At 39.0% G+C, this 126,205-nt stretch overlaps 2 protein-coding genes across 5 annotated transcripts; one reads left to right on the top strand and one right to left on the bottom strand.

Moving 5' to 3' along the window:
- Nucleotides 1-57,048: 57,048 nt before the first annotated feature.
- Nucleotides 57,049-82,299, top strand: DHRS7 (dehydrogenase/reductase 7). Of its 2 annotated transcripts, XM_059182241.1 has the most exons (8): nt 57,049-57,301; nt 63,124-63,276; nt 67,518-67,624; nt 68,061-68,300; nt 70,613-70,735; nt 71,984-72,199; nt 76,339-76,420; nt 81,497-82,299. In XM_059182241.1, the coding sequence occupies exons 1-7, from the start codon at nt 57,169-57,171 to the stop codon at nt 76,384-76,386; spliced, it is 1,020 nt and encodes a 339-aa protein (XP_059038224.1). In that variant the 5' UTR covers nt 57,049-57,168; the 3' UTR covers nt 76,387-76,420; nt 81,497-82,299. The 2 variants fall into 2 exon arrangements, with proteins under 2 accessions (XP_059038224.1, XP_059038223.1); XM_059182240.1 differs by lacking the exon at nt 81,497-82,299 and having other exon boundaries at nt 76,339-76,565.
- A 170-nt stretch (nt 82,300-82,469) lies between these two features.
- PCNX4 (pecanex 4) lies at nt 82,470-125,249 on the bottom strand. 3 transcript variants are annotated; one of them, XM_059182236.1, is made up of 11 exons: nt 125,109-125,249; nt 112,487-113,231; nt 106,546-106,725; nt 105,938-106,452; nt 105,630-105,730; nt 105,381-105,503; nt 100,925-101,285; nt 98,234-98,337; nt 92,305-93,341; nt 91,505-91,691; nt 82,470-83,199 (listed from the first exon to the last, which is right to left on the bottom strand). In XM_059182236.1, the coding sequence occupies exons 2-11, from the start codon at nt 113,182-113,184 to the stop codon at nt 82,948-82,950; spliced, it is 3,558 nt and encodes a 1,185-aa protein (XP_059038219.1). In that variant the 5' UTR covers nt 113,185-113,231; nt 125,109-125,249; the 3' UTR covers nt 82,470-82,947. The 3 variants fall into 3 exon arrangements, with proteins under 3 accessions (XP_059038219.1, XP_059038220.1, XP_059038221.1); XM_059182237.1 differs by lacking the exon at nt 105,381-105,503; XM_059182238.1 differs by lacking the exon at nt 125,109-125,249 and having other exon boundaries at nt 112,047-112,629.
- Between the last annotated feature and the right edge of the window lie 956 nt (nt 125,250-126,205).

Raw genomic sequence — 126,205 nt, 5'->3', positions numbered from 1 at the left:
TCATGTGATATTTTTAATAATAACACATTGTAAATGATTGGACACATCCATGCAATATTTTGTCCCTTCTCTAGGCCTACATAGGCATAGGTACGGCTAAAATTATTCTTTTTTTTTTTTAAGATTTTATTTATTTATTTGACAGATTACAAGTAGACAGAGAGGTAGGCAGAGAGAGAGGGGGGAGCAGGCTCTCTGCTGAGCAGAGAGCCCAATGTGGGGCTTGATCCCAGGACTCTGAGATCATGACCTGAGCCAAAGGCAGAGTCTTAACCCACTGAGCCACCCAGGTGCCCCTAAAATTATTCTTTTCAAGATTTGTTTTGACATCTAGCCCATTGGCTTACTGAGGCCCTGTGGGAATGTATGTGTGACCTATGACAAGGGTCCTCTCCTGGAGGATTCTGTCACCCCCACCACTGCCGACCCTTTTTAAGTGAATTTCCACTTCATGCCATCTACACCCAGAGGTGACCATTTGGTTCTGAACCTAAACTCTAAATTGTTCTTACACTGCTTTAAAAGAAGGACTCCAAACCCCATGTTTTATGTGTTACAGTATTTGTAATTTCCAAACCCTATGTTTTATGTGTTGTAATGTTTGCAATTTTTATATTACAGACTTGAGTCACCATCATGCATTTTATCTAATCGATAAAGATAAAGGTATTGAGTACCTCAAAAATGCCAAGCAGTGTTCTAGAGGCTGGTGAAGAAGAAAGTCAGTTTTCATAGAGCTTACTTGGGGTTAACAGAAAACAAACAAGATTCTTACAGAGGAATAAATACTCTAAAAGATGTAGAGCAAATTATGGTGTGGTCCAGCAGGATGGGAGAGGGAACAAAGGAAAGGTTACCTTACGGCAGCTGGTCAGAGAAAGCCTGTTATAGGGGTGGCAGCTGGGCAGGCCTGGATGACCGAGGAAACCACCATGTAAACATCTAAAGGAAGACCCAGGTAAGAGCAAAGGCCCTGGGGTGGGAGTGCTCTTGACATGTCAAGGAATGGAGAGAACTCTGGAATTTTCGGGGCACGGTCAAGGTGGGACAGAGTGCTATGTAGAGTGCTATGTAGGCAGTTGCCTATAGACCACAGCAAGCATATATATATATATATTTAAGTGTGATGGAAAACCACTGGAGGTTTTCATGCAGGGAAATGATGTGATCTGATTTATGTTTTGCCCTTGCTGCAATATGGAGAAGAGATTTTAGAAAAGTAAAAGTGAAAGTAGAAAAATCCTTTCATGTCAGCTTCATAAATCCTTGAAGAGGAAGTGAAATTAGTCTTCAGCTTTAAATGGCATAAAATGATTACATATTGGTGGAGAGGAATGAGGTCTTCTAGAGAGCTCTTATTACTGGAGTTTCTGTTTTCATTTTCTGAGAAGGATGCTTAGATATTTTTGCCAATGACTCATCATGTAACCTTTCTTGGTTAGTATACTAAAATGTAGCAAGGAGTACCTTGTAGGAAAGGCTAAATTAAGAGTAGGTAAGATAGACCCACATTCAAGTGGTTCAATTTCAGGTGAATACCTCCCTCAAAAATACTCTCCAAGAACCTTATTATCCTCTCCCTCCCTACTTAATGCTCTCCTAACACACATCTGAAGGCTGAAGACCAAAATTCCACTAGTTATTTAGATCTTGTGCTATCCAGTGAGAATAGTAGTTTAAGTGTCCTTACCTAAGGCAGAGATTTTTAATATGAAAATCTTTAGATCTTTTGATTGTTAAATTTTAATACATGGGAAGCAAGTTGCATTGACATGCATTAGTGGGGTAGGGTAAAGCAAATTTAGGAAGGTACTCGGTAAAGACCTCAATAAATCAAAGATGATTCTACTTCTTCCACTGCCATATCTAGGTTCAATCTCACTCATGGACCAATGAAAAAAAGATAAGTACTTCACATGTTTAGTCTTCTTATTTGCTCCTGAGATTTCGTCCTTTAATTTGAAGGTCATATATTGGTAATCTTCAAGGCCTTTTCTAAAGGCCAGAATAGGCCTTTGAAAAAGAACCATGACTAATTTTATGTTTAATCTTGTAATTAGTACATTGCAGATATCCAAGAAATATTTCATAATAAAAGTTATTATGGCTATTGTATTATACCTGTAGAATCTATGATCTCTGCATTAGCGAACCAAACAATTTCTGCCAATAGTGACAAATTCAGCCTGTGCACTAGCTGATATAAATCATAAGCACCTATCATTGGGAAAAATAATCCATCATTCAAAACTAAGTACTGATTAGGAACCTACAATGTGTCAAATAACATTAAATATGGAGAAGGATGCAAATAATAGTTGCTATAGCATATCGCAAACCTCCTGTTTACCAGACTCTGATATATGTATATCAATTCTATTAAAAATATCTTTTAGGGCGTCTCGGTGGCTCAGTCAGTTAAGTGTCGACCTTCAGCTCAGGTGATGATCCGGGAGTCCTGGGATCAAGTCCCGTGTCAGGCTTCTTGTTCAGCAGGGAACCTGCTTCTCCAGGTCTCCCTGCTTGTTCTCTCTCCATCAAATAAATAAATAAATAAACAAATATATGTATAAAAATTAGAAATATTTTGTTGTTTAAATTACATTTATGGCCACCAAAGTTCTTGAAAAGAGTATTTAATAAAATATATGGATCTGTACTTTTAAAGAACCATATGTATATCTTGAGGTGGGGGTCAGTAAAATTACTGACCTTTGTCCAAGTAGGCAAGACATACAAAGCTCTTTTGTGTTGTCAATCACAACAAAAGTATGGGAAGGTTAAAGGGAACGATGTGAGTACTTGAAACATGGGAGGCCCCCCCAAAAATCTTGGCTTGATATAAAATACCAGTGATTTATATGGCCTGTGAGTCATGTGTATCATATCTGGGTTATGTGCCCATAAACATTGCCCTAAAGGCAGTCAGAGTATTTGGACTGTCATCACTAAATGCACCATCACATGTCAGTCCTGCCTGAATTCAAAAGCAAAAACCAAAATACAGAAACACATGGAACTGACAACTAAAATTTCTGTCCTGTACTTAGATTCTAAAGGGCAGCATTACAAAAGGGTGTTTAAAAGTCCATGAAATGCTACTTGTAACTCTATTGAATTTGGATTAGATAGATCCTTTTTGGTTATTAATATTTGTTTGAGCTGTTAAAGGGTAAGAAATTTCATTGACTTAATAAAATGTTCTAGATGATGTAAATCACAACCCCCACACCTACGAAAAGAATTGTTAGTCAAATACCAAGTTGGAATAAAAACATAATTTGTGTTAAATCCCATTAAACATGGCAAGAGACACAAATAATGGCTACCATTTATTGAGTGCTTCCTTTTTTGTTAGAATCGTTATTTCCACAATAGCTAATTTAACCCCAACAATATCCCTTCAAGGTAGCTGTTTTTACTATATTTCATGAATGAGACATGGGAGCTCAGAAGGGTTAAGTAACTTGTCCAAATTCATAGAACAAGTGAGTGGATGAATTTGACCACCATGTGACTCCAAGCTTGCTGGTTTTTATAATGCAAATTTGAAGTTTAAAACATAATCCTAGCTCTATTAAGGCATCAGGTTATTCAAAGACCCTGTGGCCTGGGGAGTCAGATCACAGGGTTTTAGTTTTGGCACTGATGCTATGCCACTGTATGCAATATAGGCAAGTCATCTCATCCTTCTGAATTTTGAGCTTCCACATATGTAAAATGAAGGGATTGAGTCAAATAGTCCTTGCAGTTCCTTCCATCTTCAACATTCTACTACTCTAGCAATGAAAAAACCATGACTCTGGAACTGAACTTTTTTTTCTTCCACATTCTGGTACCAGTAATGTACATTTCTTTAGGAACCACAACCTCTTCCTCTCAATAGAATTTCTTCCTCTGACCCCAGAATCTGGTGCAAGTTTAGGCACATGACCTAAGTGGACCAATTAGAGTAAATCCTAGGAATCATTTGGGAGTCATTAGAAGAAAGACATCCTGTTCCTCTGTGGTTGTTAGCAGTAAGGATGCTGAGAGTTTGGAGTTTCTTGGGTCATGTGCAAAGATAACTTCTCCTCTGGAGTGTTTAGTTCCTTGAGGCAATATATTCTCTATTTGGTTAAGCCAGTTTAAATTGGGGTTTCTCTCTGGTTCATAGAGTCACAATAGGGGTATTCCTTGAAGGATAGGTTGAATTTGCATTCAGTTGGATTTCAGTGGGGAGAAAGCTCTGCCCAGAATCTTCGAAATGGGCATGACTCTTTTAACTAGATTAGAAGCAAAGTATAAAGAGGTAGTTAGATACCAGGGATGAAAAGCAGTATGAGACTAAATTGTTAAAGATGTTGTAAGGGTCCAGGAGGACTTTAGACTTGGGTGATTATGTCAGATTTTATGTTTCAAAAAAGACCCCTCTCATATTTTGAGTTCTACCTCTCCTTTTCCAAACCTTGCCATTGTTGCATCAAAAGGTGGGGGAAGATACATCTCTTTACCCATTAATCTTAGTTAAGCCTTTAAAACTGTCTCAACAAATAGATTGTGATTGAAGCAACACTGCATTATTTCCAAGGCTAGGTCATACAGGCAATATGGTTTCCCTATGGGTTCTCTCTCTTTTGGAACATTTGCCCTTGAAACCATACTACCATGGTGTAAGCAGAGACTGTGTGTAGGTATTTTAGTCGACAACCTGTGTAATAAAGAATTTGGCCTTTCTCCCTAGTTCCTGGGAAGTAGCCTTTAAAACCTTGGAACATCCCAAGTGCTAGGAGTATCTTTGTTATTCATCACATTCCTGATAGTTTATGCTAATTAGTTGACTAACAATGGGACCTTTCATAATTTAAACAAACGTGATGACTCAGGATCTAAGCTGACCATGCCAGAAAGACCAATCATGAGACTAGACATTTGGGGTTTTGAAGTGGGTGAGATTAGCCCAACCTATGGGAAGGGGTGGGGGATGGTTGGAGATTGAGTCACATGGCCAGTGATTTATGGAAGGCAGTGATCATGGAGGTTTAACATTATGCTCAGAGTTGGAAGTCATTGTAGGGTTTGTCAGCATCAAAAAACATATTAGAAATAGCAGGATTATTTCAAAGAGCTTGTTGCATCCATTCCCATAGTAGTAATGACAAATCCAGTGTGACTAGCAGCCACAGTTAAGGGAAAAGGGGTTGGGGGAAGTCAAAAAGAAGTAGAAGGCGAGGATCCCAGAGCCATCTAACGTAGACAGCCTTCTAAGATGGTTACAATGATCTCCATCTCCGGCTACTCACATGGTTTTGTAATTCCCTCCCCTTGTGTATGGGCTAGACCTCCTTTCTAACAAACAGAATGTGGCAAAAGTGATGAGCTGTTACTTCCAAGATTAAGTTGCAAAAACCATCATTTCTGTCTTGCTAGAACTCTGTCTCTCCTTCCAGCTTGTTTGTGCTGATGAAGGAAGCTGGCAGGTGTGAGCTGTCTTCTCCATAGAGAGGTCCATTTGGCTAGGAACTAGGGGCAGCCTCCAGCCAATAGCAAGTGAGGAACCAAGGCCCTTGGTCCAACAGTCTGGAGAAACTGTATCCTGTCAGAATCCTGCCAACAACAGCATGTATGAGCTTGGAAGAGGACCCATCCCCAGTTGAGCCTTGAGGTCATGGCAGCTTTGGCCAACATTTTGAATTTTAGACCGTGGGAAACCTTGAGCCAGAGGACTTAACTAAGCCATTCCCAGGTAATTGACCAGAAACTGTGAGGTAAGATGAGTTTGTTGCTTTAAACCATAAAGTTCTGGGGGTAATTTTAAAGCAGCAATTGATAACTAATATGGCATCTAAGCCCATGATTTCTATATCACTTCTAACAATATTGCAATGATGCTTAAAAATGTTTTTGTAACACAGCTCTCTCTGTGTCCCTAAATATATGTGGTATATTTGTTTAAAGTTATGGTAACTAAAAATAAGTTTCATCTTGATACATTTTTGAAAAGTTAACAACATCTTTTGAAGTAGTTAGAGAAATACTGTATGTAACATCCCAAACCCAGGGGCGTCTATAATTTTGGAAACGAAAATGGACTGAAAGAGATTATATTCTCTTCTTTTCTGAAGACATACAACTCCTAGCAAGTTTATTCCAGGTTTGTTATTTATAGTTTTCTTTTTTTATTTTAAAAGATTTTTTTAAAAGATTTTATTTATTTATTTGACAGACAGAGATCACAAGTAGGCAGAGAGGCAGGCAGAAGGAGAGGAGGAAGCAGGCTCCCTGCTGAGCAGAAAGCCCAATGCGGGGCTCAATCCCAGAACCCTGAGATCATAACCTGAGACGAAGGTAGAGACTTAACCCACTGAGCCACCCAGGCATGCCTATTTTTATAGATTTTAAAAAATTTATTCATTTGAGACCTAGAGGCAGAGAGAAAGAGAGCATGAGCAGGAGAGGCAGAGGGATAGGAGGAAGCAAGCTCCCTGCTGAGCAGGAAGTCTGACTCAGGGCTGGATCCCACGACCCAGAGAGCCAAAGGCAGATGCTTAACCATCTGAGCCACCCAGGTGCCCTGCTACTTATAATTTTCTTAACAGATTATCAGAATGTAGATAGGTCTAAAGAGTCCAGAGTTGTAAATAGGGAGCGTGTGGCCCATTAACATTGTACAATAATAATTCTTCTTTAATTCTCTCTCTCTCTCTCTATCTATCTATCTATATTTGTCCCACCAAAGTGTGCCCCTCTAATCCCTGGAACGTGCAGCTGTGTTACCTTACGTGGCAAAAGGAAAAGGCAGATGGCATTCAGCGAAGGGTATTGAGGTAGGAAGATTATCGTGGATTACCCAGGGCACAGTGTAATCACAAGTGTCGTTACAGGAGTGAATCAGGAAGAGTAGAGTCAGAGAAAAAGATGTGATGATGGAAACAGAAGTCAGAATGATATGAAGAAAGAGGGTCACAAACCAAGGAGTTAGGTGATCTCCAGAAGATGGCAAAGGCAAGGAAACTGATTCCTCCCTAGAGCTTTCAGAAGGAACATGGCCTTACGGGCAGATCTTATTATTTCTGATCTCCAGAATGGTAAGATAATACATTTATGTTGTTTGAAGCTACTGCGTTTATGGTACTTTGTTACAAGAGCAACAGGAAGCTAGGGCATATACTTTACTTATTTAGGATCTTAATTTGCTTGTTACTGCTATTAGGAGATATTTTCAAATCTAATTTAATAATGGCATTTTAGTACAGAAAACCAACTGAGCATCATCTTCACTTGGAAAGCTTTTTAAAAATACAGTTCCCTGACAGAAGAAAGAGGAATTAAGGAGTCAATCCCATTTACAATTGCACCCAAAACCATAAAATACATAGGAATAAACCTAACCAAAGAGGCAAAGAACCTATAAAGTAAACTATGAAGAAAACTATAAAGTACTCATGAAAGAAATTGGGGAAGACACAAAGAAATGGAAAAACGTTCCATGCTCATGGATTGGAAGAACAAATATTGTGAAAATGTCTATGCTACCTAAAGCAATCTACACATTGAATGTAATCCCTATCAAAATACCATTCATTTTTTTCAAAGAAATGAAACAAATAATCCTAAAATTTAAAGATTTTTTTTTTAAATTTGTCAGAGGGAGAGAGAGCAAACACAGGCAGAGAGAATGGCAGGCAGAGGCAGAGGGAGAAGCAGACTCCCTGCCGAACAAGGAGCCCGATGTGGGACTCCATCCCAGGACGCCAGGATCATGACCTGAGCCAAAGGCAGCTGCTTAACCAACTGAGCCACCCAGGCGTCCCAATCCTAAAATTTATATGGAACCAGAAAAGACCTCGAATAGCCAAAGGAATATTGAAAAAGAAAGCCAAAGTTGGTGGCATCACAATTCCGGACTTTAAGCTCTATTACAAAGCTGTCATCATGGGACGCCTGGGTGGCTCAGTGGGTTAAGCCGCTGCCTTCAGCTCAGGTCATGATCCCGGGATCGAGCCCAGCATCGGGCTCCTTGCTCATCAGGGAGCCTGCCTCTCTCTCTGCCTCCGCCTACCTTTCTGCCTGCTTGTGTGCTTTCTCCTTCTCTCCTTCTGACAAATAAATAAATAAAATCTTAAAAAAAAAAAAAAGCTGTTATCATCAAGACAGCATGGTACTGGCACAAAAACAGACACATAGATCAATGGAACAGAACAGAGAGCCCAGAAATAGACCCTCAACTCTATGGTCAACTAATCTTGGACAAAGCAGGAAAGAATGTCCAATGTTAGAAAGAGAGCCTCTTTAACAAATGATGTCAGGAAAATTGGACAGCCACGTGCAGAAAAATGAAACTGGACCATTTCCGTACACCACACACAAAAATAGATTCAAAATGGATGAAGGACCTCAATGTGAGAAAGGAATCCATTAAAATCCTTGAGGAGAACACAGGAAGCAACCTCTTCAACCTCAGCCGCAGCAGCTTCTTCCTAGGAACATCGCCAAAGGCAAGGGAAGCAAGGGCAAAAATGAACTATTGGGATTTCATCAAGATCAAAAGCTTTTGCACAGCAAAGGAAACAGTTAACAAAACCAAAAGACAACTGACAGAATGGGAGAAGATATTTGCAAAATATCTTGCAAAATATGTCAGATATCTGACCTATCAGATAAAGGGCTAGTATTCAAAATCTATAAAGAACTTACCAAACTCAACACCCAAAGAACAAATAATCCACTCAAGAAATGGGCAGAGGACATGAACAGACATTTCCGCAAAGAAGACATCCAGATGGCCAACAGACACATAAAAAATGCTCCACATCACTCGGCATCAGGGAAATACAAATCCAAACCACAATGAGATACCACCTCACACCAGTCAGAATGGCTAAAATTAGCAAGTCCGGAAATGACAGATGCAGGCGAGGATGTGGAGAAAAGGGAACCCTCCTACACTGTTGGTGGGAATGCAAGCTGGTGCAGCCACTCTGGAAAACAGCATGGAGGTTCCTCAAAAAGTTGAAAATAGAACTACCCTATGACCCAGCAATTGCACTACTGGGTATTTACCCTAAAGATACAAATGTAGTAATCTGAAGGGGCACGTGCACCCGAGTGTTTATAGCAGCAATGTCCACAATAGCCAAACTATGGAAAGAACCCAGATGTCCATCAACAGATGAGTGGATAAAGAAGATGTGGTATATATATATACAATGGAATACTATGCAGCCATCAAAAGAAATGAAATCTTGCCATTTGTGATGACGTGGATGGAACTAGAGGGTATTATGCTGAGCGAAATAAGTCAATCGGAGAAAGACAATTATCATATGATCTCCCTGATATGAGGAAGTGGAGGTGCAATGTGGGGGGGTTGGGGAATAGGAAAAGAATAAATGAAACAAGACGGGATCGGGAGAGTGACAAAGCGTAAGAGACTCTTTTTTTTTTTAAGCATAAGAGACTCTTAATCTCGCAGAACAAACTGAGGGTTGCTGGGGGGAGGGGGGAGGGAGAGGGTGATGGGGTTATGGACATTGGGGGGGTGGTGTGTGCTGTGAACTGTGTAAACCTGGCAATTCACTGACCTATACCCCTGGGGCTAAAAATACACCATTTATTTATTTAAAAAAAAATACAGTTCCCTGAGCTTTATCCCCGGGTAGTCCAAGTTGGGAAGTACTGCTCTAGAATTAAGTGTGGCTTGAAAGGAGAGCCCACTCTAACAGGGTAGATGGTTAGAGTGTAAATAGCACTTTTAAGCTCATTTATGGTTAAGATATGTTTTAACCAGACTTTTATAATTAGACTAATTGTTTTGTTTGTTTGTTTGTTTGCTTTTTAAAGATTTTATTTATTTATTTGACAGAGATCACAAATAGGAAGAGAGGCAGGTAGAGAGAGGGGGGAAGCAGGCTTCCTAATAAACAGAGAGCTCGATGTGGGGCTCGATTCCAGGACCCTGAAACCATGACCTGAGGAGAAGGCAGAGGCTTAACCCACTGAACCACCCAAGTGCCCCAGACTAATTGTTTTTTAAACCTAGGATCTGGACTTCTCCAGCATTTACAGATTTCCCTCTTATGATTCTATTTGATGAAGGAACTTGGATGCAAGCATCACAGAGAGAAGCTGACTGCTATCCAGTGATGGTGAAAAAACAAAATAAAACAACAAAATGAAACAACCCTCAATGGGAGTGGGAGTAGGTACTGACACAGATGTACCAACACCACAGTGGGTTGAAGATTGTTCTAGTGCCCTGGGGCTACCATGACAAAGTTCCCCAAACAACCAAAACTTACTGTCTTACGGTTTCTGGGACAGAGTCTAAAATCAAGGTGTTGGCAGGGACATGATCCCTCTGAAGACACTAGGGAGGGATCTGTTCCAGGCCTGTCTCCTAGCTTTTGGTAGCTTTGTTACAGCAGCCTAATGAAAATCTTCATGTAGCATTTTCCCTGTGTGTATCTGTTTCCAAATTCCTCCTCTCTCTCTTTTTAAATATTTATTTATTTATTTGAAAGGGAGAGAGCACATAAGCAGGGGGAGCAGCAGAGAGAGAGGGAGAAGCAGACTTCCTGCTGAGAAAGGAGCTTGACATGAGATTCCATCCCAGTACCCCAAGATCATGACCTGAACTGAAGGCAGACACTTAATCAACTGAGCACCCAGGCACCCCAAATTCCTTCTCTTGATGAGGACACCAGTCATATGGGAAAAGGGGTCCATCCTACTTCAGCAAGACCTCAACTTGAGTCATTACATCTGCAAAGACCCCATTTCTAAATAAGGCCATATTTTGCAGTCCTGAGGGTTAGCATTTCAACCTATGAATTTGGGGAAGACACAATTCAAACCCAAAACAGGGATGTAGGTCCTGGGAGACTAAAAACAAGGCTTGTCAAGAAGATGGTGGGATAATCAGAACCACCTTTTTTATTCTCATAGAGACTGTCCCAAGTAGGTGTTTTTCTCCCTTGCTCTGAGACGAGGAATCCAAGACTGAGGAGGACGAGGCAGTTGCTCTGGGTTCACGCAGCCAGGGGCAGAGCTGGGCGCCTGCCCAGGTTTCTCTGGCTCCAAAGCCTAAGCTTTCAATCACTTTACTGTGCCACCTCCAGGAACAGTCACAAGAGCGAAAGACCTGGTTTGTAGGCGCAGTTCTGCCACAAAATAGCATGAGACATTTAATAAATCATTGAACTTCTCTAGGGCTTAATTTTCTCTCCAGTAAAATGAGCCTAATAATAATATATGGGGAAGCACAAGTACTTCATAGATTGTAAAGCATCCTGCCATTGTGATAAGTGTTATTAAGAGCAGCATCAGCATAAGGCAAAGACAATTAACATGTTCTCAGCGGAGAATGAAAATATGTTTCTGTTCCCTTGGTTTTTAGGCTTTGTATTGCTTTTATGACCCTCCACCCTCCCTATGTGGGCCTCTCCATCAGTCCATACACCTATCATTTAATCTTTCACTTAATTTAGACCTCCTGCCTTGAATAGACAATGAATTCCAGGCTTTTTTTTTTTTTTTAAACCAAGTTTCCTGGGGCATGTGGGTGGTGCAGTTAAGCATCCAACTCTTGGTTTCAGCTCAGGTCCTGATCTCAGGGTGATGAGATCGAGCCTTGTGTCTGGCTCCATGCCCAGTGGGGATTCTAGTTAAGCTTCTCTCTGCCCCTCCCCCCATGTATGTGCGTGTGCACATTCTTTCTCTCAATAAATAAATAAATCTTGTGTGTGTGTGTTTTTTTAAACAAGTTTCCAAAATTAAAACTATTTTTTTTTTGAGACAGTTCTTTGGGTAGCTAAGAAAAAAATATATAGTGTCTCAGTTCAGGCTGTTATAACAAAGTACAATAGACCAGGTGGCTTATAACAGACATTTATTGCTCACAGTTCTGGAAGCCGAGAAGTTCAAGATCAAGGTGCTGACAGATTAGGAGTCTGATGAGGCCTGCTACCTAATTCATAGAATGGCTACCTTCTCACTGTTTCCTCATATAATGGAAAGGATGAGGGAGCTCTCCGGGGTCCCTTTTATAAAGGCAATAATCCCATTCATAAAGGCTCCATTCTCATGATCTAATCACCTCCTAAGACTATCGCTTTGGGGCTTAGGATTTCAATATATGAATGGAGGGGGGGGGTAGGAAACATGCATTCCGTCCAAAGCATACAGAAAATGGGGCATTGGATCTCTCTTTTTTTGGTAAAGATTTTATTTATTTATTCATGGGAGACAGAGAGAGGAGGCAAACAGAGGCAGAGGCAGAGGAAGAAGCAGGCTTCCCAAGAAGCAGGGAGCCCGATGTGGGACTCGATCCCAGGACCCCAGGATCATGACCTGAGCCGAAGGCAGATGCTTAACCATCTGAGCCATCCCGGCGCCCACATTAGATCTCTTTAGAAGCTTGCTAAATTCTCCACCATCCTTTGCCTGTTGAATATCTACTACCAAAGTGCAAAAGGCAAACACAACTAAAGAGAAAACCAATTAACCCACTTAACAACTTCAGGTAAACCTATTTATTTTTCTAGTTTAGCTTTTGTTTACATTTTTGAATTGACAAAAAATACATGTTCATTAAGAAGATTAGAAGTTACCTAATAAAGAGGAGCCTGGATGGCTCTGTCAGTGAAGCCTCTGACTCGACTTTGTCTCAGGTCATGAACTCAGGGTTGTGAGATTGAGTCTCCTGTGAAGCCTGCAAAGGACTTGGAGTTTGCTTAAGATTTTTTCCCCATCTCCATTTGCCCCTCCCCCTCTAAAAAAAAGTTACCCAATAAATACAAAGAAAAGAATACTTACCAATAACCTCATATCCAAGAAAAGAAACCATTAACATTTTGGTTATTTGGGAAAAAGTGGACTTTTATTGAACACTTTGCTTTTTAAATTAGTATTGAAGGGGCACTTGGGTGGCTCAGTTGGTTAAGCCTCTGCCTTTGGCTCAGGTCATGATATCAGGGTCCTGGGATGGAGCCCCGCATCGGGCTCCCTGCTCAACAGGGAACCTGCTTTTCCTTCTTGCTCTGCCTGCTACTCCCCCTGTTTGTGCTCTCTCTCTCTGTCAAATAAATAAATAAAATCTTTGAAAAAGTAAACTTAGTATCTTTTAATGTTCTTTAAGAAAACATGATTTTTAATTACTATATAATAGTCCATGCTATGATGTATTATAATCCATTTAACCAATTCCCTATTGTAGAGAGATTGTATTCAGATTGTTTCCATGTTTTGTTATTCTAAACAAGGCATGGAGGATATCCTTTTACTTAAATGTGCACATCTAATGATTTACTTAAGATATGTTCAGAAAGTGAAATTACTAGGTTGGAGAGCTTTCTGTATGTATTACTCTACCAGTCAAACAACAGGAATGACTGCAGGAATTTATTGCAAGGTGTTGGGCAGCCCACAGATGAGTCAGGAAAGCTATAACCTCAGGCTTAGGTAATGGGCAGGAGTGAAGGAAGGCCGGGCAGCCAGAGCCCCAGCCAATGTCTAACCGATGACCCAGTGCAGCAAAGGACTCTTCTACTCCTACCACTGAGGTGGAACGGGAGCCCGCACCTGCTGTCGCTGCTGGCACAGGGCCTGGACATCAGACACCAGGCTGGCACCACTACCGGATGGCTCTTGGACACTAGATGTTGCTGTGGCAGCCAGAAAGTTCTGCTCACTTCCAGCTTCTAGGCATGATAAGCAATGGACACACAATCTTGGGTCACTACATATGAGAGCCCAAACCTAGAGGCTGGGAATGAGAATGCTGGGTGTTTGCACCTCCTACAGGAAGAGATGCCAAGACTCACAAGGTGGAAGAGTCTTCTCACTGCCAGTCTGTAGGCAAAAATTAGTCTCTTAGTCTTGCTTTAATTTGCACTTACTTGTTTGCTAGAGAGGATGGATTTTTTTTTTTAAAGATTTTATTTGTTTATTTGACAGAGAGAGATACAGCAAGAGAGGGAACACAAGCAGAAGGTGTGGGAGAGGGAGAAGCAGGCTTCCCGCTGACCAGGGAGCCTGATGTGGGGCTTGATCCCAGGACCCCAGGATCATGACCAGAGCAGAAGGCAGAGGCTTAATGACTGAGTCACCCAGGCACCCCAAGATGGATCTTTTGGATAGAACTATTGATAGTTTATGATTTTTCTTTTGTTAACTCCTTAATCACATCTTTTGATGCCTTTCTGTAGGAATATTTCTATCAGAGCATATATCTGCCTTTTTGTAAGTACTACTTTTAATAGACTATGAACACTTTGACAGCCAAATATGTTTTTCCCAATTTGAACTTTAACTTCCTTTAGGTATTTGTAATTTTTTAAAATTTATTTTTGGGGGTGGTATTTGTAATTTTAGACTTAAAATTAAATCTATCACCTTTTACCATTAGGGTTTGTTACTTTGCTTTTAAAATTAGGCCCTTCCCCAATCAGGAGTTAGATAAATATTCACCTATATTTTCTGGCTAATCCAAATAAACCTAATTTCCAAATCTTCAGATGAAAGGGTCAAACTGTTACAAAGTTAAGTGGAGATCTACATCCTAAAACATGGGAGAATCCACCAAAATTAAGTAAATACAATACAGGAGGGGTGTTTTTTTCATTTCAGCACTCCTGCGGTTGTGAGAAAGCCGATTGCAGAAATTGTGGGTTAGAAGTAGATCAGCTAGTTAATAGTGCATTCTATTATGACCTCACTTTGATGTTGTAAGAAAGTGAAAAAATGAAGTGGCTTCTTATTCAGAGTAGTGGAGTTTAAAAACAAACAAACAAACAAACAAACAAACTCTGAGTGGTGGGATGGATGTAGGGAAATACTGAAGAAGCATGGAGAACGCTAATGTGGTCGGAGGACAGTGAAATATTCCATTATGATTTTTTATTGACTGGAAGAAGTTGCTTCTGAATCCCTCCCACGTTGTAGTTGGTATCATAAGAGCTGGTAACTTGCTAAATGGGAAGAGCCAAAGGCAGGCGAGTCTGGGGACATGCAGCATGTGGCCCTCCAGAAGGGCCACAGAACGAGTCAAAGATCTGCGGGGAACGGGTGCATCTGGGCAGTGTTAAGAAACGGGCCTGGGAACTAATAACCATGGGATTCACGTCAGGAATGGTGTGGGAGTAGCTGTTTCCATCACCGCTGCTTCACCCCGTCAGTAAGGGGAAGATTCCCGCCCTGGGATTATGGGGATGGCTGTGACACCTGACATGGAACCGGTAAAACCAAGTTTATTGGTCACACCTCCTTAGCTTGGAAGAGGACACTCCAAGCCACACCAGGTCACACAGGGGTGGCACTTAGGGTCAGAGCGAACAAGTAGGGGCTGTGAGAGGTAGGCTTTGTAGTATCAAGAGGCTAAAGTGCCACCTGACTCCCAAGGGAGAATGGGATTGGTTTGTTTGAATAACTCGGCAGGGGGGGTGCCTGGGTGGCTCAGTCAGTTAATGTCCGCCTTAGGCTATCACGAGCCCAGGATCCTGGAATCAAGTTCTCACATTGGGCTCCCTGTTCAGCAGGGAGCCTGCTTCTCCCTCTGGCCCTCCCCCACCTCATCCCTCCCCTGCCCCGGCCTCTCTCAAATAAATGAATGAATGAATAAATAAATAAATAATCAATCCTTGGATAATTCTGTGGGCTGGCAGGAAACCGCAACCTGCTACTCAGGGATAAGCAAGTGGCGTGCCTGGTCCCGGTGATAAGGAGGGTTGTTTGGGTAAGAGACCTTATCCACATGAAGAGTACAGGGAGGGGAACTTGCAGTTAGGCCACTGGAAGACCTCTGGATTTTATAAGGTGTCAAAACAGCAAATAATATCGAGCCTTCATGTCAAGCCTTATACCATGATAACATTGCAGGAGATTGGTTGGTAGTGGGCTCTAGCGGTTAGAAGGAGAGAAATTCAAGTCCTGGGCGGAAGTTACTTTATGGTTTCAGAAATCGGGGGATCTCAGAACCAAATGGCACAAACAAGAGAAAGTATCAGGACAGGATGGGAGTCAAAGGTTTGAGGTAAGAAGGATCCCACCCATGGTAGCAGTCAGGAGACTACACGTTGCCCCAAACCAGTGCATAGTACAGTGAGTAGAGAAGACAATGTCTATCTGGAACTTAACTTGTTCTTTGCAATAAGTATGAATCCTTCAGCCAACAATGTGCATGTTGCACTGGGAGAAAAGGAGAAGGGAAAGTGAATGCGAGGGGACTGGTCTCTGGAAACCCTCATGTCACTGAAGTGATGGCAGCAATAGAAGCAGCCAGACAAACTTCTGGGGACTTCCCAGGGATGTTTTGTCACAGTCTGACATAAGGTGCTGGGGTGGTGATTTCCAAGCAAGCCAGACCTCTCTTGGACCTAGGGTTAGCATCATAAAGTCCAATGTCTCACAATATTCAGTGTTTCATGAAGTATTTGATGAGCACTTATCAAACACCCAGAATTCCACATTAGGTTGCATAGGACAGAATTCCTTCCCTGAGGAGGTTCCTAATCGGCTTGGAGGAATTACTAAATTACTAAAATTTGATGCCAGACACCTGTCCCTGTCTTCCCTCTCCCTAGAACATTGTTCCCCTTGTATCTCCTTCCCATCTATCTGGTTAGTTACCTTCAGATGTTTTCAGATGTCTCGACCATGTCCTCACTGGTGTGATTATTTTATTAATGTGGGGAAGACAAACACTGTTTAAAGAATAGAAGCTTCTTGAAGGTGCCTGTTTTATTCATTGGAACCTGGCATATGCTGTGCCTTGGTGACTATTTGTTGAAAGAATGAATGAATGAATGAGAGATGCATTCTTTCAGCTTAAGGGAACATGTTTCTCACAGTGCTAGTGCCCCCTAAAATGTTAAGTTGTTCTGCAGACACAAAGAAGTCCATGGTCAGATAAGTTGGGACACTTTGGATCAAACAAAGTTGGACAGGTTCCTTCTCGGCGGGACTTCTCAATACTTCAATATGCTAACGTGAATTATGAATTTCTAGTAGGAGGAAGGTCAAAACCAAACAGGGAGCCATATATGTCATTGATACTTCATTGTGACTGAGTTTGATCAGCCCCGTGTGCGTGAGTGAATGATGGAGGGAGTGATGAAGAAGTAGAAGAAGTTATGGGTTCTGATGCGGAGGATCTCTGCTTCCCCGTAGCCCGCCCCAAACTCAGAGCCCATGGACTCCTCGGAGAAAAACCAAGTGAAGTCCCATATATCTGAGGCTAGGGGACTGTTCACAACTCGCCCCCTCACAACGGAATCTTGGCCCAGCGATCCCGGCTTGGACCCGAATTCTCCTTACTGCTGTTCTTACCAAAAGACTTCTTACTTACATCTGCCATGGAGGGACTTTATCTATTTGTCATCTTCAATAAAAAGTGACTCTGGCAATGTGGTATAAGGTTGATATGTCCCAAGAAACAGACCTGCTCTCTGTCTGGTTCTGTTTTCTTTGATTGCTTTTGAAATCTACCATTCCTCTTTTCACCACTGGCTTGGGCTACAGAGCAGTACTGGTTTCACTCAAATAGAATATCTATTTGGAGGTGATTGAAAAAACAAAGCTGGTTAAAGGAAGGGTCAGGCCAGTCCTAAAGATAATTACAATAGAAGTAAAAGGAGGACACATGAGCCAGACGGGTATCCCAAACTTGCTTGGTTTCTATATTCCAAACATTGACTTGTGGGAGACCGTGTTTGAGGGTGAGTGTGGGGCCATGCCTGGTGCCTCACAGGGCATGCGGCGTGTGAATGAGGTTGGATAGAACCGAGTTGACGCATGGCTCTGAGTCCTTGGGCTTCCAACAGGTCCCCACAGTAACAGGGAGAGTATCGATGGGCACAGCTAAACTCCTGGGTAGGAAGAGTCTGTCTCCAGCCCTTCTTTTCCACATCTTGCTGGGGGACTCAGACTGCGTCCTCCCTAAGGTCCCATTGCTATTTTCAACCTCGGCCTGCTGGAGGAGCTGACTTAACCCCCATTCCATTCATTCAAGGTCCCGATCCTAGTTTTAAAACGGATGGTTTAAAAATGTGACTACTTCTTTTGTAAAGCCTTTGGATTTTCACAAGGGTTTTCTAGCAGATGCCAAACAATGGGAAATCAGGCCTTGGGTGGGTATTTCAGGGTCGATAGTCCGTCTTCCCTTCAAGGCCTCAGCTGAGGCCGCTGTCTGCTCCAGCTTGGGGGCTGGCACAGGGACAGGTCTCTGCTGTGCAGTAAAGGTGGGTGAAAGGGCAGCAGTGCTCCAAGTGGAACTGAGAATAGAAAACAGCACATGGACATGGTATTTTGCCCATGGATTGGGGATTACTGCCCTAAGCAGCCAGGCTTTTTCCAGTCGAGTTTTACACAGTAAAATAAATGTGTTCTGCACTTTTAGTGTTTAAATAAACATGAAGGATTTATTTCTAGCCATAATGTAAATTGGTGATGTGGAAAGTTATGGAAAGAGAATACATGCTAAAACTTCAGCCCTCCTGGTTTCTGTCACTGTTCTGTGTGCTTAAACAACACTGATTTCTACATAAATAACTTACCTCTTATATACGATCTGTAAGATATTTTATTCTAAGAATATATATATACATACATGTATATATATGTATATATGTATATGTGTATATATATATGTATGTATGTATATATAGAATAAAATATCTAGGATAATATCTAGAATAAAAATATATATATAATTTCCCCCCACTAGAGTTTCTGATTTCCTATATTTGTGTTTAAAATTATAACTGGACACAATGACTTGAGATATACATTCCTAAAATTTACCCAGGTATAGTGGCTTTCCACCTATTTTTTTACTTTGACTTGCAGTAATGAATCTATTTTCCCTTGGACTCTAACACATACACACAACTGAAATAAAAGTTTCAAAAACTAAGCTTACACTTGTTATGTGCAATGCACTTTAGTATTTTTATTCTGTTCTCCTCTACTCATTTTTCTTTCTTTTCTAAAAAAAAAGGGGGGGGGCGCCTGCGTGGCTCAGTGGGTTAAGCCTCTGCCTTCAGCTCAGGTCATGATCTCAGGGTCCTGGGATTGAGCCCCATGATGGGCTCTCTGCTCAGCAGGGAGCCTGCTTCCTCCTCTCTCTCTGTCTGCCTCTCTGCCTACTTGTGATCTCTGTCTGTCAAATAAATAAATAAAATCTTAAAAGAAAAAAAAGGATTGGGAATCCCCAGTTTGATAAACACTGCCTTAGGAAAGCTCTTGCACACATATATAGAAATGTTTGTAGGAGCACTGTTGCAAATAGGGAAAAAAGTAGGAAAATTGCATCCAGCCAATGATAAACATTGTGTATAGAATAATGACAGAGGTAAAACTTGGATTGGGGAGTTAGGAAAGGACTTTTTGAGGAAATGACATTTAAATTTAAATTAGAAGGCAAAGTCTGGAAAATAGCATTATACACTGAGCAGGCCTTAAATAAGCAAAGAACTTGGCATTCTCAAGGAACTGAAAGAGGCTAATGTGGTTGGGTCAGAGTGAGCCAATAGGAGAGACACGTGATGAGATTGGGCTGGTAAGAGGGAGATAAATTATGCAATACTTGAAAGTCAAACATCAAAGGTAGCAGACTTTTTTACAGTGAACAAATCGATGGTTGCCAGAGGAGAAGTGGGAAGGGGGGTGGGAAGTTGGGCAAAATGGGTGAAGGGGAAAGGGAAATACAGGCTTCCAGATATGGAATGAATAAGTCACAGGAATAACAGGCACAACATAAGATATGCCGTCAGTGACGCTGTAACAGCAATGTAATGGGACAGATGGGAGCTAGACTTGTGGTGAAAGAGCATCGAGTAAAAACTTGTCAAATCACTAAGTTTGTGCACCCCAAACTAAATAACATTGTGTGCCAACTCTATTTAAAAAAAAAAAAAAAAGAATATACTTATAATGATGAGCACTGAGTAACATAAAGGATTGTTGAATTCCTGAGACTTATTGTACACCTGAGTTTAATATAACCCTGTATATTAATTATACTTGACTAAAAACTGAAGGAAAAAAACAAAGATAACAGAGCTCCATCCAAGTGCCATGGGTAGCCATTGAAGGGCTATTTTAAGCTGGGAAATGACATGATCAGCTTTATCTTTTCGATCATTGCCTGGCTCTTTTGTGAAGAATGGATTAGAGAAAGTATGGAGGAAAATTAGTTAAGAAACTATGGTGTAAGTCTGTGGTGGTTTGGATTGTTGCTGGGGTAGAAACAGCTAGAAGTGGATTGATACAGGTTATATTTTAGAGGTAAAATTTATAGGACTTGGTGATGTCTTATTTGGATTTGAAGTTGGGGTTGAAAAAAGAAGGTGAGATGGAAGGTAAGGGCTAAGTCAAGCAGAGAAATGGAAAAACACAATTGCACTACTAGGTGGATGGGGGGATAGGGCAACGGCCTGATAAGCATTAAGGAGGGCACATGATGTAATGAGCACCAGGTGTTACATGCAACTGATAATCACCGAACTCTATCCCTGAAACTAGTAATACACTGTATGTTAACACATTTGAATTTAAATAAAATAAATAAAAAATTTTTTAAACAGGGTGCTATGTCAAGCGCGATGCCCCCAGTATTCTAGCAAGACCACCTGGGAAAATGAAGATGTCATTTACTGATGTAGAAGACCAAAGCACATCTGAGTGGGCAAAAATGAAGAGTTTGACTTTATAAATCTTCAGTCTGAGGTGTCTATGAGCCATCCAAATAGAGAGTCAAGTTAGTAATCACCTATGCAAAAGTGGATTTCCCAAAAGAATTAGACTGGAGATACACATTTGAGAGTCCACTGCCTACACAGATGTAATCATTCTGGAATGACAAAACAGCAAGTGAAGAAGATAAAGACCAGGAGAGGGCCATGAAGAGAGCCAACATTTAGAAGTGGCTTGAGAAGGAGGAATCAGAACAGGAGTCTGAGATACTATGGCCACAGGGGCAGTAGTGAGCCAGGAGTGTGCAGTCTCATAGGAGACAAGTGAGAATGGTTTAAGAACTGGTAATGGTCAATATGTCAACAGCTGCTAAGCAGTTCAGTATGATAAGATTGAGAAGTGTCTGTTGGATTTAGTTATATAACTGTCACAAGTACCTTAGCAAGAGCTTTTTTTATAGATTGGTGGCAGAGAAGAAGGAAAGGACATAGAGATGGTGAGTGAGGATGATGATGGCTTGTGAGACTAGGCTGGAAATGAGAGAAGAATGATCAGAATACGCACAGAGGAAAATGTATCAACATGGAGTCTTTTTTGTTTGTTGTTTGTTTGAGGATAGACTATATAAGATGCTTTGAATATTGTTTGGAAAGTTTGGGTGGAGAATAAGAGGCCAAAGATGCAAAACAGAGAGTCTGACTACTAGAGCAAGAGCCTGAGTTGGAAGGCAAACCAGATGTGGCTGAATGACTTTCAATTAGATGAAAGATGTCTCTTCTACTGTGGAAAAGGGAGAGAAAGAGTGTGTGGGGGTCCAGGGCATTCTGTGGGATTGGCGGTTGGGAGGCATGGTCTGATGAATGCAATATTCTCTGTGAGAAATGAATTAAGAAGGTGATTTAGTTTGGGACGTTTCGGCTGCAAGTAACAGAATATCCAACCAAAAGCTGCTTAAACAAATAAAGATTTAGTTTTCTCCCTTAACATAGAACCCAGGGCCAAGCAGTTGGAATTTGAAGATAGCTTTACATTCTAGTTTTCATTTAGTGAACTTGTTGTCTTAAACTTGTCCATGAATAGAAATTCTACTTTTCATAATACAGCTAAATCTACTCTGTGCAAAGTTACAGATAGTAAGAGAGAAAGAGGGGTAGAAGATAATGGGCCCTTATCAATTCAGGCTCACAAAGGATCAAGGGCTGTTCCTAGTGGGACTTCCTGGAAATGATGCTCCCTGGGGTTGTACAATGTTGTAGCAAGAGCTGCTAAGTGCATAGTAGAATCCACTGCATAGTTCTGTTGGGAGAGTCCAGACCATGTGCAAGGATGGTAGGTATAAATAAACTAACAAGGGAGTGTTTGATGTGGACAGCCAACTGAAGATGTTCACTTAAGGAAAAACAAATGTGGATTTACAATATTCAAGAATCTTTTGATAAAGAGTAGTGAAAATGTTAGCCTCCTAGTCTGAACAAATAAATAAAACACTAACTTTGATTCATGGTTTTTTTTTTTTTACTCTAAGCTGTATTGTTTACCTATGGGAAGTCAGCATCGAACTTTTCACTTCTTCCTCTTTGAAATCCAGCAAAATATGTAACTGAGGCACAATCAGAGACACAGCTGAAAGTATTCACCTGATGCTTTTTCACTCTTGTGCACGGTGAAGATTCAGGGACTAGATTTCATGCAGATTGGTTCTGGCCAGCATGCTTTTTAACATCTTGAATACATGAATTCCAAGATGAGAGAGAAGTCCTGGAATCTTGCCAAGGATAAAACGAGATACGCCACCGTCAACATTTCTTCTAAGTGATTAAATGAAAGTTGCCATCCCTTCACTGCCACACCCCATATCATAATTCAAAATATCCCGATATTGGCCCCAAGCCCCATTTCTAAAACTATGCTTCACTTCTAATGGAAATATGTTATAAATGCACGAATTCCTATCATGAGTTTATGATGCCTTAATTAAAGAAAGCTTTTCTGATAATACTTTGAAATATCCCTTGATTTACTGCATCAGAGCTTACATCACTGTACAATTCCCCACAGTAAGATTTTAAAAAGGCGAAGTGCATGAATTTCTTCTATAAAGCCAAAAAAGGATAATTGCCAGAGGGAGGTGAGAACAGAGGACCAGTAGGGCATTTTCAGGTGGATCAGTGTAGAAAAACTTACTCATATTTCCTTGGAAAGTCTTTGTGTTCCTTTGAAGATTCACATAACACCAGTTAAAAACCACTGACTTAGCTCAAATGTGATTTCATGTCGCTGAAATAAAATCAGGATTTCATCAACAAGGACAAACCTACAATGTCTGCAACAGATGGTCTTCTGAGAGTGAGGGGCAAAGGGAGTCAGAGAAATAGTCGTTGGGAAAAATGGGAACTCAGACTTCCTAGAGAACAAAAGTAAGATTGCTGGGTCATGTAAACCACCCACTGAAATCTGTAATTGAGATTTTATTGTGATACTAACCAAGATTGGTTCTGTGACTTTTATACAACAATCAGCGGCTCAGGCATCGACACAGGGGAGGTGGATGGTCAAGTTCATACGGGGCTGGGGTCCTGTAAGTGGATACTGTGGAAGAAGAGGTCAGGTAAGCCCAGCATTTTTGCAACAGGATAATTAAGTGGATGTGCCCAGGAATTGAAGCTGGTGTGGGGGAAGGGAGGACAAAAGTACAAACAAAAACAAAACAAAAGAACCAAGGCAGAAGGATCCATGGATCTAAAAGCCCAGTGAGGCCAAGGAAGAAAGCTGAAAAGGGGAGGTCACAGATGAGAATGAGATGTTTGAAGTTGTGGTTTGTGAGGTGATAAATTTCTGATTTTTAAAAAGTACCGGGTATAACCATGGGAAGCTGGGGGAATGGTGATCATCAGGCATCAGGAGTTTAAAGAACTGAGATGTAGAGATGCTAGGCCCTTGCATAATGAGATCTTCAAAAGTAATGGTCGGAGCCTCATAGAGAGGAAGGTCCTTTAGTCAGTGGGAGCAGGAAGCAGAAGTGATCAGCAGACTCTTATTCCAAGGTGTGTAGGGCATGGTGGAGTCTGTACCGTGTGAACCAAAGAGAAGAAGCATGTAGAGTGAAGAGGAATCGTCTGAAAGTGTCTCTGGAGAGTGAGAACACTTCCACTTCCCAACTCTGAGGGGTCTGGTGCTTCTCACACTATGAGCTCTTTGTACATGAAAGAGAGTTTCACTTGCCCTTCTATGGTTGAAGTAACATCGTGATTGTTTGTAGTTTCCTGAGCACTCTCATGGAGCTAACCCTGAAACTTGGCGTACCCAACACTGAGAAATATAATCAAAGTGGAAAAGATGCAGTTGACCCTTGAAAAACATGGGACCCTTGAACTGCAGTGTCCACTCATTTGCAGACATTTTTCAGTAAATATATGCACAGTACTGTAAATGTATTTTCTCTTCTTTATAATTTTCTTTATAACATTTTCTTTCCTCTAGTTGACTTTATTGTAAGAATATAGCACAGAACACAAAATATGTGTTAATTGACTGTTTATGTTATTGGTAAGGCTTCCAATTATCAGTAGGCTATTAATAGTTATGTTTTGGGAAGTCCAAAGCCATATGTGCATTTTCTGCTGTACAGGGATCAGAGCCTTAGCCCCTGTGTTGTTGAAGACTTGATTATATTTAAAAATTCATATTTTCCAAATGCATGGATGTTTATTTTATAGAAAAAAATGAGAAGTTGCATTTTTCACTTTTTTCAATTTTCAGCCACTTCTTCGGTACCCTTTTTTCCTGAATTTAGGTAAGATATAGGCCTTCTTCACGTATTGCATGGAACACTGGGTGTGGTGCATAAACAATGAATTTTGGAGCACTGAAAAAAAAATAAATATAGGCCTTCTTACTCTATGGGAAGATATTAGAATACAATTTATTTTTTTCAAATTCTACCAACGGAATAATTTTGGATTCTGTGGCCTGTACCTACTTTTCCCTGTACTTACAGGGTGAGTGTCAGGCACAATGCCAGACACAGAGTTAATGGTTAGAAAAATATAGTCCTTCTCCCCTCCAAGGAAATTAATCTAAAAAGAAAGACAGTATAGATTGCCATTAGATACCTCATTAATTTATTTATCCATCCATACATTGATTTATCCATCATTTGTCTGTTCATCCGTTTGTCAACAAACATTTATTAAGCATCCAATTTGGGCATAGTGTTGTCTTCGCAGCTTTGACCATGGCCCATCTGTAGAGATCCATAAACTGTAATTATGGGTCTGGTACTAAAGTTATTTCTGGTATTCCTAAAGGTAAAAAGATTATTAAGGTATTCCTTAAGGTAAAAATTATTAATAATTGACATTTGGTAAGAGGCATGTGTCTGACCACCAAAATGCTCTAAGAAGCAGTATCATGTGTCTAAGAGCCTGGATTTTTAAATCAGATAGATTTGGATTCAGTTGGATGTCTGCCAAGTTTAAACTCTGTGCTCTTCAATGTCCTCATCTGTAGATTGGGAATAACACCTATCTCATGGAGTTGTTGGAACTAAGCAAGATACTATTCATCTAGCACTTAGCAAAGAAGTGCTTAGTAACTGACATGATGTCAGTGACAAGTAATTATTAAGGTAAATAGAAACAGACAGAACTGTGTGACAGCACTCCATCACTTCTTTCTTGCCTTCCTTACTGTCAAATTCAGTAACAACCATTTCGGAAAGAAAGGATGTGAAAACACAAACAAACGAGTGCACACAAACACACACACACACACATACACACACATCTGTGAACCCACAGGCAGAGCAGAGAGCCCTGACAGCTCCAGGAGTGCCTGTAACCTCTGTGACAGAAGGCTTTTTCCATTTTACTAAGGATGAGCTGTTCAGAGTGCCAGTCGGAAAATCCCCTTGTCTAACAGAATTTGAATTACATTGGTGCGATGCTTTACCTGGGGCTGAGAAAGCCGCTCACTCAGATCTGGCCATGGCAGAACTTTGCCCTGGTTCAGTTTCGCGTTTTTGACCCTGTCTGCCACTGTGGCTTTGCCTGATCCGTGAGTGGTGGTTGTTCATTCCTATCTGTCAACTAAAGCATTAACTTCCGATTGACCAGAGGCTTTTTAACTGCCTGAGCATTGGCTGTGAAGATGTTAAAATGTCTTGAGGCCAGATCCCACCCCAAGAGGATCTGATTTAAATGATCTGGAATGCAGCCCGGGCATGGGGCTTTTTTTTTTCTTAAGGTGCCCCCGAGACTCTGATGAACAGCTGGGCTCCAGAATCCAGGCCCTAGCGCCCAAGCTCCAGCTGAGGTCACAGAGGAGTTCCCATCTATATTGTGAGAAGTGGATGGTATCTGTACACACCCAAAACACTCTAGTCACCTGCTGTCCTTGCAACCTCACTGAGACACCGCAAAGTTCGTGTTTGGTCAACAAGATGGTGAAGTGCAAGGCCAAGTTTTTCTGTCTTGTGGTCAGCACCTGGGAGCAGAGCTCCATGTTTTATCATTCTTAGGCATTTCTCCTGGCTACGATTCCAAAAGTGCCATGGGCAGCGACAGCTGCTCTTGTCATGTGAAAAGCCATTAGAGTTTCTTCACAAAGTTGTGGTGAAGACAGGACATCAGAGGCATGGCAAAGTCTGGATGAGTGGCAAGGGCTGGAGAGAGGAGAAAATGCTGGCTGAGGCCATGAATCAGAGCCATCTTGTGTTGCTCAAAGCTCGTCACAGTTCTTCCTATGGTTTACAGTGTGGACAGCTGCCAGCGCTCATGAGGGTAAACAATGGCTGGAGTGGAGAGTTCAGATAACTGTGCCTACAGAAATCTCTTGGGAGACTTGGTGGTATCCAGATTATCCTTTCCGTTCTGATTCATTAGGTCTGGGACAGGGTCAAGGAATCTGTACTGTAACAGGTGCCACAGGTGGTTTTCCTGCAGGTGCTCCCCCGATACTTGAGGATCCTAAGCAAATTGATGGTCAATTATATTGAACAAATCCAAAATATGAGGTTGCATTAGAGAAGCATACAGTATAGTTGCTGTTAGAAGATGTATGTATATTCACAAGCCTGTACCCCTGGGGTTAATAATACATTATATGTTAATAAAAAATAAAAATTTTTTAAAAAAGATATATGTATATGAGTATAAGAAACAAGGACCTTAAAACAGGAGATAGGATATGATGACTGCTATAGAAAAAGGCAAAGCAAGCATGTGGGAACTGAAATGTGACATATGTCACATTTGTCACATTTGGTTGAGAGGATCAGCAGAAACTTCATGAAGGAGGTAGTACTGAATTAGACTTGGATGTGTGGATAGGCGTTCTGTAGGTGGTAATGGGATAGAGAAGAGAAAAATATTATTGTACTGGAGATGTCAAGTATTTCCTGCCTACCCACAGTCCCTTCTAAGGAGACCTGACCCACCCAAGGCCTTAGCTGATTGGACAGTAGATCATATGATCCCACCTCTGGTCAGAGTTGATTCGACCAGATATTGCCATTTGATTAGGGTAAGCCCACCTACAGGCTTGCTGGTCACCTTCCTTTGATACGGTTTCCTCACAAAAATATGCTCTTCTCTTGAGAATAGGAAATTGGGACACTGAGAGACTGAGTGACTTAAAAGAAAGGTTATGTCAAGGAAAGTTGTTTGGAATTGTTGGGAATTGTTTTGGGGCATAAGAAAAACAAATCTGTGTTTTGGAAGACTTTTAAAATTATTATTCAGTACATTAAAATATACGACTTTATTAAATTAGGTTTAGTGAAGTGGAATGAAGTGGAATGGAGAATGGATTAATGATGGCGGGGCAATTGGGAGGTTACTTTGACAGTCTAAGGAAAAAATAATAACAACTAGCACTTATCTAGCATTTATTGGATTGCAGGCATAGTATTTGAGGCATTATTTCATTTAATGCCAACAATAACCGTATTAGGTAAACGCTACTGGTATTCCCATTTGAAATGGGAAATGAAGCTCAGACAAGTAAAGCAACTTGCCCAAGGTTATGTCTTACAAGTAGTGGAGGCAGAACCAGTGCCTGAACATGATATGCTTGATTTCAGAACTTCTGCTTTGAACCAGTACTCTATGCTCCCCAGATTGCGAAGTGAGAGCTTTTTGGCACTGGGGACAACAGGCATGAGAAGAAGGGGATGATGGCAGGAGGCTGCATCCACGTAGCACTGACATGTATACAATCATGGAATGGTAGAATCAAAACAGATCTTAGAGACCATTTAGTACCGTAACCTTTTTATGGACAATGCTTCAAGACCCTGAAAGGAGAATACTTCTTCTGTGAGCTCCCTGGGCTACAAGCAAAGACTTAACATGGAAATTAATGTCGAGGAGAAAGGGGAAGGAAGAATCAACAATACTTTTGAGGTTTCACATCCAGGTGACTGAGAGGATAGAGGTAGGGCCTGATTGTGATGCTGAGTTTGAGGTCCTGATGGAACATGAAGACGGAGATTTCCCATGAACTATAGGCTAAGTTTAAAGATTGGCTGAAGTCATAGGAGAGGGTGAGATCATTGGAGAGACCCTAAATAGAGGGATGAAAGTCAAGACAGAATGAGAGACAATGAGAGAGAAAAAAAAATCCATAAAAAGTATAGGGAAAGAATAGTAAGAAAGATAGGAGGACTTTCAGAGAGTATAAGGTAACTAAAGACAACATAAGAGAAATTTCAGGAGGGAGAGGATTCAGTTTCAAATGCTACAAAGAGGTAAGGGAGGATGCAACTGAGAACAGGCCTTTGCATGGTGAGGAGGAGTCAGAGTTTGTGGTGGCAAACAATACAAACCAACTTTGGCTAGCTTCAGAAAAGGGTGAATTGGAAGAATATTGGGTAACTCAAAACAATAAGAATGGAGAATCAGACTAAGAACATTGGTAGGAGCCAGAAAAGCTGGAGTTAGGGAACATAGTTAGGGTTTTGCCCAAGAAACTGTTGGGTGAAGAATTGCTGTGGGGTCCACCCCTCTGACATATTCATTGCATTTAGAAAGTTCAACCTCACCCCTGCTTCTACAAATAATTCCTAACTGATTGTGTGTCCTTGCTTCATTCCTTCTGAAAGCATAGTTCCTTTTGCCTTTTTAGCCAATTCCATTGGCCAGACCTAGATCATGTACTCCCACTCTCACAGGGAGAAGGACAAATCTGATCTTTTTCAGCTTGCAACAGGGTCAAAAAATCTGCATCCACCAAGCCTCATAAATGGGAAGTTCTCACATACGAAGTTGTTTCTTTGCTGGATAACCCCAAATGGTCATCATATCACTTGAGACATTTGAGACCAGGATTGCAGATAAGGCTTTAGTGGCAAAGATCGTTTAATGGAATTAATGGATATTAAGGAAGTTTTAGCTGTAGTATAAACTACTCCCCCAAATGGGAGAACACAGTTGAAGAAAGAAACCCTTTAGAACGGGAAAGACAGGGACAATTTGTAGGTAAGAGAGAAGGCATTCATTAGAGATGGAGGAGTGATACGAATAAGTCTCATTGGCCAGTGGATTTTCAGCACCTAGGATAAGAAGAACGGAGGAAGGAAAAGGAGGAAGCAAGCAGAGAGAGAAAGAGAGAGAGATGCAAGAGAACATAGATGTACAGATATACAAAGTCTGCTGGGGAGTAGAGAGGATCCGGTTGATGGTAGGCATATTTGTTGGGTTCTCATCAATTTAATTTGGGACTTTCTTTAGCAGCCACATCCCAACACCCTCACGGATAATCATGGTCCTAATCTCTGCTCCTGACTCAGCACATTTTCTATTTCTCTTTCTTTTTTTTTTTTTCCTTCTTTCACCAGTTTTATAATAGGCACCATGCCCTGATTTTCAGCCCAGTCCAGCTCAGCTTGCAGTCCATGAATTAAATGTAATGCATTCTAATTTGTTCTGATTTTATGCTGCTGCTCTTTGAGTGGGGCAAAGAGATCTGTCCCAGTACCATTTATACCGTTTTGGTTGAGCTTCTCAAAATCTCTAGCTCTCATTTGTTAAATCTGGCAAGGTTTAGAGGTTCGGTAGGCATTGAGGAAGAAAATGTAGCTAAGTGGCCCTGGAAGAGATTACATCCAAGACTTAGAGCTCTTTATACAGTGTTCAGCACAAAGGGAAAGGGTAGTCAGTTGGGGTCAGTGGCTCCTTCCCAGAATCTCTTCTGCTATCCAAGATAATCAAGTCTAAAAAAGTACACTTTTTCTACCTAACTCGATTTCACCAAAATGTTCATAAGGAAGATTTAATTACATGACAATGGACAGCAAAAATGAACAGCTTCACTCCTTTGTTGTGGCTGTCTTTTCATGTAGACTATTCATTTGCCAGCTTGGTGTCTGATGCCCCTAGAAAGATTTCTTTAAGACCTAAAGCATAAAAGATGCCCCGAATATGAGAACCTGTGAATTCATTAAACTAACACACATTCTATCAATTGTGAAATAAAATAAGAAACAATAGGGCAGGTTTTAAAATGATTTCTGAAAAAAAGGCTGACCACCACCAAGAGACATGGCAAAGGATATAAGCAACTGGTGGAGATATAAAAAGGTACAATAACATTTAATATGAGACATATATATCCTTCATCACTTTAAAGGAAAAAAATATATTGCTATAGAATATGCATATGAAGCTGATTTGGACAGTGTTTTTAATCATTGTGGTGTCTCAGGTTTATTACCTCGTAGTATTTCCAGTTTAAAGCAAAAAAAAAAAAAAAGGGTGGGAGATAATATTAACCCTAGCTCTACTGTTTGACAGATAGTGAGTTCTGGAGCCAGAATGCCTGGATATAGGGAGCATGTACCACCAATAGCAAGCTCAACCACACAATAGCTATGCAACCTTGGCCAAGTTTACTTAACCTCCTCATACTTCCATTTCCTTTTCTGTAAAGCACAGCCAGTGAACATACCTACATTAGAGGGTCACTGCTAACATTAAATGAGTTGATGCATGTAAAAACACTTGAGTGTCTGGCACAAAGCCCTCACGAGATGTTCTCTATCATAATTTACCAGTTGGAGAAATGGAAGTACAAGACATAATCTACATATACATTTAGTTGGATCCTCAAATTAGCCAAAAATTTGTCAAATATATTGCTGGAAATAGGAAAACTTTTAAAAGAACAATAATAAAATGAATGCTTACATTTCCAGGCATCACAATATACAAATACAGTCAATCAATGCATTCAATAAAATATCGTGAGACTATTCCAATAGTAAACAGAACAATGGCACACTACAGAAATCTTTGAAAACAATCCCAAACACACAAAAATTAACCATCTGACAAAAATGACACTTAAAAATTGAATCTGAAGAAAAGTTAAGCCACGCAATAAATGGTGGTGAGACAAATGGTGAACAATAAAGAAAAGTTGTCAGAGGGGCGCCTGGATGGCTCAGTAAGTTAAGCGTCCCAGTCTTGGTTTTGGCTTAGGTTATGATCTCAGAGTTGTGGTATTGAGCCCCACATCTGGATTGGGAGTCAGCTTGAAGGCTCTCTCCCTCTGCCACTGCCTCCTTGTGTGTACTCGCTCTCTAAAATAAATAAATAAATAAATCTTTAAATATTTAAGAGAATTAGAAAACAGAAAAGTTGTCATATATATTTTTTATAATTTATACCAAAATTCAGATGGATTAAACAGTCAAACATAAAAACAAAATAAAAATACAAAAAGATGAAAAACAGGTATAGTTGATAAAGATAAATATTAATCAGACTTTAAGGTGAGAAATGACTTTAATATTGAAATTAAAAGGAATCATTACTAAAAAACAGCTTGATTTAAATATGCAAAAATGTGAAACTTCTGCATATTAGAAAAATCAAAGATTTTATTTATTTATTTGACAGAGAGAGAGAGAGATCACAAGTAGGCAGAGAGGCAGGCAAAGGGAGAGGAGGAAGCAGGTTCCCTGCTGAGAAGAGAGCTCGATGCAGGGCTTGATCCCATGACCCTGAGAGGATGACCTGAGCCAAAGGCAGAGGCTTAACCCACTGAGCCACCCAGGTGCCCCGAAAAATCAAAGATTTTTTCATGTAGGGAAAAAAGTTGCATATGAGGTTAACACTCTTAATATATAAAGTTCACTTACAAATCTGTAAGAAAATACAGTGCCCACAGAAATGGAAAATGGACAAAGGACATGCGAAATCAATTCCCAAAAGAAGAATCTTAATGGCTAATACATTAAAAAATTTAACTGGACTAATATTGAAAGGAAACAAAGTTTCAAAGTGAGATACTGTATTTTTCTCACACAATTTAATTAAAAATTACCAATTTTTGATAATTATAATTCTTATTATCTGTCGGGGTTTGGGGAATAAATATTTTACTGTTTTAAGAGTGTATTTTGCTACAACCTTTCTGTGGTTTTTAGTGGTAAGTGTTAAAGGTCTTAAAAATGCTTATACCCTTTGGGCAGTAATCCCACTTCTTAAAATTAATCTGAGGGAAATTACCAGGAATGTGACCAAAGGTCACAGAACATCTGTATGCTGTGATATTTGCAGAATATCTTTATCTGCAAAGATATTCATTGAACATTTCTCCTAATGAGAAAAATAGAACAAACAAGGGACTGGGTAAATAGATTATGGTTTTTCCATATAAAAGAATCATATGCAGTTATTAGAAGTCATATTATAGGAGACTACATAATGATATGAAAAACTGCTCACCGTAAATTAAGGGAAAACAATAGCTTATAAAACAATATGATACCAAGATTTTTAATATGAATTTTTAAAAATCTAGAAGGATACACTTTAAAGTCTTTCTTTTTTTTTTTTTTTAAGATTTTATTTATTTATTTGACAGACAGAGATCACAAGTAGGCAGAGAAGCAGGCACAGAGAGAGGGGGAGGCAGGCTCCCAGCTGAGCAGAGAGCCCAATGCAGGGCTCAATCCCAAGACCCTGGGATCATGACCTGAGCTGAAGGCAGAGGCTTTAACCCACTGAGCCACCCAGGCACCCCTACACTTCAAAGTCTTAACAGTTGTTCATTTCTAGCTGATAAAATTGAACGTTCTTTTATTTGTCCTCTTCATACATTTCTTTATTTTCTATATTTCCTCAGAGAGTGTGTACTATTGTCTTAGACGAAATGTTAATTGAGATAATTGTATGCTCACATGCAATTGTAAGAAATAATCCAAGGAAATCCCAAGTACCCTTTATACAGTTCCCCCAATGGTAACATCTCACAAAAAATACAGTATCACAAGCCAAAATATTGACAGTGATGCAATCCACTGATCTTGTACATATTTCTTATTTCATTGTGCTTGTGTGTGTGTGTTGGGGGGTTCTACGCAATTTTATCATATCTGTAGGTTCAAATATCCACCATTACAGGCAAGTTACAGAGCTGTTCCTTTATAGTAAGAAGCATCCCTCCTGTTGTGTTTTATACCCACAGCTACCTCCCTCTTCTCCCATTCTCCCTCTGGATCCCAACCCTGGAAAACACTGATCTGTTCCCTGTTTCTCAAATTTCTTATTAAATAAGGTAAATAAATATTTCTATTTGTTAAAGAATTTAAACTATGGAATGTTAAATAAATGGAATTGTTAAATGTTCAAAATGTTAAAGTATATTAAATATTGGAACATTAAATGTTAACATTTAAACATTAAATGGAATAACACAATATATAACCTTTTAGGACTGGCTGTTTTTTTACTCAGCATAATTCCCGGAGATTAAACTAAACTGTTGCATGTACCCATAGTTTCCCTCGCTCTCTCTCTTGCTCTCTCTCTCTCTCTCTCTCTCTCTTTTTTTTTCAGCTGAGTAGTATTTATGATATGGTTGTGTTACAGTTTGTTTAACAATTCATCTGTTAAAGGACCTCTGGGCTGTTTCCACTTCAGGGCTATTATGAGGAACATTTGTGATGAACATTTGTCAACTATGAGCATTTGTGTACAGGTTTTCGTTTGGACATAAGTTTTCATTTTTCTGGGATAAATGCCCAGAGCGCAATTGCTACATTGTATGGTATTTGTGTGTTTAGTTTTCTGAGAAACTACCAAACTGTTTTCCAGAATGGCTGTTCCATTTAACATTGTCACTAGCAATATAAGAGTGACTTAGTTTCTCCAGATTCCTTGCCAGCATTTAATGTTCACTTTCCTTTTCACCCTTCTGATTGATGTATGGTGCTATCCTATTGTAGTTTTTAATTCAAATTTTTCTGGTAGCTACTAATGGTGAACATCTTTTCATGTGCCAATTTTCCATCTTCAGTGAAATATCTGTTCATGACTTTGACCATCTTCTTGGATGATTTGGAGTGCTGGGTTTTTTGTTTGTTTGTTTCTTTTTCTTTTTTTTAGTGTTGAGTTTTAATTTTATATATATTCTAGATACCATTCTTTTGTTGGTTATGTGGTTTGCAAATATTTTCTCTCAGTCTGTACCTTGTCTAGTTACCCTAACCATGCAGTCTTCAACACAGCAAATCAATCTTTCTTTCCTGCTTTCTTTTTCTTTCTTTCTTTCTCTCTCTCTCTCTTTCCCTTCCTTCCTTTCTTTCTTCCTCCTTTGTCCCTTCCTTTCCTTCTTGCCTGCCTGCCTATGCTTGTCCAGTTGATTTTAAAACCTGTCTAAAGAGGGACATCTGGGTACCTCCTGATTTTGGCTCAGGTCATGATCTCAGGGTTATGAAATGGAGCCCCATTCTGGGATCCACACTGGGTGTGGAGCCTGCTTGGGATTCTCTCTCTCCCTCTCCTCTCTCTTTCTCTCTCAAAAAACAAACAAACAAAATAAAGAAAACCTGTCTAAAGAGTATTTGAAACACTAGGTATTTTTGATAGTGCAAATGTAAGATTGCTGGGTTGTATAAAAACCGGTTAATGTCCAAAAGGCCACACTGTAATATTTGGGGTTACCCATTCCACCAGACAGAAATTATTTGCATCTCTACCAGACAAGAATCTGTAAGTTCACCTCCACTCCTACGGTTGTAAATTCCCCAGACAATAGAATGTCAAGCTCAGCACGACAATGCAAGAGCATTGAGTAACATTTTTTGCTTCTGCCCTAGTTTAATAGTGTGCCAGGAACACAAAATTAAACTAGAGCCAGTGAGAATCTTCATGTTTGAGTTTTAAGTGGTAGACTTCAAAATCAATGCAAACTTCAGGTTCTTGGTAGAATGTTTAGTTTGGGACAGAACACCCGTGCTGACCAATCAATGGAACAAATTGCTAGGTATGTTCTTTTCCAAATCCGTTTGAGAAAGACTCAATAGGCTTACCTTACATCTTCTTGGGCAGTGGTTCATAACCAGAGAGTGACTCAGGAGGTTAACTGACTATGACACCCAGATGTCTCTTAATTTAAGCATTCATTAACAGTAGAATGGATTTTAAAAAAGGTAAACATATGGTGCAATCAAAGAATACATTTAACAGTGAATGTATGCAAACTGCTTTTATTTATTTATTTATTTATTTATTTATTTAAAAAAGATTTTATTTATTTATTTGACAAACAGAGATCACAAGTAGGCAGAGAGGCAGGCAGAGAGAGAGAGAGAGGAGGAAGCAGGCTCCCTGCTGAGCAGAGAGCCCAATGCGGGGCTCAATCCCAGGATCCTGGGATCATGACCTGAGCCGAAGGCAGAGGCTTTAACCCACTGAGCCACCCAGGCGCCCCGCAAACTACTTTTAGACTCCACAAAAAGCTCATAAACATGACAGTGAATGAAAGAAGCAAGATACATGATATGACTCCATTCATAAAAAGTTTAAAAACAGACAAAATTAAACTATGCCAATAGGGATGCTTACAAAATTGGTATAACTATAAAGTAGAGTAAGGGGGCACTTGGGTAGCTCAGTAGGTTAAGCACTGCCTTCAGCTCAGGTCATGATCCCAGTGGGATTGACCCCCTGCTTCTCCCTCTCACTTTGCTGTTCTCCCTGCTCATTCTCTCTTTCTCTCTTTGTTAAATAAAGAAATAAAGACTTAAAAAAAAATAAAGTAAGAAATGATGAACTCAGATGCCAAGATGGTAGCTACCTCTGGGGAGGGTAGGGAAGGAGTTTATTTAGAAAGGAGGGCACTGGGGCTTCTGGCCTGGAAATGTTCCTTCTTGATTAGATGGTGTTTTGCAGATGTTCGCTTCATAAATTTTGCTTTAAATAGTAGCACATTTATATTTTACACTGCTTTCTTTGTGTGTGTTGTAGTTTATATTTTGAAAAATAAACAAGAGGAGATCCTAACATAAAGGTCTATGTGTCAGGAGTGAGGAGGTGGAGAAATCACCTTTTCTAGAAACAGAAACCACTTTCAGGTCATTGACTGAAGGGTAGAGAAGTTAGTGGAGACCTTGATTAATGAAACTGAACCACTTTCAGGATTGGTTGTCTGGGTGTCACAGTCAGCTAAGCTCCTGAATCTTGGTTTCGGCTCAGGTCATGATCTTGGGTTATGAGATGGAGCCCCTTGTTGGTCTCTGTGCTCAGGGTGGAGTCTGCTTAAGACTCTCTCTCTCCCCCTCTGCCCTCCCACCCTGTTCTCACTCACTCTCTAGCTCTCAAATGAAGAAATAAATGAGTAAACAAATAAATAAAAAACAATTTAAAAAATGAACACTTAAATTCTGTTCAGTTTTTGGTGAATAGAATTGTGCAACCGCAAACATTCTTGTATGTGTTTTACTGCCACTGTGCCAATAGATTTACCAGGGTAAATGCCTAGGAGGGGAATTTCTGGGTCATAGTATGTGAATCCCTCTGATTTGACTAGATAAAGCCAAAGATGTTTGCTAGTTTCCTCTCGCCAACAGTTCCCATTGCTCCATGTGAGCAGATGTGTTTTTAGAGTTCTGGTAATTTCATACAGTGAGGCCTTTTTCCTTTGGTCCTGCGGATTCATGCACTCTAAAGTAGGCAGGTTACCTAAAGCCCAGATTGAGTCTAATTCCAAAAGACAAGAGGTATCAAAGTCATCTTCACTAAGAAGGTGGCCGTACTGCCGTGATATCACTGAAACTTTGCCAAAGAAAGGATATTATTTTGACCACAAGATGCTTTTGTGAAGCATAACAATATTTGTGGCATTGCATGACATCAGCACAAAATAAGAACAAGATATTAATTGACAATTCTGCCACTCAATAAATCACACTGTTTTTCTGTTTCCTTCCAGACCCGGCTCAATATACTACTTCAATTTTTTATATAATAGTAGTCACTACATGGATATGTTTTGTCTTTTGCTCATCCCCTAGACAAGATAGCATGAGCATTTTTTTTATACCTTGGTACATAAGCTTCCTAATAATTATGTTATTCACTGTGCAATTTTCTGCCAATTGTTGCAGGTGTAGGGGAGATAGCTGCGGTTTTAGTGGCCCCCCCAAGTCCCATCCTTCATTCCCCACAAGCAACACCAAATAAATATTCTAAGGAAAAAAACATGTACTCTGTCTAAACGCAGATTTGAGCCCCCCGTCCTGACTCCAACAAAATTGCATCCTAAACCCTTACCATGTGGAAATGCTGGAGTTTTCTGACTGTCAAGAGCATACCATTACTGACTTCATTGTTTTCCTGGTGGAGAGCCTTCAGATTGCTTCTAATGCCTTGAAATTTTAAATCGTGCCATTCACATAGCCATTTTCCTTCCTTAAGATTATTTTCTTAGCATAAATTCTTAGAAAGTGTTAATGAGGGGCACCTGGGTGGTTTAGTTGGTTAAGCATCCAAACCCTGATTTTGGCTCAGGTCGTGATCACTGCAGTCTTGGGATTGAGCCCCACGTTGGGCTCCCATTCAGCAGGGTGTATGCTTGAGGATTCTCTCTCTCCCTCTGCCCCTTCCCCTACTTGTGTGCACTCTCTCTCTCTCAAATAAATAAATAAATCTTAAAAAAAAGAAGAGAGTTAATGAGTCAGAGATGAATGTTTTTTCTGGATCTTGATATATAACACTAAAAGACTTTACAAAAGTGATGTTTCAGTTCATATTTGCACTAAGGATGTAGGAATGTACACACTATTCTGTAATGTCTAGACTACATTAATCAGGATTCTTAGTCTCAAATTAAGGGATTTATGGGTGGATAGAATAAGTCTTAGAAGCTCCACAGCTGTGAAGGATACCCACACCACACTATACAGGGATGTTCCAGAGAAGATTGTGTTGTTGTCTTCAGGACATAGCACCGCAGCTCATCCACTGAGTCTTGGCCGTTGCTGATGCCGGAAACTCTGCTGCCCTCAAAGCTGGACCCATCTACTATTATTACCATCAGGAAATGAATTCTGTGTATCATCTGCTTCCTCCTATTTCCCTCTTCCATATCAGATTTTTTTTTTTAAGATTTTATTTATTTATTTGACAGAGAGAGCACACAAATAGAGGGAGCAGCAGGCAGAGGGAGAGGGAGAAGCAGGCTCCCCTCCAAGCAGGGAGATGGATGCAGGACTTGATCCCAGGACCCTGGGATCATGACCTAAGCCAAAGGCAGACACTTAATGACTGAGCCACCAAGGCACCCCCCATATCAGACTCTTAATTGGCTATATTTATAGGTTACATATCAACATCCCTGTTGCAAAAGAACTGGGAAAATGAGTTTTGTATTTTTCTTTCAAAGACATGATTCGTAATTTGACAACTTTCCCAAATATAAGAAATTTGTTCAGAAGATACTGGTGGCCACCAACATGAGCTATGTCTGCCTCACCTTCCATAGCTGTGAACCATAGCTAATTAAATTGCTTTTGCTAATTAGTTATAAAATAGGTTTTTTAGGTGCACCTGGGTGGTTCAGTGGGTTAAGCCTCTGCCTTTGGCTCAGATCATGATCTCAGGGTCCTGGATCGAGCCCCATATTGGGCTCTCTGCTCAGTGGGGAGCCTGCTTCCCCCTCTTTCTCTCTACCTGCCTTTCTGCCTACTTGTGATCTCTCTCTGTCAAATAAATAAATAAAATCTTTAAAAAAAGAGTTCTTTTTACTACTTGAATTTCCTTTCAAGTTTCTGTGTACCAATTTTATATTCACTTGCAGAAACTATCAGTGCAACTTCTTCGTCTATCAGAAATATTAGAAATATTTCTATCAGAAATATCTGTGAATATATTTATTAATGTATTTCTCATAGCTGTGTAGAAACTTTGTTATACTGTAGAGATTAAACTTAGTTGTCAACATTTTCATCTTTCAACATCTCAGTGTCATAATAATTTCTATGCTGGGTGAAGGTCAGGTAGGCTCAGTTTGTCTGGTCTTTGTGGCCCTTCATTGCTATGATACCATTTATTCTAAGAGGTGGCTGGTCTCTTGACCTATGCCCAGAGAATTCCAAGTAACTCATAAAAGGGAAGAAAAAGTGAATCTGAAACACCTATATTTGTTTTGTGCCTTTGTACATGTCACGATTTCTAGTTACTTTAGGAAGCATGAGAACATTATGACTATAAGTGGCTGAGATCCTCGTGTCTCAGGCGATATTTTTTTAACCAGAAAGCTAGACAGTTCTTGACATCTTTCTCTTGTCTTCATCATGGATTGATGAAACAGTCAAGGGAAATATTTATTCTTTAAGTCCAATATTTCATCCAAAGGGTAGTTTACAAACATTGACCTCAATCTGAACCAAAGCCTAATTCTGCACTCCAGAGATGGCCATTTTAAATATGAGGGATAAACAGCTCAGGTATTTTTATCAAGGTTATAAACGCTTTACCACTAGAGTCATAAATCGGGTATTTTTCAGTTTGGGGCCCTTACTGTTATCATCTCATATGCCCATTATACAGAATTACACAACGACCAAGTCACATTTTCAAAAGCCAAGGCACGAGGCAGTATTCTTTGGGATAGAAGGCCATGCCCTCTTCTCCACCAATAAAAGTACAAAATATAAAGCTTACCTCATAGACCATTGGGCAAATGCCTAAATCCTGGATCAATCTGCCCATGTTTTCTGATGCACAGGGCTTTGGCCTTGCTAATGCTGCCTGTGATTATAAATGTCTGGAAAGCTCTTTGATGGATGAATGGTACTTTCCACCACTTGGTGAATGGTGTGCTCCCATGCATAATAAAAATAAATACAACCAACATGATTGCATTTCAGAGAAGGGGTAGTAGAGCAGGGAGCAACCAATCAAAAGTATCTAAAGTACCAAATTATGCCCTTGAGGAGTCATCTTGCATATCCTTGCTTCTGTTACCATGGTAGTAAGGATTGCTTGGGATATGCAAAGGCAATTTAAATGCATTTAGGCCACAGCTTACTAGGGGATAATCTTAGGAAAATCAGAAGCAAGTAAACACTGGGCGCCTGGGTGGCTCAGTGGGTTAAGCCGCTGCCTTCGGCTCAGGTCATGATCTCAGAGTCCTGGGATCGAGTCCCGCATCGGGCTCTCTGCTCAGCGGAGAGCCTGCTTCCCTCTCTCTCTCTGTCTGCCTCTCCATCTACTTGTGATTTCTCTCTGTCAAATAAATAAATAAAAATCTTTAAAAAAAAAAAAAAAAAAGAAGCAAGTAAACACTAACAGCTAGTAAGAGAAGCAGTATTAAAAACCATTCTCCATCTTGCTCGCTTTTTTATTTAGTGAAAAATAAAAAGTTTTGGACATCTGGAAATTATGTCTGCTTCTAACTTGGGCTTGGGATGACTCATTTCGAGAAAGCGCCACAATTTCCATATGTTAGAACACAGAAATTTGAGGCTGCTTGTTTTTTTAAAATTTAATTTTTAGACTCAAAGGTATGAATCTGCATTATTCTCCCTGGGGCCAGCCTCAGGAGTGTGCAGACCAGGGACAGACAGATTCTCCCACCCAACCCCCTGCCCCACAATCTGAAAATACAACTCCTCACCTACCCGTCAGCATTGCATATTCATTTCTTCAAGCTCTGGTGACTTTTCAGCCTTCCAGAGTCTCCAGAGGGAACTCAAAGGCCCCTTGGAGAAACTTGCTGAACCTTACCAGTTGTGATCTGCTAACACCCTGGTAGGAACTTGAAAAGAGGGCTCAAGATGAACGTAAAAGAAAGAAGTGCAGGTAAGAAACACAAATGCCTATTTCTTAATTTTCCCCACAAATGCCTATTTCTTAATTTTCCCCTAGGGCACTGCTTGGTTTCCCAAAGGGGACAAAAGCCTCAGGAGACTTTGTTCATTTTCTCATTTTGTTTAACCAATACCCGTGTAGCCCTTGCTAAGATCTTAGACACCATTCTGGGTATTTTACAAATCTAGCTCATTTGTTCCTCATGACTACCATAAAAAATAAGCACTTTTGATTATTTCCAGGAGAAAGAGGAGGAAGCGGGCACACAGCTTGAGGTAAAAGTCCCAAGGGTCCCCAAGAGACCGTAAGTGGAGAGCTGAAAATCCGGATCCAGGTCCAGACATGGCTCCAGGGTCCCCGATCTGAACCATTCCACACCACTCCATATAAAAACCACCTTGTTGTTTTTTTTTTTAACTCTCTTGGAAAGCTTTGGCATTAGGGTATGTAGATAAGGAAAGAGGTCCATTTAATGGAACAGCTCGCTCCCAGAATTCAGCTTTCAGGTGAGAATGTATAATGTTGACTCATCTGCTTTGTGTAACACTTAGAGAGCTACCGCAACTCCTGCCTCTGTATTCATCTTTGAATGGAGATTTTGATGTTGATTAGGTAAGAGTTCTAATTTTCATATAAAAGAGAGGTTGAACTCCCCCAGGAGGCAATCTGGCTTCAGCTTGATAGCCTGTGAAGGAAACCATTTCTTGTTCATTTGAAAGCAGAGAATAGTGGGATGGGAGAAAAAAATGGGGATTCGAACTATTTTGTGGAATCTGAGACTTCTCTTAGCATCAGGGGAATTGTCTTGGTCTGTGTTGTGAAGGTGGCATGACCCCTTCTCTATAAGGGATGGGAGTTATTCACTATTTCCAAGCGTACAATTGCTTCATTATGTCCACACCCACATTTTTCTGTTTATAGCCAAAAAGGCCCATTGTTGATGCCAAATCACTACCTGAAACAAGCATATTATAATTCACTTAAAATATCTTGGACCGTTCTGGGGAATGGTATATTTTATTTGACTCCGGAAAGCAATTTTCAATCATCCTTTACTTAGGAAAATACTGTTAAAACTTTCTAGGTATTAAAATGACGTTGATATTTAAACGTGTTAAGTCTTCGAAGGAATTACAAATAATCCTCCACAACCCTCAAAATCTATGATTTTTTTACTTTTTAAAATGTTACAAGTATTTGCATATTAGTAGCTTATCCACAGAAACCTGGGTTTCTGGCCTTTGGAAGCTACAGAGGACTGAAGTGGTTGTAAGCCATTGTTCAGAGACTATTGCATTCCAACATCTCAAAGGAGAGTGATTTTGGTCCCCCAGGGGATGTTTCTTTGGCAATAAGGAGAGAACTGGTGGTGGGATGTTTTTATAGGCATTTAGTGAGTTGTGGGTAGAGATCCTACAGTGCGCCAGACAGTTCCCTACAACAAAGAATATCGAGACCACGGTGTGATAGACAAACCCTGCAATGGAGAGTTTCCAAAACTTTTATGTAGAACTTTTTACAAAGACCCCTCATTTTATGTTGCTTGCCTTATAAGCCCCTTGTATAGGCAGCTAGTCAGTCTATATTGGAATTTACCAGATTGTGATGGGTGCCCAGGACCATCAGGAACTCCATGGTCACAGAGGGTCAGAGAAGCACTATATCAGGGCTTAAGCTTCCAAACCACACTAAAAACAATTTTGCAAGCTTGCCCAAGAGCCTAACTTTCATGTATAGCTTAGAAAAGATATTTGCAAAGTTCTAGTCTTGAAATGAACTCTTGGAATGCATCTGCTTGAAAACTGGGTACCTCAGTTCACATCACTGGGATAACGGTTCTGTCTGTGTTGTTCAACCTCATGCTCTCTAGCTCCTTGGAGTATTAGAGAAGAAGTCACTGAGAGTAGCATGTTCTGTTGGCAGAGTACGAAGTATGAGGAAGTGGTGCTACAATGACGGGCTTTGGGTACAAATGTCATCACCTTTGTGGTCTTCTTGGCTCTATTCTCCATATATTGCAGAGATTTGTCTGAATGACATGAAGTCGTTTATCCAAATCATGTGTTCCAGGGTCTGAGCACATAGTAGATGTTCAGTTAATGCTAATTCTCTTCTCCCTACCTATTTTTCCTAGGGAGAACTCCTCTCTTCCTCTCCTAGCTCGTCAAAATGAAATAACCACCCATTTCACATGGAGCCTTGTGTCCTCCCCTCTGGGTAGACAAAGACCTCAGGCGGTGACCACAGGCCTTGAGGAGCTGACAGCATCTTTATGCAACAGAGACTCACACTGGCACACCCTGCTTGGCTAATGGAGTGTGATCTGGTTTTCAGCAGCCCCCCCCCACCCTTGCCCTTCTCCTGGCACACTGTGCAGGGTACAACTTAAACTATTGTATACTTTCTCCATTTTAGAACTGCTCTAACTGTAAAGAGCACACATTTTCCTTTGCCCCTGATTCTGTGAGCAAACACACCTGGGTCAAGGTCACAGTGTGGGCACCCAGAGGCAGAACTGTCTTATCTCTGTGTTTGACATGTATAAGGCAGGTGGCTTCTCAGCAAGTCTTGCCTAACCACCAGGGTCTAGAAATCTAAACTTGAAGGGAAGCAATAGGAAGCCTGATTTTGGCTCACAGGGCCACATAGCATTCTCTGACTCCTAACTCTATTACTCTGTAGAAGAAAGAAGTAAGATTAGCATTTCAGAAATTCCGCCAATAATATTATTAATCCATGAATCCATGTTGACATTTACTAAACAGTTTTTCAGCATGTTCATATGATAGGTGCAGTGCTAGATCTTGGGGGTATAACTTTGAAGCAGACACAGTCTCTGCTCTGAAAGTACCTGTAGCCTAGTGGGGAAGAGAAACAAGTCACAACAAGAGGGTGTAACTAATTCTTCAATAGAGGTATATATGGGGTGCTTTGGAAACATGGGACCATATTAGGAACGTAACTCAGCCTGAGAGGTGCAGAAGAATCCAAGCTCTTCTCAGGAGAAGTGACATCTGAACTAAGGCTTGAAGGCAGAGAAAGAGTCTTTTAAGTACATGAGGAGGTGAGCAGGAGAAGGGCATCTAGGGTGATGTTCAAATGTCTGGCTTGGACGGCGAAGTGAATAATGGTGGCCTGTAAGAGGGAGAAGAGTTGTAGACATGTTGCCTGGTAATGATGGTCTGTGTTTCAAATGAAGGTCGTCCAGTGACTGGGTGGATATGGGAGTTTGGAAGAAAGAGAAGCAGAGAACAGCACGTTTTTAATGAAAATCTAATATATGCCAGATACCGTGTTAAGTGATTTACATGCTTTATTTCACCCATTTTGGTCAGGCTTTGTGAGTTTTATATTACTGTCTCCACCTTACAGACAAGGAAAGCAAGGCCTTTCCAAACCCACACAATGACAGAGCTGCAACTTGAATCCAGGCTGTCTACACCAAAGCCTGTGATCTTTCCAGGATCTCTGGGAGAGAAGATGGGGGTGGGGGTTGGGAGTCTCTAACCTAGAAATGATGGCTCATTCTGCATCTCCATTTGTCTTATTAGGATTGCATTCAGGTGTTCTTTTCATGGTGATTTATGGCATATAGCTTAATTTCCATCAGGTATTCCTCTTTTTCCTTTTTCTTGCCTTTTTTTTTTCTTTGTAAGTGCTACTCAAGTAGTAATATTTTTTTTTCTTTCTTTTCTTTTTTTTTTTTTTTTTTACTAAGTGGAGCCCAATGCCGGGCTTGAACTCATGACCCTGAGTTCAAGAGCTGAGCTGAGATCAAGAGTCAGATGCTTAACCAGTTAAGCCACCCAGGGGCTCCAAGTCATAATATCTCTTAATGACTGTTTATTTTTTCTTATCTTATGAGTCAAAATTTGGGGTAGATTTCAGTCGGTCTTAATGCTACTGCTATGTCAGGTAAAATAGTTTGTTGGCTGACTTCCAACCAACCACAATTTAATCTCCTTTGACAGGAACATAACATTTTCATAGCAGGAGAACCGATCATTACAGCTGACTAAACTCAGCTTACATTTTGTCTCAAGAAGATAAAAAGTTTATCCCAGGAGCTAGAATTAGCATACACATTAGAGGAACTGCAGCTGGTGATGTCACAAAGCATTTACTTGAGTTTATTTTCGAGGTTGCCAAAGTAGGAAACCAGTCCCCATTTACTCCGATGAGAATTTAATTTTCTCTCTCTCCCTTCTACTTTTTTTGTCTCTCTGACACTTTTCTTTCTTTGTTGTTAACATACTTGAGTTCGGTTTTTAAACTTATAATCCTTAAAACTGGAATATGAAGCCTTTTTTTGAGGAAATTTTTATCTGACCATATTACTAGGCATGGAGGAATATCCAGACTGTTTGGATGTCCTAGTTTCCACTCGCTTCTCATTGACATTAAGAGAAAGTATCAAAAATCCTATTTAAATAATCTTGTGCCCAAGGTATTTATTGAGTAACAAACACAGATCATCCAGTAGAGGGCAGTGCTGACTTATTCGTGGATGCCTTCAATGCCTTATTCGTGGATGCAAAATTTAGTACAAAATAAAAGCCTTAATTTTTTTTTAATTGAAATATAGTTAAAACACAATGTTATATTGATTCCAATTGTACAATATAGTGATCGGGTCAGTCTATCCCTTTTGCTGTGCTCACCACAAGCATAGTGCCATCTGTCACCATAGGTTGTCATTACAGTATCATTGACTGTATTTCCTAACTTTTGCCTTTTATCCCGTGAATTATCTCCATAACTGGAAGTCTGTCCCGCCCACTCCCCTTCACCTATTTTGTCCATCCTCTGACACCCCACCTCACCTCCCCACCCCCACCCCCACCGCTGGCAACCATCAGCTCCTTCACTGTATTTATGTGTCTGTTTCTGCTTTTTGTTCTTTCTTTCTTTATTATCTATTATTCTTTGAAAGACAGCCTCTGACAGACAATAGGTAGTTTCACCTAAAATGCTTTGAATTCAGCAGAAGTGCCTTTGTTACAAAGAAGAAGTGTGGCCATCAGCTTTGCTGTCTGAACATCCAAGTTTCTGTGCTGTCTCAGCCCAGGTACTGATGAAAAGGTATCCTTCTGAGTGCTGAGCCAAAACTAAGGTGGTACAGACACTATGTCCCACTCTCCCAGGCCCAGGGCCCATCAGTGTTCCTGTACAGACTTTGGCATGAGGCTTGTCCTGGGGAAGATGATTCAGAGTGTCAGTGGTGCCTGCTGTCCCTAACTGGTCCTCAGGCTGGTCTGTGGCTCCTTTGAAGAGAAGGGTTTGAAGCTGGTACGATCTGGTGGAGTTAAACAAGCCTTTGTGAGGCCAATCAAAGAGACCAATATATAAGGCATGGGGGAAGGATGAGATGACTCTTTCTTCCCTTCTTCAGGAAACCAGTGACTACCCTACAGAATGGAAACATTGGAGAAAGAAGCCTTGACACCAGACTTAATGTTCTTGCAATCGTGGGTGGAAGCAATGAGGTTTCCACAACTGCTTCTGTAGGAGTCAGTCATGGACAAGTGGGAGTAGAGGCAAAAGATTAGGAGAGATAGTTGAGGTTGTTGCTGACATTCTGCTTTGTAAGTTCACCTAAATTTCCTCTTTAGGGATACTCGACTGTAGATGGGAGACATCAATTTTTTTTATAAGTACATCATCATATTTTTTAAATTGAGATAAAATCGACATATTAGTTTCAAGTGCCCAACATAATGATTAGATATTTGTGTATAATGCAAAATGATCATTGCAGTAAGCCTAGTTAACGTCCGTCACCACATAAGGTTACAACTTCTTTTTTGTGATAAGAACTTTAAAGATCTACTCTCTTACCAACTTTCAAATACACAATACAGTATTATTAACTCTAGTCACTATGCTATACATTACAACTCCATGATATTTACCATATAACTGGAAGTTTGTACCTTTTGACTACTTGCACTCATTTTGCCCACCTCACACTCCATGTCTCTGGCATCACCAATCTCTTCTCTGTATCTATTAATCTGCTTTTATTTTTTAAGGTTCTACATATAAGTAAGATCACATGGTATTTGTCTTTCTCTGTCTTATTTTACTTAATATAATGCCCTCAAGTTCCATCCATGTTGTCACAAATGGCAAGATTTCATTCTTCTTAGGGCCAAATAATATTCCATTGTATGTGTATACCAAATTTTTTTGATCCATTCGTCCATCAGTGGACACTTAGGTGACCTCCCAGTCTTGGCTATTATGAAAAATGCTGCAATGAACATGGGAATGCATGTATCTTTTCAAGTTAGTGTTTTTGTTTCCTTTGGATGAATACTCAGAAGTGGGATTGTTGGATCACACGGTAGTTCTATCTTTTTTTTTTTTTTTTTTAGGAATCTCCGTACTGTCTTCTATATTGACTACACTGACTTATATACAACCAACATTTCCTTTTCTCTGCATCATCATTAACACTTGTTATTTTTTGCCTTATTGATAATAACCATTCTAATAGGTGTGAGGTGATAGCTCACTGTAGTTTGATTTGTATTTTCTTGATGATTAATGATGTTGTGTACTTTTTCATGTACCTGTTGACCATCTCTAAGTCTTTGTAAATGTCTATTCAGATCCTCTGTGCATTTTTTTTAATTTTTTATTTTTTTATAAACATATAATGTATTATTAGCCCCAGGGGTACAGGCCTGTGACTTGCCAGGTCTACACACTTCACAGCACCCACCATTGCACATACCCCTCACCCAATTTCTATAACCCCACCACCCTCTTCCGACCCCCTCCCCCCAGCAACCCTCAGTTTGTTTTGTGAGATTAAGAGTCTCTTATGCTTTGTCTTCCTCCTGATCTCATCTTGTTTCATTTATTCCTTTCCTACCCACCACATAGCATCCCCACTTCCTCATATCAGGGAGATCATATGATAGTTGTCTTTCTCCAATTAACTTATTTCGCTAAGCATAATACCCTCTAGCTCCATCTGCATCGCCGCAAATTCCTCTGCCCATTTTTAATTGGATTATTTGTTTTGTTTTGTTGCTACTGAGTTGCACGAGTTCTTTATATATTTTAGATATTGTCCCTTTTTCAGGTAACATGATTGGCAAATGTTTTTTCCCATTCAGTATGTTGCCTTTAATTTGTTAGTGATTTTCTTTGCTATGCAAAAGAATTTTACTTTGATATAATCTCATTTATTTCTGCTTCCCCTTTTCTCTCTGCCTGCCTCTCTGCTTACTGTGATTTCTCGCTGCCAAACAAATAAATAAAATCTTAAAAAATAAAAAGAAAAAAAAAAGAAACTATAGGCCAATATTTTTTATGAATACTGATGCAAAAATCCTTAACAAAATATTACAAACCAAATCCAATAGCATATTATGAGGATTAAACCCCATCATCAACTGAGGTTTATCACAAGAATTGCAAGGGTGGGCTGCCTGGGTGGCTCAGTGGGTTAAGCCTCTGCTTCAGCTCAGGTCATGATCTCAGGGTCCTGGGTTTGAGTCCTGCATCGGGCTCTCTGCTAGGCAGGGAGCCTGCTCCCTCCTCTCTCTCTTTACTTGTGATCTCTCTGTGTCAAATAAATAAAATCTTAAAAAAAAGAAAGAAAGAAAAAAAAGAATTGCAAGGGTGATTCTATGTAAGAAAACAAATCACTGTAACACACTACATTAATAAAATGAAAGGAAAAGAAACCATGATCATCTCAATTGATGCAGAAAAAAAAATTGAAAACACTCAGAAAACTAGGATAAAAAGAAACTTCCTCAACATGATAAAGGACATTTAGGAAAAATCTGCATCTAAGATCAAAATCAATGCTGAAATACTGAAAGTTTTCCCTCTAACATTAAGATCAAGACAGGAAAGACTGCTTTTACAGCTCCTATTTTTGAACTGGAAGAAAAAAACCAGCCAAATAAAAAGAGCCAATCAAATTGGAAAGGAAGAAGTAAAACTTTCTCTATTCACAGATGATATGATCCTATTTCCCAAGAATCCACATAAATACTATTAGTGTTAATAAATTCAACAAAATTTTGGGATACAAGATCAACATGCAAAAATCAGTGTGTTTCTACATACCGGCAATGAATAATACACAAAGGATATTAAGAAACAATTCAACTTGCAATAGCATCAAAAAGAATACAATAACTAGGAATATATTTACCCAAAAAAACCAGAAAACTACAAAACATTGCTGAAAGAAATTAAAGACAACATAAATGGAAAGACATCCCATGTTTATGGACTAAATCTTAATATTGTTGGGGCGCCTGGGTGGCTCAGTGGGTTAAGCCTCTGCCTTCAGCTCAGGTCATGATCTCAGGGTCCTGGGATCGAGTCTCGCATCGGGCTCTCTGCTCAGCGGGGAGCCTGCTTCCCACTCTCTCTGTCTCTGCCTGCCTCTCTGCCTACTTGTGATTTCTCTCTCTCTCTCTCTCTGTCAAATAAGTAAATAAAATCTTAAAAAATTTTTTAAAAAGATCTTAATATTGTCAAGATGACAATACTACCCAGCACAATCTGACATTTAATGAATTCCCCATCAGTCTTCAAATGGCCTGTTTTACAGAAATGGAAAACTGATCCTTAAATTTATATAGAGTTGTGAGTTGCCTGGAATAACTAAGAGTCAAAAAGAACACAATTCATGTGTAGCTTGTAACAGATTAGGAACAGAAGGCTAAAAAATACAATGCATAGGTTTTGACAAATGTGTAACAGCATATATCTATGATTATGATATCATACCGAGTATCTTCACTGCCTTAAAAATTCTATGTTCTGCCTGTTCTTACCTCCTTCCACACCATCAAACTCAGACAACCAATGATCTTTTTACTTACAGTTTTGCCTTTTCCAGAATGTCATATAGTTGGAATTATACAGTGTATAACACTTTCAGATTGGCTTCTTTCACTTAATAATATGTATTTAAGTTTCCTTTATGCCTTTTCATGGTTTGATAGCTCACTTTTCTTTAGTACTGAATAATATTCCATACTCTGGATATACCATAGGTTGTGTATCCATTCACCTACTGAAGGACCTCTGGGTTGCTTCCAAGTTTTGGGAATCATGAATAAAGCTGCTCTAAACATCCTTGTAAAAGTTTTTGTATGGACATATATTTTCAGTTCATTTGAGTAAATACCAAGGAGCATAACTGCTGGACCATATGGTAAAAGTGTGTTCTATTTTGTAAGAAATTACCAAACTGACTCCCAAGAATGGCTATTATCATTTTGCATTCCCCCAGTAATGATTAAGTGCTCCTTTTGCTCCACATTCTTGTCTGCATTTGGTATCGCTGGTGTTTTAGATTTTGGTCATTCTAATAAGTATGTAATCGTATCTTATGGATGTTTTATTTTGCAATTCTCCAATGGCATATGATGTTGAACATCTTTTCATATGCTTGTCATCTACATACCTTCTCAATATACCACAGTTTAGGTCTTCTGCCCATTTTTAAATTGGTATTGTTGAGCTCTAAGTATTCCTTGTATATTTTGGATAACAGTCCTTTATCAGATGTCTTTTTTGATACTTTCTCCTTGTCTGTGGCTTGTCTTTTCATTCTCCTGACCCAGTCTTTTGCAGAGCAGATGTTTTTCAATTCTTTTCTTTTTAAAGAATTTACTTATTTATTTGACAGAGATCACAAGTAGGCAGAAAGGCAGGCAGAGAGATAGAGAGTGGAAGAAGCAGGCTTCCTGCTGAGCAGAGAGCCTGATGTGGGGCTCGACCCCAGGACCCTGGGATCATGACCCGAGCCAAAGGCAGAGGCTTTAACCCATTGAGCCATCCAGGCGCCCCAGATTTTTTCAATTTTAGTGAACTCCAGCTTATCAAACACTTCTTTCATGGATCGTACCTTTGATGTTGTATCTAAAAAGTCATTACTATACTCAAGGTCATTTATGTTTTGTCCTCTGTTATCTCCTAGGAGTTATATAGTTTTGCATTTATATTTAGGTCTAATATCCACTTTAATTTTTGTGAAGGCTATAAAGTATGGGTCTAGATTCACGTTTTTGCATATGAATGTTGAGTTGTTTTATACCATCTGTTGAAAAGATTGTTTTTTGCTCCATTATATTGTCTTTGCTCCTTTGCTAAAGATAAGTGGACTATTTTTGTGTGGATCTATTTATAAGCTCTATATTCTGTTCCATTAATCTATTTGTCTATTCTTTCAATGCCACACTATCTTGATTTCTGTGGCTTTTCAGTATGTCTTTATTCTTCAGTATCATGTGTCTATTCTGGGCTTTTGTCTCTCCATATTAACTTTTGACTCAGTGTGTCAATTTCCACAAAATAACCTGCTGGAATCTTTATTGGAATTGCATTGAATCTATAGATTCAATTGGGAAGAATTGACACCGTGCTGAGGGTGCTTCTGGAAGAGAGTCAGATTTGAACCAGCAGACTGTGTAAAGGTCACCCTCACCATTGTGGGTGGGCATCATCCAATCCATTCAAAAAAACAGAAGGAGGGCAAATCTGTCCTATGCTTGAGCTGCGATATCCATCTTCTCCTGCCCTCAGTCAGCAGTACTCCAGGTTCTTGGGCATTTGGTCTTGGACAGTGACTTAAACCATCAGCTCCTTTGGTCCTCAAACCTTCAGACTTGGAGTGAATTGCATCACTTGTTTTTCTGGTTCTCTAGCTTACAGACAACAGATCATGGGACTTCTTGGTCTCTGTAATTGTATGAGCCAATTCCTATAATAAATCTCTTACACACACACCCATAGCTTATTGGTTGTGCTTTTCTGGAGCCCTAATATACTCTTCTATCTTAGCATATCAATTGTACTTTTTTTTTTTTTTAAGATTTTATTTATTTGAGAGAGAGAGAGAGCGCACCAGCAGTGGGGGAGGGGCAGAGGGAGAAGCACACTCCCAGCCCTGTGCAGGCACTCCATCCCAGGACCCTGGGATCATGACCTGAGCCAAAGGCAGACAGGAGACCAACTGAGCCACCCAGGTGCCCTCAATTATACTTTTTAAAAAACTTTTTAAAGTGGTTGCCCTAGAGTTTACAATATGCATTTATAATTCATCAGAGTTTACTTTCAAATAACATTATTTTGCTTCACAGGTAGTACAAGCATCTTGTAACACCAAATTATTCCTACTTTAAGATAATTACAAATTTACGGGAAGTTGCAAAAATGGTACAGAGAGGTCCTGTGTACTGTCCACATCGTGTTCCCCACTGGTAACATTTTACATAATTTTAGAACAATAACAGAACCAGGAAATTGTTATTAGCACAATCCAAAGACCTTATTAAAATTTCACCAGTTGCACATACATATATCTGTGTGTAGGTTTGTGTGCATGTATGTGGTTCTATGCAATATTCTCACGTGTAGATTTGAGTAACCACCACCACTGACTAGAACGTTTATTGCTATATGCAAGGGGAAGTTTGAAACGAGTCATTTAATGAGAGAGTAGGGAGCAGGGACAGAGGCAGGGAAGGAGAGAGACAGAGAGGGAGAGAAGAGAATCATACAGTGAATTGTTCATGTCTAAGAGACTCAAGATAATGTGGCAATCAGCTATCTAAAGAGACTATCAATTCAATGATATGCAGACCTACATGTGGCTAACAGGCAGTGAAATTTTCCTAGTACGGAACCCCATAAGATCACTAAAGATAAGGAAATAATTTATATGAGACCCAAGACTATTCAAGTAAGACCGTTTCTGCCTGCAGAATATGAGAATAGTAAACAATAACCCGAATGCTCCTAGGATTGTAGGCAAACAGAGGCAGAGGAATGCAGGAATGTTTCCCTTAAGCAGGGAATAGAAGAAGGAGCATGTGTCCACCATGGCCAGACTTTAGCACTCCTGGACTGTGGCCATTTGGCACTATGAAAACAAAGCATATCTAACAAATTCCCAAAAGTATCTAGGGGTTGTGATATCTCCAATCAAAAAGCACAAATGTCTTCCTCTTCTACAGGAAGAATATTCTTCTCCCTAACTTCCTCAGTTCCTGTTTCCACTCACTGGGGCTTTCTTTCTTTGTGTTTTTTATTTTTTTCCTCCAGAAACTGCCAATGAGGGGGCATTTGGATTTTTTTTTTGTTTTGTTTTGGAAGATCTGGATTTTTAAAGTTTTTTTTTCTTTTTTTAAAGATTTTATTTATTTATTTGACAGAAAGAGCAAGAGAGCACAAGTAGGCAGAGCAGCAGAGTAAGAGGGAGAAGCAGGTTCCCCACTGAGCAGGGAGCCTGATGTGGGGCTTGATCCCAGAATCCTGGGATTATGACCTGAGCCAGAGGCGATGCTTAACCAACTGAGTCACCCAGGTTCCCCTAAAGTTATTTTTATATATGCTTTTATTATGGAAAGTGAAAGTTTTCTTACACATGACTGTCTTCCATCCTGGCTGATCTATCTCGAGTAGGCCTGAGCCCATACCATCAAAAGTGACCATTACCAATAGGAGAGAAGGGGATACCAAGGTTACCAATTGTACAAAAGGCCTTGACTGAGACTTTATTCAAAGCATTTTAATGGCACTCAGGGAAGACTGGTTTGTTAAAATCTAGCAATTCTTTTTCTATCAGTCTAAGAACTTCAGAGAGGGGGCGCCTGGGTAGCTCAGTGGGTTAAAGCCTCTGCCTTCCGCTCAGGCCATGATCTCAGGGTCCTGGGATTGAGCCCCGCATTGGGCTCTCTGCTCGGCAGGGAGCCTGCTTACCCCTCTCTCTGCCTGCTTCTCTGCCTACTTGTGATTTCTCTCGCTGTCAAATAAATAAATAAAATCTTAAAAAAAAAAAAAAAGAACTTCAGAGAGGGTCACCTGGGTGGCTCAGTCAGTGATAAGCATCTGCCTCTGGCTCAGGTCATAATCCCAGGGTTCTGGGATGGAGTTCCACATCAGGCTCTTTGCTAAGCAATGAGTCTGTTTCACCCTCTACCCTTCCTCCCTGCTCATGATCTCTCTCTCTCTCCCTCTCTCAAATAAATAAGTAAAATGTCAAAAAAATTTTTAATTTAAAAAAGGAACTTCAGGGAGGTTTAACTTCCAAGAAAAGGAGAATTCAATTTAATGTGGGCTTACCGTTTGTTGTATTAACCCACTAAGATGGGTACTGCGGACTCTTCAAAAGAAGCATTCGTTTTGTTACTTGATCTCAAGGAGGTTAAAGTTTCACTGGCATAATAGCATATTAATCCTGAAAATAATTAGAGATCTCAGATATAGTTCCCATCAGAAGTAATTTAAAAAGAGGTGAGACTAGGGAAGAGATGGTGATGGTTCTGGAGAGCCACATACAGCTTTCTGGAGGAGGATGGACATGGGGAGCTGGGGGTAGTGGTATGCAACAGAATTGGAAAGGGAGAAGGGAGGGATGTTTAAGGAAATGTAATTATTGAAAGTAACACTCTTCAACACATTTCAGAAACCAGAAGCTTGGCAGGCAGACTGGAAAATAAAACATTGAGGAGGGGAGCTGATGTCTGTTGCACTTTCATCGTTTTAAAGTTGTATTTGGCTTATGCCAAGGAATAGCCTTTCATATCAGAACATAAGGTAGTCCAGGAATTAAAAAGGATGTAATTTCTATAGCATCAACACCTACAACATTCTCCATGAAGACTCTCTTTTGTTCTCAACCATGACCTAATTTCTATGCACTTTAAGTGGGTGCCTTGGAGGCTTGTAGATCAAAACCCCTCATCTTAAAATTCTTAATTTTAACATAAGTAGGTGTTTAGAAGGAAGCAATGACACACTTTGAAGCTTATTTGTAGTGGAAAAGTATCAAGACTAGTATCTTGACATTCTGTGTACTTAGTAGTGTTCTTAAATCCTGTTTTTATTGTGCCATTTACTTTGGGAGGCATATCTTGACTTAAGAACAAGGATGTTTAGCAACGAACTAATATTTGTTTTGCCAAAACAGTCAGCTAAGAGTAAGTTTGTGTGCTGTCAGAAGCACATTTTAGGGTATTAAATTATAGCATATGGTGTTAGACTTTTTCCTTTGGTTGTGAAAGGAAATAGACCCTTGTCCTGAGGGTCTATTGGCCTTGACTCATGGGGACTTGTTTGATGGCCGCTTACCTTCAGCACCACCCTGGCTTCATGAAAAGATACAGAGACATGAGTAGAGGGAGCAGCCAGTGCTCTTTCCAAATGGGAATGAAGAAGGGGCTGAATGGAGAATGCTTTCCTCCTTGATTCTGGCAGTTGTTTCTCTGCTCATAATGGAAATCAGGTAGCTTATATTTGAACCCACTTTTTACAATTATTGGACTTTTATAAATGGTTGAAATTCTGTTTCCATTCTGAATGGACGAATCCAGGAGAGGCCAGGGTTCCATTGCTCTGCCTATTGTGCCCCATGGGCCTCTGGGGAGCCCTTTCATTTATTCATCTGTCTTTTATCCACTTTGCACACTTGGGATTCAGTTTTGAGATAAATTCTGCTCAAAATAGGAAGAAGCAATCCTGGGTACTGCGGACTCTTCAAAAGAAGCATTCGTTTTGTTACTTGATCTCAAGGAGGTTAAAGTTTCACTGGGATAATAGCATATTAATCCTGAAAATAATTAGAGATCTCAGATATAGTTCCCATCAGAAGTAATTTAAAAAGAGGTGAGACTAGGGAAGAGATGGTGATGGTTCTGGAGAGCCACATACAGACGCTACTGTGACAAGAACTTGCTGAGTATCTTTGCCAGAGGCAGCAGATTCTGAGGCTGGATTTTTCTCACTGGTAAAGACAACAAATGAGGACAATTAGGCACTGGCAAAGATATTTCCGATAACAGTTGTTTTTCTGATCATAGTGGCTGATCCTTTAAACATATAATTGAATTTTAAAATGAACTATGCTTCTATTCAGGTAAAAGGAAATTCATGATGTTGAAATTTGTATATTAACTTGTTCTCATTTTCCAAAGTAAGACTTGCTAGTGAGGAGAAATGACCCTGTGGTGTTATTACAGTTTGTGTGTTAAAGATACAGCTCTGTTCCCCTTTCACCTTCCCCAGAACTAGAGTTTCTGGTGGAGAATCCAGGTGCGCATCCATGCTATGATTTGGCTTGGGACACTAAATCTAAATCAATTCTTGTATTTTACAGAAGGGAGACAGGGTCAGAGGAAACTCTTGGAATTTTATCGGTGGAGTGAGACTCAGTGTAGTATCTTTAAGCACCATAGTTTAAAAGTCATTTATCATCATCAGAAGAAAACCCATATTGCAAAGGTAACAAACTAAAGAGGGCAAATCTTGAGCAATATTATACCAAGTTGTAATTGAGGTAAACAATCGGTTAAGATCAAAGTTTAGCTAGTGTAGGTCTTCCTAGAATCAGACCCATATCACAACAGTACCTGATGCATCACAATTGAAAACATTCTTATTGCTTTCACGTGCAAGGGTAATTGTTTAGGTCTAAAATATATGTTTATGAACAAAGTGCGTCTTTCAGGTTGGAATCTAAGAACTAAAGGAAACAAATAATTAAAAACTACAATTCTCATAATTATAAAAGAATACATATAATCACTGTGTATGAGCTACTGTGTCCTTCACAGGCATTTTCTCATTTAAACTTCTCTATTCTTTGTAGGTACCTAAAGACAAATAATTTACTTAGGCTGCCGAGGACGGCACCAGCTGGGCTCAGGTCTCCAATTCTGCTCCTACAGCCAGTGTTCCTGCACAGTTTGACTGAAACTGTACTTTCCCGTCCAGGAGCCAGGCAGGTGTCTTTTGCAACAGCTTTTCGAATCTGAACCGACAAGGTGGCAACTCAGAGTAGGGTTCATTGGATGGGGGTGGAGGGTGAGTGCCTGGCGTGGGTGGAAAATTGATAGTCTGTTCCTTTCATTGAGTTAAAGAAAGAAAGACGAGGATGGTGGGAATCGTGATCCTAGGTCGGACCAACTGTGCTCTTCCTTTTGACACAACCCGAGCTTTGAAACAACAGGAGTTGTTCTTGATAGGACAAACCTTGTGGCTGCTGTACGAACAGCCGTCCCGCCGCGACTTCAAGCCCTCCCTGCCTTCTGTCCCCTCTGCAACCTTTCTCAGGCGCAGACGCAGGCGGAGCGAGCGCAGCAGTTTCGGGGTTCGGGACTCCGGGCGCTGCGTGGGGCGATTCCCAACATCCTCGGCTCAGCCCAGGGCGCAGCTCCCAGCCGGCGGGGTTGGAGGGGCGGTGTGAGGGCGGTGCGGAACTGGGAGCTTCCGGACCGCCCCCCCCACCAGCCCCCCCGCCCCACTAGCTGGGCGGAGCCGCGCCGCTCTCCGGCCTTGGGGCTGGCGGCCGCGCTGAGTCCTGTGTGCTCCTGCGAGGTCAGTCTTCCTCCCGCCGAACCGGGCGCGCGCGGCCGCGATGAGCTGGGAGTTGCTACTGTGGCTGCTGGCGCTGTGCGCGCTCGTCGCGCTCGTGGTGCAGCTGCTGCGCTTCCTGCGGGCCGATGGCGACCTGACTCTGCTGTGGGCCGAGTGGCAGGGGCGACGCCCAGGTGAGGCCCCGCAGCCGCGCCACCCGTGGGGGGATGCCGGGCTCCGTGCGGCCGTGCCCGGTGTCGCCGCATCCCTCCGGCTGGCGTGGAGCTTCCCCGCCTTTCCTTGGGGCTGCCTGTGGGGGAGGAAAAAGCCGTGGCCAACGAGGCGGTCCTGTCCCTTTGTCTCTCGCGGGGGTCAGCGAGGTCTTGCCCGCTTGGCGAACGAGGAGGGCGCCGGAATGGGCGGAGCGCCCTCGGGACCCGAAATTCTTACCCGGGCTCCCAGGGGGTCTGCTGCTGCGTCCACGGAGTCCACCACTTTGACGAGCAGTGCCGGTCCCCTGAGTTTGTAAAGGAGCCAGCCTCCTTTTGATAACCGGAGCCCGGTTCATCTCCTTCCTCAAATTGTCGCGAGTGGTGAAGTAAAGTGAGTGTCCGGACTTACCCCCCTACGCACGTACTGGGATGAAAGTATCACCCCGGAAAGAACTGGATTTTGCCCGGGGCGAGATCATCGCTGGCATCCTGAGGGGCATTCTGCCTCTCCCACTTTCATCTGTACCCTGGTTAGAATTTGGTGGTTGTTTCCTAAACACATTCTTTGTGCGCAAGCGATGTGACACGACCTCTAGCCTTTACAGCGACTCTTGCAAAGTAGGCGTTATTAATCTGAGGTACCCGGAGCTAGGCGTTGGATCTGTGAGCGCTAGGGGAAGTGGGGTTTGCCTGGACCTAGTTTCCTGTGTGTGCATACCCAAAACACATGTGAGGAAGTTTACTCTTCTTTCCAAGCGGTCCTGGGAGGGCAGGGCAGCGATATGGCTCCCAAGGGTGTCAAAACTGGTTCCTGAGGATTAAAGTCTTAGATGGTACAGTGCTTTGTGTTCCTCTAAAGCTCAGCCCTACCGCACAAAGTCTTATTCCTTAATATTTCATTTGTCTCGTTGCATTTTCTTGGGGATAACATCTGGAGTGCTGACATTATTGAGTTGGTGGAAATACACCTATGCAGGGTCAACGCTACAAAACGGTGTCAAAGAGGTGCTTGTGATTGTCAGACCTCTGGATGAGTCCTTCTCTTGTCCGATGGCTGCCCTCTGCTTTGTGGATATTTCCATTTGATCCTGAGTGCTTTTGTGTTAATTTTGATTTAGGATTACCTAAAAATAGTTTTTTTAATTTAATTCTGCAAAAGTTATCTGATCCATTAGTTATGTAAAGTGCTGAAGAGGAAGAATGTTGCCAATGCCTGAATGAATAATTAACAGCTGGTTAAAGTTATTATCACATATCAAGCAAAAATTAAAAGTTGACCAAAAATAGTTTTTTGGAAATTCATTTAATCTTTTCAGTGTTTCACTTTAGTTGGAAAAATAATTTTGAAGGATTTTAAGATACATTTAGTTACATTGCTATTATTATGAACTTTTAGAATAGGGTAACTTGCATGCTAATGGCTTTTAAATTTTAATTTAACTTTGTTTTTAAATTTAGTCATTCTTTTTAAAAAATTTTTTAAAAGATTTTATTTAATTATTTGACAGACAAAGATCACAAGTAGGCAGAGAGGCAGGCAGAGAGAGAGGAGGAAGCAGGCTCCCTGCTGAGCAGAGCCCCCCCCCCCCCCATGCGGGGCTCCATCCCAGGACCCTGGGATCATGACCTGAGCCGAAGGCAGAGGCTTTAACCCACTGCGCCACCCAGGCGCCCCAAATTTAGTCATTCTTAAACCTGTGTTGACTGTAGAGTAAGGTTTCGAGAACTCTTTGTTTATGTATAAAGTACAGAACACATAAATGGGGGTACAGTATATCTGGTGTTAAAAATTTGAGGGAGTTTTTAGGGAAAAAAAAAACACTAGAAAGTATACTGTGGGTTGGGAGTGTGATAATAAAACAAAGTTAAAGGCACATGGAGTTACACTCAGGTCCCCATCAGATTCCCAGAACGATTTAGACTGAAAAGATAGGCAGACTCTATTAAGGTAAAAAAAATATAGATACATAGATAGATATACAATAGATAGGTTTGTAAATAAGTAAATCCTCCTTGTCTTCTCCATTGGTTTATTATTTTGTCACCTTAGAAAATAGACAATATACTCACATGCTACAAAAGTTAACAACACAAAAGGATATATGATTAAAAGCTGCCCCCAACCACCAAGTATGCTTCTCTGAAGTCAACCAACTTTTCCCATCTTTTATGTATCCTTCTAGAGAAATTCTCCATGTTTCCAAGGGTGTATCTCCCATGGTGAAATTGAAGGGTGACTATAGATACTGCACAGAGATCCAGAAAAATCCATGGCACAAGTCCAGAGTAGGAAATCTCCAGCAGCAGCAGTAGCAGCAGCACACCAGAGGAAAATTCAAGTTTTAGTTGGCAGTAACCACCATGTGAGTGGTGTCTCAAATGACTGCCAAAAAAGATTTGGCAGGTGTGGGAGGCATGTAGTGTGTGAAGCAAAACAAGGCAGTCCACAGTAGGTATCTTCTGAATGGCTGCTTGTGTTATGCCTGAGTTTTTGTGTCCGAGAGACCACCAAGGAGCCAACACCGATGCAATCGCACGAGGGTTTATTTGGCAAGCTTAAGCTTGGACCCAAGTGTACCCCGACACAGCGGAGCAGGGACTTGGACCCCGAACTGGATTACAGTCAGAGTTTTTAAAGGCAGATTAGGGGTGGCACCCCTACTCGGATTGAGCCACAACTGTTGGCTCAGCAGTAGGTGAGGACAAAGAAGATGTTCAGAAGGGCTGTCAGGGTAAAGAAGACTGTCAGGATATTGGAGGCCTGGTTATTATCAAGTCAAGGCCATTTCCCCCTTTAATGAGGCACTAACATGACGACAATTGGGAGTTTCCTGGTGGAATGTCACATTCCTCCTATCAAGTGTTCTTGTTAGTGAGGTTTAGGTTTAACTTTATTTCCATTTTCTTCTGCCTCAGCCTCCTTCAGTTTTATAAGTAACTAAATTACTTATCTCTGGAAGTTGGGCTATTGATAAGATAGCTTCTTTATTGTAAATCTCTAGGATATTTATAAACCAAGGGAGACTCCTGTCTTGCAGGATTGTGGTCTCTGCTAGTTAACTATTTGTTTTTCTTTTAGGGCAGCCAGGGGTGCCTGAGGAATGTCACACATATTACTGAGGGGAGTGGGTGGAGAGGGGTGCAAGGTGCCAGCTTTTGCTTTGTCAAGATGGCTGTACTTACGTCAGGGCTAGACTCGAGGTGGGTACAGCCTTGTTTTTCTTGGCCTCCACACTTGTATGTGTCAAGGCCTCTGTGCTAGACCCTGGGACACCCTGGTGGCCAAGCAAGCCATTGCCCGGACCTCATGGGAGTCCTGGATCCTTCTCTGGCCAGTTCTGTTCAATAGGAACATTGCCCAGCTAGAGTTTGTACAAAGGGGTGTGAGCCAAGTAGTGAAGAAACCTGAAGCCATGTCATCTGAGGGAAGGTCACAGATATTGGAGGTGTTTATTTACCCTAAGAGAAGCAAGAGATGAGAGGATTTAGGGAAGACACGTAAGCTATCTTCAGATACACAAGGGACTGTCAATATGTGAGCCAGGCGTGATTTATTTTTTCTGTTAATACAAGCAGAGCTGTTGCCAACTGATACGGAGCTGCAGAAGTTAAAGGTAGATCACAATATAAGAAAGAATCCTTGACTCCTTGAATGATCAGACTAGTCCAAGGAAGGAGGGGGTGCTTTGGAGAGAACTAGCTTCCACATCCTTTGAGGGAATTAAATAGACGTTAGTCAACAGCTTGAGGAGAGAATTCTCAAACTGGATTGGGGCTGGAACTCTTGTGAAGTTTCCTTCTAACTCTGAGAATCTGCTTTTAGAGACTCTGTAGGGGAGGCCTTTGTGTCTGTTAGATTCTCTGGAACTGGGAAACAAAAGTTGGTGCTAAATACACAAGTTTTCTTCTCCAGGCTGGGCCAGAACTCTAGGTATCCTGAGGTAAGCAAGACCCTAATGGTTTTCATTATTTGTTTCAAGTCATATTTGCTTAGTGGTGTAAACAGGAAGAAATTTTTGTGAGCTGTATGCCAGTTAGTAAATAGTTAGTTTTATTTACTCTCTAGTTTGAGTATTGCAGAATTTTGGAATAATGAGAGGTCAGTCTGAATGTACATTCTGTTCTTCCTGAAGGAGTCCTCTGTTGTGCATTTCCATAGAAGTCCATCGTATGACAGGAAGGCATTGTCGCCTAGACATAGTATTTGGGATGTTTCCAGCCTTGATTCAGATACTTACGTGAAACCTCTTTCCTGAAGACAAGTTTTATTTTCTTGAACATCTAAGAAACAGTTGAGTTTTATAGGATTGATCATATTAAAATGTGGGCACCACTGGTCAGGGTGTGGCTTTGGAGCTAGATGTACCTGAGCTTATATCCCAGCTCTGCTGGAGTGGGGTGCTTACTCCACAGTTACTGATGTAGTTCTTTCTCTATTCCAGTGTCTGTGCTAGGCGCTGAATAGTGAACAAGGCAGACAGGGTCCCAGCCTTAAGGGAATTTGCAGTCTAGTGGGGTAATGTCTGTAATCCTGTTTCTTTTCCTTGTTTATAAAATTAAGATAATTCTTACTTCATAAGTTTCTTGTGAGGGTTCTAATAAGGTAATGTGTTTAAGCATGTAGGAAGTAATAAGAAGTATTAAACCTTTATAGTTAAGAACCCCCTTATCCCTGGCTGGAGAAATTAGAGTATGCATATTATTGGGTGAATATTCTGTGTGTTGCTGCTGTAGAGTCTATTTGTTAAACACTTTTAGCAATGAGTAGTTAACATTTTACTAAGCACTGAGTATGTGTCAGACTCTGCTCTGGATATTTATTTTAACTCATTTTTTTCTCAACAATGCTATGAGGGAGATTTTACTAATCCAGTTTTCCAGTTGTGGAACATTAAGGCACCAAGCTTTCACAGCAGGGCGTTTCCTTGCTGTGTGTGGTGGAGCCAGGATCTGAACCCTGGAAGTCTCCAGAGCTTGTAATATGTTACTAGACAGGTTTTAGCATGGTCTGACTAAAACAGTAAACTGATTTCCCAATTTTATTTTTTATGATCTCAAATCAGAAGTGTGTGTGGTGGGGCGCCTGGGCGGCTCAATCATTATGTGTCTGCCTTTGGCTCAGGTGCTGATCCCAGCATCCTGGGATCCAGGCCCACATGGGGCTCCCTGCTCAGCAGGAAGCCTTCTTTTCCCTCTCCTGCTTCCCCTGCTTGTATTCCCTCTCTCACTATCTCTCTCCCTCTCTCTGTCAAATAAATAAAAATCTTTAAAAAAAAAAAAAAAGAAGTGTGATTCCTTGTTTATTTTGTTTTTTACTTATTTGAGAGAGAGAGAGCAAGCAGGAACAGGGGGAGTGCCAGAGCAACAAGCTGACTGCCCACAGAGTGGGGAGGCCCAATGCGGGGCTTGATCCCAGGATCCTGGGGATCATGACCTGAGCCAAAGGCAGACACTTAATTGACTGTGCCAACAGACGTCCCTGTATTCATGCCTTTTAAAAAAAAAAAAATTAGGTAGGAGGGGTTTCTGAGGATATTAAATTAAAAACTTTTAAAATCACTTTATTGAGGTACGATTAGCATGTAAAAAACGGTACATATTTAATGTATACAACTCAGTGAGTTTGAGGTAAGCGTATACCTGTGAGATCATCACCAGTATCAAGGCCGTAAATAGAGGATATTTAAACTTTTAAACCCCACATATTATTGTCTTCATATTTAGTGGTATTGTTTATGACTATCTTTTTTATGGGTGTAATCCACAGCCCATTTCCTGCTCACTGCCCACGTTTTTCTCCCTAGAATGGGAGCTGACCGACATGGTGATATGGGTGACTGGAGCGTCGAGTGGGATCGGTGAGGAGCTGGCTTACCAGCTGTCTAAACTGGGAGTGTCCCTTGTGCTGTCCGCCAGAAGAGTGCAGGAGCTGGAAAGGGTGAAGAGAAAGTGCCTTGGTGAGTAAACATAAAATGGCAGCAGTGCTTCCTAGAAGTAAACCAGAATCCGAATTCAAATACAATTCTGAGAATTTTAAGAGTTGAGTGGGATTTTCCCAGGCAGTCTCCTCTGGTTCCAAATGCTTCCAATACTCAGATTCAAATCTTCTTCATGAGCTGCCCTTGCCTTTTTCTTCTCTTTTCCTGACACCTTTCTAGTTCACTTTTTTTTTTTTTAAGCCTTATTTCTAGCTAGTTGACATACAGTATAATATTCGTGTCAGGTGTACAGTGTACTGATTCAGCACTTCCATACATCTCCAGGTGCTCATCAAAGTGAGTCACTCCTTAATCCCATAACCTATTTAAACCCCTCCCCTCAGCCACCTCTCCTCTGGTAACCATCAGTTTGTTCTCTAGAGTTAGGAGTCTGTTTCCTGGGTTGTCTCTCACTCTTTTACCACTTTGCTTGTTTATTCTGCTTCTTAAATTCCACGAATAAGTGAAATCATGTGGTATTTGTCTTTCTCTGACTAACTTATCTACTGACATTCTACTTTCTACTTCTTAGCTCCATCCATGTCTCTGCAAATAGCAAGATTTCATTCTTTTTTTTTATGGCTGAGTAGTATTTCATTGTATATACACACCACGACTTCTTGGTGCATTCATCAATCGGTGGACACTTGGGCCACATCCATATCTTGGCTATTGTACATAATGCTGCCATAACATAGGGGTGCATGTATCCCTTTGAATTAGTGTTTTTGTATTCTTTGGGTAGGTACCCAGTAGTGCAATTACTGGATTGAAGATAGTTCTATTTTTTAGTTTTTGAGGAAGCTTCATGCTGTCTTCCACAGTGGCTGGACCACTTTGCATTTTGACCAACAGTACATCAGTGTCTTTCTCTCCACATCCTCACCAACATGTGTTGTTTGTTGTGCTTTTGGTTTTAGCCATTCTGACAGGTGAGAGGTGACATCTCATTATAGTTTTGATTTGCATTTCCCTCATGATAAGTGATGATGAGCATCTTTTCATGTGTCTGTGGGCTATCTGAATATTTTCTGTGGAGAAATGTCTGTTCATTTTTTTCTGCTCATTTTTTTAAAGGTTTTTATTTGAATTCCAGTTAGTTAACATGCAATGTATTATTAGTCTCAGGTGTACAGTTCACTGATTCAGCACCTGGAGCTCATCGTGAGTTTGCGCTCCTTACTCCCCATCACCTATTCAGCTCACCTCCCCCCTCTTTGCCCCCCTCCCACCTCACCTCGAGGAGCCATCAGTTTGTTCTCTATAGTTGAGTCCGCTTCTTGGTTTGCCTCTCTTTCTTTTTTCTTTATAGTTGTTTCTTTTGTTTCTTAGTGCTCGCTTTTGCAGTATACATACTAAAATAGTTTTGTTTCTTAAATTCCACATATGAGTGAAATCATGTGCTATTTGTCTCTCTCTGACTGACTGACTAACTTCGCTCAGCATAATATTCTAGCTCCATCCTTGTCATTGCAAATTATGTCTACTTACAAATTGGGTTGTTCATTTTGGGGGAGTTGAGTTTTTGTAAGTTGTTTATATGTTTTGGATACTAGGCTTTCACTGGATATGTCATTTGCAAATATCTTCTCCCATTCAGTAGGTTGCCTTTTAGTTTTGTTGATGGCTTCCTTGGTTGTACAGAAGCTTTTTATTTTGATGTAGGCCCAATAGCTTTTGTTTCCCTTGCCGCAAGAGACATAGCTAGGAGGAAGTTGCCGTAGTTAATGTCAAAGAAGTTACTGCCAGTGTTCCCTTCTAGGATTTTCGTTTGTTTGTCTTTTTAAGTAGGCTGCAATCCCAGCCTGGAGCCCAGCATGGGGCTTAAACATAAGTGACCCTGAGATCAAGACCTGAGCGGATATCAAAAGTAGGATACTTAGCCGACTGAGCCACCCATGCACCTCTCCCTTCTTTTGATGGTTTCCTGTCTCACATTTAGGTCTTTAATCCATTTTGAATTTATTTTTGTGTATGCTGTAAGAAGGTGGTCCAGGTTTCATTCTTTCACATGTTGCTGTCCAGTTCTCCCCACACCATTTGTTGAAGAGTCTTTTTCCCATTGGGTAGTCTTTCCTGCTTTGTAAAAGATTTAATTGGCCATATCATTGTGGGCTTATTTCTGGATTTTCTATTCTGTTTCACTGATCTATGTGTGCCTTTCTACGTTTCTTTTGCACTGACCCTTGCTATTAGGGAGTGACCACCAATTCCTTCAAATGCTGGTGGGTTTTCAGTGACCACATACCTTTTTATTTTTGTCTTAGAGAAAGAACAGTTTGATTGTTATGTACGGCATACATGTATGTAACCACAGAAATTTAATTAGAAAGGATCCTTCATTTTGCTAAAATGTCAGCTATTAAAGTCATATGGGATGCTATAAGATTTTTGTTATAAAAATGAAAGAGCAAAAAAAAAAAAGGAAAGAATAGGAATTGAATAGGTTTTAAAATGCAGCTTGAGATCATATTCATATTCATAAATTGAGCAACCATGTTAATTTTTTATTTTTGGGGGCCTGGGTTTGGTATAGTTATAGTCACATGAAAGCAGTCTCAAGTTATAAAGTGATTATTTCTCATGGGGCATTTAGTCCCTAAAATGAGATAATTTTGAATTTTCAGGCAGACCATTCTTTTGGTTATCTGTCTACCTGTTGTTCTTTAAACATTAACCACCCAAAAAAGGGGAGTCAACAGACAGGTCCGCAAGGCCTCTTTCCCAGTGTTGCTATCAGAGGCCTCTTGGGTTTTGCGCAGCGACACTCCCATGGTAGCTGTTCCTCCAGCTGTTGAGACTGGCAAGTCCTGTACTGGCAGAAGCAAACCATGTCCGCATTTCTTGGCTGGAGGGAGGCTGGTTGTTTTCCTTTCTTCTGTCCGATCACTGGTGCAAGCATTTCCATTTCTCTTAAATAGTTCATGTTTCACAGTTTAGACTTTCCCATAAATCCTTTCTACCCCTTTTATTTCCTCTCCTTGCTTGTTTTTCTAATTGGCATTACTTATTGCATTTCTTTTTCTTTTTTCTTTTTTAAGATCTTATTTATTTGAGAGAGAGATCACAAGTAGGCAGAGAGGCAGGCAGAGAGAGAAGGGGAAGATGCAGGGCCTGATCCCAGGACCTTGAGACCATGACCTGAGCCAAAGGCAGAGGCTTAACCCACTGAGCCACCCAGGCGCCCCACTTGTTGTATATCAATATTAGGGCCTTATTCTTTTGATGAGTAGCCACGGAAAGGGCCAATCTAGCTCCATCTGTTTCTTGATTGGGTATTTCAGGATTGTGCCCTGTTCCTTGTTTGCTTCCTGGAATCCTTTTCTCTGGAAGGAAGTGCCTATGTGTCATGTGAGTGGGGAACTCTGAAGGCCTAAATTGTTTTTCTTTTTCATGTGTGTAAAGGGCAGCTATACTTTGTTCACCTATCATAAGACAAATGTACCTCTGTAGTTCTAAAGAAATAGCTCTAAAATTTCTGCTTTTTTTTTTTTTTTTTGCTTGTAGCTTAATCTTGATTTCTTTTAGAGCATGTTCCAATGTTAGACTGTATATATTCATGTTGAGGAGAGCCACTCTACTTCCTGGGGACCCAGCTAGGTTTTTGTTTAATAAGATGTTGTCTCAGGGGACACCTGGGTGGCTCAGTGGGTTAAGCCACTGCCTTCGGCTCAGGTCATGATCTCAGGGTCCTGAGATCGAGTCCTGCAACGGGCTCTCTGCTTAGCAGGGAGCCTGCTCCCCGCCCCCCCCATCTGCCTTTCTGCCTACTTGTGATCTCTCTCTGTCAAATAAATAAATAAAACTTAAAAAAAAAAAAAAAGATGTTGCCTCGGGGCAGGTGGTTGGCTCAGCAGTTAAAGCCTCTGCCCTCAGCTCAGGTCATGATCCCAGGGGATGGAGCCCCACATCAGGCTCTCTGTTTGGCAGGGAGCCTGCTTCCCTCTCTCTCTCTCTCTCCCTGCCTCTCTGCCTCCTTGTGATCTCTGTCTGTCAAATAAATAAATAAAATCTTAAAAAAAAATGTTTTAAAAAAAAAAGATGTTGCCTCATTACCACCAGTCCTCTCGGTCACTGAGAGAAATTCTTCCACAAAGCCGCCAGAAATGAGTTTGTTGCCAAGTCGAATTGTAGGGTGGGTGTTAAACCTAATGCAAGTAGTGAGAAGCCTGATTGAACTCTCATGACTTCGGTACTAATTCTTAAATGTGTTTATCTAGAGAATGGCAATTTAAAAGAAAAAGATATACTCATTTTGCCACTTGACCTGACTGACAGAAGTTCCCATGAAGCGGCCACCAAAGTGGTTCTCCAGGAGTTTGGTAAAGTAAGGAGCCATTTTGAATCAACAAGTCTTGCTTTGACACAGATATGAAAGAGATTCCCATCTTTGTGCTATACTGAAAGGGCTTTAGGTAAATGGGTCCCTGTGCCCATGAGTCTCTTATACTCACAGTCTTGGCTTTATGTAATTTGTACTTTCCATACCTTAATAAGTACTAATTCCTTGATGTAAACAAAAGAAAGTAAAAATTCACTGTGCCTTTTATTTTTGTGGTATTTATAAAAAGTCACTTATGATGGGAAATTATTTCCATAGGTGAATTCTGGTTTTATTTTCTCTCTTTCTTGCTGACTTTTGGAAATTCACCATTCCACTGATTTTTTTTCAAGTTAATGATACAACAGACTATCCCTAAGAACTGCATCAATCCATTTACAGGTCATCCCCAAAGTGCCTTTTTCTGATTTTATTTAACTAGATCGACATTCTGGTCAACAATGCTGGAAGATCCCAGCGTTCTTTGGGTGTGGACACCAGCCTGGATGTCTTCAAAGAGCTAATAGAACTTAACTACTTAGGGACAGTGTCCTTGACATTGTGTGTTCTGCCTCACATGATCGAGAGGAAGCAAGGAAAGATTGTTACCGTGAATAGCCTCCTGGGTATCATATCTGCACCCCTTTCTACTGGATACTGTGCCAGCAAACATGCTCTGCGGGTAAGGCTGCTCTGATGGTACTGATCTAAATATGTATATGGGAGATATGGCCATTTCTGCAAGAGGTTATGGGAACTGGGCAGTGATGTAAGGAAAGAGCAAGAATGACCCATGGAGACTTCTGTTAGAGGACATATCCAGAAGATGCTGAAAAGGACTTGAATCTCACAGGCATCTTCCTAATTCAGCAAACACGTATCAAGTATCTATACTGTGCTATGCCATGCACTACAACATGGAGATATAAAGAAATGGTCCCTACCCTCAAGAAGTGTTTAGTCTTGTCAGCCTGTCACCCTTATCTTCATCTTTACCAGATCTTTGTGGCAAATTTGGGATCTACACCTCATTTCTTCCACACACACTTGAGGTTGTATTTGTCATTCTCATTTTTGTGGCTTCTTTTTCTTTCCCCATTGTAGTGGGCATTTATTTTCTCTGATCTAACTATATGTGCATGTCAGAAATAGGAGCTCCCCACTGGATGAGTAGCCCTGGGCTTCATATCCTTACTAGGACTAGGCTTGAATCTGCTGACCATGGCTTCACTGAAAGAAAAGCTAGTCATGGCAGAGGCTAGGAGAAAAGCTTGACTTGGGTTGCTTAAGTTCCTGGATGTAAATATTGGAAAGACATGAAGTTTTCATGTTGGCTTCAGGATAGATAATGAAAACATATTATTAAACTGTAACATGGAACAAATTAGATCCTAAGGCCAATAGGAGACACATAATTTATAATTAATGTTGTTGAGGGCCATTGTAAGTAGCATGTTACACTGTTGGAATAATGAGATACAACGGCTGAATGGTCCTCGCAGTTTCATGAAGATCTGAAGCTTGTTCTTGAGGGAACCCTCTTTCCACTGCAGAGAGTGGACAGTTGCAGAGTGGTGAACCGGTGACCACACTGCCCACATCCCCATATTTGGTGCTGGGTTAGTAGTCACTTCTTGCAGAGCCATTGGGCAAGTCTCAGGCAGGCAGATAAGGGAAGGCAGTCAACTTTCTCATGACATGCAGAGTGCTTTCAGTGAAACACAGCCTGGCCTGCCCTCCAGGACTCACTGTGGTGCTGCTGGATTTGATCGTCGGCTACAACATGGCAGGTTGAGACTCTATAGTTAGTTAAACCAGTAGCTGAGCCCTGGGACCAGGAAGCACTTTTCTAAGAATGTTTTTCCTTTCTTGATTCCCAGCAAGCTCTAAAGTGAATTTGTTTATCATTGCAAAGTTTATACTCTGTACCAGACGTGATTGCAGACAAGGGGCTGCATTAGCATCTGACATGTTGGCTTTCGTGGTGTCCTCATCCTTTTTTGCTACACAGAGGCGAAAGGTTAAGGGTATGCAAGTTCTTGAATTTACAAAAAGCCTTTTTTCCTGTCCGTTTGAGGTAGACACTTTATTAATCTCTGACTCAGGAGCCCTACCTGCCCCTGTTGATTGGTGGTCAGCATTGGAAGCTGGTAACTGGTTAATGGTGGACATTAAAAGAACACATTCTGAGTTAGCTGTTTAGTCTCTTCAGTTGTTAACTCAGCTTATACCTATGCAGTCTTGGAACATTTCCTAATTTAGAAAAGAGATAAGGGGAAGTAGATATTTACTCCCTATTCGGTTTAGAAATAGCCAGTATCTTTAAATCTATAGAGTCTAGCTTGTGTTTACAAAAGCCATCAAGTAAGCACACATACTATTTTTTAACCAGCCACGTACTCTCTTGCTAACCCTAAAAGCAAATGTCTGCTGAAATGAATTGTCTGTTAAAATAGTAATATACATAGAAAATGTTGAATTCTTCTTCCTCTTTGATAATTTCTCTTAGGTATTACTAACCCCTCTCTCTCCTTCTTGTGCCAGCACTGGCACTTTAGACCACGTTGAGGGATAAAAGTGGCCCAACCTCAGTGATTCTCAGTGGAGAACACACACCTCTTTGGGAGTGGGGAGCTGGGGATGGTCTGAGCAGGGTATGTCAGAATAACCTCCAGGGATGGTTTTCCACTTGTCCAGCATGTACCATAAAAAATCACTGATGCCATGAGCCACCACTGCCAAGAGGGGCGAACCATTACTACCAGAAGGTGACAATGCCTGAACATGCCTGTCCTATATTGCTCCCAGTCTTACACTTAAAGTTACTTAGTAAGGTTGCCCAATTATATTTCACATCTTTTAGTAGGCATTTCAAAGCGTATTTTGATAATTGTCCCCCATAAAAAGTTAAAAGAAAAGTAATTTCATGCTAATAGCAAATATGAGATAGGTGTATTTAATTTTATTTGCCTTTTTTTTTTTTTTTCGTATTAGGGTTTTTTTAACTGCCTCCGAGCTGAACTTGCTACATACCCAGGTATAGTTGTATCTAACATTTGTCCAGGACCTGTGCAATCAAATATTGTGAAGAATTCCCTAGTTGGAGATGTCCAAAAGGTAAAAATGCCTCAGAGAATAATTTAAATGATTTAGTGGTTATATATTGATATTGTATCACTATGTCTCAGGGCTTAGAATTTTTCTGACATGTTAGACTAACATGTTACCATGTTATGAATGATTTACAATACTTAACCTTATGGCACCTGGAACACTGTTAAGGTTAGCTGATGGTGCTTTGGCATTAAGTTTTAATAAAGGCTAAAGAAACTGAGAAGATAACTGCTTATAAATAATCCACTGTTATGTGGGCTGTCAATATTCTTAAAGCCTAGCTTCTGTCAATTCATAAGTCATAGTGACATTGAAAGGTTCTGTCTGGCTGAATTGTAGTACATGAAATCTTCTGGGATTTTCAAGAGGGGCAATGGCGAAGGAGCTTAGGAAAAGCTTTGCCAAACTGAGGTAATTTTAGGTTAGCTTCACCTGTGCTAAGCACAGGCCTGTGCTTCCCTCAGATCATGAATTACACATAGTGTTACCCAGTGGAAGGCAAATGTCCTGTGAAGAATTCAGTCTCACTCAATCATACAAAATCCAACAAAAGACCGTGAAATTTTTCTTCTTTTCAATGAAGGTCGATTTCTGCTGAGACATAAATCTATTTCTGCATGTATGTAAAAGTTTACAGATACCATTTATATCTTCACATTTTCTGTGGAGGCTCTAGGGTAGAATAGAATGAGTGTGCTCTTCTAGGAATGAGGTGATTTGGACTGTAGAAATGGTTACTGCTAATGGTCTGTGGGAGCACAGCTGAGTCACTACCTCTCTGGGCCTCAGTTTATTTGTAGAATGGTAGGGGGTTAACTAGATGAGCAGTACCAGATTTGTTCACTACCAGAAACTGCGTTTATCCTCTTCCTCCATTTTATCCCCATGGTGTCCATGTCTCTTGCTAAGTGGATTAGTAATTTGTTTAAAAACTTTTATTGCTAAAATGACATATAGTAATCAGTAGATACATTAAAGGTGATCTAAGGAAAAGCAAAGAACCTTCATCTTTTGTTGAGCCTGCACCATCTTATCTGGTAAGTATATGATTTCTCTTAGGCTTTTGGATATATTACAAATAGCTTATAGACACCCATTAGTAGCTATGGGTACTGCAAATGGGCATGAGTCCCACTGAAAGAGTCACTCCACTAGATGACCTCTATGTCCTTTCTAGCTTAAAAGTTCTGTGAAATATCTTGGATAAATACTCAGCATTCACTTAATTTCCTTTTGTTAACATTTTCTTAGACCATAGGCGTTGATACTGACCAGTCCCACAAGATGGCGACCAGTCGTTGTGTGCGGCTGATGTTAATCAGCATGGCCAATGACTTGAAAGAAGTTTGGATCACGGATCAGCCTTTTTTATTAATAACATATTTGTGGCAGTATATGCCTACCTGGGCCTGGTGGCTAACCAACAAATTAGGGAAGAAAAGGATTGAGAACTTTAAGAATGGTTTGGTAAGACCCATTTATACACTTTTTTCTTCTTTTTTAAGATTTTATTTATTTATTTGACACAGAGAGAGAGAGACAGTGAGAGAGAGGGAACACAAGCAGGGGGAGTGGGAGAGGGAGAAGCAGGCTTCACGTTGAGCAGGGAGCCTGACACGGGGCTCCATCCCAGGACCCTGGGATCATGGCCCAAGCCGAAGGCAGACACTTAACGACTGAGCCACCCAAGCACTCCTACCGCTTAATACAGATCAGTCTTGTAGGAAAGTATGAATTTTCCAGTGTTTGAAAACTTTTCTTACTGACCCTCCATCCACCTCATGATATATATAAAAGACATAAAAAGAATTGTGTCCCCTGTGCATTTCTGTTGGTTTACTATAAATTACTACTGGTCTTAGAGAAAGAGGTTTCTTCAAGGTAAAATCAAATCAAAGATTGACATTCTGTCTTCTACACTTCCTGACCAGTGCATGGGTCAAAATATTCTTTCTCTACTGCTTTCCACAAGTTCCTACCTGGTATGGGTTTCTTGGGTTGATACCTGGCCTTCCCTCCCACTTCTCCCCAGGATGAAGTATACCTCAGCCCGTGCTTAACTCTGTCAAAGCTCTTACCGCACTGTTAAAACATATGCACTCTCTCTGTGTAGTGCTGGTTCCTTTGGCCTCATTCTGGAAGCACTGTGAATATGTGATGTGTGCCAAAATGTCTATGTCTGAGAAAAATACGGTGATTATTCATTCTTTTGGCACTCATTCTTAAAGAAAAGTGAGGAATATTATGGGCTATTTCTGAGAAAATTGTGACCATCACAAGGGTTTAATGTATAAAGATCACAGAAAATGTAATGAGTTAAGCCAAAAATTATAGATATGATAATGGAAAGAAAAGCCATTTCTGTGGATGGTTTCTATCATAAAATATGTTTTCAAAGACTGTTTCTTCTAGAAGTAAGTTAGCAGGGTTTGATATATATAGAGAATTATTCAGTGGAAGCATACCATATGTATCATTATGTAATCTACTACTATTTAAGCGATCCACAATTTGTTAGGCACTTAATTTGTTCCCAGTTTTTGCAGGACAGTGAACATGAATTAGTGAAAAAAGTAAACAACCAAAATGCTTAAAGAGACTTAAGGGTTATAAAACTTCCTTGATGCATTAAACAAGTTCCAAGCTGGAAAAATCCTGAAGGCCATTCATTGGCTACCAAGTTGTAATGTGGACAATTTATAGTGTTTTGGTAATGTTGGGATGTAGGGTGGGATTGTTCCAAAGGTAGAGGTTCATCAAAGATTTACATCTGACTTTTTTTTTTTTTTTTAAAGATTTTATTTATTTATTTGACAGACAGAGATCACAAGTAGGCAGAGAGGCAGGCAGAGAGAGAGAGAGAGAGAGAGAGAGGGAAGCAGGCTTCCTGCGGAGCAGGGAGCCCGATGCGGGGCTCGATCCCAGGACCCTGAGATCATGACCCGAGCCGAAGGCAGCAGCCCAAACCACTGAGCCACCCAGGCGCCCCTACATCTGACTTTTGAACTCGGAGGACAACTGGTAGAATGGTATTGTGCCCAGTGATGGATGAGAACTGAGAAAGAAAGGGCTTCACGCTGGGAGGTGACATATAACGTCCTGTTTGAACATGGAGCCTCATACCCAGGCTCCCTGGGTAGAAATCCCAGCTCTATCCTGTGACCTCATCCCTCAATCTCAGGCAAGTTCTTCTCTGTCCGTCAGTCTTCCCATCAGCAAAATGGAGATTAATGATGCACTTAGTCATAGGATTGTCATAGGGAGTGAGTGAGTAAGTACATGGAAAGCTCTTAAAACATGTCTTGGAGTGTTATGCTTGTTAAGTATTAGCTCTTAATGCTTTTGTTTTGATGGTAGCAGGATATTTAGCTAATCGATAAAGATGAAAGAGTTCAGCGACAGGGTAGGGAGAGAATACATTGTAAAAGTGATTGGATTCACGAGAAGAGGGGACCAGGGGCGAGAGCTCTGTTCAGTGCCACTATAGCAGTTGTGCTTTTTGGAATGTCCACAATAACATTATTTTGTCTTGTTTATAGATTATCTAACTGTAAAATAGACAGTACTCAGTAAATCAAGCATTTGATTAAATCAAGTCCTTTCTAAAATGATGGCTTTTCTCTTCCTACCACTAACTTTAATATATTATTACATTGTCTTTTTTTTTAAAAAATAGGTTTTATTTATTTATTTGAGAGAAAGTGTGAGCAGAGGGGAGGGGCAGAGGGAGAGGGAGAAAGAGAGTCCTCACTGACATGGGCTCAATCCCACAACCCGAGATCATGATCTGAGCCAAAGGCAGATGTTTAAGCAACCAAGCTACCTGGGAGCCCCTGCTTACTTCATGGTCTTATCGTTAATCACTTTTTTTTAAAAAAAGATTTTATTTACTTATTTGACAGAGAGAAATCACAAGTAGACGGAGAGGCAGGCAGAGAGAGAGAGAGGGAAGCAGGCTCCCTGCTGAGCAGAGAGCCCAATGCGGGACTCGATCCCAGGACCCTGAGATCCATGACCTGAGCTGAAGGCAGCGGCTTAACCCACTGAGCCACCCAGGCGCCTGTTAATCACTTTTTTTTTTTTTTTTTTTTTAAAGATTTTATTTATTTATTTGACAGAGAGAAACCACAAGTAGATGGAGAGGCAGGCAGAGAGAGAGAGAGAGGGAAGCAGGCTCCCCGCTGAGCAGAGAGCCCGACGCGGGACCCGATCCCAGGACCCTGAGATCATGACCTGAGCCGAAGGCAGCGGCTTAACCCACTGAGCCACCCAGGCGCCCTGTTAATCACTTTTTTAATGATAAACTGCATATCCTTTCATTTCCCAAGGATATTTCTGAAATAAAATCCCTCCTTCTTTACACGAAATCATATCAACTAAAGAAAAAAATTGTTCCTCACTTTTTTTTTTTTTAAGACTTTATTTATTTATTTGAGAGAGATACAGTGAGAGAGAGCATGAGCAAGGAGAAGGTTGGAGGGAGAAGCAGACTCCCCATGGAGCTGGGAGCCTGATGCGGGACTTGATCCTGGGACTCCGGGATCATAACCTGAGCCGAAGGCAGTTGTCCAACCAACTGAGCCACCAGGCGTCCCTGTTCCTCACTTCTTTAATTCAAGTTTTCTCCCTGTTTTTTCCCCATTATTTTCTATATTATATATATAAATAAATATATATATCCATCTACTTATTGAAATTTGCTTATAAAGCATCTATGTTAAGATAATGCCAATATAGCTTATCCCAAACTAAATGTACTTATTGATAATACTTGAATTTATTTCTGTTGCTAGGAACATTATGTCTGGAACTTTGTTTTTATGAATGTACGTTATTTTTCAGGATCAAGAACAATAGCTGCATTGAATTGTGTTATTTATTATTTATTATTTTGTCTTAGTGGAAATTCTTAGAAGTGTTAAATGTACATCTTGCCCAATGAAATGTCACATCTTAAGAATTACTGAGTTGCCTTGGTTTACCTTTTTAAGCAAGATTCTAGAAGTTCACAAATCATTTTCGAGTTATCTGTCAGATACTACAATTCTAAATACCCTGGCCTATTCTTTGTATTTATTTATTTATTTTTTAAGGGTTCATTTATTTAGAGAACGAGCAAACATGAGCAAGGGGAGGGGCAGAGGGAGAGAATCTCAAGCAGACCTCTGCTGAGTGTGAAGCCCCAGAGTGGAGCTCGATCTCACAACCCTGAGATCATAACCTGAGCTGAAATCAGGAGTTGGAGGCTTAACCAACTGAGCTACCCAGTGCTCCAATTCTTTATATTTATTATAGGTATGATATGCTGGTCCAGAAGAGTAATGGTAGATATTTCAGCATTTAAGAAATGCCATGGGCAGATGCTAATATGATATTTATACCTGATAGAGGATATAATGATGCTAAATCCTACAGAGATATTTTTGTGTAGGTCTAGAATTCTGGCTATGATTTTTATTCTAATTTAAGCATTTGCTCAGGTTTTATAAGGATTCTTAACAGTGAATCATAATGCTATAGCTCCTGAAAACAGAAGGACTTTATAAAAAACAAAATAGGGTACATATAAGGAGGGTCTGATTCATGTTACTGTCACTTTGTTGCAGGATGCAGATATCTCTTACTTTAAAGCCTGGAAGACAAAACATGACTGAAGGAGGAGTACTTGTATTTTTTAAGCCACCGGAGGTAGAACTGAAAAACAGCAATCTTCTTATACACTGAAGACTAACTTACGATTTTACTTTCAGTAGATACAACTTTTCTTTCAACATGTAATAATTAATAAACTATTACCATGAATCTTGCAATAAAGATATTAACACATACTGCATTCTTGGATAAAAAAAGCATTTTTTGTATTTTTTTAATTAATTTCAGAGGTAGAGTTTAGTGATTCACCAGTTGCATATAATACCCAGTGCTCACCTCATCACATGCTCTCCTTAATGCCCATCACCCTGACCCCATTCCCCCCACCCACCTCCCCTCCAGCAAAAAAAGCATTTCGAAATAACTCTAGCATATATACGTAAGATCTAGTTTAGTAGAATGCTAACCCAAGAATTATAGTAAACATAAATGTATGGAATAGTACACAAAGCAGAGTATGGAGAAATGAGATAATAAAGAAGTATCTGAAATGGACCTGTCTCTAAGGTACTCACACTCTTAGAAGAGCTAACAGGTACAGACGACTACAATTTGAAGCAGCAAACAGGGCTCATAGGAGCCATCATCAAGCCTCTGCCATATGCACTTTGCTGTACTGAAGTGCTTTGTATGAGTTAGTTCATTTATTCCTCATAACAACCCACTAAGGTATGTGGTATTATCCTTCTTTATAGAGGAAGAAATAGATGCTCGAAGCAAGTAGGTATTACTCTCCCCTCAGGTGGCTATCCTTACGAAAAGGGGAAGATGACAGAGGTAGACCATGGGGTACAGCAGCAATGGAATAAAGAGGGTGTAGTATGGGGATAAAATAAAATACACAAGAGTGCTCTTGTACAACCAGTGATGAAAATGGGCATTATGACTAATTGATTACACTGCACCCGGGGTAGAAATAAGACGAATTAATGGAACAATTCTAGAATGCTACAAAATAATATTGTCATATAGCATGATATAGACTGTAAGCATAAATAACTCAGAAAAGGGAGAGATTTGAATATAGAATAGTGCGACTTGAATATGATAACCACTACACTATAGAAACCCCTCTGTAGCATAGAGAATAGTGTGGAAGTCATTTGTGGAGAAGACGATTTGCAAGATCTTTGCAAGATTTCAAGATGAGCCTTGAAAGGGTGGAATTCAGACAAAGGTTTCAAGAGATTGGAGTACAGGTCGGTTTTTATTTGTCATGAAGTCTACAGACCTTGTCATTGTGCTTGCCAATGTTTAGGGTTTGTTGAGAATATGCCAGCCTTCCAGAATGTCATGAATGAAAACTCAGAGACTGAAATTAGCATGGTATGAGGATGAAGGAAAAATGAGAGTTGAGTTTGCTCAATTACTCCAGCCAATCAAGGGTAGAAGAGGCATAAATAAATTAAAATGACTTTAAAAATTCATCTGTATGGTATTCTTCTATGGCATGTACAATTATATACTTTATTATGTATAAACCCTTTCTTTTTTGATCTTTTTTGTGAGCAACCCAAGATGGAAAAGCAGCTTTTTGTCGAAGTTCATTTTGTCAAAAATAGTCAAGGACTGTGAAACCAAGTGTTCACATACTGACTTTTTAAAAAGTTTATTATTTTGCCCTGACCTCTCATTTCCTAACCATTATCTTAAATGGCCCTTGAAGATGGGAAGGAAACGGTGTACTCATTCCATCAATGCTGAAAGGCAGATATGGGGTTGTGCAAGGGGACAGCTGGTGAGCTGGTTAGCACAGTTACCAGTAGAAGCTATGGCTTTAGATTTAGTCTGCTCGTGCTCGCTTCGGCAGCACATATACTAAAATTGGAACGATAGATTTAGTCTGCTCAACTACTGGGTGCACCAGTAAGTCTCGTGAGACCTCACTCACAATCAGTTATTCAGAGGCTAAATAACATATCCTACCAAACAAATATCCCATTATTTTAACATCTATTATTATTTTTAACACTGAAGTGTAGTTGATGTACTGTGGGCTGCACATATGTAAAGTATTCAATTTTATATGTTTTGACATACATGGCCACACTTGTGAAATCACTGCACAACCAAGGCAGCAAATATATTCATCAGCCCCAAAAGTTCTTTTGTGCCCTTTGTAATTATTTCCCCTGCCTATCCCACCCCAGGTAACCAATGATGTGCTTTCTGTTACTATAGATTTGTTTGCATTTTCTACAGTTTATATAAATAACAGTTTATACACAGCTACTGTTGGTGGGAATGTAAAATGGTACATACAACTAATTTGAAAAAGTTTCACAGTTTCTTAAAATTTAAACCTACACCTACCCTATGCTCTAGCCATTCTAGTCCTAGGTATGTTCCCAAGAAAAATGAAAACATATGTTCATACAAGGACTTGTAAATGAATGTTCATAAAAGCTTTTACATAATAGTACCACACTGTAAAAAACCCAAATTCCACAACATGAATGAAATAAACTGTAGAATAGTCCATATAATGGGAGTACTACTCAGCAACAAAAAGGAATGATCCATTGATACATGCAACAACATGGATGAATCTAAAAATAAACCAGAGCATCTGAGTCTAGATTTTTTTCTTTTTCAGGCCATTTTAAATTAAAAATTCAATTTCTTTAGTGATTATAATATATTGAGTTTGTCTATTTCATCATTTTTTAGTTTTGGCTGAGTTTTAGGAGTACGTGGCTTTTAAGAATTGTCTAAGTTATCAAATTTATGAATATAAATTACATTCAGAGTTACTATTGTAAGATGTGAATTTAGTGCCATTGTATTATCTGTAAAGTCCCTGTTTCTGTATATTGTCTTTGTTCCTTTCTGGTCTATGTTACTTTTGGGCTTTCTTTTCATGTATAGGATCCCCTTTAGTATTTCTTGCAGGGCTGTTAAGTGATCACAAATTCTTTTAGTTTCTGTTTGTCCTAGAAGATCTCTATCTCCTTCCATTCTGAATGACATCCTAGCTGGATAAAGTATTCTTGGCTGCATGTCTTTCTCATTTAATACACTGAATATATGCCAGCCCTTTCTGGCCTGCTAGATCTCTGGATAGGTCTGCTGCCAGCCTAGTGTTTCCACCATTGTAGGTTATGAGATTTGCCTTGAGTTGCTTTCAGGATTTTCCTTTTATCTCTGAAATTTGCAAGCTTCACTATTCTATTTCGGCATGTTGGTCTATTTTTATTATTTTTGAGGGCTTTTTTGGACTCTACCTTTTGGACTTGAATACCTGCTCCCTTCACCCAAATTAGGGAAGGTCTCAGTTATGATTTGCTCAAATATACCATCTCTCCCTCTCTCTATCTTTTCTTCCCCTAGAACTCCAATAATTCTATTATTTTTTCACTTTATGGTAGTGCTGATTTCTGGTCTTTCCTCATGGGAAAGTTAGTTTTTCTTTCTTTCCTCAGCTTCCTTACTTTCCATCATCTTGTCTTCTATGTCACTGATTCTTCTGCTTCACTTACCCCAGCTGTTAGAGCATCCAATTTAGACTGCATCTCAGCTAAAACATTTTTAATTTGGACCTGATTAGATATATTTCTGCACTAAGAGTTTTTCTACTGTCTTTTATGCTTTTTTCGAGCCCAGCTAGTAACTTTATCATCATCATCCTGAGTTCCAGCTCTGATATTTTACTTATAGCTATATCAATTAGATCTGTGCCAGACACTATTACTTCTGGTTCTTTCCTTTGTTGTGAATTCCTCTTCTAGTCATTTTGGCCAGGGAAGAATGGACAAATGAGAGAACAACAACAACAACAAAAAATATCAACCAAAACCCAAGTGAAATACATAGTAGACAAATCTGAAGAGGTCAGAAACCAAAAAATTAAAGAGAAAAAATGGAGAAAAGAGAGAATATAATCTTCCAAGTGGACAAATTAGGGTGATCTACTTGGTCCTGGGTGTATTTGTTATAAGACAATAAATCCCAAAATTGTAAAGAAAGCGCTCTCTCTCTCTCTCGCTCTCTCTCTATATATATACACACACACACAAATAAATTGAATACAGGGAAAGGAAGCCAAAAATGAAGAATATATCTATAAAATGTAAAAATGAAAGTTAATAAAAAGATTAAAAAACAAAGAATTGAAATAGGAAACGAGTTGAAAAGGAAAAAAAGAAAAAAAAAAGGAAAATTTTAAACTGAAAAATAAAGGAATCATGAGAGGAAACCTCAAATTCTATATATTATTTTTGCCTAGCACTGGAGTTTTGCAGTTCTTTGTACTTGGTAAGGTTGGTGTTCCCCTGATGTACCAGCAGGTCCTCTGGGGGAGAGGTCCACTGCACTGATTTTCAGGTGTCTTTGCCTAGAAGGAGTTGCACCACCCCTTCCCAGGGGGCAGAGCTCAGTACAAGCTGCTTTGGGTTGTTCTATGTGGCTTTTTTTCCCTGAAGGCTTACTACACTGCTTTAGAGGATGAATATAAAAATGGAAGCACCCAATCTCCAGTGCTGGAGCTGAAAGATCAACTCCTCCCCAACTCCCACCCCCAGTAAACCCTCAGGGAAAAATCAATCTGTACTTTTGTGTATACCAAACTCTGCAGACTTCTGCAGCATGTGCTTGTGCCATTCCTCCAGTAGGAGGGAGGAAGGCGGAGGGTTACCGCATTTCTGTCCTTTGCAGGGCTCCTGCATGGACTGTGGTGGCCAGATTGTTCCCTGGTTCGTGGTTTATGGCAAACTGAGCTGAGAACCCCCTCCCAGGCTCACTGACTATAGCCAGTTTCTCCACTCTGATGCTTGGGGCTCTGCTGGCACAGGTATCCCCATTCTTTCTGTGACCGTAGGGTTCTGTGACTGTGAGACCACACAAGCCTCACCCACGATTCTGTCCTGCTTTGCCACCTGAGTGCCTTTCAGGCAGGAATGTCTCTTGGAGGAGATTTCTAAAAGTTCCATTTTGTGTTCTGGGGCTATATCACTTTCTAGTAGCTGGTCTATGGGGCTCCCTTGCCCACTCCCCCATCCCACCATTTACCTTATGATATATCCCCTTTGATTCACTGCTCTGTACCTCCTACCTTGTGAAAAGTGGCTGCCTTTCTATGTGTAGAATTCCACCAATTCTTTTCTTACATTTCAGGTTGGGTTTGACCTGAATTTCAACCATATTAAATGTCAAAACAAAACAGCACACAAATAATCCAATCAAGAAATGGGCAGAGGACATGAACAGACATTTCTGCAAAGAAGACATCCAGATGGCCAACAGACACATGAAAAAGTGCTCCATATCACTCAGCATCAGGGAAACACAAATCAAAACCACAATGAGATATCACCTCACACCAGTCAGAATGGCTAAAATCAACAAGTCAGGAAATGACAGATGTTGGCGAGGATGCGGAGAAAGGGGAACCCTCCTACACTGTTGGTGGGAATGCAAGCTGGTGCAGCCACTCTGGAAAACAGCATGGAGGTTCCTCAAAATGTTGAAAATAGAACAGCCCTATGACCCAGCAATTGCACTACTGGGTATTTACCCTAAAGACACAAACGTAGTGATCCAAAGGGGCACATGCACCCGAATGTTTATAGCAGCAATGTCCACAATAGCCAAACTATGGAAAGAACCTAGATGTCCATCAACAGATGAATGGATCAAGAAGATGTGGTATATATACACAATGGAATACTATGCAGCCATCAAAAGAAATGAAATCTTGCCATTTGCGACAATGTGGATGGAACTAGAGCGTATCATGCTTAGCGAAATAAGTCAAGCGGAGAAAGACAACTATCATATGATCTCTCTGATATGAGGAAGTGGTATGCAACATGGGGGCTTAAGTGGGTAGGAGAAGAATCAATGAAACAAGATGGGATTGGGAGGGAGACAAACCATAAGTGACTCTTAATCTCACAAAACAAACTGAGGGTTGCTGGGGGGAGGGGGTTTGCGTGAAGGGGGGTGGGATTATGGACATTGGGGAGAGTATGTGCTTTGGTGAGTGCTGTGAAGTGTGTAAACCTGGCGATTCATAGACCTGTACCCCTGGGAATAAAAATATATTATATGTTTATAAAAAATTAAAAATTTTAAAAAAACAGCAAAGTTTGAAAATACTATAAAATTTAATATTTCAAATAAATAAATACACATTATGCAACCTTCAACAGGATCCATTATCATCACATAAAAACACTGATATGTGTGTATATCTTCTAGGAATGTTAAAATTACATAGTTGTTGACTTCTATAAAGCAAGCCACCTATCACATATTTAAGAAAGCATTAATAAATTCATTACTTAATCTCATACAAATGTTTTATATTTGCTAAAGCCTACCACAATCCATAGGGCGCAAATATTGGCCAACTATTTCTAACTTTTGTGTTAGACAAAGTTTTTTAAACATTAAGATAGCTAAGAGAATCAACTTTACAGAGCTTAGCTTTTCTCAGGTATCTGACTTGGAGGAGGAGAGAGAGAAGTCCAGTGAAGTTATGAGAGATCACATTGTTACTTTTCTAGAATGAAAAAATAAAGACATCTCATTTTTGACGATACACTTACAAGTCAAAATGGGCTCTAATACAAATGTATGTGAAGAGGTTTTGAAGAATAAATTGGATATCCCAGGGGAGGATCAGCTGCTTGTACTGTAAGGTTTCTTAAAAGTAGTGGATGAGCTTGTATACTATATCGTTCCTCATCATCGTTTGTGGCATAAAGCAATTCCCATGACAGATTGGCCCACTGACCTTTAACAGCTTCAGCATTTAACTTCCCAACTTGGATCAGCAATTCTTGAAGGGTAAGTACTCTCCCAGTGTAAACACCCTTCAGAGTATAAAAGGTGGGTGGGAAAGGAGAAGACAAAGTTACCTTCAGGCCTTTACATTTTATTTGTAAATTTAGAGAAAAATTCCATTGTAGTTAGGCAAACTTAAACAAAAAGTGGTATATTAAAATATACACAAGAGTTCCTTGTCTTCAGAATCAAGATTCACTTTTATTTGGTAGCTCTCTGAATAAGCTTGATGTGACAGCCATTCATTCAATAACCCAAACAGCAAAATCTCAGCTACTTCTGTTTCCTTTCCTTCTCTATTCCTTCACCCCATCTGGCCTCAACAATGCATAAGTCATAGATAGTAGTCAGTGGACAATCACACAATAAGTTCTTTTTAAAAATTTTTGAGATATAATTCACATTCCATACAATTTACTCATGTAAAGTGTTTAATTCAATAGTTTTTTTTTTTAGTATATTCAAATGTATACAAGCATCTCCAAATTAGGACATCTTCATGATCTCAAAAGGAAACTTGTGCTCTTTAGCTATTACTCGCTTATCCCATCATTCTCCCAGTTATAAGCAACCACTTACGTACTTTCTATAATTTTGCCTTTTATGAAATTATCATATGAATGGAATCATAATGATGGTGACTGGCTTCTTTAGCATATTTTCAAGGCCCATTCATTCATATATCAGTACTTTATTCCTTTTTATGGTAGACTAACATTCCATTGCATGGAAAAACCACATCTGTCTGCTTACTGATTCATCAGTTGATGGACAGTTTGGTTGTTTCCACCTTTTGTCAGTTATGATTAATACTGTAATAAACATCCATATAAGAGTTTCTATGTGTATCTATGCTTTCATTTTTCTTGGGTCTATACCTAGAAGTGGAATTACTGAGTCATATGGTAACTCTAAGTTTAATCATTTAAGAAACCGCCAAAATGTTTTCTAAATGGTTGTACCATTTTACATTTCTGCCAGCACTGTGTTAGAGTTCTAATTCTTCACATCCACCAATACTTATTATTTGCCTTTTTGATTTCAGCCATTTTAGTATGAACTTGTATGAAGTGATACCTCACTGTGGATTTGGTTTGCATTTCTCTCATGACAAATGATATTGAACGTCTTTTTATGGGCTCTTTTGTTGCCCCATTTGTATGTCTCCTTTGAAGAAATATCTATAGAGATACTTTGTTCATTTTAAAATTAGCTCATATTTTAAATAAAAACACCTTTTTATTATTGCATTGTAAGGATTTTTAAAATATTCTAGTAACAAGTCCCTTATCATTTATATGCAAATATTTTTCCCATTCTGTGAGTTGTCTTTCCACTTTCTTGATTGTATCTTTTGAAGCACAGAAGTTTTTACTTTTGATGAAGTCCTATTTATCTATTCTTGTTTTGTTTTGTTTTCATGCTTTTGGTATTATATCTCAGAATCTACCACCATATTTAAGATCATAAAGATTTACTCCTATGTTCTCTTCTATGATTTTTATGGCGTTAGCTCTTATATTTAGAACTTTGATTTATTTTGAGTTCATTTTTATATATACTATGAAGTAATGGCCTGCAGTTGGTTGAATGGTATCCCTCAGAGAAGATATATCTCCAATCCTAATCCGTGGTACCTGTAAATCTTGTTTAGAATATGTTTTTGCAGGTGTAATTAAGAATCTTAAGATGAGGTCATCCTGAATTTAGGTGATCCTAAATACAGTGGTTATGTCCTTAGAAAGGGATACAAAAACTGACATGGGGGTGGATATAGGAAAGGTGTCCATGTGAAGACAGAAACAGAGATTGGAGTTATGCTGTCACAAGCCAAGGAATACCAGGAGTCACCAGCAGCTGGAAGAGCAAGATTATTCCCTAAAGCCTCTGGACAGAGTATGGCCCTGCTGGCATCGTAATTTCAGGCTATTGACCTCCAGAACTCTGAAAGAATAAACTTCTGTTGTTTCAAGCCACCCAGTTCACAGTAATTTGTTGTAGCAGCTCTGAAAACTAATATGGGGTCCGATGACATTCTTTTGAATGTGGCTATCTGTCTCAATACCATTTGCTGAAGAATGGTCTTGGCAACCTTATTAAAATCAGTTTATCAAAGCCACATGCATTTATTTCTAGTTTTGAATCAATTTCATTGATTTTTATGTCTACCTTTATGCCATTGCCATACTGTCTTAATTGCTGGTCTGTACTAAGTTCTGAAATTTGTGTTAGTCTGACAATTTTCAGATTGTTCTATATATTCAAGGTCCCTTGAAATTCCATATGAATTTAAGAAACAGTTTGCCAATGTCACAAAGAAGCCAGCTGAGATTCTGATGGGTATTGTACCAACTCTGTGAATCAACTGGGGAGTAATGTCATCCTATCATTTTGAGCCAGGAACATAGGATGTTTTTTCATGTTATTAAATCTTAAATCATTTCTTTCAACAATATTTCATAGCTTTTGGAGAATATGTTTCATGCTTTTCTTGCTAAATTTCTTCTGAAGTATTAAGTAGAATTGTTTTCTTAACTTCATTTTTAGATTGTGTTTTAGATTTTAGATTACTAGTGTATGGAAACATAATAGATTTTTGTATGTTTATCTTGTATCCTATAACCATGCTGTACTTAATAGTTTTAAGTTTTTTAGAGAATTCCTTAGAATTTCTATATGTAAATTATTTGTGAATAGAGATGATTTCACTTCTCCCTTTCCGGTCTGAGTATCTTTTTTTTTTCTTGCTTAATTACCTTGGCTAGAATCTCTAATATATAATGTTTAATAAAAGTGTTGAATAAATTCCTTTACTACTGATCATAAGTGAACTATCAGCTTTTCACCAATAAGTATGATGTTAACTATGGATTTTTCACAGATGCCTTTATCAAATTGAGGAAAACTCCTTACTATTCCTAGTCTTTGGATTTTTTTGTCAAATCCTTTTTCTGAGATGATTATACAGTTTTATTTTTTTTATTCAATTGATATGGTATATTACGTTAACTGATTTTTCAGTGTTAAGGCAACATTAGATTTCTGGGATAATACCACTTGGTTATGGTTTTATAATTCTTTTATATGTTGCTGGATTCAGTTTGCTATTATTTTGTTACAGATTTCGGTAACTACATTGATAAAAGATATTAGCCTGTAATTTTCTATCCTTGTAATGTTTCCTTATGCTTTTGATATCAGGGTTAATACAGGCTTTAGAGAATGCACTGGTAAGTGCTCTTTTTTTCTTGAAGAGTTTGTGAAGAACTGGTATTATTCTTTAAAATACTTGGGGGGGGCACATGGGTGGCTCAGTCATTAAGCATCTGCCTTCAGCTCTTGTCATGATCCCAGGGTCCTGGGATCAAGCCTCTCATTGTGCTCCCTAATCAGTGGGAAGCCAGCTTCTCCCTCTACCACACCTCCTGCTTGTGTTCCCTCTCTCACTGTCTATCTCAAATAAATAAAATCTTTTAAAAAAAATACTTGGTAGAATTATGTAACAAAGCCATATAGTTTTCAGATTTTCTTTACAGTTAGTATTTTGATCACTAATTCAATCTCCTTAGTTGTTATAGGTCTGTTCAGATTACCTATTTCTTCTTGAGTCAGTTTTGGTAGTTTGTATTTGCAGGAATTTGTCCATTTCATCTAAGTTATATAATTCACTGGCATAAAAGTGTTCACTGTATTCCTTTGTAATCATTTTTATTTCTATAAGGTCAGTAGTAACATACCTCTTTTTTTCATTTTCTATTTCATAATCACTTATCTTTATTAATTTCTTTCTTCTATTTGCTTTAAATTAAGTTTACTCTTCTTTTTCTAGTGTTATAAGATGGAAGGTTAAGCTATCGATTTGAAATCTTCTTTTTTTTTTTTTTTAAGATTTTATTTATTTATTTGACAGAGAGATCACAAATAGGCAGAGAGGCAGGCAGAGAGAGAGAGAGAGAGAGAGAGAGGAGGAAGCACAGAGCCCGACGTGGGACTCGATCCCAGGACCTTGAGATCATGACCTGAGCCGAAGGCAGCGGCTTAACCCACTGAGCCACCCAGGCGCCCCTCTTTCTTCTTTTTAAATAGACACTTTAAAGCTATGAATTTTCCTCTAAAAACTGCTTTAATTGCACCTTTCAAGTTTTGCTATACTGTCTCTTCTTGCCATTCATCTCAATGTATATTCCAATTTCTTCTTTGACCACTGGCGATTTAGGCACGTGTTGTTTAATTTCCACATATCTTGTTAGTTTACTCTGCTAGTTTACTCAATAAACTGTTATCTGTTTAGTTTACATATCTGTTAGTTTACTCAATTTCTTTCTCTCACTGATTTTTAATTTCATTTCCTTCTGGTCAGAGGATACATTTCAATCATTTAAAATGTATTAAGTTTGTTTTATGTATTAGCATATGATTTACCCTGGAGAATGTTTCATGCACACTTCAGAAGAAGATGAATATTCAGATGAATAGAATATTCAGATGAATATTCTATTGTTTTTAGATGGAATATTCTACAGTTGTCTGTTTGGTGTTATGGGTTTATAGTGTTATTCAAGCATTCTGTTTTTCTGTTGATCTGCCTGTTTGCTCTATCCATTACTGAAAGTAGGGTTTTGAAGTCTTAAATTATTATTATTAAATTGTCTACTCCTTTCTTCATTTCTGTCAATTTTCCTTCATATATTCTGGTGGTTCATTGTTAGCTGCATACATAATTGTTCTAGCTCCCCGATGGACTAACCCTTTTATCACTATAAAATGTCCCTCTTAATCTCTAGTAACATTTTTTGTTTAAAAGTCTATTATTTTCTGATAATAGTATAGGTACTCCAGCTTTCCTGTTGTTGCTGCTTGCCTGATATGCCTTTTTCACCCTTTTACTTTGTTTTTTTTTTATCCAGCCTGACAATCTGCCTTTCAACTGTTTAATCTTTTAATGTTACTAGTGATACAGCAGGATTTAAGTCTGTCATTTTCCTTTTGTCTTCTATATCTCTCCTTTTTTGTCCCTCTAGTCCTCTTTTACTACCTTCTTTTGCATTAAGTGAATATCTTCTAATACTGAATTTTAATTTCTTTAGTGATTTTTTTCGCTTAAAATTAAGTTACTTTCCTCAGTGATTGTTCTAGGGCTTGCCATAAATAACTTACCAGAATCAGCATTAGTTTACACTAATTCTGGTGAGATAGGAAACAATAACCCTGTATAATTCTACTCTCCTTTTGCCCCTTTTTGTGGTATTGTTATACATATCACACCTATAATGTTTCAAGCCCAATAATTTATTATTATAATTACCATTTTATATACTTTTATGTCTTTTAAAGAAATTTAAAGGGAACAAGTATATATTTATCACTTTTGCTACGTTAGCTTCTTATTTATCATTTCTGGTTCTCCTTTATTCCTATGGATTCAAGTTACCATCTGGAATCATTTCTTTTGCTAAGTACAGCTTTATTTCCATGGACTTCTATTCTGCAATCACTGGCAAGTATATTACATTTCTGTATGATAGAGGCCCAACAATACATTGATATCAGGAAGCATGATACTACCACCTTTGGTCTTATCAAGATTGCTTTGGATATTAGGGGTCTTTTGTGGTTCCATACAAATTTTAGGATTGTTCTATTTCTGTGAAAATGCCACTGGAATTTTGATAGGAATTGCGGTGAATATGTAGACTGCTTTGGGTAGTACGCATATTTAATAGTACTAATTCTTCAGCAGGGAGCCTGCTTCCTCCTCTGGCTCTCTGCCTGCCTCTCTGACTACTTATGATCTCTGTCTGTCAAATAAATAAATAAAAACTTTAAAAAGAAAAAAATAGCACTAATTCTTCCAGTCCACCTTTCCATTTATTTGTGTCTTCTTCAATTTCTTTAATCAATGTCTTACAGTTTTCAATGTAAGGTCTTTCATTTCCTTGGTTAAACTTACTCCAAGTTATTTTATTTTTTAGATGTAATTGTAAATTGTTTTCCTAACTTCTCTTTCTGACAGCTTGTTATTGGTGTATAGAAACAACAGATTTTTGTGTATTTATTTTGTATCCTGCATCTTTACTAAAGTTGCTTATTATTTCTAAGTTTTTTGGTGGAGTACTTAGGATTTTTTATATATAATATCATGTCATCTGCAAATAGTGACAGTTTTAATTCTTCCTTTCCAAATTGGATGACTTTATTTCTTTTTCTTGCCTAATTACTGGGGCAGGACTTACAATACTATGTTGAATAAAAGTGGCAAGAGTGGGCATCTTTGTCTTGTTCCTAATCTTAGAGGAAAAGCTTTTAGCTCTTCACCATTGAATATGATGTTGGCTGTGGGCTGTCATATGTGACCTTATTACTGAGGTACTTTCCTCCTATACCACTTTGTTTTTTCTTTAAACATGGTTTCTTTCAGTCCTTTGAACATTTTTATAATGGCTACTTTGAAATCTTTGTTAAATCTGCCATCTAGTCACTCATAGGCAATTTACCCCCCCAGTATATGGGTCTGACTTTCCTGTTTCTTTTTATGTCTTATAATTTGTGTTCAATATTGGACATTTTATATAACACCACTGCAATTCTGAGGATTGACCCTTGCCCCCATACCAGGGCTTGTTATTTATTTATTTGTTTAGTAAGTGGCTGGAACGCTTTAGTGAAGTTAATGCCCACTCTCCCTACAAATGTGAAGCCTTTGATTTTGGTTCCTTGGGGAGTGCAGCCTTGTGAATGTCCACAGTTAATCTGAGATAGCAGTAGTTTTAGCAGGGCTCACTTCATCTGTTAATTGCTCACACCCAGATGCTAAGCTCCAATGATCGCCAGGTGGTTGCTTTATGTTTTCAACAATGTCCTGGGAAGTAAATTGTTTCATAGACTAATCCAGTTAAACGTGGGCACATTTTTTTTGACCCCAGGAGGGCTCTTCTCTACTGTTTCTTCCCCTGGTTCTGTTTACCTACTCAGCCTACAGTTTAGTTTATGTCTCTAACAAATTTACCAGTAGCCCCTTAATTACTTTTTACCACAGCTCCATTGTTTTTGAGAGCATCTTAGGTGTCAACGTATCTACACCGTTGCAAGTGAAATAATTTCCTTTGGGAGAAATTTAGAAGTTGGTTTTGTTTTGTTTTGTTTTATGATTGACTTCTCCCACTGGGCAAAACCTCTTAGCCAGAGCTCTGTATCTGAGGGTGAGACAACAGCATGCTTCTCCCTGAGAGATACCTCTGCTTTAGGAGGCAGAAGGCAGCAGTAATCTCAGGTCTTCTTGACTTGCCTCTCCTTGTGTGGAACCTCCACCTTCTACGAGGTAAGGCTGGTCAGGGCCCCATTATTCTCAGGGGCACCAAGTCCACAGTAAAGCCTCTATCCAAAAAGATGGGGTGGCCAAAAAGGAGTTCTCACCTCTGAACTACACATGCTCAGAACCTAGCCTCACAGCAGGTAGCTGGAGGTAAGATAAATGCTAAAGCTCTGACTCTCCCAGGAAAACAGTCTTCCAACTAGGAGCAGAAGTGAGAAGGAATCCTTCTTGTTTAGATCAGTCTGAGGAGTTTCTGTCTTGCTGAGTTGGGAAGGAATGGGATCTTGGTCCAAATACTGCAGTCTCTCACTACTCTTATTGGGTTTTAGTTGAAAATTTGAATAAATATTTCTTCCTTTGCAAATGCCCTTAGGATCATTTCCAAGTCTTTAAATGGTTGTTTTTTAAAAACAACTTTCATTATTTTTGATGGGGAGGAAATCTACAGAGCTCTTCAAGCTGCAATGCCAGATACAGAACCTCCAATGAGCGTGTAACATTGAATCATACTGTGCACCTCTGATGACATTTTAAATGTAATGAGAACCACCATGTTTTTCTTTTTTTAAAAAAAGTTATTTCCTATTTGGAGTCTCTGAATTTTTACAGGTCAGTTTGCTTCAGATAAAACACTGATGTCAGCAAAAGGAATACTTTGCCAATTACAAATTAGTTTTTCTTCTAGAAGTCAAATCCAAAGTGATAATTCATGACTCAGATTTGGCGTAGGAATATAATCCATTTAGCCAAATATGTTATAGCATATTAAGTCTACTTGGCTATCTTAGTGCAGTTATTGCACATTGGCTATACATTTTAAATTAGCTCATATTGGGTTTGCAAAAGTAAATAATTAGTCATTCTAGGATTGTACTATGTTGGCCATGAAGTCATGATTACAAAGGCCTTAATGATATGATTAATATATCTATACCCATAATGTTGTATCTCTATCACTTAAATACTTTAGTTTTTTTAAGGTCAATACATGAAAATGTTTAAAAACACATTTTTAAACTTACCATATTAGGGTCATATCCCAGAGAAAACAAGTATGGTTTTTCTTGTAAAATTGCTTCCTTCCACTTTTCATCAGATACCAAACCAATGTACCAGTCAGTTTCATATTCTTCAAGGCAGTTAGTCAGCTCTTTAAAGTCTTCTATTGGACCTAAACTTGCTTTATCAATCATTAGTTTCAGAGTATACCTTAACAATGGAGAAATAAAGAATTTTAGAAGTTTTAATAAAATTTATAAAATCAACTTCATAGATGAAATAGACTCTGTTCAATCTATATTTTTAAGACATTGCACTAAAATCATACATATTTCAGATAAAAAGATCAGGAAGAAATGATGGAGTGAAGTAAAAAAAATCCAGTAAGTCAAATGAAAAACAGGTTCTCCATATAAAATAAAAGGAAATGGAAATTAAAATGTAATCCTGATATAATCACTGTACATACTAAGCATTTCTTTTATTTTTAGGAAAGTGATTATTATTATTATTTTAAAATATTTTATTTATTTATTTAACAGAGAGAGACACAGCGATAGAGGGAACACAAGCGGGGGAGTGAGAGAGGGAGAAGCAGGCTTCCCACAGAGCAAGGGAGCCTGATGTGGGGCTCAATCCCAGGGCCCTACGATCATGACCTGAGCCTAAGGCAGACGCTTAATGACTGAGCCACCCAGGCACCCCAGAAAGTAATTATTTGTTATAGTTAGAAATGAAGAAGTATCTCCTTTTAGGTTTTTTTTTTTTTTTAAGTCAGTATTTTTCTGCCAGTTACAGTTTATGTATAATCAAAATGAATTACCTGAAAGCTTTCAGTGCTAGTTGGAACAGTTCTGGCTTTTCTGTGAGCCAATCCAAGGCAAGAGACCAAGGCAAAACGCCACTGTAAACTCTCAATATATGACCAGGACTCGGAACCATATTGTCTACTCCAAATAAACTAAAATAACAAGTCATTACTGCATGAACATAAAAGTCTTTTAAAACTCTGTCCTTTGCAATTTCTTCCAGGACACTTGAGGTATTTTCTTCTGAATGAAAACATTCCAGCTGCTTTAACACAAATTGGTACCACTCTTCTGGAAAGAGTGAGCTCATCTCCCTCATCTTGGAATTAGGCAAACAGCTAGATGTCCACTCTTCAGGTAAGCGTAACAAGTGAGAATGAGAACAACTGAACTCCACAAGGGGGATATATGCCACATCTTTTTGTTTTCCTTTGTCAACAACAGGGTATCCCAATATAACTGACTTGTAAAGACTGTTTTCAGGAACTGTGCCTCCAGAATGCTCACCAATACCCTGAGACTCTACTGATCCTGGAATAGGAAAATTTACACCTGGTACAACTTTTAATTGATCTTTTTCTTCTTTTCCTTTTCTGATAGTTGGCTCATCACCAAAAACATTATCATCAGACCAATCATCCAAAATTTCTGAATTTAAACTATCTGAGTCTTCTGGGGATTGGGTTTGTGGTGAAGTATTCAAAGCAGGCAGGATTATTAGAGATGCTTGCCCTTTATTTTCAGTTTTGTGAACAACCTCCTGCACATGAGGCCTTCTGGAACAGTACTGAAGAAGTATCCACACAAGTACTTTAATAAGGTCACCTTTAAATTCTTTTAAATTATCATGAGAATCGATTATGCCAGATAGAACATTCCTGGCATCAGAATAGAGTTTTACTGGCAAAACAGAATAGGGTGTCAAGACATTTCCAAAGTGTTCATTAATAGAACATACTCTTGAATATTCTTGTTCAAAGGCACTTTGAAAAACTTCATCAACTCTTTGAGCTTCAGCAGTATGACAGGATGTCTCTTGCAATTCTAACCCCTAAAGAAGAAAGAGAAAGTACTTGAATTTATGATCACTTATTACATAGAGAAAAGCAACTACTTTTATATATTCCCATGGATTGGATTCTCATAATGAAAATATGGAAAACACACACACACAAAATTCCTTAACTCAAGAGCTACACATTTACTCCAACTTATTGGCACTTCAACACATTTGATGCTGCATATAGAGGTTAAAAGTTATGGTACTACTTTATGGGGTGCCTGGGTGGCTCAGTGGGTTAAAGCCTCTGCCTTCGGCTCAGGTCATGATCCCTGCTCGGCAGGGAGCCTGCTTCCTCCTTCTCTCTCTCTACCTGCCTCTCTGCCTACTTGTAATCTCTGCCTGTCAAATAAATAAATAAAATCTTTAAAAAAAAAAGTTATGGTACTACTTTAAAGGAAATGACAGAAATGCCACTAGAAATTGGCAAAACAATTTAATTGACTATGACCATAATTTTGAAAGACTATACCTATAGTGAAGGTTGAATCATACTTACAAAATACTTTTCTTTTTTTTAAGATTTTATTTATTTGATAGAGAGAGAGAGAGAGAGATTGAGAGAGCACAACCAGGGGAAGTGCCAGAGGAAGAGGGAGAAGCAGGCTCCTTGTTGAGCAGGGGATCATGACCAGCCCAAGGCAGATGTTTACCTGGCTGATCTACCCAGGTGCCCCAAAAAACTTTTTTAAATATAAAATTTTGGGGGGCGCCTGGGTGACTCAGTGGGTTAAGCTGCTGCCTTCGGCTCAGGTCATGATCTCAGGGTTCTGGGATCGAGTCCCACATTGGGCTCTCTGCTCAGCAGGGAGCCTGCTTCCCTTCCTCTCTCTCTGCCTGCCTCTCCATCTGCTTGTGATTTCTCTCTGTCAAATAAATAAATAAAATCTTAAAAAATATATATATATATATAATTTTTGGGAGGGCAAAAGGCAAAACTGGAATTATTTAGCATATACAGTAGTTTTCTATCCTACTTTAAATGGCAGCATTATTCTACTGTGGATATTCTGGAATTTATTCAATCATTTTTCTGTTCCAGTTATTTATTTATTTGTTTATTTAATTATATATATTTTTAAGATTTTATTTATTTATGTGACAGAGAGAGAGAGAGAGAGGTCACAAGTAGGCAGAGTGGCAGGCAGAGAGAGAGGAGGAAGCAGGCTCCGTGCTGAGCAGAGAGCCAGATGCAGAGCCTGATCCCAGGACCCTGAGACCATGACCTGAACTGAAGGCAGAGGCTTAACCTACTGAGCCACCCAGGCACACCTGTTCCAGTTTTTTAATTATAATAACATTATCATAATCATACAGATTTATGTATTTGGCTACTGTCTGTCTCCTCCAACTATAATGTAAACTCCAAAAAGCAGTTCTCTTTTGGTTACTAGTATGTCTGCCGTGCCTAAATCAGTACTTGACACAGTACTGGTATGCAGAAAATATATGTTGATGAAATGAATACTATGAATGTGTTTTTAATTTATTTTTTACTTATTTATTTTTTAAAGATTTATCCATTTATTTGAGGAAGGGAGGAGTAGAAGAGGAAGAGAGTCCCAAGCAGACCCTGCACCCAGTGTGGAGCCCAATGTGGGGCTCAGTCCTGAGATCATGACCTGACTGATCATGACTCTTGGCTGAAACCAAGAGTCTGATGCTCAACTGACTGCATCACCCAGGCACCCCTAAATGTGTTTTTTTGTGAATTTTAAACACATTTTTATTACTTCTCTATAAGGAATCATTTGAAGAGGATGCAGCAGGCCACTGTTTACTATTACTATTGCTATCATTGTTTACTTATTTATACATTTTTACAAAGTTACCAGTGCATTTAATAAAAGACAATGCTGTCAGGTTGTATTAGGGTCCAGAGAAAGAATATAGGATATGAACATCAGAAGCCATTTTTAAATCATGGCTTTACCAGGTATTTGCACAGAATCTTGAGTAGATCACTTACCAAGATTCCTTTTCTCTTTCAAAGAAAACTAATCCTAGCACATAGGATTGTAAAGATTTAAGTAATAAAAGTGCTTTGTTGGGGTGCCTGGGTGGCTCGGTCAGTTAAATGTTGGACTCTTGATTTTGGCTCACGTCATGATCTCAGGGTTGTGAGACCAAGCCCCACATCCAGCTCCACACTGAGCCTGGATCTGCTTAACATTCCCTCTCTACCTCTCCCTCTGCCCCTCACCCCTCACAATCTCTAAAAATAAATAATTTTTTAAAAAGTGCTTTGTAAAATTTAAGGCATATAGCATATAAATGTTGGTAAGGTGGTATTGCTAAGCCACCTGTGTCCAAAAAACTGAAAAGAAAAAAAGACTGCCATTAAAAAAATGTATCTTTACATATAATAGAGCACAGAAGAGCAATGAAGGAGCCACATTATTAGGCATTATAAAACATACCATTTTAAAAAATAGAGCCTAAATGAAGCAATGAAAATGCCCTCAATATTTTTTTTTTAAAGATTTTATTTATTTATTTGACAGAGAGAGATCACAAGTAGGCAGAGAGGCAGGCAGAGAGAGAGAGAGGAGGAAGCAGGCTCCCTGCTGAGCAGAGAGCCCGATGCGGGACTCGATCCCAGGACCCTGAGATCATGACCTGAGCCGAAGGCAGTGGCTTAACCCACTGAGCCACCCAGGCGCCCCTGCCCTCAATATTTTTTAAACATTTTTTTTTATAATGCCCTCAATATTGCATGAGATTTGCCTTCTCTTACTTACACAGGTTAGACTAGGTTCTCAAACTTCAGGTGAGTCAGAATCACTGGATGGCAGTTAAAACATGGGTTGCTGGGCCCTCCTCTAGTTTCTGATTCAGTAGTTCTAAGGTGGTGCCCAAGATTGTCCCTTTCTAAGAAGTTCTAGGATATGTCAATATTACTAATCTGGGGAACTGAATTTTGAGAACCACTGGGCTAAAGAAGAAGCTTTTTAATTACCAGCAATTTTATTCCATCTGTGCTAAGACAAAAAATTCATTCATTTACCACTATTCATTCAGCAAATATTTATCAAGGGGCTATTAAGTGCCAGACAATGTTCCAGGGGCTTAGGCTATATTCCTTCAAACAGAGATCCTTGTCCTTGTGACAATTACATTAGAGAGTAAAGGGATACAGACAATCAACAATGAAAAAAAGTAAATTATATAGTTTGTTAGAAGGTATAAGTGCTAGAAAAATAGAGAAAAAGTAAAGTAAGCCAAGGAGAACTGGGAGTGCCAGGATGGGAGTGGGAATACACTTTAAACAGGATAGCTAGAGATTTCCCTGAGGTGATATTTGAGCAAAGACTTGAAGGTGGTAAGGCAGCTAGCTGTGTGGTTATATGAAAAAGAGCATTCCAGGTAGAGAGAATAGCTAGTAGGCTGGAGTAGAGTGAGAGGATTCAAGTAGTAGGTGAGGCTAAGAGGAAATAGAGAGCCTGAACACTTAGGGCCTTGACTTTTACTCTGAATGGAAAAAAAAAAAAAAAAAAAAAAAAAAAAGAGATCCACTGTAGGGTTTTGAGTAGAGAAGTACCATGAAATGAGTTAGATATTAAAGATTACTCTAGCTGAGAACAGACTATTGGGAGGCAGGTAGAAAGAAGCAGGGGGCCCAATTGGGAGACTATTGCAATGACATAAGAAAGAGATAAAGATAGCTAATTGTAGGGTAGAGAAAGGTGGTGGCATATAGGATATGGCTTAAAGACAGCCAACAGGATTTCTTGTTGGATTGCATGTGGGGTATGGAGGTAAACAGGAGTGAAATACCACTGGACTAAAGCCCAAATGTTTTGGGGCTGAGCTACCAGAAGGATGGAGTTGTTACCAAGGACTGCTAGGCTCTGGACAGTCTGCTGTTTTTGTTTGTCTGTTTGTTTTTTCATTTTGTGTACTTTATTTTTTAAGCTTTAATTCCAGTAAGGTTAACATACAATATTCTGTTAGTTTCAAATGTACAATAAAGTGATTCAACAGTTCCAGTCTGATGTTAATTAAGAGTCTAGGAAAGAGGGGCACCTGGGTGGCTCAGTCGGTTACGCATCTGCCTTGGGCTCAGGTCATGATCCCAGGGTCCTGGGACTGAGCTCAGATTCCAATTCTGACTCCCTGCTCAGTGGCGGTCTGCTTCTCCCTCTCCTCTACCCCAATCCCCCTGCTTCTGCGTACTCTTTCTCTCTCTCTCAAATAAATAAAATCTTAAAGAAACTAAAAAGAGGTTAATGAAAAGAGAAGGAACCATCAAAGGAGACTGACAAGGACTGACCCATGAAACAAGCTAAAAAAAGAAGATACTGTGTCAAATGCTGCAGACAGGTCCAATAAGACCAGGTCAGAGAACTGACATTAGATTTAGCAATCTGTTAGCCAGTAGAGACCTTGACAAGAGCAGTAATAGATAACAGGGTCAAAAACCTAGAGTAAGTTGAAGAGAGAATGGGAGAAATGAAATTTGAGATTTGATTTAGGTAATTCTTTTAAGGCATTTTGCTTTAAAAAGAGGAGAAAGGCATGTAGCATGGTAGTAAGGATCAGAAGAGGTTTTTTATTAAGTTGAGAATGCTTATGTGATATAGGAGTAAAAAAATATTATGGAGTCACACTTTCGAGATACTCAACTAGATAAGGAAATAAAGAAAAGGCCTGGACAAAAAGAGGGCAAATATATTTTGTTACTACATTCTATTATACAATCAACACTAGTCTACCTAGAATGTGTTCATATTGAAATATGCTTTAAAAATCCCTTAGGCGTTTTCACAGGTAATTAACTGATACTCTTAAGTTGAGCTATTAAGTGTATACTATGTCTATAACAGGTAAAATTTTACACATGTGCTATAAAAACACTAGAGAGGTTTCAAATGTACACTGACCTTAATGTTAATACAGCAGTAAGTATAACCACATTCTAGAATCATTATCCATATTAAACGATCCTGAAAACGGCCCAAGTAATGAGATCCAGGTAAGAGGAGACCTAAAATAAATTAGAAAAAAAAAAGTAAGTAGTATTCAAGCTTGTTTTATTTTGCCATGTGAACCTTCAAAACTGGTAAGATACTTGGAACTGATTCATAGCTCCTTTTATTCTCTCTTTATGTTAATAGAAACAATTATTCATTGCGTATCGGGGGCATTAAATTAAGCTTTTGATAGGAACAGGAACAGTTAAAAGAGAAAATCTATAGGTAATACATAAAAATTCAAGGATATATTTTCCAGAGAAACAAATTAGAATCTGCTATATAAAATCCTAACTACAGTAGGAAAAGTAGGAAAGTATTAAATGTAAAAGTATATAAAAGCCAACTTCACATTATTTATTTAAAGCATTTTGGACATTTTTTTATAAACATACATATAAAAATGTTTTGTGGTGTTAAAAATTTACATAAAATGCTACTACCACACTGTATAAAAACTTTAAAAAATTAGTTTTCTCTTAACATTATGTCTCTGAGATCTGCCCATGTTGACTGCAAATAGTTCAAGTCATTTGCACCTACAGTTGAGAATTCACTGTATGAATACAGCTAAATTTGAACATTCATTTCCCATTTATAAACACATTCCATATATTTCCAATTTTTCTCTATCATAAATAATACTGCAGGGATTACCTTTGTGCTAGTCTGCTTATGCTATATGCTATACAGTAAAGAGTTAACATAGCAGAACTAACTGTTACCCTTTGAAAGTCCTGCTTGCAAAGCTGTTTGATGGCTGGCAATGGGGACTTGCGTTTCTGGAGAATTCTCACCATCCTCCTTGATAAGAGTGTCATTGTGTCTAAACAGTTTGTACAAACAATACAGTTTATCGGGAACACCTGTTTTCTTTCTAGGAGTCTGGAATCTTGGTACATGCTAGGCAGAGGGTGGCCTACATGACCACACCCCAAATAAAAGCCCTAGGCACTGAGTCTCAAATAAGCTTCCCTGGTAGTCACCGTATCACACAGGTTGTGACAATGTGTGACTGGAGAATTAAACATGTTCTGAATGATTCCATCGGGAGAGGACATCTGGAAGCTTGCACCATGATTTACCCCATGTAACTATTCTCTTCATTGATTTTGTTCTGCATTCTTTTGCTATAATAAATCTTAGCCATGAGTACAAATATATATTGAGCTCTGCAAATCCTCTCAGTGAATCATCAAACCTGGATATGGGCTTGGGGAAACCCCAAAACACATGTACAAAAGTTTCTCTAGAATCAGAATCTAATTAGAATTATGGAATCTAAAAGTGGATCCCTAGGTCATGGGATATGTACACCTTTACTATAGACTATTAGTTTACTCTTCAAGGTGGTTATACAAATTTATATTCCCTTCTAGCAAGGGTGTGAAAGTTCTTATTCTTCATACCCTAGCCAATACTTGGTAATGTCAGACTTTTACATTTCTGTCAACCAGATGTATGTGAAATGTTATCTCATTGTTTTCCCCCCGCCAAGAGAAACTTTATGACACACTTCTTGGCTGAGTGTAACTGATTCCATAATAAAGTATAATTTCTACCTTAGGTATTTATTACTTTAGATGTGAGTCAAACCTCACAGGTATTTTTATAAGTGGCATAATATTATATGATAAACCTTAATTAAAACTGGATGAAAAGATTAAAAGTGTAGAATATTTTCTTAGAGAGAGAAAAATGATTATTCATTAAAAAATTTGTACTATAAAGTTTTTCCTAAATTATCTCCCAAATTTAGGTAACAAATAATTAGAAAAGTTCAATCCAAGTAAGTATTTCATTAAAATTCTAATTTGAAATTATTATTCTGCTTGGAATCAGTTTGCCAAGATGTCACTGGGTATTTCTAAAACAAGGTTCAAAGGCTAAGGCATATGATAGGAGATAGCACACTACTGTCATCAGCTTGGGCCTTATCTAAAACCAACCTTGAGAACCTTGAGAAGCACAATCTAGTTGAATTTGTAGTTAAGTGTACAATGAAAGCATTAATTCATAAAATTAGTTCATCCTCACATAAAATTTTTTTCTTGCTGACACTTCCATAGTACTTCACTTTGGGAGGCTACTGATCATTGGCCACTGCTTTTGTTATCTTGCCCTGTAACCTTGTCAGACTGTTTACATTGCCATACAGTAACTAACAAGATCCTAACAAACTTCCTTAAGCCCTTCAATCTTGTATTATGTAAAGCTAGTTTTTACTATTTATGGATCTAAGCCATTGCATCTACTTGATGTGAACTCACTATAAATTCATGGAAATTTTGGGAGATAAGGTGTTTTCATGGTTAAGTAGTGGGACTATAGCCTGATTTTATCCAAGAAAATATTTTTTTTAAAAATGTCAAGTCACCTTAATGAAATTTCCCTTTACTATTTTTATGACTTTATTTAGCTCAAAATAAGGGGCAAGAGATATACTTCTATTTCATAGTTAGTCCTTCTGCCAGTATTAGAATCTATATAATGGTTGAATCAAAGACTTCTTTTGTATGTCCTTTTTTTTTTTTTTTTTTTTTTTTTTTGGGTATTTAAAATATATCAGTGAGGATTTTTTAAGCAAAAGCATTTACTTACCTAAACTTCCAGCTGCCATTGCAGCCTGCAGTGCAGTGGTCAGACCTGGGACCATCTGGTCGTAGTACACTGTGTCTGCGCACATGCAGGCCGCGGTGCCCACTGCTCCTGGCCAAATCTGAACAGGTCGGGGAAAGCCCACCAAGAACAAAGGAAGGGTGAAGAGGGGGAGCAAGGGAGAGGAGAGTAGTGTAGAGAAAATGATGAAGACCAACACAAATGGAGAGAAGACAATGTTGAGAATACATAAAGTGGTGGTTGACTTTCGACGTTTTTTCTCAGTCCACGATGCTAAAAGTACAGTCACAGCAAATTGCAGCTTAGAGATGAACTGAATCAGACGATCACGCATGATGCCAACCTGTAGAAATGTAAAAATCTTTCTTTTATTCTCAAAGACTTCATGAATTTTCAAGATCACGTAAGGAAAACTATAATTTTATTATTGCTACAACATTTTTGCAGAAATAATCCTTATATGAGATTCTTTGCTGTAATATTCTCCAACCCCACAAGTAATAAATGAGTCTACATTTTTTAAAAAGTTTGGGCTCCCTTAGGAAAAAAGTAATAACAAAGAGGACAAACAGAGTGCTAGGATAGCTTAAAGTTGACTAACTTTTTGTAATACATGCTTGTTAGGTCATGAGAACCAGAAGTAATAAATAGTTAAGTAACTATCCTTAATTCATCCTTATTTTAGAGAGTATTGTACAGAGAAACATAAGTCATAAGACAAACCTTAGTAGGCTGAAATCATACAAGTATGTTCATACAAATCATGCAAAGTATGTTCTTTAACCAAAACAGAATTTGATCAACAATAGAAATAAAAAAAAATAATAAAGGAATCTTGAAATTAAAAGACACAGTGCTGGGGTGCCTGGCTGGCTCAGTTGGTTGAGTATGTAACTCTTGTTCTTGGGGTTGCAAGTTAGGTGTAGAGATTACTTAAAAATAAAATCCTACCAAAAAAATAATTAAAAGATACATTGCTAAGTAACCAAGGGGTCAAAGAAGACATCACACACACAAAATGAGAAAACATTTTGAGATGAATGAAACAAAAACACAACATACCAAAACTTGTGATTCAGCTAAAACAGCACTCAAGAGGGCAAATTATAGCTAGCTTTAAATGCCTATATAGAAGATTTTTTTTTATAATTTTTTTTTTTTTAATTTGAGAGAGAGAGAGAGTGAGAGAGCATGAGAGGAGAGGTCAGAGGGAGAAGCAGACTCCCCATGGAGCTGGGAGCCTGATGTGGGACTCAGACCCAGGACTCCGGGATCATGACCTGAGCTGAAGGCAGTTGCTTAACAAACTGAGCCACCCAGGTGTCCTATATAGAAGATCTTAAACCAGTAAGATAATCTTTCACCTTAGGAAACTAGAAAATAAAGCACAAACTGAACCTCAAGTAAGCAGAAGAAAGGAAATAATAAATATTAGGGCAGAAATGAAAAAAATAGAGAATATAAAAACAATCGAGAAAATCAATAAAACCAAAAGCTGGTTTTTTTGAGATCAATAAAATGGACAAACCTTTAGCTACACTGACCAAGAATAAAACAGAGAAGACTCAATTACTAAAATCAGGAATGAAAGAGATAACTTTACCTTATAGAAATCTTACAGAAAAAAATTAGGACAGTAAGAGAATACTATGAACTGTATGCTGATAAATTTGATCACTTAAATGAAACAAACAAGTTCCTAGAAAAACATATAGCAACTCAAGAAGAAATATAAAAACTGAATAGACATATAAAAATTAAGGAAATTGAATTTGTAATTTAAAAGCTACTCACAGAGAAAAGCTGAGGCTCAGATGCCTTCCATATTACAAAATACTACATACCGCAAAATATTTAAATATGATCAAACATTTAAGAATAATTAGTATGGAATTCCCAAATCATTCTATGAGTCAGTACTATTTTGATATCTAAACCAAAGACATGACAATAAAAGAAAGCAACAGATACATATATATATCAACCACACAAAAATACTAGTCAACCGAATCCTGCGACATATAAGCAGGATTATACACCATAACCAAATGGGATTTATTCCTAGAATGTAAGGTTGGTTTAACAACCAGAAATCAACATAATATTCCATGTTAACAAATTAAAGGACAAAAGCACATGACCATTTCAATAGACACAGAAAATACATCAGGCAAAATCCAATACCCTTAATGATAAAAAGACTAACCAGAAATAGAAGGGAACTTCCTCAACCTGACAAAGAACATCTATACTAGGGTTGCCTGGGTGGTTCAGTCAGCTTAGCTTCTGCCTTTGGCTCAAGTCATGATCTCAGGGTCATGGAACCAAGTCCTGCTGAGTGAGGAGCCCAATGTGGGACTTGGTCTGAGGACCCTGGGATCATGACTGTTTCTCCCTCTGCCTGCTGGTCCCCCTGCTTATGTGCTTGATCTCTCTCTCTCTCTCTCTCTGACAATAAAAACCCTTAAAAAAAAGTTTCTTTAAAAAAAATAAAAAAGGAACATCTACAATAACTGATGTCATATCTAACGGTAAAAAACTGACATCAACTTAATGGAGAAAGACTGACTGCTTTCCTCATAAGATGTCCACTCTTCTCTTTGACATTTTACAGGAGGTTCTGGCCAGGGCAAGTAGGTAAGAAAAACAGAGGAAAGACATCTAGATTGAAAAGAAAGAAGTAAAAATATCTCTACTATTTCTAATTTGCAGATGATGTGATGTTATATACAGAATGTCTTAAAAAACCCACTAAAAATCTACCAGAACTCATAGAAATGAGGTTTTAGGACACAAGATTAATATTTTTAAAAAATTAATTGTATTCTCTACTCTAGCAGTAAACAAGCCAAAAAATGAATTAAGAAAACAACTCTATTTATATCATCAAAAAGAATAATATACTTAGGAAAATTTTAGTAAAAGTGTTAAGACTTAGGACACTGAAAACTACAAAACATTGTTGAAATAAAGATCTTAAAAAAATATAAATACACGTCATATTGATGGATGGGAAGAATTAATATTTTTTAAGATGTCAATACTCCCCAAATTGATCTCCACATTCAAGGTAATCTCTACCAAAGTTTCAGATGCCTTCTTGCTAAAACTTAAAAGCTGAAACTAATATTTACATCATAATGCAGGGGCACTGGAAGAGACAAAACAATCTTGAAAAAGAAGAACAAAGTGGGAAGACTCACACTTCCTGATTTCAAAACCTACTACAAAGTATTGTAATACAGATGGGATAGTACTGGCATAAAGACAGACATACAGATAAATGGAAAAGAACTGTGGGTCCAGAAATAAACTCTTACATTTGTCATTTGATTTTTGACCAGGGTGCCAAAAAAAGTCATTGAGGGAAAGATAGTTCTTTCAATAGATGGTGCTGGAACAATTGTATATCCGTTCATAAAAGAATGAATTTGGAATCCTACCTCATATCATGTGCAAAAATAAGCTCAAAGTAGATCATAGACCCAACTGTAGGAGTTATAGTTTTAACTGTAAAACTCTTAGAAGAAAACGCAGTAAATCTGTATGATTTGGGAATGAGCAGTGTTTATTAGAATGATCCCAACAATTCAAGTGACGAAAGAACAAAGAAATAAATTGAACTTCAGCAAAATTAAAAACTTTTTTTGCTTCAAAGGATATTATCAAGGAGAACGACTTCCTACAGAATGGGAGAAAATTTTTGTTTACCATATATATCAAGGAACTTGTATCCAGAATATATAAAGAACTCTTAAACTCAACAACAAAAGGGCAAGCCACATAAGGTGGACAAAGGATCAGAATAGACATTTCTCCAAAAAACATGCACAAATGGCCAATAAATTTATGAAAAAATGCATAATTAGAATTTAAGGAATGCAAATCAAAATTACAATGAGATAGCAGTTTGCACCCCCCAGAATGAAAAAGTATTGGTATTGGTATGGATGTAGAGAAATCCTCATGATATTGTTGGTGGGAGTGTAAACTGGTACTATCACCTTGGGAAAATGTTTGGCAGTATCTTGAAGTGTTAAACATAGACCTACTATGAATTGAAACTCCAGTCCTAGATACTTAAGAGAAATGAAAACATATGTCCAAAAAATAAATGTCCAAAAACATGTACACAAATGTTCATAGCAGCATTATTCATAATAGTCAAAAAGTAAAAACAACCTAAAAATCCATCATCTGATAAATAAATCAACCAGAGAAACCAAATGTGTATAAATGGTTTCTGGGGCTGGAGTGGGGGGTAGGAAGGATGGAGGGTGGAAATAAGGAAGGACATTAATGTGCATGAGGTATCTTCTTAGGATGTTGAAATGGTTTAAAATTAGACTACAGTGATGCCTACTGCTGAAATGTATAAGTAGATGATTTTATGGTATGTGAACTATATATCAATAAAGCTAATAAAATATATGCTTACTAGTAAGAGTCTGATTCCTGTATCCACACTTCTGTTCCACCACACATCCGTACTGGAGATGAACAAGTGTACTACTGATACAATGACTGTCTCCAATAAAGCATTTTCTGTATGCTGCCATACCTGTGGTACACAAATTATCCACTTTATCAAGTAGAATTTGATAAATTTAGGTAAACTGTCAGAATAAACAAAACTGCAATTAAACTTAGCAATACAAAAATACTATTAAGCGCTTATAAGGATTACCATTCTAAAAGCTCTCGTGAATCCAATGGAGACAGACACAGAGTGGAGCCCTTGTAAGGAACTGTCCAATGAAAGAAATGCTATCATAGCAAAGGGTGATACTAGGGCAAACAAAAAAAAAGAAACAAATTTAATTATGTTGGTTAGTGATTTTTATGAGCATATTTTAGCAGTTAACTGAAAAAACTGATAAACTAAAATATAAATGAATAAACGCCTGTATGTAGTATATTGCAAAAACATGGGCATTCCATATTTTTGTATACCTCCTAGATATAACACAAAGTTAGTAGCTTTTATCTTCCTACCTAGATTTAGCAAAATCCGTCTGACAACACCAATCTTCACAAGCCTTGTTCGCTTTTCTAAGAATAAAGTCACAGTTTGCACATCCTTTGGATAGAAAGGGTTTCGGAAAATTCCAAAGATACAAACACTTTGAATTTCTCTAAGTATCCACAGTATTATAAGCAATATCATCAAAACATAGCCAACAACAGCCTGAGGACTGTTTTTGGAAATCTGTGAGAAACCAGCAAAATGATGCAGCAGACTAGTTTCTATGAGAGCCAAGACTAATATGATGATGTAGAAAAGGCACTCCTTCCAAGTAAACTGTTTTTCTGAACCACTGGGTAAAGCCTTAGATTTGGTTCCAACTCTGTGTCTAGTCACACTGTGTTTGAAGACAAGACACATGTCACTTAGGTTAAGACTCAGTAAGAACCCAAGTGCAGTCATGAAAAGAACCACACCAACAGTGCTGGGAATGAAATACGATGTTACAGCTGTTCCAGCAGAAATGATGAACATTATTAACAACCTGCAGAGAAAAAAAAAAAAAAAGATTTGCTCGAAAAGAAAGATTGCACTTTAAGAATAAATTACATAGAACTTTAATATTTAAAATAATTACCGGAGGTGTGTTGACATAGATGAGCCTCCAAGGCCAAACTCTAAAACCTGCTCCATCGCCCATAAGAAAAGTGAGTCAGGTGGGGGCAGAGTCCCTAGTGCCCACAGAAAGGGTAAAAATATAAATAAGATGTGTAAAATCTGATTCACTTGTTCTAGAGCTGGTATATTTACCAAAAACCTGTAAGAAAAAGGAAACATTTAAATCATACCAAATAATATACAGAAGAGAATCTTCCCAGGAAAAACAACATATGCAACCCAGTCCCTGAGACAAAGGAACATTTACAAAAAGATCCTAGTCCCAAAATGCAAAAGAGTAGCATTTATAAATTGTGACCATAGTCCTTCCCCCTTATCAGCAACTATCCCTACTCAATTATGTATGAGATTAGCACTTAGAAAATATGTGGATTCAAATGCGGAAAGAAGGAAGAAGTAATTAAAACCAATTTACTGAATAAAATTGAATTTAGGGATTTGTAAAACTGATCTGAGACCAGAATAAAAATATTTCATCCTTAATTATCTAAACTACATTGCCTGAAATTCTACCAATGATTCTTCAGAGTTTAAAGTTTTCTAATTTAAAATTATAACTCTGGAAAGGCCAAACCTTATTGATGTTCTTAACCATTAGTAGCTAGCAAAGAGTATGCTTCTTGTTGTCCTCCTCCATCCTCATCCCCATAACTTAATTTGAGGTCAGTATAATTAATATCAGAAGTTTAAGGTCAGTATAGTTAATATCAGAAGTCAGCAACATTAGTTCATGAATGTATCTCTGTGGGTTAGCCTGGGAACTTAACTAGCATTTATAATAATGTTTTCATTATATACAAATAGTGGTATGGACTTGAGAATACAAACTTGTAAAATACAATCTCATAAGTTAGAGATGGCTCTATAAAGTGGAAAAATTGGTTCCTGGCATAGCTTTTACCAGTTACCCAAATATGTTATTATATGGTTTATATAATTTAATAAAAACTTAAAGCATAGAAGAATAAGCACTATCAATATATTACTAGTATTTTTGGAATAAAGCTGACCAAACACTTTGCCTAGAAACCAATAATGTCCTAATATTTACAATGTTCTAAAGATAACTTGCAAAAAAGAAAACGAAATCTCAAAACTTATAGCATAATTATACTTGAATACCTGAGCTGCTAGGAACCAAAGTCAAGGAGAAGACACCTTCTGTAATAATCACCCACTTAAGTGTATGTTAATAGCCCAGAAGCAAATGTATAGCAACTATGGCTATAATAATGACATAATGTGTTTTGTTCACACAGGTATCAGGACTATGTCAGCTAATGCACTCTGTCTCATAATGTATGTCCTTCAAATTTTTATAAGCAGAGAATTAATGAATACAAGGTTAACAATGTGATGCTAAATTAGAGGAAAATACTTTCTGTAATGTACTTTTAAAATACATTTCATTCTGGGAAGAAAATACTCAAGTACCAAAAAGGAAAATCAAACCACACACAATAAACTGCAGGAAGGTCAAGGAAAACATGCAGATCTGTAGTTATTTTTCTTCTTAAAGACTGTTAACATTTCTCTAATACATCAAGGATAGTATGTTTTGTGTAAAAATAATATATATTCAGGAAATATTTTACCCAAATTTGATTTAACCTCCCCAAATCTTTTTGTTCTTAAGCAATGACATAGAAAATCTATTTATATACAAGAGTATCATACACAAATACAAGCATATGTAATTTAGGCAACCAAACATTATGATCACTTTCCTGTATGACTCTTACTATATAATATGATTATTGTGATTTAGTCTTTTATATGGAAAATATGTTTAAATTATATTTCTGATATGTAACATGAATTTTCTAGAGCAAAATATCTAAGCCCTCAAGAAAAAAACTTTGTTTGAATCTAACAACCATAAAAATGTTTCAAATTCTATATACTCACTAAGATCCACATGCCCAGAAAAAGATGATTATAGTGACTAAGATAACATAAATACGCATCATTCAATGAAACAATTCCTGAGAGTCTATGAACTAAGAACTATGGGTTTAACACTTGTCCTTAATAAAAAAGCACAGAAAAAGTTATTTAAAATTGTTAATATACAAGTGTACTGGGTAAAATAAAGAATGGGGAAAGAGAAAATATTATTATACTGTGAGGCTTGTCTCTTCAACTTTTACATTCTCTGAAATAAAATTAAGACACAATTTGATATATTTGACAACTGTCCAAATTTGTACAGTGTACACATTTCATACATTATTAACTTGCAGTATCATAGCTACTATATAAAGATCATCTTGATTATTTTGTTGACCAAATTTCTTTTTTTAAATTTAAATTCAATTAGCCTACATGTGGTACATTGTAAGTCAAGTGGGAGGTAATTGTTCTGCATAAACATGTCATCTTTTTCTATAAAAATAGATTTGGGCAGGCTTTTGTCTTCTTTAAGTTGAAAATAAACCTCTTTGTAATGATCGAACTGCAAACATTAAAACTGTATATTAAATCCTACTAGAATCAGTAAAAAAAATTTACACTCTTTTATTTAGAAATAAGTAATGCAGAAGGTCAAGGTAACCAAATTATGAATTAACAGATTTTTTAAAAAATTAAAGAACTCAGGACATCATTTTAAATGCAAAGATGTACTATAGGCAAGTATATAATTTCTGATCTCAAAAATAGCACAATGAGACAGTAACTCAAGAACCTAAATTCTTAAAATAATCTTATAAACTTTGTTTATAAGAAGGGGATGAATGTGTATATATACACTGAAACTCAAATTTACTGCCAACTTTTCAAAACCAAGTATTTAACTGTAGTATATTTTATGGCTAATAACTAACAAACCCATTATAAATGGATTTCCCATAAACTAATTCTCCCCTTACATACGTGATTAGATGAAGAACAACAAGGATATTATAGTGTCCTCTGGTCCATAAATGTAGCACAACTAGAAGAGATTAAGATTTAGGGAATAGCAAATAGTCCCCTAAGAATAGTTCAGTTTCAGTACAAAAACTGGTTAACTATTTTTTAAATGTTTTATCTTATTTTAGGCTGCCATAACAAAATACCACAGACCAGGTGGCTTAAACAATAGAATTTTATTTCTCATAGTTCTAGAGGCAGGGAGATCAAACTGCCACCACGGTTGGGTTCTGGTGAGAACACTCCTCAAGGCTTCCAGATAGCCAACTTGTCACTACATCCTTACATGGTGGAGAGAAAGATATCAAGCTCTCTGGTCTCTCTTCTTATAATGATACCAATCCCATTAGAATAGGACCACCCTGATGACCCAACTACCTTTCAAAGACCCCCATCTCCAAATCTATCACATTGGGGGTTAGGGCTTCAACATATGAATTTTGAGGGGGCACATACATTTATTCCTTAATATTACACCCCAGTCTCCCAAATTCATGTTCTTACATGCAAAATATATGCATCCCATCCCAACAGTCTTAAAAAATTCCAGCATCAACTGTAAAGTCCAAAGTTTGTCTACCATCTAAATCAGACACAGGTTGAGACTCACGGTACACCCCAACCTAAGCCAAAATCCCTCTCTAGCTGTGAACCTGTGAAATCAGATAATTTATGTGCTTCCAAAATAAAATGGCATGACAGCCCCAGAATGGACATTCTTATTCCCAAAGGGAGAAGCAGGAAAGAAGGAAGGGGTGACATCCTCCAAAGAAGTCCAAAACCTAGCAAGGCAAATTCCATTAGATCCCAAGGTGGGGAAAGAATCTTCTTTCATTTCATATTCTGTCTTCCAGGCCTCAAACAGCTCCAGGTGGGGTTCCTACCCCCCAAGTCTCTGCAGGGCAGTACCAGCCCCAAAGCCTCCAGCTTTTAGTTTGCTGAAACCAAGAAAGTAGCCCTGACTATCTCTGAATCATTTTTGGGGTCATTTTTTTCTCTTCTTAAACACCTGTCAAATCTAAGAAGTCTAACAGTCTTAGTTTATTTCATCTGGTCTCTGACCCTTTTCAGAGGAAAGGTCCTTTTTCAGTTTCTGTTGAAACTGACAGTATTTTGTTCATATAACCCCATAAACTCTTAATTTAGTGGTAGTCCAGTCACACCCTTGTGCTCACTTCAGAACATGCTTTCTCATGTTTTTTGCAATATGTATAGGCCCAAAATTTTCCAAACGTTCAAGTTCTGGTTCATTTTTGCTTATCAACTCCTTCTTCAATTTATCTCTCCTTTCATATATGCAGTCAGGAGGAACCAAACTCTTCTCTCAACCAGTTGCTTAGCAATCTCCTCACCTCTACATCCAATTACATCACTCTCAAGTTCTACTTTCCACAAAACATTAGAAAGTGGCTCGGCCAAGTTTTGTGCCACTTAATAATAAGAATCACCTCTCCTGTAGTTTCCAATAACAGGTTCTCATTTCTAAGACCTCACCAGAAATGCCTGTAAGTACATATTTCAAGCACGCACCTCAAAAGTCTTCCAGCCTCTATCAATTACCCAATTTCAAAGCCACTTCCACATTTTTAGGTATCTGTTACAGAAGCAACCCACCTCTTTCTATCAAAATCTGTCTTAATCAGCTTGGGCTGTCATAATAAAATACCAGTGGAGGCTGGAAGTCCAAGATTAGCATTGCCAGCATGGTCAGATTCTGCTGAGAACTCTCTTCCTGGTTTTCAGACAGCAGCCTCCTCACTGTATCCTCATACAGTGGAGAGGGAGAGAGATCAAGCTCTCTTGCGTTTCATCTTGAAAGAGTACTAATCCCATCCGATCAGGGCCCCACCCTTATTTTCCTAATTACCTCCCAAAGATCCTATCTCCAAACACCACTGAGGTAAGGGCTTTAACATATGAATTTGAGGGGGACATAAAATTCAGTTCTTTACATGTCTATACATTTCTGCCCAGGCAGGAACCTGTGAAAGAGAAAGCTGCAATCTACAGAAACAGAAATAAGTCAGATTTAGAAAAGGTAAGCAAAGGGGGTTATCCAACAATTTGTAAACATTTGTAAACAATTTTAACAACTCTGTGTTCTATTTCTCTACTATAGCAAATAAAAAAAAAATCAACATCCCTTCTACATAGTTACTACAACAAATTAGAAATGTTGGGGCGCCTGGGTGACTCAGTGGGTTATAGCCTCTGCCTTCAGTTCAGGTCATGATCCCAGGGTTCTGGGATCGAGCCCCTCGATGGGCTCTCTGCTCGGTGGGGAGCCTGCTTCCTCCTCTCTCTCTCCCTGCCTCTCCGCCTACTTGTAATCTCTGTCAAATAAATAAATAAAATCTTTTTTAAAAAAGTTATTCATCTTAAGTTCACTCAATTTGTACATAATGTATATGTATATAAATTTTAAATTCTTCACTAGACCCTCATAGGAAAGTTCCATCCCTTTTCATAGGTCTCAGCCAGGCTATGTTATAGATTCATAGCTTGTTATTAAAAGTGAAACACGAACTAAAATTTTATTTATCTTACCTTATAAAGGGTTTTCTTTTTACTTTTCAGTAAGGTTTAATTACTGCTTTGGTATGAATGTTTAACAGAGATTACTCCTAAGAGATTAATCATCAGAAAAACCTATCATCCAGTGGTTTGGTCTTGATGACTTTCAATTCATAGGTTCATTTTTTTTAATACTAATGATGGGCTCATACTGTGTATGCTTAAAAACAAAGCGAGTAGGGGCTCCTGGGTGGCTCATTTGTTAAGTGTCTGCCTTCAGCTCATTTCATGATCCCAGGGTCCTGGGATCAAGCCCTGCATTGGGCTCCTTGCTCTGCAGGAAGTCTGCTTCTCCCTCTCCTACTTCCCCTGCTTTTGTTCCCTTTCTCACTGTGTCTCTGTCAAATAAATAAATAAAATCTTTAAAAACAACAACAAAAAAGCAAGTTATAAAGTATCTGACAGCTTATTACCTGTGTGCAAGATCTACAGAAACAAACAAAAAAATATAAAGAGGTCTCATAAGAGGAGTGATTTCGTAAGTATCCTGGGTTTGGAAAGTCGCAGTCTCTGCAGCTGTGTTTACAATTAACGAATATTCTCCTATACATAATGTCATCCATCCAAAGACAAACAGCAGAACAGTACCTCCTGTACTGCCATACAGCAGGGATATTCTGTTTGGGAGCAGATACCATGTTCCAAGACCACACATTAACCCAGCAAGAAAAGAATGAAGAACTGTGTTGGCTATATATTTCTTGCCAGGAATTAGAAATTTGATAGTTTCAGTGCCAGCACAACTTGTAAAGTCATGTTCATCTTCCTCTGCTAAGATATCTGTGGTTAGCATTCTTTCTACTGTCACCGATTTGTTTCTGGCATACAAACTTATGAACTGGATGGTAATTGCAGCAAAAAGCATTAGTCCACCTGAAAGAGCTGCTGTGTAATAGTCTTCCAAAATGCCCAACTGATACAAGAGTGTTCCTAATCCACCCCAAACCCATGGCATCAGAAAAAGGACAGTTTGATTAACATATATGTAAGGAGGGGCACAATAGCCTAATTTGAACCGAGGGCCTCCAAGAACAGTCTGCGGAAAGCGCTTCAGAAAGAAGTCCTGTTTGTAATCATTCAGTAGAGGCACATCTGGACTCATCCTTCTCATTCAGGATTATTCTGAAAGTCACATCCTCTTCTGTAATACAGCAGTCTCTAAGAAAAAGAAAAAAGGCACTACTTGACAATGTCATACTTAAAAGATGAGGGGGAACCCCACATTTCCATTTTTATCCCCTTAATTCATTCAAGGGCAGGATTTAGAACTTCACATCTCTAGCTCCTTCCCATTGCCTGACACACACGTGGCACCAAACAAATAGTTGTGAAGTTGTTTTTTACTTGAAAAAGAATCATATTAATTATTAATTTATCTAGAACTTAACATTTGGGATTAGATCTTAAAGGAACATTTTTAGATTTCAAAGTCAAAGATAAGTTCAAAAAACCAGTGCTCTCAAATTAAATCTGCCAGTGGTTTAACTAATTGTTTCCCTAAGAGTTTTTGATGTTTGTTTTTAAACTTTCCCTCTATTTTAAGAGCCAGCAAAATTTTTCTCTAAGGGCTGAAGAGTAAATATTTTAGGCTTTATGGACCATATCTCAACTACAATGACTCAATTCTACTGTTGTAGCAGAAAAGAAACCATAGATAATAAATAAATAAATGAACAGGAATGGTTGTGTTCCAGTAAAGCTTTATGTTACTTTTAAGTATACCTGTGGACCAGACTCAACCTGTGAGCCATAGTTGGCCAAACCCTGCTCTATAAAATGAAGATATTCTCTGTAATTCCCTTGAATTGGACTGAAAATAGAAGTGGAAAAAAAAAATAGAAATACTGTTAGTCACATCATCTAGCAATTACAGTAAACTTGGGATTTTCTGAGAATTTAAAAAGTCAAATCCTGTTAAAATACTAACATTTCTATAAAAAGTCACTGGCGGTTCAATGTGCAGTAGAAAGAACAACAAACTGGAAATCGAAGGACTCCAGGTGTCTGACTAAATGCTTATTATTAGCTATGTTACCACAAGCAAACTACCTTCTGACTCAATTTTTACTTTCTCTGTTATCAGTTTCCAAAACCCACCCAAACTAGGAAAACATGAAACAATAATAGGATCTGTATATGCTATAGTCTAGATTATTTCCATTTCAGGGCCACAAAATTCTAAGTTTCGGGGTGCCGGGCTGGCTCAGTTGGTAGAGCATGTATTCTTGATCTCAGGGTCATGAGTTTGAGCCCCACTTTGGGTATACAGATTACTTAAAAAAAATAAAATATTTTTTTAAAAATCTAAGTATCAAATAACAGATTCTCTTCTCTTTGACTTTTCCTTTTCCTGGGATACACTTAGTAGCATATTCTGAAAAACAGTTGCCTGACACAAGATAGCTAGCAATGTATTACTCAGGGATCACATTCCGGGTTGGAAAAGAAAAATTAAGTTTAAAGCTAACTTCATAAAGTAAGACCCAGAGCTCAATGAAATAGAATAGAGAACCCAGAAATAAATACTCATATATATGGTAAAATATTTGATAAGAGTACCAAGACCATTCAATGGTGTCAGGAAAACTGAGTATCCATAAGCAAAAGAATGAAATTAGACCCTTAACATCACGCACAAAAATTAACTCAAAATGGACCTAACTGTAAGACCTAAAGCAATAAAGCTTTTAAAGGAAAACATAGGACAAAAGCTTCCAATACTGGAATGACTTCCTGGATATGACACCAAAGGTACAGGTTAACAAAAGGAAAATAGACAAATTAAACTTCATGAAAATTTAAAATTATGTGCATCAAAGACATTATCAACAGAGTGAACAGGCAACTCACAGAATGGGAGAAAGTATCTGCATATCATATATCCATCTGATAAGAGATAGCTATCCATAATATATAGAGAACTCCTAAGACTCAACAACAAAACAAACAAACAAATTCAAAAATTGGCAAAGGACTTGAATAGACATTTCTCCAAAGGAGATACACAAATGGCAATAAATGCATGGAAAGATGCTCAACACTACTAATCATTAGAGAAATGTAAATCAAAACTACAACAAAATACCACTTCACAGCTATTTAGATGGCTACTATCAGAAAAACAGAAAACAACATGTATTGGTAAGGATGTGGAAAACTAGAACCCTTGTGCACTATTGGTGGAAATATCAAATGGTTTAAGTTTTGCAGAAAACAGTACAGTGGCTCCTAAAAACTTAAAAATTGGATTACCATATGATCCAGGTTGTTGATTTCTGGATATATACCCTAAAGAACTAAAAGCAGGGTATCAAAGAAATATTTGTTACTCGTGTTCATAGCAACATTATTCACAATAACTAAAACGTGGAAGCAACCCAAGTGTCCACCAAAGGATGTATGGACAAATAAAATGTAGTATATACATACAAGGGATATTTTTTCAACCTTAAAAAGGAAGGAAATCCTGCCACATGCTATAGCATGGATGAACCTTAAGGGCCTATGCTAAACAAAATAAGTCAGTCACAATAAGATAAATAGTCCATAATCTCACTAAGACAAGGTACTTAGAGTTATCAAAATCATAGAAAGTTGAATGGCGATTGCCACGGGATAAGGAAAGAGAATGGGAGTTACTGTTTAATGGGCATAAGTTTCACAAGATGAGAAGAGTCACAGGGATGAATGGTGGTGATGACTTTACTACAGGGTAATGTAGTTAATACCACTGAACTATATGCTTAAAAATGGTTAAGACCGTAAACATTGTATGTATTTTACCACACATGCACAGATTTAAAGCCATCTTAAGATAGCCCGCCTGCCTGCCTGCCTTCCCTGTTCTTTCTTCGGTTTAAAACAGTATTCCTACGAGTCAGTTCTACCCAACCAGTATCAGTCCTAGAGAGAGCTTTCCGGCATCATGAAAAGTTTAGGGGTCACAATAAAGAATTACTACTTTAGGGGCACCTGGGTAGATCAGTGGATTAAAGCCTCTGTCTTCAGTTTAGGTCATGATCCCAGGGTTCTGGGATTGAGCCCAGCATCAGGCTCTCTGCTCAGCAGGGAGCCTGCTCCCCCCACGCCCGCTGCCCCCCCACCCCGCCTGCCTCTCTGCCTGTGATCTCTGTTTGTCAAATAAATAAATAAAATATTTTTAAAAATTATTACTACTTTAGAGAACCTTTTGTTATACTGTTAGGAAGTTCTTTAGTTGAAAACACTCACCATTTTTTTATATTCTGGCCATTGGTCTTAATTCTACACAGAATAAGTCACAGCTTTTTTTTTTTTTTTTTTTTTTTTTTAAAGATTTTATTTATTTGTGAGAGAGAGAGAGTGAGAGCGAGCACAGGCAGACAGAGTGGAAGGCAGAGTCAGAGGGAGAAGCAGGCTCCCCGCGGAGCAAGGAGCCCGATGTGGGACTCGATCCCAGGACGCTGGGATCATGACCTGAGCCGAAGGCAGCTGCTTAACCAACTGAGCCACCCAGGCGTCCCAAGTCACAGCTTTTTTACTTACATGGCAGCCCTACAAGTACTCACAAAATAACAGAACTGCAGGGCCAAATGGAACCTTAGTCATTGATGGTTCAATCTCAAGGAATGAAAAGACTGCTTCCCCCCTCTGAATGAGCTTAACTCCTGATGTCAGGCTCAATGTACTCCCCTATTCTGATAGGGTTGTTCTATAGAAGCCAAAGGGTAAGTAAGGGCATAGTCCTGTGAGCAGGCACAAATATTATTTTGATTTCAATTATCTACAGAAGTTGCTATCAGAAAGGAAAAGGAACTTGGATGTCTGTCCTAGGCTTTTAAAAGAGACCGGATATGCCTGGAATTTGGCCGGAGAGTTAGGTAAAAGCTGGTCCCTCTTATTCCACTGAAGCAATCAGGAACAAGGTGAGATGGCTCACTGGGAAAGAAAGACAGAAACTGAAGACACCTTATAAACCAGATTATCTAGCTGCATGTACTTCAGAATCTTTGGTAGAGCTTAGTTTAAGCTCTTACTCATTTGACAGAATACTCTGTGATTATATTCCAAACAGTGAGATATTCTGAAGATCCATTATTGATGTGGAAACAGAACGATGCCATGAAATGCTGAAAAGTAAAATAAACACATGGATGATCTCATTTGCATATTTTTAAAAAACAATATACACACTTAGGTGTATACATAATCCATGGTTATGTATAGTTTGTGTAGGTGTGAAAAGTTCTAGAGAGCATATGGTAGGTAGGGTGTGCTTGTGTATTTTACATAGAACATTTTGATACCTCTTCAATTGACCACATAACCTCTAAAATTCTCAGCCCTATACCCTACAAACACATCCTGCCCTTTTCCTTCTGGGTACTTATGCTCAGGCCCTTTCCTTGGTCTAGGATGTCCATTCTTCCTTTCCCTAATTGGTATTCTTGGTCAACTTTAAAGATTGAATCTAATCCTTTCTGAAAATTTCCCAGAACACTCTCTTCTCTCTGCATATCAAACATTGCTTGTTCATACTACTCATCTTGTAACATATATCAACATAGGGCATTTCTTGTATTGTTTACCTCTTTACGTGTTATTTTCTAATTATGTATGTCTTTTCTCTACCAATAAGTTATTTGTGGGCAGAGACCAAATCTTGAGACACTTCCAATTCTCCATAACATGTAGGAAAATACCTTGGTATGGACAGGAATATAATACATTAATGGCAGAGCTTAAGTAAGATGATTAAAAGAAAACATTAAACACTGTTGTTTAAAGGGGAAGTTGGAAATTTGACAAGTTGCAAGTATGCTTATTTCTAGTATGGGTATTTTCTTTCTAATATTTTAAGGATAAAAGGGAATTGTGGCACAACAAATACTAGAAATTCATTAAAGCAAAAATTATGGTGAGTGAAGTAAGTCAAGCAGAGAAGAGTCAATTATCATATGGTTTCACTTACTTTTGGAGCATAAGGAATAATACAGAGGACACTAGGAGAAGGAAAGAAGAAGCGAGCTGGGGGAAATCAGAGGGGGAGATAAACCATGAGACACTGTGAACTCTGAGAAACAAACAACATTTTGGAGGAGAGAGGGGTAGGGAGTTGGGTGAGTCTGGTGGTGGGTAAGGAGGGCACGTACTGCATGGAGCACTGTGTGTGGTGCATAAACAATGAACCTTGGAACACTGAAAAAAAATTAAATTAAATTTTAAAAATTATGATAAACTGGTACTGTGTGATTTTTAATTTAATTACAGATCCTGGAATATTTAAAAAATATTTTCTTCATAGGAAGCAGCACTTAACATTTATACAGAAAAACCTTCTAAATCCTAATCTGGATTAGTAGAATGGAAAGGAAAATCAGAATAATTAAAACTTAGTTCCTGAATGAGATTTTGGCATATATTCTCAGAGACAATTCCCAGACTGATGCATTTTTATGGTTGCTGCCTCCAACATGTTAAAATTAAAAAAATGTCTCAAGACTTAGGGGAAAAAAAGTGTCGTGAAAAGAGAGGTTACGGGATAAAGATGGCATCAAAACATTGATTTTGGCCATATGCTTTCTTCATATGCTACTCTGAAAGTGGGCCAACAAAGTAGCCATAGAAACGCTGCTTTGTTTGGAATTTGAGCCATGTTTCTTATGCATTATCCAGAAAGGCGAGAAACAGATCAATTTGGCAATGTGCTAGGGGGGGAATTTTTATTTTTCAACTTTAATGCAAGAATCAGGCAAGATATCAATGTGAAAAATCCCTTAAAACAAACAAACAAACAAACAAACAAACAAGCAAAAAGATAACAAAGTAGCAGTTTGGGGAGATTACAATAAATTTATAGTTTTCTTAGTTTAGCAAACAGAATTTCTAAAAACATAAGTTTTAGCCAATCATCTGATTTTTATTTAGTGAAATTTACTTGTTTTTAACCTATCACATTGTTCTTATGGATTGGTCAATTTCATTCATTGAACCTACACTTCCTTTTTCTGTTATATTGGATTCAGATTTTTTTTTATGATAAGAACACTTAACATGAGATTTACCCTCTTAACATTTTAAGTGTATAATACAGTATTGTTAAGTAGCAACACAACATTGTACAGATCTCTAGAACTTATTCATTGTAAAACTAAAACTTTATATAGCAAGTCTTCTTCCTGTTTCTTCCTCCCCCAAGCTCCTGACAACCTTCAGTCTACTCTGTTTCTGTAAGTCTGACAATTTTAGATAACTCATATAAGAAGAACCACGCAGTATTTGTCTTTTTCTGACTGGTTTATTTCATTTACCATAATGTCTTCAAGGCTTATCTATGTGATCACAAATGGCAGGATTTCCTTCCCTTCCAGGGCTAAATAATTTTCCATTGTATGTATATAACACATTTTCTTTATCCATTCATCTGTTGATAGTGGGTTATTTCTGATTTTCGGCTATGGTGAATAATGCTGCAGTGAACACAGGAGGGCAAATATTTCTTCAAGATGCTGATTTCAATTCTTTCAGATAAATTCTCTTAAGTGGGATTGCTGGATCATATAGTAGCTCTATTTTTAATTTTTTGAGGACCTTCCACACTGTTCTCCATAGCAAACACACCACTTTTCATCCTACTAACATTTTACACAGGTTCTAATTTTTCCACATCCTTGCCAACATCTGTTATTTTTCTTTCCCTTTTCTTTTTCTAGTAGCCATCTTAACAGGTGTGAGGTGACAATGAATCCACACTTACTTATTGGGCACTTCTGCAACCGTACCTCAACTGTATTTTTATTATACCTTCAAAAAACTTGCTCTATCCTATTTGTCAAATTTCATTTAATCTTTGCTCTCATATTTTCAATTCCTAAGAGTACATCTTTAACCCCTAGATGTTCCTTTTTATAGAATCCTATTATTATTTCAGTAACATGGTTTATCTTTCCGAGAATATTCACTACATGTGTATGTGTGTACTGCAGACAAACGTCATTTAATTTCTTTGTAAACTGCCTTTTCATGCCCTTTGCCTCTCTCTTTTTTTTTTAAAGATTTTATTTATTCATTTGACAGAGAGAGATCACAAGTAGGGACAGAGGCAGGCACAGAGACGGCGGGGGGGGGGGGGGCGGTGGAGGGAAGCAGGCTCCCCGCTGAGCAGAGAGCCCGATGTGGGGCTCCATCCAAGGACCCTGAGACCATGACCTGAGCCCAAGGCAGAGGCTTAATCCAATGAGCCACCCAAGTGCCCCACCTCTTTTTCTTTTAAAGTGTTCACTTCTTTTATTAATTTGAAAGAACTTTTTAAATTTGAAGGATATTAACTCTGACATATGTTATAATCTTTTTTCCTCCCCCTATGTTAACTTGCTCTTGAAACACTGAGGAGTAAAGAGTTCATTCGGACATTTGTTAATATAGACAAACGTGCTAACTTTTCCTTTCATAGAGAAATAGCTAAATGAAAATTTAGTACTTTCCACACATTTAAACTTTTGAATACCTACGATGTACTAGGTTATGGTAACAGGCCGCCCTCTGATCTAAAGAAGTTTATAATCCAGTGGGATAGAGATCATTTCCCTCTCAAATAATTATTATTGGTAAAAATAACTCTGCAATTATTTTAATTTTCATTATCAAGAGAATAAACAATATACAAAGTTTATAAATACCATAAAATTATTAAACAAAATTAACTTCTCAAGAAAAAGTAATTCCTGCTTATTTAAAAAATGCCTACACAAACTTGTCAGTAATATATAGAATATCCTCATCCACGTTCCTAAAAAGTATTTTTAAAAATCTGAAAAGAAATATACTGAAGTTCTACTTTTCTAAATATCACAACAAAAACCTTCAGGTCCGGAAAAGAAACAAAATGGCTTACACCTTAGTACTCAAAAAGTATGCTATGACACAACTTAATTCTCATTGTCCTGGATAAAATGACCTATTACTGTTAGATCAATTCTTCTTCTTCTTTTTTTTTTTTTTTTAAGATTTTATTTATTTATTCGACAGAGAGAGATCACAAGTAGGCAGAGAGGCAGGCAGAGAGAGAGGAGGAAGCAGGCTCCCCGCTGAGCAGAGAGCCCGATTCGGGACTCGATCCCAGGACCCTGAGGTCATGACCTGAGCCGAAGGCAGCGGATTAACCCACTGAGCCACCCAGGCACCCTGTTAGATCAGTTCTAACAAGAAAGCACCTGTGGACTTTTATGAAAGCCAAGTGCTAACTGTTGAGGGTATCAGTAGAAATCTAGAGATGCAGAAAACACTCTATGAATCTTGCCTAAATGCCATACCAGGGACAAACAGCTAAATTCTTGAAAAGCCTTTGAAAGACATTTAGTACTAAAACATGAAAAACATATTTCATGTTATAGTTTATCAATCATGTAGTAAGCAATCTCTTCTATACACCAAAAAAAGGAAAATCTACTCAAGCACTTAAAGAGCCTTAAAGTAAAAAAACAAGCACAATAACATCCCTTTGATCTACAAAATGGTATTTATTCAAATTCAAGATTTTAGGAGGGTCTTTGAATTTAAGAGTATTTTGTATATTCACAGGAACTGGTTTGTAGAGAAAGCTATGACTGGATGGAAAGGGTAAGTAGATAGCTCAAAGGATCTATTTATTATAGATATTGGGAAAGCTTTACAGATAGAATAATGAGTTATCAGTTCTATAATTCACCCTTCTCAAATGTGCAACACTAGAATATGAATTATTAACATTCCATTCCTTTTGGAAAAATAAGATGGTAGAAAATAGCCAAGGGGCTCCTGGGTGGCTCAGTGGGTTGAGGCCCCTGCCTTCAGCTCAGGTCATGATTCCAGGATCCTGGGATAGAGTCCTGCATCGGCCTCTGTTCAACGGGAAGCCTGCTTCCCCCCTTCTCTTTGCCTGCCTCTCTGCCTACTTGTGATCTCTGTCAAATAAATAAATAAAATCTTTAAAAAAAAATAGCCAAAAGTCACATCAGTGTATCACAAATGTGCAGCAGGCCCTGCTGACACTTCTCTCCCAATCTACCCTTCCCACTCTGCATACATTTTACCAATTCAAAGCAATTAACAAGTTTTTCTTTCAAAGTCAAGTGTCAGGTGAATGAAGGGTACCATTCACACAGATTACCAAAAAAAACCAACTTGCTTTACAGAAAACTACGAACCAGTAAAATTAAGTGACAACACACCACATCAGTTGGTAGCTGAGTTTTTAAATCATACCAAGCCGTTGACGAATGAAAGGGAATTTCATTTTTGAGACCAGAGAAATAGAAAGATAATTTGGGAAAAAGAGTTTTCAGGGAAAAGTGGGCCTGAGAGGAATCTCCAAAATGTCAAATGGGAAACTTTTGTTAGCTAAGCCAGCATGAGGACACTGATACACACGACTTCTGAGTAAGAGATAAAGAAACACAAATGGGAAACTGTCTAGAAGGAAAGGTTCTCACCATCAAGAAAATGAAAACCCACGAAATAGGAAAAAATTTTTGCAAATCATATATATGATAAGGGACTTACATCTAGAATATATAAAGAACACTTACAATTTGATAGTGAAAAAAATAAGCCAATTTAAAGGATTAACGTAGGCATTCTCCAAGGATACCATACAAATCGCCAATAATCACACAAGACAATTTTCCACATCATTACTCACTCATTTGAGAAATGCAAATCGAAAGTGAAACAAGCTATCACTTCAAATCCACTTAACTGGCTGTCAAAAATAGTACTGGTGAGGAACCTCCACACCAATACTATTTTTGAAAACCAGTCACATGGATTTCAATGACCACAATCGCCAAACTGTGGAAAGAGCCAAGATGCCCTTCGAAAGACGAATGGATAAAGAAGATGTGGTCCATATACACAATGGAGTATTATTCAGCCATCAGAAAGGATGAATACCCAACTTTTGTAGCAACATGGAGGGGACTAGAGGAGATTATGCTGAGTGAAATAAGTCAAGCAGAGAAAGTCAATTACCATATGGTTTCACTTACTTGTGGAACAGAAGAAATAGCAAGGAGGACATTAGGAGAAGGAAAGGAGAAGGGAAGTGGGGTAAATCGGTCAGGGAGATGAACCATGAGAGACTGTGGACACTGAGAAACAGACAGGGTTTTAGAGGGGAGGGAGTGGGGGGGGATGGGTGAGCCAGGTGATGGGTAGTAAGGAGGGCATGTATTGCATGGAACACTGCATATGGTACATGAACAATCAATCTTGGAACACTGAAAAAATAAAATTAAATTTAAAAAATAGTATTGGTGAGATTGTGGAGAAAACCAAACCCCCAAGTTATAAGGTAAAATGGTGCAGCTGCTTTCAAAAAGAGTCTGGCAGTTCCTAAAAATGCTAACCATAGAGTTACCATATGACCTATTAATTCTATTGCTGGGTATTTACCAAAGAGAAATGAGAACATAAGTCTACACAAAAATTTGTACACAAACATTCATAGCAGAAATAATAGCCAAGAAGTGAAAACACTCAAAAAGTCCATCAACAGATTACATAAAACGTGGTATATCCATATGATGTAATATTATTAGGCTATAAACAAGAATGAAGTACTGACTTATGCTACAACATGGACGAACCTTGAAAACAGAATGCTAAGAGGAAGACAATCACAAAAGGTGACATACTGTATGCTTCCCTATATATGAAATGTCCAGAACATGCAAATCTAATAGAAAGACAGAAACAAGTTAATGTTTGCCTAAGCCTGGGATGGGAGGGAGTAATTCCTAAAGGAAACAGGGCTTTTTGAAGAGGCGATGAGATGTTCTAAAATTGACTGTAATAATACTTGCACAATTCTATGAATATACTAAAAACCAATGTACACTTTTTAAAAATCTTTAATACATTAAAAAAATTTTAATGTAAATTCTAGTTATTTAACATACAGTGTAATATTCATTTCGGGTGTTGAATTGTCCACTTTTAATGACTGAAGTCTATGGAATGTGAATTATATCTCAACAAAGTTCTTACAAAGGAAAAAAGAAACAGAAAAGTTCCCCAGCCATGTACTGTCTGTTAATAACTAGTAGGAAATTTAAAAGTGGCTGCCAGGTGTCCCAGTTAAATCACTAAAATGGGGGTGCCTGGGTGGCTCAGTGGGTTAAAGCCTCTGCCTTCAGCTCAGGTCATGATCCCAGGGTTCTGGGATCCAGCCCTCTGAAGAGCAGAGAGCCTGCTTTCTCCTCTCTCTCTGCCTTCCTCTCTGCCTACTTGTGATCTGTGAAATAAATAAATAAAATCTTAAAAAAAAAAATCACTAAAATGGCAATATCTGGTCATGAGTCTGGCTCTGGATGCTGTGACAGGGTCTGGAGACTTGGCATGGGTGGCAGTGGACACTCAATAATATAAAGGATGGTCTTTGCTCTAGTCGTAGGAATGATTGACTAAATACATGTATATATATAAATATATATGTGTATATATATATATACACACACACATATGTATGGCTGAATAAAAGAGAATGACTGGTAAAGAGTAGATAATCAATTCACAGTTCTGATCAATAACCTCCCATGTTGTAGATTTCATTGATGTAAACACTGGTCCTTGACAGAGTCGTGAAGAGAGGCAGCAGATGGGGGGAAGAGTTACTCGTGTTCAGGGGGTCAGAAATTGACCAAGTTGGGGCAAACCCGGTTTAGTTGGAGGTCAGGTCAGAGTACAGCACTAAGGAACGCAACTTGTACACTATATTGGGGTAACAAGGACATCACTAAATCAAGACTCAATGGACCGTTTTCCATTCCGCAAGTGTCTCTTAGAAACAAAATGCAGTAACTCAACAAGCTAAAGCAGTCTTTTGAAAGAAAATTAAAGTCCTAGTGGACCGATTCCTCTAGCCACTGGGTTCACCTTCCGTGTACAAAATCCAACAATCGCACTTGAAGAACAAGAAATCTGTGGCAATTAAAACTGCAAGAACAATGTGCCTCTGCATAGGCTTGGAAATTAAGGTGCCTAAGAAGTCCCCAGGTGGGTGTCGGGGATGGAACGTACCTCGAGTCACCCGAGGGAAGAGGCGACGCGAAGGAATCCCGGGAACTGCATTTTTGCAGGTAAACCCGGGCTGGGCGATCCCGCCCGGAGGCTGCCTGCGACCCGAACGCAGAGGCGGAGAAGCTCCAGCGGCCAGGCAACCAGCTCACCGCGATCGCACCCGAGGCATCTCCGCGTTTCCATAGCTAACGTCAACTCGAGCGGGCGCCACCGCCGAGGAACGGAGATCTCGCTCGGGGGCGGTTCGGGCGCTCGGCTCGCTCCGCCCCTCAGCTAGTGCTCGTCCTGGGGCACTTCCCCAGCCACCGGGAAGGCGAGGCGGAGGTAGGGAAGAGGCGGGCTTCGTTCACTCCAGGTGTGGGCCCACACTCCTTTGCTGAGGTGTCGTGGGAGTCTCCCCCGCTCCCGCTTCGCCTCGGGCCTCCGTCGAGGCGAGGGGGAAGGGTCTCAAGCAAGCCCTGCCCTTTCAACCCGGGACCGCGCCCCTACGCAAGCGCGCCGTTTCCCTGGTGACGTGACGTGTCTGACGGAGTGGGTAGCGCTTTCTGGCAGATTGACGTGCGGCCGCCATTTCGAGAGCTCTGGCTTGCGGGTGGGCTGACTGCTGCACTGGAGTGTAGTGTGACTCCAGCCGCTCGCGGTCTCGCAAGTTCCATTAACCACATCCTCACTTTGGCCATCACCACCCAGCACCCCGACGGTAATAAATGCTTTTAAGTAATACTTCATACATCCGCTTCGGCTTGGAAGATTTGGAACTGAATATACGTGCTAGCTATTGCCGTTTGTTTCATACTTTTTCTCCGTGAGGAGATTCTTAAAATGCAAGGAAACAAAATGTCCCGTCATTGAATCATGCTACTAAGAAGGTATCTGTTTATTAATAAAACAAGGCAAAGTCTACATATCCTAATTGGGGAAAAAAAAAAAAAAAAAAAAAAGCTGCGGCGCATTGTTAATACTCAGAGGCAATTTAAGATCCGGCAATCCTTACAGGGTGAACCCAGAGTACCAGTTTTGCTAGTTTAAAGTTACACGCCCATCGCCTCCATTTTCCATCTTCCTCCTGTTGTGGACATCTTCCAGATTGCTAGCTG

Source organism: Mustela lutreola, chromosome 7 (genome assembly GCF_030435805.1).
Source record: "Mustela lutreola isolate mMusLut2 chromosome 7, mMusLut2.pri, whole genome shotgun sequence".
Taxonomy (NCBI): Eukaryota; Metazoa; Chordata; class Mammalia; order Carnivora; family Mustelidae; genus Mustela; species Mustela lutreola.
The sequence above is the reverse complement of the archived record's forward strand: the minus strand, read 5'-3'. Positions and strand labels throughout refer to the sequence as shown.

Coding starts and splice junctions, on each gene's coding strand:
- PCNX4 (XM_059182236.1), bottom strand. CDS start 113,184: ATGAGAAGGATGAGTCCAGATGTGCCTCTACTGAATGATTACAAACAG. Junction 105,504..105,629: donor TCACGAGAGCTTTTAGAATG/GTAATCCTTATA, acceptor TGTGTACCACAG/GTATGGCAGCATACAGAAAA. Junction 83,200..91,504: donor TGGGATATGACCCTAATATG/GTAAGTTTAAAA, acceptor TATACTCTGAAG/GGTGTTTACACTGGGAGAGT.
- DHRS7 (XM_059182241.1), top strand. CDS start 57,169: ATGAGCTGGGAGTTGCTACTGTGGCTGCTGGCGCTGTGCGCGCTCGTC. Junction 68,301..70,612: donor CCAGCAAACATGCTCTGCGG/GTAAGGCTGCTC, acceptor TTTTCGTATTAG/GGTTTTTTTAACTGCCTCCG. Junction 72,200..76,338: donor AGAACTTTAAGAATGGTTTG/GTAAGACCCATT, acceptor ACTTTGTTGCAG/GATGCAGATATCTCTTACTT.